We start from the raw sequence: 138,249 nt of genomic DNA, 5'->3' as shown, positions 1-138,249 counted from the left end.
GATCCACAAACTTTTTAGCTTTTGCTTCTTTAGAGTAAGCTGAGCTTGTCCATTCTCTAGATGTCACCATAGCTCTCAATGTATCCTTTTGAGCCAAAATACTTTCTAAAGCACTGAAATTAGAGGCAAACCAAGTTGGAGCTAGACGAAGGATTTCTCATCCGCCTGTGAACTTTCTCATTAAATACAAGGGATGCAATTATTATAGATATACTTCATAATCATTGAAGCTTGTGACACGGTTTCACTCACTTCTTCTAACTTCCCAATATCCGCAACATCAGATTAACATAATGTGCTGCACAAGGAGACCAATACAATCTAGGAAACTCCGATTCCAACAACCTTCCAGCAACAACGTAATTTGCAGCATTATCCGTCACTACAAGTACAACATTCTCAGGACCAACAAATAACACAACATCCCTAAGAAACTTAAACAAAGCTTCAGTAGTTTTTGAGACATGAGAAGCATTAACTGACTTTAGAAAAATAGTTCCTTTAGGGCAATAAACCAAGATATTAATTAAAGTATGCCTACAACGATCAATCCATCCAACGGCCATGATAGTACATCCAGTTTGTTTCCAAATCTCACGATAATCTTCAACCAATTTACTCAGCAAATATCTGCGAACTCTTCCATAATTTGGCCCTTTATACCTTACACCCATGTTTGCAATAGCATCAATCATCGGTTAATAATAAGCTGAATTAAGTCAATTAACCACATTAAATGGCACAGAGGCATCCATCATCCATCTTGCAATAGCAATATCACACTTCTCCACAATTTCTTTGCTTTGGAGAACACTTTTGATAGTTGGTTGAGCTCCAGGTGTTGCTGCCGATGGAAAAAAAGATTGTAATCCATTGAGTTGTTTTCCTTTTCTAGAGCTAGGTGTTGAGAACCTTGATTTTTGTTGCTGTCACATCTCATTACATTCAATCTCATCAAATTCCTTTTCAACTTCATCACAAGTATTATAACTTTCTGCATATTCTTCTTGAGTTTTCCTTTTCTTGGTTCGAAGATCTTCAATGTTTTGATTAAATTGGCATTTCACTACAGCTGGCACCTTTCAACATGCCTCAATATCTCTGCCTTTTCCAGCCAAATGATGCTTAACACTATTAATTCCTCCACCCCTAAAAAGCTTCTCACAATAAATACATAATAGAACAATTTTTTCTTTATCCGTAACTTGTTTATAATGGCCCCACGCAGGATCAATTTTTCCTCTGTTACTATTTTTTGGGTTCCAATTATTGCATCAGGAGTTGATCCTTTTTCCTGGGAAGTTGGTGTTTCTGATGGTGTATTTGATGAAACCATTCTAAATTCCTAATCAACCAAGACTAAATGACTAATCTCTAGGAATAATATACAACAACAATCTACTAACTACTAAGAATAATATACAATAGCAACCAACATATATAACAGATAATCAACAATAAATAATCTAACAACAATAGATAATCAACAAACTGAACAGAAATCAAACATAAATCAACAATCAAGAGAAATCAAATAGAAATCAACATAGATAATCAATATATATAACAACAATATGTTACAAAAAATTGAATAATCAACAATCTAAATTCTAACAAAAATTCATAATCAACATCATTAATCAATTAATTCTAACTAAAATACTAAATTATTGAAAATTTGAAATACTGAATAACTTAAAAAAAATAAAAATACATACCTGGCTCTGGCTGATGCACCGCCGACAAAGAATAGGGAAACCGGAGGTGACGAGCAGTAGCAATAGCAGGAGGCGACGAGCATTAGCAGTAGGCTGTGGCGATGGACACACAGGTGGCGACGACATTCAAATCTTCGATGGGGGTGGCGCTAGCTGTGGTGGGTGGTGCGGTTGTGAGACTGCAAGCACGGTGAGCCGGGTGAGGTGGCGCTGGCTGAACGGGTCTCTCTCACTCTCTCATACTCTCTGTCTTAGACTCTCAGCTCTCAGGTGGTCTTTCTCATGGGCAAAAGGGAATGGGTTTGGGAAATAGGGAAAGAGGATGGAGGCTCGAGCTAGGGTTTCTTACTTTCAGCTCAGTTTAGTTTTTGTTTTTGTTTTTTTATTTTAATTGAAACGATGTCGTTTCAAGTGAAGAAAAAAAAAAAGAGTTCAAACCGGTTTGGGTTAAATGAAATCGGCCGGTTCACCAGTTTTGATGAAACTCGGCCGATCAAACTGAGTTTTTTCGGTTCGCTTCCTTATCCGGTCAACAATTTCACCTGGACCGGCTCTGTCACGGGTTCATCGGGTTTTCAGTCCTACCGGGTGGTTCGGCTCGATTCTGATAACACTGGGAAAAACTGATCCTGCGTGGGGCCATTGTAAACATGTTGTGGGTAAAGAAAAAACTGTTCTGTTATGTATTTATTGCGAGAAGTGTATTAGGGGTGGAGGAATTAATAGGGTTAACCATTATTTGTCTGGAAAAGGCCAAGATATTGAGGCATGTCAAAAGGTGCCAGCTGTGGTGAGACACCAATTTAATCAAAACATTGAAGATCTTCGAACCAAGAAAAGGAAAACTCAAGAAGAATATGCAGAAAGTTATAATGTTTGTGATGAAGTTGAAAGAGAATTTGATGAGATTGAACGTAATGAGATGCGACAACAACAAAAATCAAGACTTCCAACACCTAGCTCTAGAAAAGAAAAACAACTCAAGGTATTACAATCTTTTTTTCCATCGGCAGTAGCACTTGGAGCTCAACCAACTATCAAAAGTATTCTCCAAAGCAAAGAAATTGTGGAGAAGTGTGATATTCCCATTGCAAGATGGATGATGGATACCTCTGTGCCGTTAAATGCAGTTAATTTAGCTTATTATCAGCCGATGATCGATGCTATTGCAAACATGGGTGCAGGGTATAAAGGGCCAAATTATGGAAGAGTTCCTGGATATTTGTTGAGTAAATTGGTTGAAGATGTAAAGAAGATGATTAAAGATTATCGTGAGATTTGGAAACAAACCGGATGTACTATCATGGCCGATGGATAAACTAATCATTGTAGGCGTACTTTAATTAATTACTTGGTTTATTGCCCTAAAGGAACTGTTTTGCTAAAGTCAGTTGATGCTTCTCATGTCTCAAAAACTGCTGAAGCTTTGTTTAAGTTGCTTAGGGATGTTGTGTTATTTGTTGGTCTTGAGAATGTTGTACATGTAATGATGGATAATGCTGCAAATTATGTTGATACTGGAAGGTTGTTGGAATTGGAGTTTCCTAGATTGTATTGGTCTCCTTGTGCAGCACATTGTGTTAATCTGATGTTGCAGGATATTGGGAAGTTAGAGGAAGTGAGTGAAATTGTGTCACAAGCTTCAATGATTACAAAGTATATATATCTATAATCATTGCCTTCCCTTGTACTTGATGAGAAAGTTCACAGGCAGATGAGAAATACTTCTTCCAGTTCCAACTCAGTTTGCCACTAATTTCATTGGTTTGCAAAGTATTTTGGCTCAAAAGGATGCATTGAGAGCTATGGTGACATCTAGAGAATGGACAAGCTCAGCTTACTCTAAAGAAGCCAAAGCTAAAAAGTTTGTGGATCAAGTCTTAGATTCTAAATTTTGGAATCAATGCACTTATATTGTTAAGCTTACTGAGCCACTTGTTCGTGTATTGCGTATTGTGGATAATGAAGATAGAGCTGTAATGGGTTTCCTTTATCAAGCTATTTATAAGGCTAGGGAAGAGATGCTGAAGAGGTTTCAAAAAAAGAAAGAGGGTTGTTGATCCTTATTTGAAAATTTTAGATACACGTTGGGATTCACAACTTCGAAAAAACCTTCCTACAGCTGGTTATTGGTTAAATCTAGCTTTTTGATTTAACGCTGGAGAATTTGAAAAGCACAAGCAAACAACTTTTGGCCTACTAGATGTCTTTGAGAGATATGCTTACGGTGATGCAGATTTGAATTCTAAATTGACAAGTGAGATGAGAATCTTTAAGAATGCTGCTGGAGACTTTGGAAGACAGTCTGCAATACGTGAGCGAAGTACAGTGATGCCTGATAAATTTTTTATTAAAATTAGTCTTTTATGATTGTGATATGTTTATGAGTTGATTTTTTATGATTGTGATATAGTATTTTCTTTTTATGTTATGATCAATGGTGGGAATCTTATGGATGTGGAGCACCAAACTTGCAAAAGTTAGCAATTCGTGTTTTGAGTCAAACTTGTAGTTCTTCAGGTTGTGAGCATAACTGAAGCATTTTTTAACACATTCACTCAAAGAAAAGGAATCGGTTGGAGCATCAAAAGCTTAATGATCTTGTTTATGTTCATTACAACTTAAGGCTACAACAAAGGTACTTTTTATTATTCTTTCTTGAAGGCATTATTTTAAATTTTTAGTCATAATAAGAATAATCAAGTTAATTGGTAATATAGGAACCGAATGAGAAAGAAAAGTTATGATCCTATTTGTCGTGATGCATTTGAGGATCATTCAAAATGGATAATGGAAGATTCACCACCATTTTCAACTCCTGAAGAAGTTGATGCTTTACGGAATGATCTTGCAAATATGTCTCTTCAATCAGCTTTAGATGATTTGGGTATGTTTTTGTTAGGGATGATTTTGTAATGTTTTAACCAAATGTTTTGCCTTATTATTGATTATGATTTGTGAAACATTATTAAAATGTTAGATCAGTTGAATTTGGAAGATTATCGAGATGATGATGAAGCTAATAATAATTTTGTGAAAAATATAAATCTGAATGAAACCAATCAGAATGTAGCTTCAGATTTGTCAGATAAAGAAAGATATCCAAACTTTGAAGTTACTCCTTGGATATAATCCATGAATTGTTATTTTTATTGTGTTAAATTGAGTTGTTTATGTAATAGTACTAAAAAATTTTATGTTTATTTTCATATTACTTATTTTTAGGATTTGAGACTTAATATTTATTAAAATGTTATTGGAGATATGTTTTTTAAATGTTAATTTTTAAGCTTTTAGTTATTTTATATGTTTTACTTATGTGGGATCGGGTTAACCCGTTGAACGAGTGATTTGCCGATTGAATTAGTGATCCAGTGATCCAATAGTCTGACTGGTTCGATTATCGATTCGATTTTGACAACTATGCATAAAAGTGATGATCAATGGTGATTAAATTATAACAAAGTATCTTTAGTTTTCCTCATTCAAAGTCACCTTAGATTATTTTAACATTTCAAATTTTAATTATTATTTTCGAGATGAACAATGTTTTTATTTAAATGATTTTATCACAGGATTATTAATTATAGAATTGAAAGAAATTTAATTTCAATGGATCCTACGAATAAATATAATAGTTATGTTAACATTTTATCGAATAAAGTATCGTTTTTGTCCTCAACGTTTAGAGTAAGTTCTATTTATATTCCTAACATTTAAATCGTTTTATTTGTATTCTTAATGTTTATAATAGTAATTCAATGTTATCTTGCCGTTAATTATACTAACAAATCAGATTGTATTTTTTAATTATTTTCACTTAAATGTATTCATCTTAATTAGGTCTCACTTGAATGTGTTCGATTTTAATATTGTACCCACTATTTGTGTTCAGGTTCAATTATGTCCCTAAAAAAGTGAATTATGTAAATGTTGTAGGAATTTGTTTCAATTTTTGATGAGTTATTATCTAGAGTGGATCATCGATTCTGTATCAGACATATGTATTCTAACTTCAATAGGAGATTTTTAGAACTCCAACTAAAGTTCATGATGTGTAATTGATAGCAGGATAATATTGAATTCTTTTTATAAACGTTAGAAATATAAATAAGACAACTTAAATGTTAGGAATATAAATAGAACTATTCCAAAGATTAGAAATAAAAATGATACTTTTATATTTAAAATTTTTTCTCTTTGAATTATAAAAGTATAGTCAGTTTCAGAAAAAATATAGTACTTGTCTTAGAAATTTAGCCTTTTGAAATAATTAATAATTATTCCAAACATGAAGGAGTGAAAATGGCTCATCCTGTCTCAATCCTACCGAGTGTCAAGTATTCAAATTTCATGTTGGAATGCTTTATAAAAATTAGAGCAATTCATTGAAATAAATTCTTTGAAGAACATATTTATTCAAATACAACTTTTCAAATGTCAATAGCAAAATACAATTTTTCATATTACTATATAAACCGCTACTGGCAGTAATGATTTAAAGGAGCACGTTTATTGGCAGCCGCGGTTTACGTAGAAGATGGCTTTGAACAGAAACTACTATAGGCACAGCAGTTTTTGTGAAAGGAAGCATAGCATAAATCGCTACAGGCAGTAGCGGTTTATGTGTAATGCAGCATAAACGAAAATCGTTAGAGACAATAGCAGTTTACATGTAATGTATGCATATGGTGCTTGGTTATGTGTATTCATCTAAGATATTGAGGTAGTAGTGGAGTGTCATTTTTCACACATGGATGATGAAGAGAGTTTTTTATCCGGGCAGTAGTGTAGTGCATTGCTATGAGAAAATTAAGAAAAACAAAAGGCATGAATCAAATTTACTAATAGGAAACCACTTAGTATTTTTATCCGGTCATCGAGTATGCTGGCAGATGATAAAAAATAGAGTTGGTTGTGTGTGAGACAAGGTGGGTAAAGAAATTGTTCTATAAGAATATTGAACAATTACCTTAATAATGAATTTTGTGTTCCATGATTATTGTGATATTTTTTTTAAAGGTGAAAAAAATATTTTATTTCATTAAGAAGAAAATATAAAATTTAAAATTCAAAATATAAAAAATTTAAAAATTCTCAAATTTCACAATACAAGAATACAAGAAGTACTCACTTAAGAGGTCACGGGTTCGAGTCTCTCTATCTTAAGTAAAAAAAAGTACTGGAAGTAATACTTCTTTGGGATGTGAAAAAATAAGAATTTATAAAAAATAACACTCTACTGCTACCTCTGTCTTGGATAGTTATATATAGCCAAGCATCATATGCATACATTATACGTAAATCGCGTTACATATAAACATATAAATCGCTACTGTCTATAACAGTTTATGTCCAGGTCTCTCTTCAGATAAACGGTTGTTGCCTATAGTGATTTTTATTTAAAACTATCTTTTACATAAACCGCGACTGTCAGTAGCGATTTACGTGCTCTTCTAAATCGCTACTACAAATAACACGTTCTATAATAATATAAAAAATTATATTTTGATATTAGTATTTAAAAAATTATATTTAAATAAATATATTTTTTAAATAAATTATCCTAAAAATTAATTATTTTTTAATAGCAATACCAAAAGGAAGTAACTAGTGTATCATAAGTCAATTCACATGTTTTATTAGCCGAGATTGTAACAAACCATAAAAAAAACCCCTCAACTTTAAAACTTGAAGCCATTTGTCTCACCCATCAAAGTGGCCACAACGTCAAGAAAATGATTAGTCACTACTATACTCAACCATCGTTAATCTCTTAAGATGTGTTTGCTTTTGAAAATATGAAAAGATATGAAACTAAAAATAAGATATAAAAATATAAAATATAAAAATTAATATTTTTTATATTTTAATAAAAGTTTAATTTATTTTTTTATTTAAAAAATTTAAAAAAATTAATAAAAATAATAAAAAATAAAAAATAAAATATATTTTTTTAGTGTTTTTATATTTTTTTGTTAAAATAGATATAAAATATATTATTTTAGTATCTTTAGATATAGTATTTATATTCATGTTTCATCTATTAAATATAAATTTGTGTCTATGTATCTTTGTCTCAGTGTTTTATATCTATAAATAAATGTAACTTTAATTAAAAAATTATTAAAACCTTATATTATATTTATTTTTTAAATTTAGATTAACCAATAATAAATAAAATTAAGGTCAAGTTATTAATTGTAATTTTGTAATCTATTGACACAAAATTTAGCTTATTTTCCTAAAAGTTTAGTGATTGATTACTTTTATGAATGGTGTGTATCCAATAATTGGAGGTGGAGGCATAAAAAGTAATAAAATTAACTATATATATCGTCTTTCTATTTTTTTATGACCGAGGAAAGAATTTCGTTTAGGTAGGACATAATAAATAGAATAAAAATGAGTAGAATTAAAAACATTTAAAATTTAAAATTTACGAAAGAAAATAAGAAATGGCTGTTTAAGGATTAATTTAATTTATTTTTTAAAATTTAAAAGACCAATATAACTCATATCTATACATATAAAGATCAATTTAAATCTATATAAATTGATGACATATCAAATAAGATATTATAGACTACGTGTAATGGATATTAGTGGCTTAGAAAATGAGGGTTGAATTTAGATCTCTTTTAATTTTATTTGCTTGTTCTTCAAATTTGATGTATTTTACAGATTTTGTTGAATCACCTTGTGTAGAAAAATAGGAGATATTTTTATTTTGTTTCTTGACGAAGGAAGAACCTAAACAAAACTGAGTGCAAGGTATATAGCTGTGAAGTATAACTGGATAGAATAAGCAGGAGATAATTTTGTTTTGTCTCGTAAAGTATAAAACTAGAATCAGAGAAGAAAAAGAGAAGTGACAAAGCCATATATCCTAATTTAGCTACCTGGTGTAATATAGCTTACATCCAGTCTCTATCACAACAATAATAGAATTTTCACTATTTGTAATCAAGATTACATTAACCAATTTCCCTAATATTTAACCTAATTCTATTTGGAATAAACCAACTTCTACCTAAGCCAAATTTGACTAGGAACTCACCATAGTTTTTCAACCACTAAGTGCTTACTTAACTTAACAAGGAAATCTCCTCAAGAGGATTTCTGAAATAAACATTAATTTTTCTTTAAGTCTAATTCTCTTTGCCTTTTTTCTTTCAATGATTTTTTCTTACATTCCTCACTATAATGTCTTTTTCCATTGAAACAAAGAAAGATAAAACTGAGAAAGCAAAATATTCAACTGAGAATCATAAAGGAGAAGAATGAATAGCTCTATAAATTATGGGAACCCAAACTTTGTGCTCTCACTCCTTACTCTAATTCTTAGCCGTTTACCCCTTTAATAGAGGAGTAAAGTTTCCAAAACTTGAAACATTCCTTCAATACATTTGACTTCTTCTCTCCAAAAGTTAGCAGCAACAGCGATGCAGAATAGAGTAGCAGCAATAGCGACGCAGAATAGAGTAGCAATAATGATTTAACAATACATGCATTCATACCTTGTTTCTTCTTTTTCATCTTTTCTCATCTTACTTCAAGAATCTAAGTCCTTTATTTGTGCTTTACCTCTAAGTAACTTTTCTGACTATTGATTTTTTGCAAAGCTCCATAACTTTCAAATTCTTAAACTTTTCGATTCGGTGTATGCAAAGAGGAGATTTTTTTCTACAAGCTTTAATGTTGCACAAAAATAGAAATCTTTCTCCAATGTAACCATAGGATGTGATATTTGTTTGAAGCCCTGACTTCTTTGATTTTTTTTTTATTAAAATTGGTAGTCTACTTTTTGTACTTTTGATTTAGCCCTAATTAGAGCTTTTCCTTTTTTTTGCTTTGCTTTAGAGTTTCAAGTGGGTGATAAAAAAGAGAAAAGAGAAAAAAAAGAAAGAGTTTGGTTTGGTGGTGTGGTGGAATAGTTCAAATGAAAGTGGAGTTCCATTCTTTAGCAGCAACTAATTAGAGTATAAGAAATTAGATCACCAAATAAGTGAATGGACTTGGATGTTATGAACATGGGCTTAATTCATCAATTGAGGCTTGAAGTATTTTTTTGTTTTGGAAGAAAATTTGTAGTTGTAATTTATAAATATTTCCTTGAACTTGAGTATATGTGGGCCTTATACTAGCCATTCAGATTTTTTATCACTTTGGACTTCATTAGTTTGTTGGGCATGTTTTTTTGTCCTTTGTGTTAGTTTTGATTAGTTAAATTTCTTGCACAATTAACAAACTAATCACACACATAATTAAGCTTTTAATCTAATAATGATATTTAGTCATCATCTTTAATATGTTATTAGTTATTCAAATTCAATAATCTCTCGCTTGATGATAAACATTATAAAATGAATTGAAAAAGAAATAAGAAGAATTTTAGAAACTTTCATTTGATGTTTATATTTTGATGTACAATTCTTTTTTTTTATTATTATTCACTTGCCTCTTTATGAATGTTTGTATTTTTTAACCTAATATCAACACAATTTATGTAGAAACAATGCCAAACATCCAAAAACTTTTTCAAATAGTTTTATACATGAAAGAATCTATCTGATCATTTGTTAATATTTACAAGGCTATTTATCCAATAAAAAATTTAAATAGCCTTATTCAATCAAAAATAAATACCAATAAAAGCTATGATTAATAAGCAATTATAATCAAGTTTCTTAATCAAAGCTGCAAATAATAATTTCAAAACAACAGTTAGCTTCAAGTAATTCAAGCTTTCAAATCAATGAACAATTCACAAAATAAATCATATATTAGCAACAATCAAATGTTTCAAAAATTCTTTGCCAGTCATACTTTTTCATAAAATATCAACTAACATCAAAGAAGTTCCAAAATAGTGCCTTAAAATAATTTATTTTTACTTTCACTTTCTCCCTTTTTTTTATCATCAAAGGGAAGTAGTGTCACCTGCACAAGAGTGCGATTAGGCTACCAGAATAATTCAATAGTTCAGAGTTAGGAGTTAATTAGCTATCTATTAAAGTCATTCAAAATGAAAAGTATTCAAAGACTAGAATTTAAACATAAGAGAAACAGTGTTTTAGAATTAACATCATTGACAAAGAGCTAGACATGAGAACCCTCATTCTTAGTTCTCATAATTTCTTCCTCTTCATGCTCAGACAATATTTGATCATCTTCTAACGAGTTAAAGTACTTTAGAAGTACTTCAACCCTGTTTTGAGACTTTCACCATGAATTTTATTTTGGATTGCTAGTCTCCTAACTTGTTAATTGGAATTGATCATTTGCTTTGTAAGGTTGATAAACTCTTGTAACACATCCTTGATAATTCAATTAATCAAATATTTGTTAGAACTTGATGTTGCCCACAGTCGAAGGAGGAGGGATACTCTCATCTTCTTCTTCCTCCATAACCATGTCTCTGGTGGACTTAGTTCCTTTTTCTTTTGTCTGTTTGACTGCACCATCGTCCTTAAGTGATGAAATTCTATTTTTTTGGTGTTCATTATTCAGATCAACAGCAAAATATTCAAAGATGCAAGTTAAAAATATGTCATATGGTAGAGAAACATTTTTATCACTTTTAATACAATCATGTGTATGGCGCATCATTAAGTAAGCAAATGAGATTTTAATTTTGTTGAAGTATTGCATAGAGAACAAAGGCATCACAGAGGGTGACTCGTTGATATGAACTACTTTGGGGCATGAGAATATGAGTATTGACGCTGTGAAGTTGGGATTTGACAGGACTTAGGACTCTGTGGTTAGGAGTCATACCATCCATGAATGAGATGTTCTCATAAATGTTAGCTAACACATTCTTGTGTAATATACCCAGATCATTATTCCATTTTCTAGAGATGTAGGCATTGACACCAACATCGTAATAATCAAGGGCATCACTAAAAAATTCTTTGTTCAAATGTATTTCATGGCCTTTAACATATGAGTGAACACTTCTGTCATGGTAATACATATTGCCATAGAATTCTCTAACTAGATCAGGATAGACTAGTTTTCTGATTTCAAAACGTTTCTTCTAGTCCAAGTAAGCAAAGTTCTCTTTAAAATTAATCCCCTTTTCAGCCATAGCATTCAAATCAGCCACATAAGTAGAACATAGAGGTGTTTTAGAAATAACAGCTTTATGAAATTCATAGTTCATACTAGATAAAAAACGACGAAGATCATAGTGTGAATGTGGACGGTTACCAAAATGAGATTTATAACCAACAGGATCAAGAGTTGTAAGTTCTTTCACTGAGTTGAGAAAAGGTCTTCGCTTACCTTTTGAAGTGCGATTAGATGGTGCTGAACGTCCTTGAGGATGAGAAGATGAACGAAGTGGAGGAGACATTGGAGGTTCTTCATCCGTCATAGGTCTCTTCCCCTTGATAGCATTAGCCCTAGAAGTGCCACCATCAGTGGGTGCAATGGATGGACGTCGAGAAGGATCTTGGTTCGTGCCATTAGTTTGGGAACATAAGAGGAGTGTGAGGAAGAATGAAAATGGATGTGGATGTGGATGTGGATGTGGGTGTGAGCTTGCCCTCTAGGTGGTGGATTTCATGGAGCACGATGAATGAGAATGTAGGAGTGGTGGGGAAGATGAGAAATTTTCAAGTAATAAATGCTATAAATGTTTTGAACTCTTTTTGCAAACCCAAAACAATATAAAATAAAAAGTATTTAAAAAAAGTTTGAATTAAAAAAATGCAAACAAGCAATTTTGAAAAGACTAGTCAAATATAAAATTTTGATTTGAAGAGAAACCCAAAATGTAAATACTCTTTTTTTTTATGTGATTGATCAATGCAAATAATGAGGTTCACATCATAAAATAGAACTTCTTTTTTTTGGGTCTAATAGTGGTGTTAAGAAAATACAATAGTCCACCAAAAATTTAGTTTTGATCCATATCAATTAATTTTATCAATAATTAATCTGATATCCAAAAAATTTAGGAGTCATTATTTATTCAGTTTTATCTCTTATTAATCTGAGAGATAAAAACAACTAAAAAGTAACATCATCAAATTAATTTAGGAATTCAACATCAACAATTCCTATTGTAGTTCTTAGCTTGCAAAATATATCTTCATATAGTGATTTTATAAAGATATCAGGCAGTTGATCCTCAAATTTTACAAATTATATGTCAATTATTCTTTTTTATACATGTTTTTTAATAGAGTAAGAACTCATTTGGGAAGTAGCAGAATCTACTTTTTCTTATTTTTGAATTATGAAAAGTCACTGTACTGTACGCATGTTTGGCACTATTTTAAAAAGAACTTTTAAGTTTTCGAAAAGTTAATTCAAAATTTTTTGAAGAAGTAAAAATATATGATTTCTCCTCCTCAAAAAGTCATTCTATCATTCCTGTAAAAAATATCACCTCAAAACAAAAAAAAATCTACTTTTATTTCTGGCTTCCTATCACCATTTTCATCCAAGATTCCAACTGCTAGAAGTATTGGCCTTCTACCATCATTTTCACGTAATGATTTATTTGTTGAAAATAGACCCTCCACCACCATTTTAAAATAATGTTCCATCTGAACCACCTATTATATATATTTATTTTAATTTTTTTATTATTTTACCACTTTATTTTTATTATTAAATTTGTATTTAACATTGTGTGTGGTATAAAATTTCAGTTTTAATTTTATTTTTTTATGTGATTTTATTTTTATATAGCTGCTATTATTTTTATATAGCTGCTATTATTTTTATATAGCTGCTATTATTATTGTGCTATTATAAAGAATTAATTGTCTAAACAATTATAATTTTAGTGATTAGGTTATAAAAAATCAACATTCAATATTGAAAAGTATTTGTTATCATCCTTGTTTTAATATCCATTTTTTGTGAAAACAGAAATTGTATTTTTTGAGTTATTTATCCAAATGCTACAACTTTAAAATAAGTATTTCTATAACTAAAAATTCAAACACAAAATAACTTATTTATAAGCTGCTATTAATAAAAGTCCTTATCCTTTAAACTCTTTTTCCAAAAGAGCTTATTTAAGTCATTTACCCAAACTGGGCGTAAATCTCACTTCAATGTGTTTAGTTCTTAAGTGCAAAACAGAATTTTTTGAAATGTTAATAGCACTCATGTTTTCACAAAATAAAGAAATACTATTGACTTGTAATTTGTAATATGCAAGTTGTGTTTTAAGCCATAAAAATTGTGAACAAGAAGAAGAAGAAGAAGCTATGTATTCAACTTCGGTAGTGGATAATGCAACAGTAGCTTATTTCTTGTTAGATCACACATTTAGAGACTGATCAAGAAAGCAACAAATTCTTGAAGTGCTTCTTCTATCAACTCGATCTCCGGTAAAATTTGCATCACAATAACCTACTAAAAAAAACTCATTAGATTTGTGATATTAAAGACTAAAATCAACATTGCCATTAATGTATCTAATGATCTCTTTTACAGTTGAAAGATGTGATTCTTTAATATGAGATTAGGATCTAGAACAAACTCTATCACTATGAATAATGTCCAATCTAGAGGATGTTAGATACATGAGAGATTCTATCATTCCTTTATACCTTATTTCATCCACCTCTTTTCATATTTCATCCTTTTCAAATTTGAAATTTGGATGCATAGGTGTACTCATTGGTTTAGAATTTTTTAAACCAAATTTTTTTACCAACTCTTTGGCATATTTATCTTAGTGTACAAAAAATCTACTAAGAGTTTGTTTGATTTGGAATCCTAGGAAGAATGTGAATTTTCCCATCATACTCATATCAAACTCACTAGTCATTAAATTTTCAAAATCAGCACGCAAGACTTTATTAGCCAATCCAAACACAGTATCATCCACATAAGTTTGAACAATTATAAAATGATCATTAGACTCTTTAATGAAAAGAGTTGTATCCGTAGTATCCCTTTAAAAATTATTTTTCAATAGGAAAGAGTTAAGTCTTTTATACCAAACTCTTGAAACTTGTCTCAAACCATAAATAATTTTAGATAGTTTAAAAATATGGTTTAAAAAATCTTTATTTTTAAAATCGGAATGCTGAACTACGTATACTTCTCTATCAATAATTCTATTTAAAAAGATACATTTAATATCCATTTTGAAGAGTTTAAACCCTTTGTGGGCTGCATATGCAAGCAATAATCTTATTGCTTCCATCCTTGTAACCGGAGCAAATGACTCATCAAAGTCAATGCCTTTCTCTTGGTCATATCCTTGAACTACTAGTCTTTCTTTGTTTCTAGAATACTACCATTCTCACCTAATTTATTTCGAAAGATCTATTTGGTACCTGTTACCTTCTTACCATTTAAATTTGGCACCAATGTCCAAACGTTATTCTTCTCAAATTGGACTAGTTCTTCTTCTATTGCCTTGACTCATGAAGGATCATCAAGGGATTCCTTCACATTTTGAGGTTTCACTTGAGAGATGAGAGCAAAATCATTTAGTTTCATCCTTCTTTTTTTAGAGGATCTTGTGGTAACTCCTTGAGATGAATCTCCAATAATAAACTCATGTGGATAATTTTATAAGAACTTCCATTCTCTGAGTTTAGATGATGTAATCTCAAGTCTGGTATGATTGGATACTACATAATTGATACTTTTAGAATTTTCTGCTTCGGTAGGAGGCAAAACAAATTTGTCTCCCGGAATTTGTTCTGCAAAATCAGGGACAACATTTTTCAAGGTGAGTTCTGATTTGTCGTCAATTTGGACTCCACTTGAATTTTGTCCAATTTTACATCCTACATCATTTTCTTTAATAACACTTGAAATTGTGTTAGATTCACAAAAAGTAACATGTATGAACTCTTTAATGATTCTATGTTTCTTGATGTAAACTCTATAAGTTCTACTAGTGGTTGAATAATCAACAAAAATACATTCATATGATTTTGGATCAAATTTTTTAAAATTATATTTAGCATTTAAAGTAAAACATTTGCTCCCAAAAATATGAAAATATTTAAGGTTGGGAGGAATTCCTTTTCATAGCTCATATGAGATTTTCTTTAAAAAAATTTCAGTGATGGTTCGATTCAAAATATAACAAGATGTGTTTACAGTTTTAGCCCATAAAAATTTTGGAACTTTATTCTTACAAAGCATTGTCCTAACTATTTCTTGAAAGCTTGTATTTCTCCTCTCAACAACTTTATTTTGTTGAGATATTTTAGGATATGAAAAATTGTGAAAAATACCAAATTCATCATAAAATAATTCAAAATCTTAGTTTTCAAACTCCTTTCCATAATCACTTTTTATGAAAACAATTTTTAATTTTTTTTGTTTTGAATTTTTTGCAAATGAAAAAAATGCTGAAAAAGCATCATTTTTATGAGCTAAGAAAAGAACTCATCCAAATCTTGTATAATCATCAACCACCACTAAACCTCAATGTTTACCACCTAGGATTTGAGTCCTAGTAGGACCAAAAAGATCAATATGTAACATTTTTAATGATCTTTTAGTAGAGATGTCATTCTTGAATTTAAAAGAACATTTAGTTTGCTTACCCAAATGACAAGTATCAGAAGTGATCTTTGTCAAATTTGATCTTAAGAAGACCTATAACTAAATTCTTTTTCACAAGTTTAAAAATTTGAAACATTCTAACATATCCCAATTTAATATGTTATAACTATTTTTTAGACTCAATAGATGTGAAATAAGCTATATTTATTGTTATAAATATTAAATTGAATATGTCATAATTATTTTTTATTTGAAATTAAATGAAAATAAAATCAGGTACTATCTTTTGGGTTTTAGATATTATTTTTATTTGGATTTTAAGATTTAATAGGTGCAATGCTCAAATATAAATAGTGATTTCAGGGTTTCGATCCTCAACATACCAAAGCCGCTCCAACAACTCTTTTTTCATTAAAGTAATTGTAATTCAGCCGCCCTATTAGAAATACAAAAAGGTTTTTGTTGAGAAAAATTGAGACAACTCTTCCATTAATTTTTGGGAGGATACATGGCTCCAAGTTAAAAAGTTGAAAGACTCCTTTTAGAGACTCTTCTTGATTTCAAACCAAAAAGGGTTAGTAATTGGGGATTGCGGGTTCTGAAATGAAATAGAGTGGGTTTGACACTTCCAATGGAAGAAGATGCTTCATGTCTTGTAATCTGTTAAATTGATAGTAGAAGTGTAAGATAGAGTGGTGTAAAAATTTGACAAGGAAGGCGTTTATTCGACTAACTCATTTATGCAGGTTTTGCAAAAAGAGACTTTGGATGAGGAGTTTCTGAGAAACACAGATTCACAAAGAAAATTTGGAAAGGTTTAGTTCTACCTCGAGCCGAGTTGTTCACTTGGTTTATTTTGATAAGCAGGGTCAATACAAAGGATCGGCTAAATAAGTTGGGAATCTTACCACAGAATGATAATATGTGCGTGTTGTGCAAGAAAAAATATTGAAAATATACAATACTTATTTGTTACTAGTGAGTACTCTTGGCAAGTGTGGTGTGCATGGATCTCGAAGTTTGGACAGGTGTAGACTGCATCCGGTATTTTGAAAGAACACTTTGAGAGTTGGAAATTAATGTCGATGAAAAAGAGAGGCGCAAATTTTGGCTAGTTGGGTTCTTCTCAAGTATATGGAACATTTGGTTGCGACGGAATGATGTCATATTTTAAAGTAAGACAACAGGAGTCGTAGATTGTGTGATTCAAACATTTTCATGTACTGCAGAGTGGTGTGATAAATAACTCATATTGTTAATGGTTATGTCAGAAATAACATAGGGGTTAGCTTGTTCTTTATTTTGATGTCTTTGTCTTTCATTGCTTCACTTGAGTGTTGAGTTTTTTCGTTAAAAAAAATTCTTCTATTAATTTTTAATTTTTAACTTGTAATTTTTATAAATAAACATAAACTTCTGCACTATAATATATAATTTTTGATGATTTAATATGAATAATTTGAATTAATAAAATAATTTATTTCAATATTTATAGCATAATCAATATACCCTACTGTAACTTGAGTAGTTCCACCGTTCTAATGCAGAGGTTATTTTGTGCCTTAATCAAGAGAACAAAGAACGTATATTTTGGAGACCGCTGCATCACTCTAAAAAGGTCCAGACATCCCTTGATTCCTCAGAGCAATTTTCTTTGGGAACGTAACTACTCATAAAATAACTACAATAAGTTTCTTAACTCCTCATATACATTGAGCAGCAGTAATAAAATTCTAAACTCCTACTAATACATATAGAATAAAAAAAAAGGACTAAATCATTCACAAACAACAAACTTTATAAGTCATTATAGTGTTTTAATGGAAATTAAATAACGGATGTTAATATTATTTTTCATTATTTGGTAGATGATTAAATTAGTTTATACAAAAATATTATTTGTATATTGTTAGGTACCAGACAAATGACACAGCAAAATATAGAGATGAAAAATTAGAAATTTGTATAAAATATGGAAACAATTGAATAACTTTCTTTGAGAATTACTACTTCTCTCTCTCACAAGGAGACTACAATAACACTCTCTCTTGACAAAAGGAGAACACACTTCTCTCTATATATATAGAAGAAAACTACTCAAAGAAATATTATGTTATTCTCTTTGGATGACTTGATTGAAATGAATTAAAGAAAAACTCAATTTATAGGTGAGTCTCTTCAATATGAACCATCCGTCAATTAGAGGTATATAATTCTTCTCTTTTTCAACCACTAAAATTCTAAGGTTATAAATTAAGATTGTTTATTACCTCTCATTTTATTTAGTTATTATTTATTTATATATTTTCTAAAATTAGCTTTACTAATTTTCACAATCTCCCACTTAAAGCTAATTTTGATAAATTTTCAAAATTCATGTTGCTTATGTATTCCATAGGCCGTATGAGGATCTACACCATTCAAACTTTTCTGTGTTGATTGGTTTTGTCATGGCATCTGCTAGGTTGTCTTTAGTGTGAATCTTCTGCATATCAACACTTCCTTCTTCTACTACTTCCCGAACAAAGTGATATTGTACTCCAATGTGTTTTGTTCTTGAATGAAAGGCAGGATTCCTTGCAATGTGCAAGGCACTCTGACTGTCACAATACACAGAAATCTTCTGTTGTTTGTGCCCGAGTTCTTCTATCAACCTTTGGATCCAAATAGCTTCCTTGCATGCTTGTGTAGCTGCCATATATTCAGCTTCTGTAGTAGATAAAGCCACAACAGTCTGTAATTTAGATAGCCAGCTTACAGCTCCTCCTGCAAGTGTAAACACATAGCCTGTAGTAGATTTTCGTTTATCAAGATCACCTGCAAAGTCTGAATCGACATATCCATTGACAATGAATTCTGATCCTCCAAAACATAATGCAACATTCGAGGTTCCTTTGATGTATCTCAAGATCCTCTTAACAACATTCCAATGCTCTTTACCTGGATCTGCCATAAATCGACTTACTACCGCAACTGCTTGAGCAATATCTGGTCTTGTACAGATCATGGCATACATAAGGCTTCCCACCGCTGATGCATATGGTACTCGAGACATTTCCATCCTCTCTGCTTCACTACTAGGGCACATACTTGAGGATAATTTGAAATTCATAGGAAGTGGGGTTGAAATTGGCTTACATTCTTGCATATTGAAGCGTTGCAAGATCTTCTTCAAATAATTCTTTTGCGATAGCCAAATCTTCCTATCTTTTTTGTCTCGGTGAATTTGCATCCCTAAAATCTTGTTTGCTGGTCCCAAGTCTTTCATATCAAACTCCCTAGCCAACTGTGCCTTCAATTCTTGGATTTGATCTTTGTTGGGACCTACCACCAACATGTCATCCACATACAACAGCAGAATGATGAAATCATTATCACCAGACCTCTTGTAATAAGTACAATGATCTGAACTAAGTCTGTTGTATCCAAGGCTAATAATGAAAGAATCAAATTTCTTGTACCAACACCTTGGCGCCTGCTTTAGACCGTACAGAGATTTAGTTAACCTGCAAACCAAGTTTTCTTTTCCTTTTTCTTCAAAACCTTCTGGTTGGAGCATATATATCTCTTCTTCAAGTTCTCCATGAAGAAAAGCAGTCTTTACATCTAATTGCTCTAGATGTAAATCAAATGCAGCACATATAGCCAAAACTACTCTAATAGTAGTTAGTCTCACCACTGGAGAAAATATTTCATTGAAGTCAATACCTTCTTTCTGAGCATATCCCTTGACAACCAATCTTGCACGATATCGTTCCACCTGATTATTACTATCTCGTTTGATCTTGTAAACCCATTTGTTACCAATGGCTTTCCGACCTGCTAGAAGTTCAACAAGTTTCCAGGTATGGTTCCTATGTAATGCCTCAATTTCTTCTTGCATTGCTGTCATCCACATAGAAGCATCTGGATTGCGCATAGCCTCCATAAAAGTTGTTGGTTCTCCATCTTCTGTCAAAAGACAATATGCATCATGGTTTGTCAAAACATAATTTGAGTGCCATGATGGTGTTCTTCTTTGTCGAGTGGATCGACGAACTTCTATGTCATTGGCCTCTGCTTCTTGTTCTTCGTGCTGTGGTTCTGCTTCAGAAAGATCACCTTCTCTGCATTTTTCATCTATTTGAACAGTGGTTATATCTTTAACAGTGCTGTCATTTTCTTGTTCCTTTTGCAATTCATCTTCTGCAAATATCACATCTCTACTGACAACTACCTTGCGGGCAGTGGGATCCCACAGGCGATACCCCTTAACTCCGTCAGTATAACCCAAGAATATACATTTTCTAGACTTTGGGTCCAGCTTTGTTCTTTCCTGGGAATTGTACATTACGTACACAGGACAACCAAATATATGTAAAGAAGAATAATTAGGTGGCTTACCTTGCCACATCTCCATTGGTGTCTTCAACCCAATTGCAGTTGATGGTGACCGATTTATCACATAACAGGCAGTTTTAACAGCTTCTGCCCAAAAAGACTTAGCTAAACCTGTAGTTTGCAACATAGCTCGTGCTCTTTCTAGGAGAGTCCGATTCATTCGCTCTGCTACACCATTTTGCTGAGGCGTATATGCAACTGTGAATTGCCGTTGAATACCTGCTTGCTTGCAAAATGTTAGAAAATCGCCATCGACATATTCTCCTCCATTATCTGTCCTTAAACACTTGATCTTCTTTCCAGATTCAAGTTCTAACTTTGCTTTAAACTCTTTGAACATCGCAAACACGTCTGACTTCTTCTTGATCGGGAACACCCATAGCCTCCTAGAGTAATCATCAATAAATGATACAAGATATTTTGCTCCTCCTAGGGACATCTCCGGCGATTCCCACACATCAGAATGAATCAACTCCAATATGTGCTTGCTCCGAGCAGTTGATCTACCAAACGTCAATCTATGTTGTTTGCTTGTAACGCAGTGCTTACAAAACGGTAAGTTTACCGATTTGAGCCCGGGAATGAGATTACGTTCTACAAGAATCTTCAAACCTCGTTCTGACATGTGGCCTAGTTTGCAATGCCATATCATCGTCATTTTTTCTTGGCTTGTTGAAGCAACTGATGCCTCTGCTTCTTGCAAAGTATCTCCCACAAGCATATATAGATTTGCTGCAATCTTTTCTGCTTTTATTACCACAACTTTCAAGATCCCACCTTCAATATGGGTCTTGCAGCCAAGTTCATCCAGTTGCCCAATCGACAACAAGTTCTTCTTCAAGCCCTTCACATGTCTTACCCCTTGAAGTGAACGAATAGAACCATCAAACATTTTTATTTTGACAGTACCTATTCCAACAATTTCTAAGGCATGATCGTTTCCCATAAACACAGATCCTTCTAAGACAGGTTCATATGTACAAAACCAATCACGATGAGGAGTCATGTGCCATGTTGCTCCTGAATCAACAATCCAAACATCAGTGAGCTGTTTGCTGCCTTTAGAACCAATTGTTGCTTCGCCATACAGGATTTCTCCATCATCAGAGGTACTTGCAACACATCCTTGAGAACTTGATCCTTCTGGAACCTTCTCTATACTCTTCTTATTCCAACAATCTTTCTTGAAGTGCCCTCTCTTACCACAATTGTAGCATTTGACCTGCTTCTTACTTTGTGACTTTGGTCTACTTTGACTCCCACTGAAACCACGCTCCATTAATCTCCCTCTTGTCATCAACAAAGCCTCTGCTTGTTTTGAGCTTTCTAATCTATCTTCCTTATTCTTGCGCCTAGATTCTTCTTCAAGAACCGCAGCAGCCATGTCATCAAAAGAAAGATAATCAGTCAAAACATTATTAGTTAAGTTAATGATTAGCTGATCATATGAATCTGGTAGACTTTGAAGTAAGAGCTCTGCACGTTCATTTTCCGCTATGGTATATTCCAACGATGAGAGTTGGGAAAATAGCGTATTTAGATTGTTGATGTGATCCGTTGCCGATGTGGACTCACTCATTCGAAGAATATAAAGTCTTCTCTTCAAGAATATCTTGTTGTGAAGTGACTTGACTTCATATAATTTTGTGAGAGCATCCCAAATTTCCTTTGCTGTCTTTTTCTCTGCTACACTTGATAAAACTGAGTCAGCTAGTGCCAAGTGTAAGTTTGCAACAGCATTGTTGTCCATCTCCTTCCATTTTTCATCTGTAATTCCAGTGGGTCTACCTTCAATTGCTGTCACGCAATTGTCTTTTCTCATAATGGATTTTATCTTCAATTTCCATATGGAAAAATTACTCCCACTGAATTTTGGAATTTCATACTTTGCTGCCATTTTTTTTTAGACGGTAACTCGCAGCGAAAAAAAAAATCTTAATCAGCAACCTTTGGCTCTGATACCACTGTTAGGTACCAGACAAATGACACAGCAAAATATAGAGATGAAAAATTAGAAATTTGTATAAAATATGGAAACAATTGAATAACTTTCTTTGAGAATTACTACTTCTCTCTCTCACAAGGAGACTACAATAACACTCTCTCTTGACAAAAGGAGAACACACTTCTCTCTATATATATAGAAGAAAACTACTCAAAGAAATATTATGTTATTCTCTTTGGATGACTTGATTGAAATGAATTAAAGAAAAACTCAATTTATAGGTGAGTCTCTTCAATATGAACCATCCGTCAATTAGAGGTATATAATTCTTCTCTTTTTCAACCACTAAAATTCTAAGGTTATAAATTAAGATTGTTTATTACCTCTCATTTTATTTAGTTATTATTTATTTATATATTTTCTAAAATTAGCTTTACTAATTTTCACATATATCACTATGATGCATGAATACAATACAGCATAAGATATGTCGACACATAAATTTTAAAATCTTATAAAATATAGGGACACGTATATATATAAAATATGATGTATTTTTTTAAAAAAATAATAATATTTTGATATTTTATTGATATTAAAATATAAATAAATTTTTAATTATTTTTAATATCTTATTTTAATTATATAAAGTATTTAAAATATTTTTTGTTTTAAATATATATTATTTTTAAATTTATTTTTAAGAATACATGTTAAGAATAAGATTAGACATACTTACACATGATAGTATTTAAGTGTGTCCAAACGTATTCGAAAATTTTATTTTTATTTTTTATTAAGATACAACTAGACACAATAAACATAAATATTAATAAATCTTGTGTCTAAAATATATCCGACACACAGATACCACAACTCAAGTACGATGAGTGATGTTCGTTGATTCTTCTTATGGGTTATGTAGTTGATCATTAATAATGGAGTAGTACACCAAATAAACTTTATGTTGTGTTCAAAGTGACACATTTAAGGGTGCTCCTAAAATGGACTAGTTCTATACTTCTATGTTCCATTTAATATTTGGCTTCTCAACTTTATTTTATTTATATATATCAAATAAATTTTAATTCTATTGTGTTTCAAAATTTTTTTTAATAATTTTCGGTTTTTCTTTAATTATTTTTTGGGGTATTTTTTTCCTTTTTCTCCCTCAATAATAACTCAGATTTTGAGTTTATTTTTTATATTGACTTATTTAGATTTATCCAAGATTTTGGTTGCAGTGTCCAGGGGTATTCAAAATCGATCAAATCCGAATAAAAACTAATCAACTGAACCAAAAAAATTATAATCGAAAATAAAAAAACTGAAAAAAATAAAATTTTGGAATTTTTGGTTCAGTTTGGTTCAATAAAATTTTGGAATTTTTGGTTTAGTTTGGTTCAATTTTTTGTTTTGATACTACAAAACTTGAATCAAACCGAACCGAATTGGTATATATATATATATATATATATATATATATATATATATATATAAGATAATTTTTTAAAATATTCTCTAATCTATAGTTATTAAAACCGGACCGAACTGATCAATTTGATCGAAAAATCGACAAACCAAACCCAACATCGGTCTATTTTAAGGTTAGGATTGCTTAAGGTAGTGAACCGATACGAATCGGTTAAATCTAGAGTGATCGACGAAAACCGATTAAGATAGTGAACCGATACGAATTGGTTAAATCTAGAGTGATCGACGAAAACTGACCTGAACTACTCTATCACATTTGAAAGCGAATTTATGACATATCAGCAATATGTTCTCCCAAGAAGGCAACAAGGATGATCAACCATCCAAGCTGCAATACTTCTTACTAATATATATACAAATTATATACATATAGTAATATTTTCTTTTACTTATACTCAATTTATTTTAATTTTTAAAGTCACTCATTTTTAAATCAATTATATTTTATTTAACTATAAATTTTATTAAATATATATAAATTAAAAAGATAAACAAAAAATTTTATTAATCACAGTTTATTTTTTTTATAATTATATGATATCTATTATTATTTTTTCAATAAATACTTATAGTATATAATAATAAATAAAATTCACATATAGTTGTCTTCCTATGAAATTGATAGTTGAAAATCGTTAGATGATATATATATTTAGTCAAACTTGTCAAATCATCTAACGGTTCTTAAATATCAACTTTACATGAAAACAATTATATGTGAGTTTTCACCTATAATAATATGATAATAAAATAAATATAGACTAATTAATAAAGTATTAAAATTTAAAAATGATAATTATTTTTATAAAAATAAAATAAAAGTATTTATAATAAAGAAAAATAATTAATTTTTATATAATTATTTAATGGAAAAATATAGAGTACCAATATACTATCTGCCAACTTATTGCCAATAATAATTAATTATTATATTTTAAACACATGCATAAAGAGACACATCCAGGAATACATATATAAAGACATTTCCATTAGAAACAGCCATAAAAAGACATTTTTATTAGACACATCTAGAAAGACATTTTCATTAAACATAGTCATAAACAAGAATTGGTAGAAATGCTGTTGATAACGTAGCGAAATTGTTATTTAATTAGACCGGATTAACCGTTCGACCAGTGACCCACCGATTGAACCAGTGACCCAATAACTTAATCGGTTCGGTTCGATCATCCAATAACTTTATTTTTATTTATATATATCAAAAAAATTTTAATTCTACCGTGTTTCAAAAAATTTTTTTAATAATTTTTCGATTTTTCTTTAATTAATTTTTTGGGATATTTTTTTTCCTTTTCTCCTTCAATAATAACTTTGATTTTGAGTTTACTTTTTATATTGACGTTTGGATTTATCCAAGGTTTTGGTTGCAGTGTTTAGGGATGTTCAAAATCAATCAAATCTGAATAAAACTGATAAACTGAATCGAAAAAACTAATAACCAAACAAACTGAAAATTGAAAAAACTGAAAAAATAAAATTTTGGGGGTTTTTGGTTCAGTTTGGTTCGGTTTTTGGTTTTGATACTAAAAACCTGAATCAAACCGAACTGAACCGGTACCTATATATATAAAAGATAACTTTTCAAAATATCCCCTAATCTAAACCTGATTGATACAGTCCCGTACTTACCGCTTCTCCTTACTCTTTTCTCGCTACACACAAACTGCTCTCTCTCCCTCACTCACGCACACTCCTCTCTCATCACAGTCCTATACTCCTCTCTGCCGTCGCTATCCAGCCGTCCAGCAACCGCAGTTTCCGTCCCATCATCGGCCGTCCAGAAGCCGCGTCTCTCAGCCTCGTCGTTCTCAGCACCGTCAATCTCAGCAGCCGCATCGTCCTTAGCGCCGTTGTTTTCCATCATTCTTTGTTGTGCTCCATCGTTCTCAATCTCTCAGCCTCAGGTATGATTTGTTCAATTTTTGTTCTGATTTCTTGTTTAATCTGATTTTTCCGGACTTTTTTTTCTGTTCTGACTTCTATTTTTTTTATGTTGTGACTTGATGATTTTTGTATTCGTTATGATGATTGATTCTTGGTTCTTGGTTTTGATTTTCTGATTGTGGTTATGATGATGTTCAATTTGTTATGATTATTGGTTCTATTTTCTATTTTTGTTTTGATTATTGATTCTCTACTGTTTTTTATTCTGATTTTATTTGTTATGATTCTTTGCTGTTTTGGGATAAAAAGAGTGGTAAAGTTGATATTGAGCACAAAGATAAATTTCCCAAAGGCATGTTTGAATATGCATATTCGAATCTGCTCCACAAAAAACAAACTGAAAGCACATAGCTAATTATACTCAAGCAAGAACTATATTTGTTAAGTTGCAAAATTTAAAAAATTCTCAATGATTCATTTTCTTTACTGCAGGTCAAATAAGGAGAGCGATTTGCAATTTTAAAGGATAAATCTTCTTATTTGCAACTTTGTAGAAAATAGGACATACTGGGCATCTTTATAGGCTTAGCCTAAAGAGGTGGAAGGAGAAGGAAGCTGTTGGGGTGGTGAGCCAGCTTCTTGCCTCTTTGCCAAATCCACAGTAAGAGCTTTGCAACTCTGAAACCTTTTTGTTGATTCCAATGGAGCAAGCTGAATTGGATACCTTAAAACCACGGAGTTTTGCTCCTTATCGCCGATCACACTTAACACAGCGAAACATACATCACTCTTGTTCGAATTTTCTCTCAGCTTCTTGCCACACCTAGTATGTTATTTTAAATCAAAATGTTTCTTGTAGCATGTTCTTTTGGTCATTTATTAGTTGTGTTTTAAAAATTTGTCATTATTTTTGTGCTTTAGATCATATGGTTTTTGTATATGTTTTTTTTTGCTATTTTTTTGCTTAATTTGATACTATTTTAACCTCTCTGCGCAGTTTTTTTTCCTTAATCCAGTCTGGATTTTGCTTAAATTTTGGTAAATTGAAACCCAAAAGGGTACAATTTACTCATCAAGTGTTGTCTCTACTTTTTTTAGCTTACCTATTGCCTGAGAAATTGACATGGAAGCTTGGTTGTGCATAAAGATCAATTTCCTGTTGATTTCACTTTGATTATACACTTTTTTAAATTTATTTGCCTCTATCATATTTGTTTTAAATTATGGTTATTTCTTTTCCAAGATAATGGCAATGGTAGAAAGAAGCCAGAGAAAAAGGAGAAGGGACCCGAGTTCTCTGAATTTGTTGGTTCTGATTTTATCCATCCCAAGGATGCTGTCCCGATCGAAAGCATACAGGAGTTTGACGAGACTGTTGAAGGGACTGGAAACAAGGGCAGGGTGTGTGTTGTCAATGATATTGTTTTGGGTGATATAGAGGAGATGATGGGAATAGAGGAAGTTGAGGATACTTTTAGGACACTGCTGCAGGACAGGTGTAACGATGCAGATATAGAGCAACAAAAGATAATGGATGAGTTGGAACTGGTTGTGAATGGAACACAAAATATCATTTGTGATAGTGGTTTAATCTCTGTGAGTGCAGGGTCAGGCGAGGAACAGAACAGGGCAGTTGAGCCTATGGATTACCGATTCGAGAATGATGAATTCCCGCATTCTGATGTCAAAAAATGTGGTAATGCAGGTGAGATGCAAGTACAAGGCCCGCTTGATCAACTTCCCTCTGAAAACTTTAATCAATGCTTAGGAGTTGAGTTGTCAACATCAGCACAGGAACAAACTTCTGCATTGGTAACTGGTATATCGAAGTATAAACCACGGGAGAGAGGGGAGTGAAATGGAAGTGGTTTGTGCTGCAACGGGTTCTCTTCCAAATTCTAAAGAAGGTGAAGTTGAGAAGGTAGAGCAATGTGACTTAATGGTTACTCAAGGATTGCATGTTTCTTTGGAAGATAAATATGAAATGAAACAACAACAACAACAACAACAACAACAAAGCCTTGTCCCACTAAGTGGGGTCGGCTACATGAATCAAACGACGTCATTGTGCTCTGTCATGTATCATGTCTACAGAGAGACCGTTTACATGTAGATCTCGTTTGACCACCTCATGGATGGTCTTCTTAGGTCTTCCTCTGCCTTTCGCCCTTTGTCCATCTTCCATCTCATCCACCCTCCTGACTGGATGTTTTATCGGTCTTCTTCTCACATGTCCAAACCACCTGAGACGCGATTCAACCATCTTTTCCACAATGGGTGCTACTCCAACTCTCTCCCTTATATCTTCATTCCTTATTTTATCCAATCGCGTGTGACCACTCATCCATCTCAACATCTTCATCTCTGCCACACTCAGCTTATGTTCGTGCTCTCCTTTAGCCGCCCAACACTCCGTACCATACAGCATAGCCGGTCTTATAGCGGTGCGATAGAATTTACCTTTAAGTTTTAAAGGCACTTTTTTGTCGCATATAAAACCAGATGCACTCCGCCATTTTGACCAACCTGCTTGGATCCTATGATTTACATCATGTTCAATCTCTCCATTATCCTGTATGATGCACCCAAGATACTTAAAACTTTTAACTTTTCGTAAGGTGTTCTCTCCAATTTTCACTTCTATATTGGAGTTTTCCCTTCTCAGACTGAACTTACATTCCATATATTCCGTCTTGCTACGGCTTATGCACAGACCATACACTTCTAGAGCTTCTCTCCATAACTCCAACTTCTTATTTAGGTCTTCCCTTGACTCTCCCATAAGGACGATATCATCGGCAAAAAGCATGCACCATGGCATTGGATGTGCTCTGTGAGTACTTCCAAGACTAATGTGAAAAGGTATGGACTTAAGGATGATCCCTGGTGTAATCCTATACCAATAGGGAATTCCTCTGTCACACCACCTTGAGTCTTCACACTAGTTGTGGCCCCATCATACATGTCTTTAATTGCCCGAATATATGCGATCCTTACTCTCCTCTTTTCTAAAACCTTCCATAAGACCTCCCTTGGTACCCTATCATACGCTTTTTCCAAATCAATGAAAAGAATTTAGAAAAGTCAACTTGTGCAAACAATGCATCTAATTTTTCAAATATTCAGATTGAAAATGAAGACATAGAAGAGGGAGAACTTGTTGGAGACTTTGGAGTGGATTGTAGTTCATTTGGCATGCCTACTGCAGATTCCTTTATTCCTCAAACGAAAATTGATGAGGTTCAGAACCCCAAAAGTATTAATATGGGGAAGACAAAAAAGGAAGGTTTAGGCAAAGAAATAGGTAGGAAACTGGTTACTGACATGCCAATAAATTATGTTCAAAATCAAGTCTTGCACGAATGCATATTGGAAGAGGACTCTGACAAGGATCATGGAAACCCTGCTGCATCAGAGGTATGATCTTGACCTGGGTACATTACTGCTTAAACTTACTTCTATGGTATTTAAATGACAATCATTCCGTATATTTATAGATTATGTCAATTAATTTCTTAGTTTTCACTGGCAATAACGAATCTCATATGAACTTTGTTGATTTATTTTGAAACTATTTAGGATACTAAGCATTATTAATTTAAAACTGATATTCTCTATATCTATATATAAAAAGAATTTGAATCCAATACCATTGACATTAAAGATCTTGCCATCTTGATTATTCTCATATTGATTACTATTTTACACGTTAACAATAAACGAATAAAATAAATAAAAAAGGTAGATTAATAGGCACTTGTATTGGTTTAAGAGTATGGTTGTTCAGTTTTCTTTTTTATTCAATTTTTTCATCAACAGAAAGTTGATGTCAGCTGTAAGAAAAAGCGTGACCCTGGTTCTGCGGAAAAGAAAGCGAAAAAGAAGGTATTCTTCTGATATATTGAGTTCCCATCCTTTTATGTCAACTCAATGTTAGTCAATTTTACATTATTTGGATAGAATAATTCATAAACCTGTTTTTCTAACATGTGACTGATCCCATTCTTTCTTGAACTTCATTATGTAGGAAAAAAGCGGAAAAAACGGGCAGAAAAGAACAAACAACTTGGTGTTAAAAGGTTGAAGTTGTCTCTAGTACAACAGAAACCAAAAACTATCTCTTATTGTCGCCATTTTCTTGTTGGAAGATGCTATGAGGCTTGTTGTGTAACTATAAAATATTAAAATGTTTTTTCCCCCTTATACTTGCATAGTGTTGTTTCCACTTTCATTCTTTTTTTTTTTCATATTTTACTGTCGAACTTTGTATGAGAGCATGGGAAAATTTTATGTGTGTTTTGATACTATAATTAAGTGTGATCCTAGATGGTAGTTGAGATATTCATTTCTTATAACATGGTGACCTGCTCGAAGTTCATTTATATTTGGGACTAACGGTAAACACATTACAACAACATGATAACAAAATCCTATGATGAAATAGATGTTTTGTTATGCAAGATTTCTATATTAGAAAGTTGAGTTAGAAATTCTGTAAAATTTTCATATATCTTTTATGTGACGTGAATTGACATGAACCCTTGTAAATTTGTGCCGTAGCATGCCTGTGTCATTGTTTTATGAGTAGTATATTTTTGTAATTTATGCAATACATTGCTATATTTTTATATTCAAAATTATCATATTATTTTGGCATCCTTTGCTTCATCTGATACAAAAATTTGGCAGGGTGACAAGTGCCATTTTTCACATGATACAATGCCTTCTACCAAATCAAAGGTACTTTTCTTATCTATAAGTTACTGTCTATTGATTTTTCATCAAGACATTTCAGGACTTGAGAAATATCTGTGAACTAGACTTTCTAACTGCTGTTGAACGATATTGATTTTGAAATTGCAGTCATGCTCCTTTTTCGCTCGTCACTCCTGCATGAAAGGGGATGACTGCCCTTTTGATCATCAACTCTCCAAGTATCCTTGTGTTAACTTTGTGCCCGGAGTTTTTTGTGTCAGAGGTGATGCATGCTTGTTTTCGCACCAGGTACCACATCCACTCTATATTACTTCCCGTAAAATGCTTGTGTTTTCAATCCAAATACAAAGGCTATTGTTAGCATATATAATTAGGATAATTAGGTTGTGCATTATGTGTTAGCGTTGAGGAAAATTTCCCAAAGGGCAGCAGGTATATAGGCGCAAGAGGTTCAGGGACAGTTTTGTAGTTAAGCAGAATCAGGAAGTGGGAGAATTGAGTGCGCTGTTTCCCTTTGCTTGTTTCTAATTCTCTTCTATCTTCTCTTCAACTGTGATCTGAGATTCTAGCTCATCAGTCTGAATGATACTATACTACTTCTATTCTCTGTAATTGTGGTTTCTTACATTATGTTTTTAGTGAAACTGTATATTCATATATATTTCATTGTTTAATACTTAGTGGCTATATAATTTAGCCTCTCCTGTGTATCGTGTGGTTGATACACGCATTTTAAAAGCCTTTCTCGTTTTTGAATCTCAATAGTTATCAATCGGTATTTTCAGATGCATGTATGTGTATTATTATAGGGGAAGTATGAGGAGCCAATGGAATATCTGTACAATGCGTACAATGGAGGTTCAGGGAGTATTAGAGATATAACTATTAGTGTTACCCTTTTCCATCAGCGTAAGCCTCTGAGATGAGTGGTATCATGACATGGTATTAGAGTTTTAGATCTGAAAGGTCAAGAGTTCGATCCTTAGGGAATTCCAAAACCCATTGTCTCCCTAGCGGGACTCATTATTATAATTATAATTATTCTCACTTAAAATGGGCTTTATTGATACAGTCACCAGCCAAGGAAGATTTTGCTGGCTAACACTGTACAGAAACAGCTTAAGCTTGCATCTAAAGGAGTTAGCTTTGTCGATGTTGCAAAGCTATCGTTGCCTTCTCCTACTACGCCAAAGGAAGGAACGACCAAAGTTGGCTTATCCTCTTTTGACCAAAGTACATCTGGAACAAATCAAACTTTGGTGGAAATTCCAAAGAAATTGCCAGCTAGGATTCCAAAGGGAATTAACTTTCTTGCTTTTGGAAAAGATCATGTGTGCAGTTTTAAGAGTTCTATTAACTCCCTTGTAAATGGGGAAAAAAGTATTGATTTGCTCCAGAATATAAGTTTCAGTTTGCTTGATCATACTAGTTCATCCTTAAAAGATGCAACAAAAGAAAGGGTACCACAGACTGTCTCCAGTGAGATTTCTGATAAAAATCAATCTGTGGCAGAAAGTATAAAATTGAGTTTTCCAGGAAAAGCTTCAATGAATGATGCTTCAACTGGTTTACAAGGTAGCTCTGAGGTGGATAACAACGAAAGTAAACCAGTCCAAGAGGCAAGAGGGGCATCTGATTCTTTTCAAATTTCCGCAGCAACAGCGTCGCCATTTATGATCTTCAGAACAGCTACCATCCAGAAAGGAGCTCTTGTCGACTGTATTGTCATTTGCAGCACCAAAATAGCACCAAATATCAAGCCAGTTGATGCAGTTGGAGAAAGAATTCTCTACACTAATACCGAATCAAACCTAGAAGCTAGTTGATGCAGCACCAAACATAGCACCAATTGGGTGTAAATGGGTTTTCAGAATCAAAAGGCATCCAGATGGTAGCATAAAAAATATAAAGCAAGATTGGTAGCAAAGGGGTTCCATCAAAAGCAAGGGATTGACTACAACCAAATCTTCATCCCTGTCATTAAGCCCTCCATAGTCAGAACCATTCTTAGTGTTGTACTCTCAAAGGGATGGAAAGTGAGACAGTTTGACTTCAACAATGCATTTCTCAATGGAGATCTCCATGAGAATGTTTACATGCGACATCCTAAAGGTTTCACTGCCAACAACTCACTTCAAATCTGCAAGCTACAAAGAGCTCTCTATGGCCTAAAACAGGCCCCAAGAGTTTGGTTTACAAAGCTCAGCTCTACACTCAATCAATTTGGCTTCAAGAACACAAGATCTAATGTTTCTCTCTTCACAAAATTCACTGATCAATCGTCAACCTTCATTCTAGTATGTGTGGATGATATCCTCATAACTGAAAGCTCTCAGTTAGAAATTTAGCAACTGGCCTCTTAGCTGCATAGTGTCTTCTCACTCAAGGATTTAGGTGAAATGAGCTATTTTCTTGGAATTGAGGTCAGAAATCAACCAGACAATTCAGTTGTACTCAGTCAAACAAAGTACATAAAGGATTTGCTGAAGAAGGCTGCCATGAGTGATGCAAAAGGCATGCTGACCCCTATGACTTTAGCACTAAAACTTTCTGCATCAGGTGGCGCCAAAGTTCATAATTCACAACTGTATAGGTCAGTCATTGGTGGGCTGCAATATACAATCATTTCTAGGCTTGACATCACCTTTGCAGTAAACAAAGTTGCCCAATTCATGCATGAACCACTTGAGAGTCACTGGAAAGCATCAAAAGGATATTGAGGTACCTATCTGGCTCCATAGATCATGGGTTAATATTTAGAAAAACTGAGGATTTCAAAATTTATGGATTTTGCAACTCTGACTGGGGCAATGACATTGATGATAGAAAGTCCACCAATGGTTTCTGCATCTACCTGGGTCCAAACCTGATATCTTGGGCAAGTAGAAAACAAGCTGCTGTTTCAAGAAGTAGCACTGAAGCAGAACTTAGAAAGATAGATGATGTTCTAACCGAAATAGAGAGAAAAACTAAGAGTAGAGCAGGCAGTACCCATTGGTTTGAGGGAGGATGTTAGGTGTATAGCTGAACACACACGCACTAGCAACTTATAGAAGAGTCTAGAAATAAAGTTAGTCTTTCTGTTATGCTAGTAACTAGCAGCCAAGTCAGCTAGTTACTTAGATGGTTATCCTCTCTCTCTCTCTCTCTCTCTCTCTCTCTCTCTCTCTCTCTCTCTCTCTCTCTCTCTCTAGAATTCTAGAACTCTTTTATTCTTCTCATCTAGTTCTGATTTCTTTCACCTTCTTGGTTTGGTTCTATGGTGTAAATCTTTCATCGCTTCAGAAGTTGTCACTTTCACAAAATCATTTGGAAAGAAGCATAACTCCGGCTTTGGGGAGGTTGTCGAATTTGAAATTTTTGGCTATGAATCTAAATAATTTTTCTAGCTTACTTCCTCCTTCACTTTATAACCTTTCAAATATTCAAACTTTTCATTAGCGGGTAATTTTCTCTCAAATATGCCTCTGGCTTTTCTCAATCTTCAAAATTTTGCGTGTGGAGGAAACTTATTCACTAGTATTTTTCCATCTTCAATATCCAATTTGTCCGAATTGCAAAAATTTGATATAGAAGAAAATGGTTTTTATGGACTAATTTCTCGTACTTTAGGAAGTTTACACAAACTCCGGGAATTTAAAGTGGGTCGTAATAGATTTGGGACTGGAAGAGCTCACAATTTGAATTTCCTTTCTTCATTGACTAATTGTACTCAATTGCAAATGCTGGACTTTTACGAAAATTATTTAGGTGATGCATTGACAAATCTCATAGGCAACTTATCAACCAATCTTATTTTGCTTGACATGGGATTGAATCAAATATCTAGAAGGATACCTGAAAAAATTGGAAATTTATTTGGCTTAGGTTCACTTCTTATGGATGAGAATGCCCTTGAGGGACCAATTCCAAATTCAATTGGAAAGCTTAAAAATCTAGTAATAATATTCTTGAGTATGAACAATCTTTCAGGTAATTTTTCTACTGGCATAGGCAATCTTACTATATTGTCAGAAGTTCACATGGACTTTAATGCATTTGAAGGAAGTATTCCATTTACCTTGAGATACTATAAAAAGATGCACACATTCAGCATTTTGGTAAACAATTTAAGTGAAAACATACCTACTCAAACCTTTGGCTATCAAGAAGGTTTAGTAAATCTTGACTTATTCACCAACTCCTTTACTGGTTCAATCCCTATAGAGTTAGGAAATTTGATGCATCTCTTTCCAAATTATATATGTATGCAAACAAGTTTTGTGGTGTCATTTCTGTGGAACTTAGTGCATGTTCTACATTAATAGAGCTTCGACTAGACAGAAACTTCTTCCATGGGAGTCTACCCCCATTCCTGGGATCTTTAAGATCCTTTGAAAGGTTAGACCTTTCTAATAATAAATTCTCAAGCACAATCCCCCATGAACTTGAAAACCTGACTTTTTTGAGTAATTTGAACTTGTCTTATAATCATCTCTATGGTTAAGTCCCACTGGAAGGAGTCTTTAGTAACATCATTGTAATATCACTCATTGGAAATAATGATCTGTGCGGTGGGATACCTCAACTAAATCTCCCTCCATGTCCTGAGTTTTCTTCAAACAAACATAAGAGCTCTCATAAAAAGAAAATTATTCTCATGTGATTGGTGGGCTTTTGATCTCTTTCATAATTTTTATTAGTATCTATTGCCTCAGAAAGAAGTTATCTTTTTCACCATCACTAGAATATAGGTACTTGAAGGTTTCCTATGGAGAGCTACATCAAGCAACAAATCAATTTTCTTCATCTAATTTAGTTGGCACGGAAAGCTCTGGCTCTGTGTATAGAGGAACTTGTCCATTTTGAGAGACTTGTTACTGTGAAAGTGTTGAATATTCAAACACGTGGAGCATCGAAGAGTTTCATGGCTGAATGTAAAGCCCTAGAAAAAATTAAACATAGAAACCTTCTCAACCTACTGACTTCTTGGTCAAGTGTTGATTACAACGGGAATGATTTCAAGGCCATAGTGTTTGAGTTCATGTCTCATGGGAGCCTAGAAACTTTGTTGCACAACACTATGGAAGATAGCCAGTCCACAAATATGAGTCTGAACCTTATGCAAAAGGTAAATATTGCTCTTGATGTAGTTTTTGCTTTGGATTATATTCACAATGATTCAGAAAAAGCCGTAATTCATTGTGATATTAAGTCTAGCAATGTGCTTGTTGATGATGATATTGTTGCCCACTTGGGAGACTTTGGTCTAGCTAGACTTGTTCAAGGGGACAGAAGCTATTCTTCCAGTAATCATGGTAGTTCCTCTGTAATTAAGTGAATCTTCGGATATGTTCCACCAGGTAAAAGTGTTCTTGATCACTTTTGGTAATATTTGTCTACTATTTCTTCAAATTAATTCATGTATTATTATTTGTTTTTTTTTTTTTGGTCAAGTATTATTATTTGTTAGATTCATGATACTTTCATGCATAATTGAATTTTCTATGTAGAAATTGAACTTCCTTCTCCCAAAAACAAAAACTAAGAATAACAACATTATCCAAGCAAAAAAAAATGTCATGACATGTAAAAAAAGTTTTGGGGTAATTTCTTAAATTGCAAGTAAAGTTTGTGTAATAAATTATAAGTCAACCATAAAAAACAATAAACAATAAATACAACACACACTTGTTGAAGAGAAGAATACAACACAATCGATCCCTATCTTTGTTGCCAAGCTAAAAATAAAGAAAAGAAAAAAAACACTTAATTTTTTTTAATAAATATGTGACTGATAGAGTTCAGTGGTAACCAATGGGGTGAGACAAATTTGTAATGGATTTAACTTCAGCAAAGTTAGGCCAAAACCTTCTCTCATATCAACAGGTTCATCCATAAACAAATGAAAATCAAACCCTTGAAGTAAACGTGCAACTGTGATAAGAATCACTTGTGTTGCTAATGTGAATCCAGGACAAGCCCTTCTCCCTAACCCAAAAGGAATGTACTCAAAATGGTGACCTTCATTAACTTCTCCATCGCCATTAATAAACCTTTCTGGTGAAAACTTTTCAGGCTCCGACCAAATACTTGGATCTCTATGTAGTTTCCACACATTAAGAAACACATCAGCTCCTTTTGGTACATAGTAGTCATTAATGCTGCAATCTGATGATGCCCCATGAGGTAATAACAATGGTGTTGGTGGGTATAACCTTAAAGTTTCTTTGAAAATTGCTTGTAAATAAGTAAGGTTTTTTATATCTGATGCTTCTACCTTTCTGTCCTTACCCACGTGATGGTTAATCTCTTCTTGTGCTAGCTTCAATGAATGTTTATTGTTCATTAATGTTGCAAGGATCCATGTCATTGTTGTTGATGTTGTTTCCGTCCCCGCTAGGATAAGATTCTAAACATGATAAAAAGTTGACTTGTTTGTTAAATGCATGATAACAATAATGATATAATTATTCGGTTGGTTTGTAATTAAGTTTTTATATTTTTTTTATCAAATTTTTAATTAGGTTTTTATATTTTTTTTAATTGGATTTGTATATTGCTTTTAATTTTTTAATTAGATTTTTTTATGTCAAAACATTAAAATAAATGGAATATTTTTTTCAAAAAATATGTATTCAAAGATCTAATTAGATTCTTAATTATATATACATTTAATTTACAGAAAATATTTAGTTAATTCTAATATTTTTTACACTAGGAAGATCAAATTATAAAATTAAAAATAGTATAAAAATCTAATTGAAAAGAAAAAAATATAGAAACTTAATTGAGAATTTGATAATATATAAAAACCAATAAAATAATTAAATCTATTAAATATCAACTATGTTAGGTACACATCAAATTCAACAATTAATATTAGCTACAGTATAAAATATACATTAGAATACAAAATACACATGAAAATTGAGTTAAACTATATATGTAAAATACAAATATATTATAGTTAATTTTGGTGTGCGAATAACATTTTTAATTAAATATGTATTTAACTTTTGTCGGTGCAAAATTATTAACATCTCTTTGTTAAAATTGTATTAGTGTTTTTGCGACCATGTTCACTTATGATGTTATTTGTTAAGATTAGAAAACGACTTTGAAAGTATTCATAGTGACATATAATTGAATATTTTTAACCCGAACAAACATATGTGAAAGCATTTACAAGAATCAAAATTTTAGGACAATAGGAACAAAAAACGAAAAACGCGTAGAAATAATGTAATATTCTTATTCTAGTTTTGATGATTTAATTTGTTAGATTTGTTAAGCATAGCAATTACATCAATTTTTTTTATGAAAAAATTGTTTAATATGATAATTGTTAAGAGTTACATTAGTTTCATTTTATCATAACCCATTACTTAATTATATAGATTTGTCATATTGAATCAAACAAAAACGCAGAACTAAAAATAATAATAAAAATAAAAACTATGCTTACCATAACATGTGCCTTGATGATAGTGTCACGAGAATGGCCAGACTCAGGATCATCTTCAACAATAGATAGCATGACATCAATGAAATCTTGCTTTTCACTTGAGCTATTTACCATATTACCCTTCATCTTATGCTCTTCAACCCACCTTCCAATGAGTGTGTCCAAATCTCTTCCAATTCTCTTCATTGATTTAAGAACTCCCCCTTCCACACCAATCCATCTAAGCAATGGAATTGCATCCGAAAGAACAAATCCACCAGCCAATTGCATGAACTCTTTTACAAGATTCACAACTTTATGTGCTTCTAAATCATCCACATCTTCCAAGTAACTAAAATATCTCTTTCCCGCAACAATTTTTGTGATCACATTAAATGTTAAACGTTCAAACCATTCACTCATGACAACCATAGAAGAATTATTGTTGCTAAGGTGTATCAAGAGATCCTTGATCAAAGTATCAATCTCGGATTCATAAACATGCCTCAACGATTCGAGGCGGCGCGAAGAGAGGAGTTCAAGAACGGCTAGCTTCCTCTGTTTTGCCCAATAGGGTCCATAAGGAGCAAATCCAAACGCGGCATTGTTATAAGCAAGGTGAGTTCCACGGCTCGAAGGGGTGCGCGAGGCGAGAACTTTATCATTTTTTGTGAAGCATTCTTTGATTCCTTCTTTGTTGGAGATAACAATGGCAGGTAATGATCCAAAGTAGATTTGGAATACAGGGCCATATTTATCAGCCAAAGAAGCAAAGGTTCTGTGAAGTGGTGTTTTGGTTCCTAGTAGATGGAGGTGACCAATTAATGGTAATGCAACATATGGTTGTGGCGGTTGTTTAATAATGTTACTTTCATTTTGATGAATACTAGGTTTTTTCGTAATTATTCTCCATATGTTGTAGAGAAAAAATAAAGTTAGGGATATCAATGTTATTGTTGGAAGTGAAAGGGAATAATCCATGGTAATGATATCTGATTTCATCATGAGAATTTGAGAAATGTACCTAGTTGTTATATATTGCTCACATCAACTATTCAATGCCTTGAAATTGGGGTGGAAATTACGAGAATCTCAACTAGTTTTGCAAGGACTTGGAAATGTTTTCAAAAAGTTTTTAAACAAATAAATAAACTTGATGTCATAAGAACTACTTGGAACCAATTGAGAATACTTGCTTTCACTGAAGGAGATGGAAAAAAATGGCATTGTCTTTCTATGTTTTGACTTTTGACTACTTCAATTCGATATTATATTATGCTATTTTATTTTATTTTAATTTATTGGGTAGACTGGTCATTTTCTTCGGTTTCATGGTAGACTAGTCTAGTATTTAACGCATGTAGGTGTTAGCTTGTTAGGAGGAACAAATAAATAAGAATTATTTTTTGGGGGGAAAATGACTTAATACTCAAAACACCAAGTCATTAGTTTGATCGTCCATGGTTGCCTGGTTGGTAGAGGTCGTGAGTAGTTGCCATAAGAAAATATAACGCATGTATTCAAGTAGGGAATTTATTCAATGAAAATTATGAAATATTCAAACTTGGGAGATGATGAACGCATTTGATATCTTTAAGATGAGATAACTCATTTGTGAGTAAATATTTATTGAGGTGGAAGTTCACTTATAGTTATTGTTCTAGATCTAGTATTTAGGGCTCTAAACAGTTTAACGATGATCCGATTTTTGAATTCAAATCGTCTCTACGACTCAAACAGGCCAGAAGATCAGGAATTACTAACTAACATTCAAACTCGAAAACTTTTCTTATCTTGACGAATAAGATAAGATAAGATAATAAAACAAACTATATAAAGGGAGCAAAAAGCTCCCTCAGGTACGTTACACACACCTTTATCTTGTATTTCTTAGACTCATTCTGACTTGAACATCGGAGTGTCTTTGCAGGTATCAACTCCCAGCGCACCAGAGGTCTGATCACGGCATCACCAAAATCTGCGAGTCCCCGATCCATCCCTCGCCCATCCCAGCAAAGTCCTGTATATTGACGCCGTCTGTGGAGACTTGTGAAACCTTGGCAGCATAACGAATGAACAGGAAGAGTGGTTCTCAAACCACCACCACGAACCAAACCCACCAGCACATGAACCACGGAACGACAACTATCCCAGCGCTAGCCCACGAGAGAATAACCAGCGTCGTTGACGTGCAACCAACTCGTAGCAAGCAACAACCACAAAGAGACGACCGCCGATTTGGCGAGGTCAGAGCAATTGACGACCTTGGAGAACAAGTGAATTGAATCATTCAAGAGCTACACAAGCGAGTGTAAATCCTAGAAGGCTGGGTCGCCTCAAAAGTGTGAAAATTAGTAAAGCTAATTTTAGAAAATAAATAAATAAATAACAACTAAATAAAATGAAAGGTAATAAACAATCTTATTTTATAACCTTAGAATTATAATGGTTGAAAAAGAGAAGAATTATATACCTCTAATTGACTGATGGTTCATATTGAAGAGACTCGCCTATAAATTGAGTTTTTCTTTAATTCATTTCAATCAGGTCATCCAGATAGAATAACATAATATTTCTTTAAGTAGTTTTCTCCTATATATGTAGAGAAATGTGTTATCCTTTTGTCAAGAGAGAGTGTTATTGTAGTCTCCTTGTGATAGAGAGAAATTGTAATTCTCAAAGAAAGTTATTCAATTTCTTCCATATTTTATACAAATTTCTAATTTTTTCACCTCTATATTTTGCTGTGTCATTTTTCTGGTACCTAACAGTGGTATCAGAGCCAAAGGTTGCTGATTAATATTTTTTTTCTGCTACAAATTATCGTCTAAAAAAATGGTAACAAATTATGAAATTCCAAAATTCAGTAGGAGTAATTTTTCCGTATGGAAATTGAAGATAAAAGCGATTATGAGAAAAGACGATTGCGTGACAGCAATTGAAGGTAGACCCACTGGAATTACAGATGAAAAATGCAAGGAGATGGACAACAATGCTGTTGTAAACTTATACTTGGCACTAGCTGACTCAGTTTTATCAAGTGTAGCAGAGATAAAGACAGCAAAGAAAATTCGGGATGTTCTCACACCAAATTATATGAAGTCAAGTCACTTCACAATAAGATATTCTTGAAAAGAAACTTTATACTCTTCGAATGAGTGAGTCCACATCGGCAACGGATCACATCAACAACCTAAATACGCTATTTTTCCAACTTTCATCGTTGGAATATACCATAGCAGAAAACGAACGTGCAGAGCTCTTACTTCAAAGTCTACCAGATTCAAATGATCGGTTTATCATTAACTTAACTAATAATGTTTTGACTGATTATCTTTCTTTTGATGGCATGGCTGCTGCGGTTCTTGAAGAAGAATTTAGGTGCAAGAATAAGGAAGATAGATTAGCGAGCTCAAAACAAGCAGAAGCTTTGTTGATGACAAGGGGGAGATCAATGGAGCGTGGTTCCAGTAGAAGTCAAAGTAGACTAAAGTGACAAAGTAAGAAGCAGGTCAAATGCTACACTTGTGGAAAGAGAGGGCACTTCAAGAAAGATTGTGGGAATAAGAAGAGCATATAGATGGTTCCAGAAGGATCAAGTTCACAAGGATGTGTTCCGAGTACCTTTGATGATGGAGAAATTCTGTATGGCGAAGCAACAATTGGTTCTAAAGGCAGCAAACAACTCACTGATGTTTGGATTGTTGATTCAGGAGTAACCTAACACATGACTCCTCATCGTGATTGGTTTTGTACATATGAACCTGTCTTGGAAAGATCGGTGTTTATGGGAAACGATCATGCCTTAGAAATTATTAGAATGGGTACTATCAAAATAAAAATGTTTGATGGGTCTATTCGTTCACTTCAAGGGGTAAGACACGTGAAAGGCTTGAAGAAGAATTTGTTGTCGATTGGGTAATTGGATGAACTTGGTTGCAAGACCAATATTGAAGGTGGGATCTTGAAAGTTGTTAAAGGAGCTCTTGTGGTAATAAAAACAGAAAAGATTGCAGAAAATTTATACATGCTTGTGGGAGATACTTTGCAAGAGGCAGAGGCATCAGTTGCTTTAGCAAGCCAAGAAGAAATGACAATGACATGGCATCACAAATTGGGCCACGTGTCAAAACGAGGCTTGAAGATTCTTATAGAACGTAATCTCATTTCCGGACTCAAATCGATAAACTTATCATTTTGTAAGCACTGCGTTACAAGCAAGCAACATAGATTGGCATTTGGTAGATCAACTGCTCGAAGCAAGCACATATCGGAGTTGATTCACTCTGATGTATGGGAATCACCAGAGATGTCCTAGGAGGAGCAAAATATCTTGTATCATTTATTGATGATTACTCTAGGAGGCTATGGGTGTACCCAATCAAGAAAAAGTCAGACGTGTTCTCGATGTTTAAAAAGTTAAAAGCAAAGTTAGAACTTGAATCTGAAAAGGATATCAAGTGTTTAAGGACAGATAATGGAGGAGAATATGTCGATGGCGGTTTTCTAACATTTTGCAAGTAAGCAGATATTCAACGGCAATTCACAATTGCATATACGCCTTAGCAAAATGGTGTAGCAGAGCGAATGAATAGGACTCTCGTAGAAAGAGCACGAGCTATGTTGCAAACTGCAGGTTTAACCAAGTCTTTTTGGGCAGAAGCTGTTAGTTAAAAATGCCTGTTATGTGATAAATCGGTCACCATCAACTGCAATTGAGTTGAAGACACCAATGAGATGTGGCAAGGTAAGCCACCTAATCATTCTTCTTTACATATATTTGGTTGTCCTGTGTACGTGATGTACAATTCCCACGAATGAACAAAGATGGACCCAAAGTCTAGAAAATGTATATTCTTGGGTTATGCTGACAGAGTTAAGGGGTATCGCCTGTGGGATCCCACTGCCCGCAAGGTAGTTGTCAGTAGAGATGTGATATTTGCAGAAGATGAATTACAAAAAGAACAAGAAAATGACAGTACTGTTAAACAGATACCCACTGTTCAAATAGATGAAAAATGCAGAGAATGTGATCTTTCTGAAGCAGAACCACAGTACGAAGAACAAAAAGCAGAGGCCAATGACATAGAAGTTCATCGATCCACTCGACAAAGAAGAACACCATCATGGCACTCAAATTATGTTTTGACAAACCATGATGCATATTGTCTTCTGACAAAAGATGGAGAGCCAACAACTTTTATGGAGGCTATGCGCAATCCAGATGCTTCTATGTGGATGACAGCAATGCAAGAAGAAATATAGACATTACATAGGAATCATACCTGAAAACTTGTTGAACTTTTAGCAAGTCGAAAAGCCATTGGTAACAAATGGGTTTACAAGATCAAACGAGATAGCAATGATTAGGTGGAATGATATGGTGCAAGATTGGTTGTCAAGGGATATGCTCAGAAAGAAAGTGTTGACTTCAATGAAATATTTTCTCCAGTGATAAGACTAACTACTATTAGAGTAGTTTTGGCTATGTGTGCTGTATTTGATTTACATCTAGAGCAATTAGATGTAAAGACTGTTTTTCTTCATGGAAAACTTGAAGAAGAGATATATATGCTCCAACCAGAAGGTTTTGAAGAATGAGAAAATAAAAACTTGGTTTGCAGGTTAACTAAATCTCTTTATGGTCTAAAGCAGGCACCAAGGTGTTGGTACAAGAGATTTGATTCTTTCATTATTAGCCTTGGATACAACAGACTTAGATCAGATCATTGTACCTGTTACAAGAGGTCTAGTGATAATGATTTCATCATTCTACTATTGTATGTGGATGACATGTTGGTGGTAGGTTCCAACAAAGATCAAATCCAAGAATTGAAGGCACAGTTGGCTAGGAAGTTTGATATGAAAGACTTGGGACCAGCAAACATGATTTTAGGGATGTAAATTCACCGAGACAAAAAAGATAGGAAGATTTGGTTATCGCAAAAGAATTATTTGAAGAAGATCTTGCAACACTTCAATATGCAAGAATGTAAGCCAATTTCAACCCCACTTACTATGAATTTCAAATTATCCTCAAGTATGTGTCCTAGTAGTGAAGTAGAGAGGATAGAAATGTCTTGAGTACCGTATGCATCAACGGTGGGAAGCCTTACTTATGCCATGATCTGTACAAGGCTAGATATTGCTCAAGCAGTTGCAGTGGTAAGTCGATATATGCCAGATCCGGTTAAAGAGCATTGGAATGTTGTTAAGAGGATCCTAAGATATATCAAAGGGACCTCGAATGTTGCATTATGTTTTGGAGGATCAGAATTCATTGTCAATGGATATGTCGACTCAGACTTTGCAGGTGATCTTGATAAACGAAAATCTATTACAGGCTATGTGTTTACACTTGCAGGAGAAGTTGTGAGCTAGCTATCTAAATTACAGACTGTTGTAGCTTTATCTACTATAGAAGATGAATATATGGCAGCTACACAAGCATGCAAGGAAGCTATTTGGATCCAAAGGTTGATAGAAGAACTCAGGCACAAACAACAGAAGATTTCTGTGTATTGTGCAGTCAGAATGCCTTGCACATTGCAAGAAATCCTACCTTTCATTCAAGAACAAAACACATTGGAGTACAATATCACTTTATTCGGGAAGTAGTAGAAGAAAGAAGTGTTGATATGCAGAAGATTCACACTAAAGATAACCTAGCAGATGCCATGACAAAACCAATCAACACAGAAAAGTTTGAATAGTGTAGATCCTCATACAGCCTATGGAATACATGAGCAATATGAATTTTGAAAATTTATCAAAATTATCTTTTAGTGAGAGATTGTGAAAATTAGTAAAGCTAATTTTAGAAAATAACTAAATAAATAATAACTATATAAAATGAAAGGTAATAAACAATCTTATTTTATAACCTTAGAATTTTAATGATTGAAAAAGAAAAGAATTATATACCTCTAATTGACGGATGGTTCATATTGAAGAGACTCACCTATAAATTGAGTTTTTCTTTAATTTATTTCAATCAAGTCATCTAGATAGAATAACATAATATTTCTTTGAGTAATTTTCTCCTATATATGTAGAGAGAAGTGTGTTTTTCTTTTATCAAAAAAGGGTGTTATTGTAGTCTCTTTATGATAGAGAGAAATTGTAATTTTTAAAAAAATTTATTCAATTGTTTCCATATTTTATACAAATTTCTAATTTTTTTTTATTTTTATATTTTACCGTATCATTTATCTGGTACCTAACAAAAAGAACGATACCAACCAGAATGCATAAGCGAAGCGGTCTCTCAGACCATGTCTTTGAAAAATTACAATATTCAACTCAATTTATTTACTTTCAATAAAAAAAATTTATAAGTCTATTATTATAATTTTTCAAGGACTTACTTTATAGTTTTTTCTTTTTAGAAATTTATAATTTTTAACATAATTGTTTAAATATTTATTTAGTATTTTATTTTCTTTACAGATTTATAAGTCTATTAAAAAAATTGTTCAAGAACCTAAATATCTTATTACTATAAACAAAATAAATGAAGAAAAAAATCTTTATTTTTCAATTTCAATAAAATATTTTCTACTCGTCAGTGTACACAATTGCTGCTGTCAAAATAGGTAGCAGAATTCTTGGTACAAGATAAAGAAATCCGTTGATAAATAAATTTCAATTTTTTTATTAATAGTTGTATCAGTGTGTTCTCTATTACGTGACTTAGTCTTATTGCCTAAAAAATGCTCCTACCTTGATGGGTATGGAACCAGAACGGATCCAAGAATCTAAAGAATAGAGAGACTAAAAATTTAAATTTTGTATAATTAAATATAATGTTACATATTTAATAATAGATATAATTATAATCAATTTTTTAATTAAAAAAATTAATAAATACTTGTCAAATAAAAGAATTATCTTAGTTTTTATAATTTTTTTATAATTTTTTATGGTTTTACATCTAATAAAATATAAAATTATAAATTTTTAAATATTTTGTTAATTAATTTACTTTATTAAGTATTTATGTGACAGCAAGTTATTTTTATATTTTATATTATTAAAAAATATGTTTAATTATTTTGTTAGTTCTTATAGTTTTGCAAAATTTTTAATTAAGTCCTTGTACTTTTTTTTCCTTTTAATTGAGTCTTGGCACCAATTTTTTTTCAATTGAGTCCCTACACTTTTTTTCTCTTTTATTTGGGTCTCTACACCAATTTTTTTTAGTTAGATCCCTATAAAATTAAGCCAATTACTGTCAAGAGGGACCTAATTGAAAAAAATTGGTGCAGAGACCCAATTAAAAGGAAAAAAAGTATAGGAACTTAATTGAAAATTTCACAAAACTATAGGGACCAATAGAGTAATTAAACCTAAAAAATATAACATAAAATAATATAAGTTAATTGCACTAACAATTTTATTACGTGAATTTAAAATATATTAAAATATTTTTATATAATAATAGGAGTAAAAATTAATTAAAAAATAACAAAAAAGAAACAACTAAATAAAATTAAAAAAAATATTATCATAAATAATATTAAAATATTTTTATATAATTATAAATATTAAATAAAAAATACATAAAAAATAGTAATTTTTTTTATTATTACTATATCATTAAATTTTATTTTATATAATACATCTAATATAATAATATATGAACTTTTAAAATTTATTGGGGGCAAGACCATACTTGTCCCTTGAGTCCGTCCCTGGAACCGTAGTTATCAATTAACAACAAGCATGCTTCCACAAACTATTAAAGTAATTCCACCAAAAAACGGTCCAAATAAAAGATAAAAATTTCCGTTTAAGAAATTTTGAAAGAGAAATTATTAGTTACACGATTCTTGAGATATATTTTAGGCTATTTTTATGTAAAAGATATGACAATTATACATGATGATAGCTGGATGTTTTTTCTAATGGCAATTTCAAAGGATGGGGTATATAGCTCGTTTTTAAAAGATAATATAAGAGATATCAATTCTATATAAATTGAAATTTGTGTTACATTTTGGACTCACACAGAAGAGTATTGAATGGGGTCCAAGATTTTACCCGGTCGAACTCTAAACACAAAGCATCTTTTGTTGTACTTAGGCTTTTTATTTTTGTTTAATATAATTTAATTTGTGAGTCTAATTTGGTGATCTTTTGGATAGAATCGGTCCGATCTGAAATCATATTTTATAATTAAAATATATTTTATGATAAAATTATTAATAAAATGTTATGTTTTTATAGTTTAAAATATTTTTATATTATACAGTGTCATTTTTATTTTAAAATAATTTATTTTGATATATGTATTCTATGATATATATTAAACTTATTAAAAAGTAAAATTTATTAATTTTTTATATTAAATTAATAAAATTGTATATCTTAATTATACATCGATTTATTTTGAATTAATTTAAAATTAAATTTAAATTTTAAAATAATTATTAAAATCGGATATGATCATCTAGCACACCATTCATCACCATCAATCTCAACTTCTAAGGTTACTCGTTGCCTTATAAGTTATAACAATTCACAATTCAATACTTGGATAAAACTTATTTATTCACAACCGCATGTATGCTTTGGTTAATTGCTAGTATGGTCGGAGCTAAAAAGAGTTTGATGATGAAAGTCACCACTTGAGACTTTACTTCAAGGGTTTAATTTGGATGTGCCAATGAATGAACACATTGACATGAAAGAAGGCTTCGGGTGGGTTAACCGATAAGTCAAACATTAATTTGTCGCGAATTTAAATTTTATTTAAGAGGCTATTAAATTATTGTATATACAAAACTAAATTTAAATCATTTGATGTTTATTTAAGTAGATAAATAAATTAATTATTTGACCAATTTAAATTAATTATTGTGTTATATATATTAGTGACATTTCAATAAATATTAATTATTTTTGTTTTTCACTTGAAAAAGAAAAGGACTATTTTGTAGGTATCTTGTATTATATGTTTGTGGGAAAGATTTAACTAAAATATTAATAAAATTATAAAACACTACCAGAAATAAGGAGTTTAGTCACGAAAAAAATTGAAGCTAAACTCCAACATAATGATAGCAACCGTATATTAGTCAAGAAAGAATATTTGTGACTAATCGAGGGGTTATATTTTCAATTTGTCATGATTTTAGAGTTATTAGTCACAGTTTTAAACAATGAGAGACTTTCAAAGAACCACAGTTTGTATATCATTGCCCATGCATAATGCCGTGGTTATATAAGAACAATCAAATCGAAAAGTATAATTCTACCACACTTCATCCGTAGCTAATTTGTACAGGCCGAGTTTTTCAGTCACATTTTTTTCGTGGTTAACGTTGAGTTATTTAATCACACTATTTTTGTGGTTAACTCACACTGTTTTTCACATATAATCCGTGGCTAATTTGTGCTGAATTGCTACATTTTCTTCGTAGCTAGTTTTTTTTTTAATAATGTGTAGCCTTGGTTTTAGTTTGACCGTAACTAATTGAACAATTTTATTAAACTAAAATTATATTTATATATATAACATTAATAACAAAAATCAAACTTTTTAAATATATAATATTTAACATTTTTCAATAATAATAATAATAATAATAATAATAAGGGTTAAGTACAATTTTGATTCTTAAAGTAGGGGTTGGAATTTTTTTTGTCCTCGATCTTTTTTTTGCCTACAAAATGGTCCCAAATGTTTAACCTAGTTGTAAAATCGTCCTTTTTATTAAATTTTTAATTTTTATTTCGAAAATATCCTTAACTAAAAAAAACACGGGTTAAGGGGGAAGGGTATCAGCTGGAGGGGGTGGGGTTTTGGTTCAGGGAAGAAGAGGGGGAAAGGAATGGGAAGGGCCACTGGCGCAGCTCTTCGCCGACGGCGCTCCTACTCCTAGTAGTTTGGTCCTTGCAGCCGGATCTCACTGCAGGGTGGACGTCGCGCGCCGCAAGCCATTTCTACTCGTCTTCCTCGCCCTCTCCGACATCGTCGCCTTGCCCTCGCTGTCATCGTTGCCTCGCCGTCGCCCTCGTCTCGCCACACCTCCTTGCCTTCGCCCTCGTCTCGCCGCACCTCCTCTTCGCCGTCGCACCTTGTTTCGTCGTTTGTTTTGGTAATTATATTTATGGAATTTTGATTCTTGTAATTGAAGATGGATTTAGAAATTTCTGGTTATTGTAATTGCATCTGGGTTTTGTTAATGAAAGAGGAAGAATTTCAATTCTGAGTTTTGTTAATGATTCTGAGTTTTGATGATGATGATGATGATTTTCTTGTTTTTCTGAGTTCTGAGTTCTGGGTTCTGAGTTTTGATGATGATGATGATGATGATGAGGATGATGATTTTCTGAGTTCTGAATGGAGTGATACAGATGGTAATGGAGTGGTAGTGGGTGGGGGGTGGTGGTGGTGGGTTCTGAGTTCTGATGTTTCTTCTTATGATTCCATTATCCATTATTGTTGTTCTTCTTCTTATGTTTCTTCTTATGATTCCATTATCCATTATTCTTCAGATGATGATGCTGATGACCAGGATGATGGTCGTGGTGGTAGTGGTGTGTTCTGGTTCAACTTCAGCTTCTGTTCTGCTTCTGGTTGATTTTGGGGAAGAAGGAAGAAGAATATTTTCATCCGATGAACGATTTTAAAATTAAGTTAAACCTTCGGTACCATTTTCTAGGCAAAAAAAGGTCGGAGACGAAAAAAATTTTCAACCCCTACCTTACGAGCCAAAATCATACTTAAACATAATAATAATAATAATAATAATAATAATAATAATAATAATAATAATAATAATAATAATAATAATAAGAGAAAATTTTTTATCATAAATTAAAAAAATTTAACATCTAGAAGTAAATATACATACATATATATATATATATATATATATATATTTAAAATTTTAACTATTACTTATTAAATACACCAATTAAATGTCTGATATATCACTGGATAGACTAGACACTTCATCACCATATTTTGATAACAAAAATTTGTGCAGAGCTGCCAACTGAATTTAAGTTCCTTCACATTCATAACTTTTTTTCTAAAGTTTCAACCTACTTCTCTAAATTTATCACATGTTGTTGAGATACGTTGCTGGAGACTCTCCACCGATTGCAAACTCAAAAATACGTTTATACTTACCAAAACTTACCCGACATACAACACTACTAAAACCATGCACACGCATTACATTTTCAACATCAAAGACCTTTTCAATTTACAGCATTGCTATACGGGCCATTACACCTAGAAACCGTACAATAAGTTCGCGCCATTATCTTGACCTTGTCCATGGCTATCAAGTTCCATCATAACTTTTTTATCCTTTTTCAAATGTCAAACTTAAATTGTCGTCATTTTGCGAGTTGTGATTTCTCCCATAGAAGTGTTTACAATCGAGTGCAAAATTGAATAAAAGAAATAAACCAAATATCATAACTCAAGAAATCACATAAAAAATTGAAATTGCATATATTTTTGACATTCACAAGGGTCATTATAATCTTTTCTGGTAGGTGCAATTGGTTGAGACTAGGAGTGAAAACAGGACAGATCAGGTTTTGCTCTTAACAGGTCTGCCATGTAGTTATTTGACTTGAGTCTGGCCTGTAACCTGCTATAGACTTTTTTTAAAGTACTAAATTTGGCATGTTATTCAGCGTCTGGTCTGAAGCCTGTTAAAAAGGCTGCTAATTTTTTTACAAAAATAAAAATATTATTTAAAAAAATTATTTTTTTAATAGAAATATTTATATGTAATATGTCATATTTAATATTTATAAGAATTTTTAAAATTTTAAAATATTTAAAATATACAAAAGTATTTATAATAAAATATAATAAATTTAAATATCTCCTAATTTTATTAATAATAAAAAATTATTTATATATTTAATTATGTGTTAACAGTTTCAAGCAGGACTGACAGGCCAATAAGACTAATTAGTAAGTTTGGACCTGATGTATTAACATATTAAGACTTTTATAAGAGCTTGAGCCTTGCCTATTTGATAGCAGGGTCAGGTCAGGCCAGGCTAAACACAGGTCAGGCTGCAACCCTGGCAGGCCGCCTAGCCTTTTTCCACCCAGAGTTGAGATTTATTTCATCCAAACCTTTTACAAATTCTTTATTGTACCTCTCCTGAATTATTAAGTTTTTTATTTACGAAAAAATCTGCTAAAAAATCAACAAATAACATTAAAATGAAGAAAGAAAAAGTCGGTATTTTGAGTTTGAAAAATATTGTATCATATGATAGGACTCATATAGTGTGGTTAAAGAAAGTGCTTTAAGGTGCTGTAAAAAGTAGGAGTTGAAACACACATGAATAGGAGTGATGGAAAGTTATGTTGGACTTTTTCAGTAATTACTTTAACTTTCTGCCAAAAGTTACGCACTTTAAAATTTTAAATCTTAAAAATTCAGTTTGGTTATTGTTGTTTAGGTCGTCTTTTAATTTTTTTTTTACCTTAAAAATATTTCTCATTATTCTACTCTTTATTATCTACTAAATATACTTTAAATTAATTTCTTTTTAATACAATAGTTATTTATTTATTTTTTTAAGGGTAAAGGACAAATTCGTTCCTGACCTTTTAAATCGTGGACTTTTAACTCCCTCAAAATTGGAAAATACAAAACGACCCCACACCCATCAAAACGCCGTACAAATCGGTCCTCTCGTTCAATTTGGTGTCCGACACGTAACGAAATCTGTTTACCTGGCGCCTATGTGGCGTGTATATGCGCACGTGTCTTCAGGAGGGTGGTAACGGGGCTGACGTGGTGCTAGTGGAGAAAGTAATGGGACATTGTAGTCCTTGGGCACTCGGACGACGTCGTTTCTAGTGTGTGCCTTATTTCTTCAAATGGAACCCTGTCGCCATAGCCGTTGTGATTTGTGTGAGAGCTTGGGGGTGGTGGTACTGCAGAGTGGTAAATGGCCAGCGATGGAGCTTCATCCAGCGCAAGACGCGTTCCATTACCATCGACCGTGAAATGTGTGGAAGCTGCAGAGGAGAAAGACGACATTGCTCCGAGGTGTAGATGTGGAGTGTACGCCATATTGTACAAATCGAGGACGATGACGAACCCCAACAGATTGTTCTTTGGATGTCCATTCTTTAGGGTAAGTTGGTGGTTTTATTTGATTGATTTTGATTATACCGGCGTAAGAAGAAGTTATTTTTTTTATTATAAGTTTGTGATTTTTGGTTTTGCCATCATGAACATGCAGCTGAAAAATCCCAGTCACTGCAAGTTCTTCTTATAGTTGGATGACCATGTTTCAACAGTAAGAGTTCTGGACAAGTTTATGACCGAAAACGAGGTTGATGATCTGAAACTGTATCTTGGAAAGAAGGTAGTGGAACAGAGACTCACTGATTTAGAGAAGAAGATGTTGCATCTAGAGAGGAAGAAGAATGTTAATTTGTATTTTGTTATTGTTGTTGTGGTTAGTGTAATTTTGGGTTCTGTTGTTGCCAAACTTGGCTGAAAAATGGAAAAGGAGTTTAAATTATGCTTTTGGAACACAAGTGTTGTATTAAATTATCCTTTGATGAATGATGATATGCTGTTGCTGTAACGTGTTGGAGTTGGGTGGGTATATGTAATATGATGTTGATGGAATTAGAATGAAAAAGACATTAAATAGTTTGGATCATTTAACATTGAACCAAATTTTAAGTTTGAAAGATTACAATCCAAACAAAACATGATATGCAGTCTGATAACAATTCACAACCTTAGCATCATAGTTTTGCTAAAATGACACCACAATGTATAACAAACGAAAATAAGTTTCATCCAAGTTTTACATCAGACTCATAAAATATCAACATCATTTTTTGAAATTTTTTACTCCTGGGGTGGGGATGAACTGAAACATCCTTTTAGTTCCACTACTTACTGCAGCCAGAGTCTCATCAGATGGTCCTTCAACTGCTTCCACACTTGGCTGCTGTGATTTCTGAACCTGTTGTTTGCCATCACCCTTCCTTCTAATTGGTTGTTTCGGTCTGAATGTTTTGTTGGATGGCCTTGCTGAAATTCTGACTGGAGGTTTGAATGGAACCTGACCTTGTCTTGCAGGGGCTGCATTCATGGTCACAGATGCAACTTGTAGAGCAGGTTGTTGCTGGGCCACATCTGGAGTTGTGGAAGTGGTAAAATGGTTCTGATTGGTTGGAGTAGCTGAGTCATATTCCTCACCCTGACATAAAGAAAGACAATAAAGCCATGAGGCAAAATTAAAAAATACAAACAAGTCCTATAACACTTTTAAAATGGACAACTAAATCCTTAAACATGTTATCGAGGGGACATAAAGATCCTTAGTCCAGCCAAGTACTTCTGCCTCAGGTGCTGATTGTGACAGTGGTATAACCACAAGAGAAAGGTTGTCTTGGGTCTTCTTCCTTGGTTTTCTGGTCTTAGGTTTTCAATTTGGGTTGGATGGCGCACCCTTGCAAGTCTTATAGTTGTGCCCTGTTTGACCACACTTGCTGCAGGTCACATAGAAACTTCTCCTCAGTTTTTCACCTTCAATAACAGTTTCTACTGGGTCCTTCTGCCTATTATGTACCTTTGGACGACCAATTGGCCGCTTAATGATAGGTGCAGCAGGCCTAGTCTGATTAGACCGTATCCAAAACTCTTCACTTGTAACAGGTTGAATGAAGTGCTCGTAAGTCTTCTTCAGTGATTCCATGCATAACCATGGATGCACATAATCTTCCATGTTGTCATGTTTTTTTATGATTGCTGCAACTGCATGAGTGCACGGCATCCCTTTCTCAGCAAACCCAACAAGTTAAGGATAATAATTAGTCATATACAACTTAGACATATACAAATTGAGGATAACAATTGGACATATGCAAGTAAGGAAACAGCAGTAGCACGCAGGAAAATCCAACAAGAAACAATTAGTGAAATATAATTACAGTAACAGCAGGCAAGCAAATCCAACAAGAAACAATGTCATAAGTAAAATAACAACAGCAGGCAGGCAAATCCAACAAGAAATATTTAGAGAAATAAAATTACACACTGACTAGTTAATTGCCATCTGTTACATGTACATGTATGTTTAATCAGGTCCACATCCAACTTAGATCCCTTTTGTGTGACCTCAAATCGCTTGCGCTCGTTATCACCAATCCACTCCGCAGTCCATTTGTTACTTGGCTTAACAAGCCTCTTCAACATTTTCTCCTGAACCGGTGTAAGCTTTCCATGATGGCAATCTATCAGTCTCTTGTGCTGAACCATACGCCTCATGAGGTAGCAGCGCACTTCTTCGCACATTGTGAGTATAGGCTTGCACCTGTACTTGGTGATCTTGGAGTTCAAAGACTCGCACATATTGTTAGTCAGGTTGTCCACTTTTGGACCATGACTGAAATAGGCCCTTATCCATGTTACAGGTTCAAATTTCATCAGGTATGACCAGGCATCCTGATTAACTTCCTTCAGCCTCTCCATTCTTGTCTTGAACTCGACCACAGTTGTGCATTTTGCACAGTCCCACACAATTTCCCTGATATATAAGTCCTTGAAATGGTTGATGAAATTCTTCCACATGTGCATAACACAATTGCGTACATGTGCATTCGACATTATCTCCTTCAGTGCAGGCATCATCCCTGAAACAGAATGGTTCAAGAAGGACTTTCATCATTTTGCATCAAATGTACTTAAATTAAGTATAGAGAATCTGACTTACTAACCTTTTGCATGTCAGACATAAAATTCCAACCATGTTGTTGCACATCTCCAATGTGCTCTTTTAATAGGGTCAGAAACCACTTCCATGACTCTTTCGACTCAGACCTTGCCACAGCAAATGCAATGACATAAAACTGGTTATTAGCATCCTGTACCACAACAGACAGCAATTGGCCCCCATGATAGGTCTTGAGGAATGCTCCATCCAAGTGAATCAACGGCCTGCATCCACTCCTAAATCCCCTCTTGCAGGCATTGAAACATATATACATTTTGTCGAATGTTGGGGGGTGCTTGTGGCTGGGGAATAATGTCCAACAACGCAGTAGATCTTGGATTGCTTCTATATATCTCCATTAGATAGTCTCTAAGCTTTCCATACTGTTCTACCTTATTTCCCATGATCCTGTCTTTGGCTTCCCTCACAGCTCTGTAAACCATTTTAGGATGTAGTACTAGATCAAACTCTTCTTTTAAAAAATCAATGGCCTCATGTGTGTTCATATGGGGATGGGTGGTCATCCTTTTCTCCACTTTTTTGCTGATCCAGTGTTGGTCAGCCGCGTTACTTCCCAGTTCTCTTGCACATGTATGTTCACTCCTATAAGTTTTCACTTGGAAACACTGCAGCTGTTTATTGTATGATAAATGAGCAATCCAGGGACAATTCTCATTCTTGCAGCCAACTCTAACCCTTTCCTTATCATTTTTAATCCAGACCAACTCCCTCCCCTTAGCAATAAACGAATCCTTCACAACTTCCTTGAACCTCTCTATTGTAGCAAATCTTGTGCCTAGCTCAAATCTGCCTTCTCCAAAGCCATAGTGTTCATCAAACTCAGGCCAGTTTGGTTTGTTCCTTTCATCCTCTGATGAGACAGGGATATGCAGCTCTTCAGGCTCATACTCAAACACAATGTCTTCATTATCAATGTCTACATCACTGACATAGTCTGCAACGGCTGGCCTCATGCTGGGTTCCCTAGCAGGCCTTGATCTGTTGGGCTGACTTTCAGGCCTACTAGTGCTGGGCTATTTAGCAGGCCCAGTAGACCTTGAGGAACTTTCACCAGCTGAGCCCACCCTTCTTGCTTTAAATCTCTCCCTTTTACATTCATGTGTTGCTTGTTTTTTTGGCTTCTCATTGGGATCAACCCCTTTCCTCGATGATGGAGACATGTTTCCTCTTTTCTTTGGCAGCTCTAACCCTTCTGCCCTCATCATCTTCACCAGTATCACTCCCACTTTCATAATCAGCTGGAGGTGGTTTATACTGCTCATCTTCATCACTATCAGTGCTATCATCGGCGGTAGACGAGCCATCCGACTTCTCTAAGTCATTTGAATCGACTTTTTCCTCAACCTCAGCATTTTTCTCAAAATCATCATCTGCGATCTCAGGTTCATCAACAGGATGGCAAAAAAAATGTAAAACTCTTCAGTATCTTTGTTCCTCAACTTAGCCTGTCGCATTTGGTTGATCCTTGCGTCCCCCCTCAGTACATGCAACCCTGATTCCATATCTTTACTTTTTGGATCATACCAGTAAGCCTCCTTATGGGATTGATATCCTAGTCCTTTGAACATCATGACCAGATCGCCGAAATTGACAAAATCCAAGTTCATTGGGGGAAACTACTCAACTTGACCATTAACATACACTAACTCACCGCTAGCCCTCCGTGAAAAGTTACCCCCATGATGGAACACGAGAACACCAAAGACATCAACCATCTGCAAAATTTTCCAATCCACAACAAACCACAAAACCACCCCCTTATTATCTAAATCACTAAAATCTCTCTAAACAACACATGGCAAATGACTAACCCCACAACTAATCGTTGTATTTTTTGGAGGAAAAAGTTTAGTAGTGCTAGGGCTTCTTGTAATTCTTTCTCACTGGTATGGGCAGCACTGGCATATTTCATAACGCACACTCACCACTGCAAAACACACATCAGAAACGACGTCGTCCGAGTGCCCAAAGACTACAATGTCCCATTACTTTCTCCACTAGCACCACGTCAGCCCCGTTACCACCCTCCTGAAAACACGTGCGCATATACACGCCATATAGGCGTAAGGTAAACAGATTCCGTTACGTGTTGGACACCAAATTGAACGGAAGAACCGATTTGTACGGCGTTTTGATGGGTGAGGGATCGTTTTGTATTTTCCAATCTTGAGGGAGTTAAAAGTCCACAATTTAAAAGGTCAGAGATGAATTTGTTCTTTATCCTTTTTTTTAATGTTCAAATACGATTAAAATTTTAAATTTAAATTTTGATTATGTATTATTTTTATCTTTAATTTAGATTCGAAGTTTATACTCTTTTAATTCTGCCTACTTTTCTTATCTCACATTAACGTGCCATGACTATTCTATTTTAAATAAATTTATTTTTTAAAATAAATGTATCTTTGTAAATACTTTACTCTTCTTATATGCATAATTATTCTTTTAAAAATTATTTACTACTATCACCATAATAAGTAATAACAAATTTATTTGTGCTCCATCAATCTATTTTTATTACCGAGTACTGGAGGAAAGCTTTTAAAAGCAGTAAGCAACAAGATACTTTTGTCCTTTATTGATACTAGTAAGAGTAAATACACTAATACAGTAATACCACTACCATTTATTTCCCAAGTGACCTCATTATTCTCCTGCACCCCTTATCTTCTTACATATACAAGACTACAATTGTAACAAGAGGCAAATATCTAACTTACATATGCCTAACACATACACTTGAACATTTAGAAATATTCATAGTCACCTTTTCTGTGATACATAATTGTGTCCAATTATTTCTCTACTTCCCATACATGTATTCAAAGGCCTTCATATAGCTCCAAAGGAAGACGAGGTTTGAGAACAATATCAAGGGCATGTTTCTTAGGCAAGGCCACACCTAACCCTTCACTCATATCAACTTCAGCACCACTCTTTGTTGACATATCGAAACCCTGAATCAACCTCGCCAATGTCAGATGCACAACTTGCATTCCAAACGTCATGCCAGGGCACGACCTTCTTCCGGAGCTGAACGGTATAAACTCGAAGTCCTGACCGCGAAAATCCATCCCCGAACAAGCGTTAAGGAACCTCTCAGGCTCAAAAGCATCAGGATTAGACCATGTTTTGGGATCCCTATGGAGCTTCCAAAGATTGATGAACAAGCGAGTGCCCTTTGAGACATAGTAACCGTTTAGATAGCAGTCTTCTGTGGCTTCCCTGATTCCGGTTAAGGGTGCCGGTGGGTAGAGGCGAAGAGTCTCTTTGACAATGGCTTGGAGGTATTTGAGGTCTTTGATATCCGATTCTTGGACCCATTTGTGTTTTCCAATGACGGTATCTAACTCTTCTTTGGCAGCTTTCATGGTGTTTGGGTGGTTTAAGAGCAAGGAAAGTGACCATGTTAATGTCATGGCTGTGCTTCCTGATCCAGTTAGGACAAGCATCTACGTATATACAACAAAATATTATTAATTTGTTATTGACATATACTATATATCATTGGGAAAATGATGACGTCACAATAAAAAAATGAAATTAGGAACTCGGGGTTACAATTTTATTAGGAAAATCCTATTCACTAGTTAGTTATGATGAGGACCACACAACATATATGTAAATTATGAAGGATATGGCTCTAAATGTGTACTAGAGATATTTTCTGTTCCATCTCCCTAGCTACCCAACAAGGAGAGCAGCTAACCAGCAATTTTTATTTTGAATTTTTTTTAATAGAATATAAATTTAAATTATCATAAAAAATATTTAAAATTTAATAAAAAAACATCTAAAGAAAACTATTTAAAATTATTAAAAACATATTTAAAATTAAAAATAATTAAAATATAAAAAAATATTTAAAAATTAAAAGAAAAAATCTAAAATTAATAAAAAAAATCCAAAACAAATTAAAAAACAAAAAAAGCGACATCCTTTTTCCTTGGTGGGGCAACAACAGCAACGTGTGGCGGTCTCCTCAGTGGCGTGATGCACAATCTCCTTTTAGCGTGATGCGGCAGGTGTTGTTTTAAATTTGAGAGAAAAGGACAAATTAATCATGAGTTTTAACTTTTTGGTTTATAAATATTTAAATTTTTAAAATTTTAAAAATATATTTAAGTTATTAATCTCTTTAAAATTTAGACATATTGATCATGAGTCTAATTTATTTAAGAGTAATGCTAGGGGGCAGCAATTTTTGTGATTGTTAGCCATCAACTAGCCATCAATGATAATTTGATGATGTGAGATTGGTGTAAAATTTCATCCAATAGCTCACCTTTCTCTGCTGGTTACATGCTGGCCAAAATTTAATAAAACTGCTGGTCCCTAGACTTTTTCTTTATTTAATTTTAAAAATTCTTTCACGTGTGTATCTGTATCAACCAGGTCAGTATAACAAAAATCACGTTTGATTTTTTCTTTGAGTCTAACAGACCCAAGTAAATATGAGAGTTCAATATATCTAAATTTTAAAAATGTCAGAAATTTAAATATATTTTCACATCCTCAAAGACTTAAATGTCTACGAATCAAAAGGTGAAGAATCTATTTATCTTTTTCTCTAAATTTTAACTTCTTTTCTAATAGAGTGCACCACTAGTTAATCCTTCTACTTATTCATTTAATAAATAAAAAAAGTAAACTAAGAGAAATATTGGTGCATATTAATACATTATTATAAATAAACCCGATTATATTAGTCTTAATAATAATTAAGATGAAATTAACATACCATTGTTGTTGCTTTGAGAACTATGTCCCTCTTATGGCCATAAATCTCATCATTTTCTTCAAATGCTGAAATTAGTACATCCAAGAAATCATTCTCAGATTTATTACCATTCTCATCATCACCTCTTTTTCTCATATGATCATCCATCCACCTATGAAGAATAGAGTCCAATTCCTTAGCAGTTCTCTTCATAAAACCCACATACCCTTGAAAATCAAACCAACCAAGCCATGGAATCGCATCAGCTACAACAAAAACACCAAAAAGATAAGTAGCATCTCTAATCGCTTTCCTTAATCTCCATCCTTCACTATTTTCTTCCTTAATCGCTTCATCACTGAACCTTTTCCCTGCTATCATCTGCACATTAATGTTAAACGTCATGTGCTCTATTAAATCACTTATGGTTACACTAACTAACTTATTCGAGTTCCCCTGCCAGTTACAAAAACTGAACAAATCTTTGACAAGAGTGTAAATCTCTCTGTCTCTGACGTGTTTCAGCTTCTCAAGCCTGTAACTCGAGAGAAGCTCGAGCGTCGCGATTTTTCTGATCTCGCGCCAGTACTGTCCGTATGGCGCGAGACCAAAAATGGCATTGTCATAGCCAAGGAATCTGCCTCCGGCCGTGTCCGGCCGCGAGGCGAAGACTCTGTCTTTCGTTGTGAGGCATTCCTTGGCGAGCTCTGCGCTGCTCACCATGATTGTCGGGTGGCAGCCGAGCCGGAGAGCGAAGATTGAGCCGTATTTTTCAGCCATGGCTGAGAAGGTTCTAAAATAAGGGATTTTATCATTGAGAAGATGAAGGTGACCTATGATGGGTAAACCACCTGGTATTTCAGGAACTTTGGTTTTGATATTTCTTTTTTTGGATCCACTATTGTTATGTGATCTAATGGAACTTATGGTGAAGTATAAGATTAACAAAGCTAAAATTGCAGCAAAAATTTGGACACAATAAGTAGTAGTATCCAAATCCATGCTGTGTCTCAAGGAGAGTATGTATAGCTCTACAATGCCAAGCACTTCTATTTATAATTAAGAATGAAAATTTGTTGTGGGATATTATTAAAGTAAAGATATTATCAGCCTCTAATTTTGAACCGACATATGTTTCAAAAATAATAAAAATTAGTTTAAATTAGTCTAAAATTCTCTTATTTTATATTTATTAATTATTTTAAAATAAATACATAATATTAAATATAATAAATATATAATTTTAAATTATTATTTCTCTAACATTACTATTTTGAATAATTAGAAGATAAAGTGAGTCTATTAAACTAATTATCTTTATCTTTTACATACGAATTAATTAAGAAATGATTTTTTTTCAATTTTTTAAAATAATTATTTGATTTGTTTAGAAATATGTTTTATGGTATCTATTACTTATAAATTGAATCAAGATTCTTTAAAATAAAAAATTTAATAAAATAAAAAATTAACCATTCTTAAATTAAAATAGTGAATACATATTCTAACTTCATAAAAGAGTAATGCTCAAATACATCTCTTAGTACTCATATTTAATCAATTTAGACAAAAATTTGTAGACACCTTAAAAAAAATCCTTGATTTGATACTATGGCTACTTTTAGTTGGAAAGAAAGAAATAAAGAAAAAAAATTTTAAAAAAATAAAAATAAAAAATTAAATAAATTTTTATTTTTTATAGATATTTGGATAAAAAAATAAAAATAAAAAAATTATTATAAAAAATTATTTTTCTATTGTATTATAAAATATATTAAAAAAATAATATTAGAAGTAAAAAAATATAACAAGTTTTTTATTTTTTTAATATTAAAAAAAATTATTAGGTTTCATTAATTTTTTTATATTATTTAATTTTTTTTTCTAATTTTTTTCATCAAATAATAAAAAATAATTATTTTTTTTTTGTTGAGTTAGAGTTGATTTTGAGTATATTAGTACGATGACAAACATTTATTATATTGAATTAAAAGTTTAAGTGTAGTTTAATGTGTGTTAATATTGCAGCCCAATACTTCATCTCTCAACCCACATCATGGAGAATAAAAATAAAATACTTCACAATGTTCAAAATAAAACATCAATCCAATGCTTATGAAGACAAATTAGAACTAAATCGTAAAGAGTTGAATCTTCTAAAGTTTAAATTTTATTTAGAGAATAAAATGTAATCTCTCATTATTGATTTCATAGGTGGAACTAAAAATAAATATGAAAGAGAAACTATTTAAGGTTAGAAGATCACACTTTATTCTCTAAAGTAAAATTCAAGCTTTAGAGGATCCAAATTCAAAATGCAAAAAAAGAAATTTCTGCATTTACTAAGAAAAAAAAAAGAAAAATAAAAGAAACCCTTGGTAACACTATAAAAAATAAGAGACAACAAAGACACAAAGACCGTATAAAATAAAATGCAAAAACAACAGAAATAATGGAACAGTTCCAAAAACAGTAGAAATAGTGGAACAAAATAAAAAAGAAATGCATGCCAACAAAAATTTAGTAGTAGCTAGATTTAATTAGAAGTTTAGTTGTTGATATTAGATAAATTAAATTATAATTCATTGATATTGGTGTATGTAATTAGTTTGATTATAATAAAAATTTTAGCATAATTATAAAAGAAACTGAATATAAATTTTATGGCACAAAAAAACCAAACTAAAATATATATTTGCCTAATTTTCTTCTTTCCTATTCTGTTATGTTCTAATTTTAAAAATAAAATTAAAAAAATTTCTTACATAATCTACTTATGCAAAAATAGAGCAAAAAACTTCAATTCTAAAATTAATTTGATTCCGTCCCTCTTTTCAAATTCTAGCACTACCGTCACTTTCCTTTTATTTTTCTCTCAAACAAACTTGAAGGAAAAATCTACTAAGACACTCTAACTAACCTCATTATATTAATTGGTCACCATCATATTTGATCCAACCCGTTAACTTACAATTTTGATATAATATTATAAAAAATTTTACGTAATCATCTAATTATATTTATTTTTTTAGATCATCATCTAAATAATAATTTTTTTTAAATATAATATTACATAATTAAATATATATATAAAATTATTTTATACTCCTTACCTTTTATATCTTCATTAGTTTGATAGTCGGAATCTCGTACACCTTTCGTAACTTTAAATTGAAAAAAAATAAGAAACACACACAACACGTTCGGCCTCAATTTAATCATTAAGCATTTACCTTTTCTACTATGTTAGATTTAGAAGCTTTTTTTTTTTTTTAACAAATAATACGCTTTCTAAGTTAGAATAAGTCTAGATTTTGTGCATTCTTCCTTCATGAAATAAACACACCGAAAATCACTCAAGTATATTCGGATCTAGAGCAGTTTCTCTCTCTGTTTTTTTTTTTTTGTTTCTTTATACATACTGATGCAAATTAATCATTAGTTTAAAATTTTACAAAATTTAAAAATTTAATTACATTATAAATATAGTCTAAACTAACAATTAACTCAATCAAAATTTAAAAAATTATCAAAAAAAAATTTAAATCAATAATAAAAAATTGAATCCAGATCATTCTCCTTTGAATTCGCAATTAAATGTTCATTATTAGTTATAAAAATTGGGTTTTGAATATGAATACACAAAAATAAAATGACTAAAAATTAAAGAACAACTAACAATAAAATTGCAATAAGTAAAGCACAATAAACAAGTAAACTACTATCTAATAAACATGCAATTGAGATGACAACAGAAAAAAAAAAAAAAGAAGCAACTACACTAAAAAATAATAAAATTAAACTAAGAGGACTAAGAATTGAATCACTACAAGAGATGGTAATCAAATATTTAAAAGGTCTTAATTAGAGTTGAGAATTTAGACTTTCTATCTTTGTTATCAACCACAAACATAGCAATTATTAAGAGTTATTTCTACTTCGTCATCCCCTGACATCAGAGAAAAATTAAGTAGGCATAGTTGATCTCAATCCACAAATTCTAATCAACTTATCAATTAAATTTGATAAAAGATTAGTGTTAGTAGAAACTAAATCAACTAACAATCCTAAATTATCAATTAATATTAGACATTAATAACTCAAGTTTACCTAATTACTAAACTCCAAGTAAAGAATTCAAAAATCTACTCTATAGTTAAAGTAAACATTTCATTAAACACTTAGTGAGCAATAAAGAAAAATATCATGAATTTGTGAAACTTAAGCAAAATCAAATCCGAGTATTATCAAATATCAGCAATAGCAACTCAATTAACACGTATAAAATATAAAAATATCAATGCATTAATAGAAATTTAAAATTAACAAAGTTCATGAACTAAAGAAATAGAAAAGTAACTCAAGTATCTCTAAAAAAAATTGAAGTGAGAAAAAAAATTAAAGGAAACTATAACTAAACAAGGTTAAAATTTAGAATTGAGCGCGAAATTAACAAGAATCTTAAAAAAACCTACATATAACCTAAAGTTTCTCTTATTAGAAAAAAAAAACTTAAAAACTATCTAAAATGATGGAATGTTGGAGTGTGTGTCTCCGCCTTGAATCTAGGCCTTCAATGCTTTAGAATGGGGCTTAATTGAGTCCAGAATTATACGAATTGAGTGTGATGCGTCCCATGCGTACGCAAAAAATTTAGCATTCATTAACTGTCGCAATAATTAACGAATATTAAATAAGACAAATTATGACTGTTTTGGTTAATTTTTTTTTGTTACCACATTTTTGTTGATCCAAAAAACATGTTTTCAACTGTTAAACACAATTTTTAAAAAAATCATAATAATATACATTCTTAGTAAATAAATACAAAATAAATTAGTCACAAAAAAAATACAAAATAAATTAATAAATTTCATAATTTTCTATCCAAAAATTATCATAAAATAAGAATTTATCACTTACTTTACATTGAATCTCAGAAATCTCCTTGACCCCTAGTACTTGGTTCAAAACTAATAATCTTAAATGCGCAACATTTTATCTTTCCTTTCAATATTTGAGATATTTGTTAGAAAACATTTTTGAAAATTTTTTAAAACGAGTTCTTCGTGTAAATTTCTAGTTTCAGGATAAGAAATATATTAAATCATAATCATTAAAGCAAATGAAAATATTTTCTTCTCTATTTTTTTGTTATTTTATACAAAACCTAGTATTAACAACAAACAAAAAAAATAGATTGAAATTAAAAAAAAATCATTTTACTTTAATTTCTATTTATATTTTTATGGTAAAAATTTACATGTAGTTGTTTAGATGTAAAATAATTAATAATTATAAATCGTTAGATAATTTAATAAATTTAACTAAATTAACATCTAATAATTTTTAACTTTTAACTTCACATAAAAATAATTACTAATTACACGTAAATTTCACCTGTGTTTATACTATAAAAAAGAATTCACAACTTAATTCCATTTGCCCACATTACAATTTCATCACGAAATCAACGTACGATTTCCATTCATCCAAAACTAAAGTCTACTATATATATTTTAAAAAGTATTTATACCTTCCACATTATATGTTAATGAAAATCATAAGTCTACTAAGATCTTAGTAATTAACTTGCATTTTAATCAATCATAATTAACTTATATTTCGTTGCTCAAAATCTCTAGCTTGATAAGCTTTTAAAAACTTCTGTTTTGGAAAAGGTTTGCTATCATTTTCACTCCCCCTTCTCGTACATATTTGGATCATTTCATTTGATATTAGGGATGGTTTTCTAGGGGTTAAGCCTTGTTCCTACCCTGGCCCAATGATAAAAGTTCAGGTCCAAATAAAAGGCCTAATTCGGAGGATTAAGCCTAGCTAAACACCGACCTTCATATAAGAAGTCGGTGTCGACTGCGACTTACGCTAAAGAAGTCGGACATGAGATTAGCGGGCAGATAAACGCTCATTCAAATGAGTAACCGCCCCTAAAATCTCTCTACCCGCTTCATCAAGCCATATCTTAACCTCCCTAAGATAAAGGGACGGTTAACACCCAAAAGATACGGCACTACTCCAACGGTGGTTATTGGCTCACCACTATAAATACACTGACACCCCTCAGGTATCTCTAAGCCCAATACTCTCTAGACCTGCTCACACTCTTGCTAACTTAGGCATCGGAGTGTCTTTGCAGGTACCACCCCCCTCTCCTCGTACGAACAAGTCGGACGGAGTCACCCGAGTTGCGCATTCATTCGGAAATCTCCTCCTCCACACCTTTGGGCCAACCTACGCCATCTACTCTATTAATCTCCGGTTACCTACCGTAACATTGGCGCCGTTGCCGGGGAGTCTAGAGATCATCCATCGATGGCGGACAGATCTCACGAAGACGCGAATCAGAAAAAGGAGGACCATCCCATGTAACTGAACTCATGGGGTTAGTCCACAGCCGCCTGGAACAGTTAGAACAAGAGCGGGAGCGGCAAAAGGAAACTGAAAAGTACCTAAAAGAGGAGATGGAACGGCAAAAAGAGTTAGAAAGAAAACTCTTAAAGCTAGAATCTTCCCTCAAGAGTCACAACTCCCGCGACGAACAAGAAGAGCAGCTCTAGGGTGGAGAGGATCCTTTCAGCGAGGACATAATGAGAGCAAAAGTTTCGAGAAACTTCAAAAGCCCGGATATGGACCTCTACGATGGAACCACGGATCCAAAGCATCATCTAAGCAACTTCAAAAGTCGGATGTACCTAGCTGATGCTTCCGACGCGACGCGATGCAAAGCTTTTCCGACCACTTTATCGAAAGCAGCGATGAAGTGGTTCGATAGCCTTCCCCCGAGATCGATCACCAGCTTTGAAGACCTCTCAAGGAAGTTTCTGATGAGATTCTCAATTCAGAAAGACAAGGTGAAACATGCACCGAACCTCCTGGGAATAAAACAGGAGGTCGGAGAATCTTTACGAGCCTATATGGAAAGGTTCAACAAAGCATGTTTGGAGATTCAAGATCTGCCCACAGAGGCAGTCATAATGGGACTAGTCAATGGACTTAGAGAAGGACCCTTCTCGCAATCCATATCTAAAAGACATCCCGTTTCTCTGAGTGATGTACAAGAAAGAGCTGAAAAGTACATCAATATGGAGGAAAATGCCAAATTGAGAGACCTGAGTTGGCGACCTGGACCCCCTCCCTCAACTAAAGAGAGGGAAAGGGAAGCTAAGAAAAAGGAAGAACTCGGTCTCGAGAGGCCAAGGAAATATCACTCTTATACTCCCCTAAAAGTTTCCATAGTGGATGTATACAGAGAGATTTGCAACACTGAAAGATTGCCACCCCCTAGACCCATTAAGAATAAAAAAGGGGGGAGCCGCAGCGATTACTGTGAGTACCATAAAATATATGGTCACTCCACAAACGACTGCTACGACCTCAAGAATGTGATAGAAAAGCTGGCTAGAGAAGGTCGGCTTGATAGATATCTCATAGAAAGGTCGGACAGTCATGGAAAGAGAAAGCGAGATGATATGGATAGAAGAGACCCACCACCGCAGACTCCAGAGAGGCATATTCATATGATCTCAGAAGGATTCGCGGGAGGGGGACTTACTAAATCCTCTCGCAAAAGACATCTCAAAAGAGTCTACCAAGTCGGGGAAGAGTCACCCGACCTTCCTACCATTTCGTTCACAAAAGAAGATGGGCAAGGAATAATCCCTGGACATGACGATCCAGTGGTAATAACTATGATCCTAGCCAATGCCCATCTCCACAGAACCCTAGTAGACCAAGGAAGCTCGGCGGACATCCTTTTCAAGCCTGCTTTCGACAAGCTAGGGTTAGATGAGAAAGAGTTAAGAGCCTATCCCGACACCCTATATGGATTAGGGGACACGCCAATAAAACCACTGGGATTTTTGCCCCTCCACACCACTTTTGGAAAAGGGGAAAAATCGAAGACTCTGAGCATAGACTTTATAGTCATAGATGTAGGGTCAGCATACAATGCTTTGATCGGCAGAGCTACCCTTAATCGACTCGGAGCAGTGGTATCCACTCCCCACCTCTGCATGAAATTTCTGACCTCAGCGGGAATAGCAACGGTAAGGGGAGATCAAAAGTTGACAAGAAAATGCTACAACGAAAGCCTAAATCTGAGAGGAAAGGGAAAAGAAGTTCATACAATAGAGCTCGGCGGCGCAAGGGCCAGAGAAGAGCTGCGACCACAACCGGGAGGAAGAACCGAGGAGATCCAGGTCGGTAACGAGGAAGGAAAAAACACTTATATAGGAGCCAACCTAGGGGAAACTCTAAAACAAAGGTTGGCTGAACTCCGAAAAGAAAATTCCGACCTCTTCGCCTGGAAGGCCTCTGACATGCCTGGGATTGACCCCGAGCTCATGTCCCACAAACTCTCGGTCTACCCAGGGTCCCGACCTGTACAACAAAGAAGACGCAAGCTCGGCCCAGAACGAGCCCTAATAGTAGAAGAACAAGTACAGGCGCTCTTGGAAGCCGGCTTCATCAGAGAAGTCAAGTACCCAACATGGCTAGCCAATGTAGTGCTAGTCAAAAAACAGAATGGTAAATGGAGAATATGTGTCGACTATACCGACTTAAATAAGGCATGTCCCAAGGACCCTTATCCCCTACCAAGTATTGATACCCTAGTGGACTCCAGTTCGGGGTACCAATACTTATCATTCATGGACGCCTACTCGGGATATAATCAAATCCCGATGTATGAACCCGACCAGGAGAAACATCATTCATCACACCCAGAGCTAACTTTTGCTACGTGGTCATGCCATTCGGATTGAAGAATGCAGGAGCCACATATCAAAGGTTGATGAATAAAGTGTTTTCCCCCCACCTAGGGACCCTAATGGAAGTATACGTCAATGACATGCTGGTAAAAACCAAAAAGGAGGTCGACCTCCTATCAGACCTCTCGCAAGTCTTCGATACCATAAGGCTGCATGGGATGAGATTAAATCCTGCAAAGTGCGCCTTCGCGGTGGAGGCAGGAAAATTTTTAGGATTTATGCTAACACAAAGAGGGATTGAAGCCAATCCCGATAAGTGTAGAGCCATCCTAGAAATGAAAAGCCCGACTTGTTTGAGAGAAGTCCAGCAACTCAATGGCCGACTTGCAGCCCTCTCCAGATTTTTGGCAGGATCGGCACTAAAGTCCCTTCCCCTTTTTTCCCTATTGAGAAAAGGATGCCAATTTGAATGGACTCCAGAATGCGAGGAGGCGTTCCAAGAGTTCAAAACGTTTTTAAGCCAACCTCCTATCCTAACCCGACCAGTACCGGGGAAAGACCTCGTTCTGTACTTATCCGTAGCAAACAGGGCTGTCTCGTCAGCCCTGATAAAAGAAGACGAGGTCGGACAGCATCCAGTCTACTTCATCAGTAAGGTTCTACAAGGCCCTGAACTAAGGTACCACAAACTAGAAAAGTTTGCCTACTCCCTAGTAATAGCCTCACGAAGGCTACGACCTTACTTTCAAGCTCACACAATAAGAGTCCGTACGAACCAACCCATGAAGCAAATCCTCCAAAAGACGGATGTTGCAGGGAGAATGGTTCAATGGGCAATAGAACTCTCCGAGTTCGATTTGAGATATGAAACTCGGACAGCAATTAAAGCTCAGTGCCTCGCTAACTTCGTCACAGAATACGCAGGAGATCAAGAGGAAAAGCCGACTACATGGGAACTCTATGTAGACGGATCCTCCAACAAAACGGGAAGCGGCGCAGGCATAATATTGGCAGATGAAAGAGGAACCCAGATAGAGGTTTTCTTAAAATTCGAATTTCCGGCTTCAAATAATCAGGCAGAATATGAAGCCCTGATCGCCGGACTAAAGTTGGCAGAAGACGTCGGTGCTACAAAGGTAATGATATACAGCGACTCACAGGTGGTGACCTCCCAAATAAGCGGAGAATATCAGGCAAAGGACCCTAATATGAAGAGGTACTTGGAAAAAACTTTGGAACACCTTGGGCGCTTTGCAGAAACCGAGGTCAAACACATAACTCGGGATCTAAATAGCAGAGCGGATGCCCTATCCAAGTTAGCAAGTACCAAACCAGGAGGGAACAACAGAAGCCTGATTCAAGAAACCCTCCAAGAGCCCTCGGTAGAAAAAACAGAAGATAAGCAAGAGGTACTTGAGGTAATCGGTCTAGACCTCGGATGGATGAACCCCCTAGTCGAATACATGAAATTCGACATCCTCCCTAAAGAGGAAAAAGAAGCTAAAAAGATCCGAAGGGAAGCACAACACTACACCTTGGTGAGAAATATCCTCTACAGAAGGGGGATATCGACACCATTGTTAAAATGCGTGCCGACCTCAAGAACCGCCGAAGTATTGGAGGAAGTACATAGTGGGATCTGCGGAAATCATCTCGGAGCAAGGTCACTAGCCAGGAAAGTAATCCGAGCTGGATTCTACTGGCCGACCTTGCAGAAAGACGCCACAGAATTTGTGAAAAAGTGTCAACCATGTCAGATGCATGCAAATTTCCACGTAGCTCCACCAGAAGAGCTCATCAGTATCACTTCTCCATGGCCTTTCGCAAAATGGGGAATGGATTTGTTAGGTCCTTTTCCCCAAGCGCCAGGACAAGTCAAATACCTGATCGTGGGGATAGATTACTTCACAAAGTGGATAGAAGCAGAACCATTGGCCACCATCACCGCTCAAAGAAGTCGCAGGTTCCTCTACAAAAATATCATCACAAGATATGGGATACCTTATTCCATTACTACAGGCAATGGAACCCAATTCACCGACGCCACCTTTAGAAGCTTAGTAGCCAGTATGAAAATCAAACATCAGTTCACCTCGGTAGAGCACCCACAAGCCAATGGGCAAGCCGAGGCAGCCAACAAAGTCATACTGGCAGGGCTAAAGAAGAGATTACAGGAAGCAAAAGGAGCTTGGGCTGAAGAGCTCCCTCAGGTGCTATGGGCTTACAGGACAACTCCCCAATCCGCCACGGGAGAAACACCTTTTCGACTAGTCTATGGCGTAGAGGCCATGATACCAATAGAAATCAATGAGCAAAGCCCGAGGGTAGTTCTCCATGACGAGGTCGGAAACGTACGGGGACACAAAGAGGAGCTCGACTTGCTCCCCGAAGTCCGAGAAGATGCCCAGATAAGAGAAGCAGCCTTGAAACAAAGGATGACTACAAGGTACAACAAAAAAGTCATTCGAAGAACATTCGCCCCTGATGACTTGGTCTTAATCAGAAACGACATCGGAGTCAACAAATCAGGAGAAGGAAAGCTCACCGCAAATTGGAAGGGACCATACAAAGTAAATGAAGTTTTAGGAAAAGGTTATTATAAAGTAACCGACCTGAACGGCACTGAATTACCAAGGTCGTGGCATGCTTGTAATATGAAAAGGTACTACAGTTAAAAGCGAACTCTACTCCCTGATGTACTCTTTTCCTAACTTCATGATTTTTTCCCAAAAGGGTTTTTTCTGAAGAAGGGTTTTTAACGAGGCATCATAGTAGAGGCTAAGGGAAGATAGGCTATAAAAACCCTTAGTAGCAAGAAGGTACCTCCCCAATAAATAAAGATCTTTTTCACCTACAATATCTCTTATAAAATCCTTTTTATTTTTTATAAGTCTTTCTACGAAACGCACCGACTTAAGCTCGACAAAACGTGAAAATCCCATGAACCGACCTAGATGGTCGTCAGGATAAAACGACGAGGTACAAGTCGGTGTAAAGAGGTTATATGAGTGAACGTGAAAACTCGGGGACAATCCGACTCATAAGACGAAATGAGAACCCGAGTAAAAAAGCTCGGAAATACTCCGACCCGTAAATCGGAGCGAAGAACCGAGTATAAGAGAAACGTATCGCAAAAATAACCTAAGTCATAAGAACTCGCTAAAACAAAGTCGAGTATAAGGGATAACAAAAAGAGATTGGAAAACCTAGGAAAAGTTTAAAGACTGTCCCAAAGGTCCTTAAACAAAAAAGCTCAGAAAACAAAGGTTTGCAAGAAAAGATCAAGGGAACTTCAACCCAAAAAGCATGCACGCATAAGGTAATCTAAACCCTTATCCCAAAAGGGTATCCATTTTGCTAACTTAAAAACCCTCATCAAAAAATGGTACTTTTTAAATATTTTGTTTACGACCTGGGAAGGCCAGAAGAAATTGTTCAAACTGCACAGCTAAGAATAAATAAACAAAGAGTTTAAAAATGGGGGGCCCACAGGCCGGACCCCCAAATAGCCAAAGATCATTTTTTCACAACAGAAGGGTCACCACCACCAGAATCGGGAGGAGCGCCACCAGAAGCATCCATGGGAGATGAAGAGATCGGAGGAACCATTGAAGTACTCGGAGCATCTTTAGAGCGAGGAGGAGACTCAATAATCCTCTGCCCCCGAGTCTTCAACTCTGACTCAGAAACAATTACGGGGGCAGGAGGATCTACGATGGCACCATCAATGACAATTTTGTCAGGATGTAAAGGAGAAAGATCCAAGTCGGGAGCAATAACTCTGACCTGCTCCAGGAAGATCCTTCAAGACTCCTCGGCACCATCGGCAATGGAGTCCTCCAACTCCTCATATGCTTTCCGAGAATTCAATAGGTCAGTCTTCACAGACACAAGATCTTTGAATAAGCTTTGATAGCTAGCCTGCGTCGTTTTCCTCAAATCCATCTCCATGTTGCATTGGGCCTGCAAAGCCTTCCCTTTCTCCCGGAGGGTATCTCTCTCCTCCCTCAGCTTGGCAATTTCCTTCCTCAACTCTCCCTCATGCTCTTGATATGCGCGGAGCCTTCCTTCCAGCTCCTCGACCCTCGAGGTCGTCCCTAAAGAGCTGAGAGGGGCCCTCTCAAAGATATCCAAGAGCTTGCCACAGACCCCCGCCGCTTTGAGACTCTCCTCGATCATAGTGGTAAGGTGGCCCCGAACAGACATATCATCCATGCCTATACGAGCATGAGGATAGATATTCTTTCGGACGAATGCAAGAGCATCCGCTTTAACCTCCCCAGAAGAGCCAGACTCTAAGGTCTTGCGCTTCTTGGGATCAGGAGAAGGTCGGACGACGGAGGGCGGCTGAGAGGGAGCTGAAGAAGAAATCACCATGGGGTTAGAAAGAGTCCCAACATTCCGAGGAGGAGGAGAGATAATCCTGGCACCACCAGACCGAGCGCGAGACTTAGCTTTAGCCTCCTGGACCCTCTGGAAAGATTCTTGAGCGTTTGTCTTTGCCATTTCTGAAAAAGAAAACAATAGCTAAAGAATCAAACAAGTCGGAATGATCAGTTAACAAGTCGGGAATCTAACAGACCAGAAAAAACTACCTAGCTGTGATTGGATAAAGGTCGGAGACCCTTGGAGAAACTTTTTAGTATCCAAATATGGGGCCCTCCCCCATACTTCTCGGAGGAACCCCACAACGGCAGCCTCTACTTCATCCAGGTCATCCAGACCATATTTCTCACAAGGGGAGGCCTCCAGCCAGTATAAAGGAAAGCGAGGAGAAGAATTATCATCCAGAAAAAAGGGGTGATGACCCTCTACAGCTTGCACTTTGAAAAAGAAATTTTTAAAGTCATGAAAAGATTCATCAAAAAGGGTAAAAATCCTCCGACCTTGTATGGCTCGGAAGGAAACCCATTGTTGTTTATTGTTCAGCCCACTAAAAGGCTTGGTCATATGAAAAAGATGGAAAAAGATTTTCAGAGAAGTCGGAAAATCCAGAGCATGGCTAATAAATTGGTAAATTTTCAAGAAACCCCAAGAATTGGGATGAAGCTGGGTAGGGGCAACCCGACAATGCTGCAAAACAGACATCTCAAAATCTGAAAAGGACAGAAAGACGCCCAGACGGGTGATCATGCACTCATACATAAAGAAGAAATGGGGAGCCGTTTCGTTGGCTCTCCCATGACAAACTCGGTCCTCTGAACCGGGAACAAGCAACTCATATTTAGGCTCCTCCTCATCCAAAGTACAGAGCCGGTGGTGGGTGCGAAGATGAGTAATAAACTCCGCATCAACCAACGGCTCCTCCCCCAGAACAGTAATGTCAACCCAATCTACGGAGGCCATTTTCTTTCTCTAAGAAAAATGAGGAAACCTACAAAGGGAAAAAAGAAAAGGAAAAATCAAAAACAAAGGTCTCTAGAGGGGAGAAAAAGGAGCCAAGCACAAGTCTACAAACCTATTTTTCTACAAAGTAAAGTCATACGAAAAGTGCGAAGAAGGAGAAAAAAAAAACTAACCTCTTTCCGGAAATAAAAGTAGGAAGAAGCAGAAGTCTCCGGAGCACGAGAATGTAGTACGAGCAAATACAGCACGAGCAAAGAAAGAAGAAGTTTGAAAGATTGCAGAAACGGAAAAATGAAAGAGAGGGAAAGTATTTATAAACATGCTAAGGGGGCATAATGGTAAAAACGGAGCAGTCATTAATGAGAGTGCACCGTTACCAAAGCCATCAATCCCTAAGTGCATCCCTAACGGACACGACGCTTGAATAGACGTAACTGTCAGAAACAAAAGGTCGCGAAAATCACGTCGGTTTATAAACCCATGTTTTCTCCAAGAAAGTCGGCTACGAACCCGAGTTAAATACTTGAACCCAAGCCCTAAAGAGATCTTGGGCTCAAGTAGGGGCACTGTTCCTACCCTGCCCCAATGATAAAAGCCCAGGTCCAAATAAAAGGCCTAATTCGGAGGATTAAGCCTAGCTAAACACCGACCTTCATATAAGAAGTCGGTGTCGACTGCGACTTACGCTAAAGAAGTCGGACATGAGATTAGCGGGCAGATAAACGCTCATTCAAATGAGTAACCGCCCCTAAAATCTCTCTACCCGCTTCATCAAGCCATATCTTAACCTCCCTAAGATAAAGGGACGGTTAACACCCAAAAGATACGGCACTACTCCAACGGTGGTTATTGGCTCACCACTATAAATACACTGACACCCCTCAGGTATCTCTAAGCCCAATACTCTCTAGACCTGCTCACACTCTTGCTAACTTAGGCATCGGAGTGTCTTTGCAGGTACCACCCCCCTCTCCTCGTACAAACAAGTCGGACGGAGTCACCCGAGTTGCGCATTCATTCGGAAATCTCCTCCTTCACACCTTTGGGCCAACCTACGCCATCTACTCTATTAATCTCCGGTTACCTACCGTAACAAACCTCTTATGGATTGAAGAGACAAAAATCCATGATGGCAGAATTATATCTAGTCAAATCTGTGAAGGGCTCTTATTATATACTTAACAAACTTTTGAAAAAATTTTAAGTGTACCAAAAATACTAGTGTTCCAGTTATTTTAACTGTTGATTTTAATTAATATATATTATATATATTTTTTATAATTCAGATCAACGATTAAAACAACTGAAATACCGATGTTCTCGATACACTTAAAACTCCTCCCAAACTTTTATTCTTTGACGAAGATAACTATTCCTACCGAAGAGACAAGATGAGACTCTTTATTGAGTTCACAAGTCTTAACATGTGCAATATAGAAGTAAAGTTGAATATGACAAAATCATAAGAGAATTCACCTTGTAGATAAACACTTGTAGTGGACAATTCACTATTTTTTTTACCCGTTTTTTCTGGATCTACAGAAGATTTGCCCCTATACTTTCTAAAAGAGAAACAAATTGTTCTAAATCAAAAACTATAAATCGAAAACTAAATAGTCATATAAAACGTCCTCATCCCTTTTTTGCAGGTCCATTATTACAAATTCAGTAAAAGACAATAAAAAAATCAAAATTTATTTTATTAAATATTTATTAATTGTTATTAAAATTAATAAATACTAAATAAAATAAATTCTGACTGTTTTTGACTAATCTATTTTTATTATTAAATATTTCTATTACAAATTTAACGGACTTTTCATTTAAGTTTTAGATAACATTAAAGAGTGGTTATCAAGATATTAGTTCAATTTTACATATCTCATTGATCTCAGATGAAAACAAACTTGGATCGATCTGAACCGAACGAATTATACATTTCCTACAAGACTCATTACCTAAAAACAATTTCAATAATATCAGATGATATGTTAAACATAAAAAGTAAATTACCCACTAATCGGTCATTATATATATAAAAATATAATTAGAATATAGAATAATTATCTATTCACATTTATAATCAAAGTTTTAAGTGATATAATCAAACATTATATATGATATAATCAAATTTAATTAATTCACACTCATAGTTAAATTTTATAAATAATATAATCAAATTATATTTATATTTATAATTAAAATACGAATAAAAATATGAAAATATAGTAGTAACTGACTTTTTATGTTTATGAAAATATTTGATTATTTCTATGAAAAGGTAAACTTGACTATTCTATTATAATAAATTTGTTTTTTTTTTAATTGAAAAATATGCGAAGTATATAAAAATATATAAATACGTAGTAGCTGAATCTTCGTGTTCACGAAATATTTTTGTTTTTACACATTTTTTATTATATTTTTATATAAATATGCATGTGAAGCAACAATAATGCATATAAATATGTGATCATCAATAAAGTTTGAACATTATTAAAATGAAAGTGCTAGTATCCACTTACATCGTTTGAAACTTCAAGAATTGAGTCCAACAACGATATTTTAGAGACCAGGGGAAAAAAAACAAAGAGTGTTTGTTGATATAGCAAGAACCGCCAAAAGAGTGTTTGTTAATCCTTAATTAGAAGTAACACCTTCAAAAGCCAAATAGAAAACGATATGATGAAATCATAACTAATTTTTCCTGGTACAATGAATTTTGATTTTATTTATGATACTGGGACAATGTTTTATTTGTTAGATACTGATTTCCATATTAACTGTTCCAAAAGTAAAAAGAATACGTGACTTAATAATGTGTCAAAAAATTAGAATATAAAGACAAGATCTGGAAGGATTTTTTTTACCCTCTAAGACTTCTTCTTGGAAAAGTGAATTATTTGAGTAGGAACATCAATAAGCTGAGATTAGGAGGGGAGGTTATTTTGACAATTATTAATGAAACTATATTAAGTGTATAGTCAAATTCAGTTGTTAATATAAATAATTAAATATAATATCGTATATTTTTTATTTTTTAATTTATTAAAAAATTTTAAAATATTTTTAAGTTTTATTTTATTTTAATTTTATCTTAAAATTTTTTAATTTACATCAAATATGTCTCTTATGGTTAATTTTTTAAAAATTAAAATCAATTTAACAACAATTTCACAAAAACAATCTTCAACACAAGTAAATTAAATATAGTTATCATACTTTATTATTTGATTGGTCCTAAACTTTTTGAAAATTTATCTATCAAGGTGTATTTGATGTAAAATTGAAAATTTTAGGAATAAAATTGAACCAAATTAAAATTTAGGAGTCTTTTTAAAATTTTTAACAAACTTTAGAAACAAAAAATTTACTTTATCCTAAAATATATATCAGAATATAAAATATACACTAAAAATAAGTTAAATAATATATATATTTATTCACAAATATATAGTGACTGATTTTAGTATATACATCATATTTTTTTGTTAATATGCTTATGACAAAAGAGTTTAATTTTGTTATACTCACAGTATAAAATATTCGTGCAGTTTAATTTTGTATACATTTGTGAATTACATCCCTTTTTTTAGATAATCATTCACGTAATTAATATAAAAGATAGTTATTTTTGCTGACATGACATTACGTAATTCACTATTAATATAAAATTATTTTATACTGATAATATATCAAAATTAAATTTATAAAAGAATATGTCATCACAATTTTATAGTGATAAAAATATGGTAAACTATGATTATTTTTATCTTCAAGCAGCAGCCAATATATCCTAAGTTGTACGTTATTGGAATCTTTTCTCTCTATTATTATTATTATTATTATTATTATTATTATTATTATTATAAATAAAAAAAAAACAAAATAGCATTAAAAATATTTTATTTTTTAAAAATACTTATATTTAAAATAAAATTTAATAATTATTTTATTACATGTACAGTTGTACGAAACTAAAAAGAGATATTTAGTATGAAATGAGGGACGACTAAATTGGAGCCACAGACATGATAGTACTCCTTCCACCGCCACAGAACTTGGAAGAACGAACGTCACAATAAATACCAAAACTCACCCAACTTACCATCCATGTATTAAACTTTGTATTTTAATGAAAACAAAAAAAAATCACTCAAATAAAGATGTCTAAAAAATCTTTTTTTTAAGATATTTTTAATAATTAAAATTTAATACATATAATCGATTAAATTATGTTATTTTTATCAAAATTAGACTAAAAAATTTATTTGACCGAAAAAATAGTGAATCAAATCTTGAACTGGTCTAAATTAATATTATTTTTTATAGAAAATAACTATAATACCCTATTATAAAAAATGACTAAAATATTTCTATTATATATATATATATATATTGAAAATCTTAAATTCTAGTCTTTTATTTTTCTGTTGTCATAGGATTAGGATTTAAAATTTTTAAAATTAATATATATATATATATAATAAGAGTATTTTAATTATTTTTTATAATAAGGATATTGTAGTTATTTTTTATAAAAAGTAATATTAATTTAGATCAATTTAAAATTTAATTCACTCTTTTTTATTTAAATTAATTTGTCTAGCCTAATTTTAAAAAGAATAATACAGTTTAATCAATTATAGATATTAAATTTTAATTATTATAAAACATCTTAAAAAAAAGATATTTTAACTGTCTTGTCTGAGAGGCTCCCAAACAAAAATGTGTTTCACACTATATGCACGTTTTCAGTTGTTTGTTAGCTTAGCTTCTCTAAACCTCTGCAGTCATTACTGGAATAAATCTTTTTAATAGTTAAAAAAAATTAAGAGAATAAAATATAATTTCTAATTTTTTATATTTTTTTAATCTTATTTATAAAATTAATAATAAAAAATTATATTTTATTTTTTTAATTATTAAAAAAATTAAGAAAATTTATTCCCATCCGCACTGTATTTTTCAATAAGACTATTATTTATCATTACTCTCCAGCTTAATTACTTACGGGAAATAGTTGACGTTTTTGTTTGTGTAGAAAATTCTAAGGGTAGAAGTAGAATCAAAATTTTAAACGAGAAACTATGTGAGAAAATATAACATTAAAAAATATTATATCTAATTTAAAATTTTAAGATATTAAGTTAATAAATTTTTTATTTTATAAATTTTTTATATTATTTTTTATTAACGTGGGACGAATTTATTAATTTCTTTATTTGAGTGTTCGTTTTTGGAAACATTTTAGAGAATATATATATATATATATATATATATATATATATATATATATATATATATATATATATATAACTCAAAATCTCAAGACATTAAATGAATGAGTTTTTTATTTTTAAACTCCTATTTTTCTTTATTTTTTTTTCAATACAAGATTAAGGATATTTTTGTGATGTTTCAAAAGCTATTTTTTAAACTTTTGACTTATAAAAAATAATAGTATTAATATTTTTTGTAATTTTTAAAACTAAATTATAGCTTTATAAAAAGTGATTTAAATGCTTATAAAAAAATAAAAAAATGACTTTTTTATAATAAAAAGTTTTTCATCATATTTTTTTAAAATAAATACTTTTAGAATTAAATATAAAATAATTTATTTTTAATATAAATATTTATTATTTAAATTAATTTTTAAAAAAATTAATTAAACTATTTACTCAGATTAGATCTAATTTATTAATTTTTTATCATTGCTACTTAAACGTTTTTTTACTTAGTACTCTATAATATACTTGTTTATTCCATTATTTAAAAATAGTTATTTATTCCATTATAATAAGATTCGTTCAAATTCCACCTAACCTAAATATGTGTATGAGATCTGTTTTGGAGATTCATGTTTGTTAGTTGCTACAGTGCTACAATAACTGTTACCATAACATTTTAGGGTGAAATTGCAAATCGGTCTTTAAATCATGATAAAAATCATTTGGGACCACAGATTATTGGAATGTGAAAGAGAATGGAGAAAAAAAGATAATTTTATTGAGTAAGTAAGTAATTACAAGTAAGGTACGTATGCGTGTGTATATATATATATATATATATATATATATATATATATTAAGAGCTTAACTAACTGCTATAGAGTAGAAAGAATAACTAATTAATTGCTAACTAATTAAGTTAGGTATCCATAATATTCTCTTTTAAGTTGGCAGGTATATGTTGATCATGCCAAATTTGGAGATGAGATTGTGAAACTAGATTGGAGTTACTGGCTTCGTGAAGACATTGGCAAGCTGATGATGAGTTCGAACATGGATCAGTTTGATGAATCCTGTCACAACTTTTTTTCGAACAAAATGACAGTCTACCTCAATATGCTTGGTCCTCTCGTGGAATGTGGGATTTGATGCAATGTGAATGGCTGACATAGAGTCACAAAACAGCATGAAAGATGGTGCTTTGATTTGAAAATTAGATAGGAGTCCTGTCAACTAAGTCAATTCAGCAGCCACAGCTGCCATAGCTCTGTATTCAGATTCAGCAGATGATCAAAAAATCGTTTGTTGTTTCTTTGATCTCCAAGAAATCAGAAAGTCTCCAATGAACACACAGTAACCTGAAATGCTTCTCCTAGTGTTGGAACATCCCGCCTAATTTGCATCCGCATAAGCCATTAGCCTCTTTTTTGATTGTGCAGAAAAGAATAACCCTTGACCCATGGTTCCTTTCAAGTATCTCAAAAGATGGTGAAGTGCATTCATGTGAGTAGTTCTAGGTTTAGACAAGAATTGATTACGGGTAGACACCGCATAGGTAATGTCCAGATGGAATATGGTGAGGTACATTAACCTCCCTATTAGTCTTCGGTAGATGGATGAGTTCGCAAGTAAATTACCATTGGAGTTGCTCAACCTGAGGTTAGCCTCCATAGGCAGAGAAACAGACTTGGAATCTGTAAAATTAGTGTCCTCCAAGATGCTTAAGGTGTACTTTCTTTGGTTGAGGACAATTCCATCGCTGGACCTTGCTAGTTCCAAGCCTAAGAAATACTTCAAATCACCCAGAATCTTTAATTTGAAGGAGGCCTCTAACAATTTCTGCACCTTATGCATCATATTCTTGGAATGACTGGCTAGTATGATGTCATCTACATAAACCAGCAAGTAAACAATCTTGTTGCCACTACCATAAGAGAAGAGAGAGTAATCATGCCTGGACTATTTGAACTTGTGAGTGAGCAGTGCTAAAGTGAATTTATAGAACCATTGTATTGAGGCTTATCTCAAACCATAGATGGACTTGTTCAACTTGCATATGAGTCAAGAGCTATTGGACTTGTAACCAAGAGGCAGGTCCATATAAACTTCTTCGAACAAGTCACCATTCAAGAAGGCGTTGTTCACATCTAGTTGCAATAAAAACCAATTGTTGATGGCTGCCAAAGAAAGGAGAACCCTGACAGTGGTGAGTTTGGCCACGGGAAAGAAGGTGTCCTTAAAGTCAATGCATGCCTGCTGCGTATAGCCCTTTGCAACCAAACGGGTCTTATAGCGCTCTATTGAGCCATCTACCTTACACTTGACTTTGAACACCCAACAACATCCAATTGTGTGTTTTTCTGGTGGAAGAGGGACTAAATTCCAAGTATTAGTGGCCTCCATGGCTTGAAGCTCCTCATCCATAGCCTGCCTCCACTCAGGATACTTCACGGCTTGATGGAAGAAAGAGGGCTCAGGAATTACAGCAACATTAGCTATGAAATGAGAGTGATGATGTGAGATGTGTTGAAACCGATCTAGAGTCCCATGAGAGACAATATTGCACTGATAATCCTTGAGGTAAGATGGTGGTCTGTGTTGCCTGGACAATTTTTTCAAGTTAATTGGTGAGCTTGGAATATTAGACTGATGTTGTGAGATAGGTTCAGTGACTAGCATATCCACAAATGGTTGAGATGGTAGTTGGGCAGAAGGAGGGCTGGTAAGTGTGGCTAGAGGGACTGCATCAGTAATGGATGCTGGGATAACTATGTCAGGAAAATTGTCCACCATGGGCTTGGAAGTATCGGTTAATTGTCGAAAGAAAAATTCAGTTTCGATAAAGAAAACATCTCTGGAGATGAAAATCTTCTTGTTCACTGGGTCATACAACTTGTATCCCTTGTAACCAGAAGGATAGCCAATGAAGATTGCACGCATTGCTCTAACGAAGAACTTGTGTCTCTAAGATAGAAGAGAAGACGCATGAGCCAAGCAGTTGAAGACTCTCAAAGACTGATAATCAGGTTGCTTAAGGAAGAGTCTCTCATAAGGAGAGCAGTGTTGAAGTGCTGGACTTGGTACGCGATTGATGAGGAAAGTGGAAATCAATACACAATCTCCCCAAAAGGCAATTGGGGCCTTGGACTGAAAGAACAATGCTCTAGCCACATTGAGTAGATGCTGGTGCTTTCTTTCAACAATGGCGTTTTGTTCTGGCCGCTCCACACAGGAGAATTGGTGAAGCATACCCTCGGAATTCAGGTAATCAAGGAGCATTAATTCACCAACATTGTCTGATCTCACCTGCTTTACCCTAGTAGTAAACTGAGTTTCAATCATATTAAAAAAATTGATGAGAGTGTGAGAAGCATCAGATTTGTATTTTAGCAAAAAAGTCCAAGTGAATCTGGAATAATCATACACAATAGTAAAAAAATATCTCATGTTATTATAAGTTGGAGCTCTATAAGGGCCCCAACTATCACAGTGAACCAAATCAAAGAAATTCTTACAAAAATGATTATTGGATTGAAAAGACAAACGCTTGAGTTTAGCTAATGGACAGATTTCACAAGTAGAATGATTGTATTTGAGAGTTTTATTGGACAAAAGAGGACTCAATTTGTTAAAGACTTTTTCTGAGGTATGACCTAAACGAGCATGCCAAATAGTGCTATCAACATTGGTTACTGATCGACAGCTATGAACAGAACTCCTAGTATAAATTATGAAGGGTGATTGTAGCAGAAACAGGTCATTAGTTTCATCACCTCTGCCAATCACCTTCTTGGAGATCCTGTCCTGTATGATGAAGGCTAAGTCAGAAAAGAGGACTGTGCAGTTAGGCAATTTCAACAAAGAACTAATAGAAATCAAATTAACTCGAAAAGAGGGAATGAATATGACATTGTAAAGGATTAAAGAAGAATTAAGAACAACATTACTAATAGCTAAGGCATGAATTTTGGTATGATCAGGTAAAGCAACAAAATAATTTGTAAGAGGTTTGGCATTTTTCAAAAATTTAAAGGAATTAGTGATGTGAGTGGTGGCTCCAGAATCAACTATCTAAAAACTAACCTCTGCCATTTGATTTGAATAACATGAGGAAAATACTTCACCTGCACAAATTTCAGGTTCAATGTCCTGAAGAGCTTGCTGAGTTTGCAAGAGAGTCATCAATTGGTTGTACTGAGCCGCTGTAAGTGAAAAGCTGGATCTTGGAGATGGATCTTGGCTTTCTTGACCATGAGTGACCTTGGCAACATGATGCACCTGGGATTTGGTATTCACAGGCTTGTTCTGGAAATATCCAGGAGGATATCCATGGAGACAATAACATTTATCTTCAGTATGTCCCAGCAACCCACAATGAGCACAGAGTGGACGATCTTTCCTCCCTTTCACCTTGGGTCCAGAAGGAACGGTGGGTCTTAGAGACTGTTTAGCAGCAAAAGCCATATGTTGACTTGGAGAGGTGAATGCTCTTTGCTTCTCCTCTTGCAACACAAGAAAAAAGACTTTTCGGATCAACATGACTGAATAGACTATCTTGACATTAGGACATCCATGATCATCCATATGATCAAGAAAGGCTTGAATCGACTTAACGTCACCATAGGAACAAGATACCAATGGCTTGAAGGTGTTGAGTTCTTCCCAAAGTATCTTCAACTTTGTGAAATACTGTGAGACTGAGAGAGAGCCTTGAGTCAGAAACATGAGTGACCTCTTCAGCTCAAAGATGCAAGGTGCATTGCTCTGAGAAAAGCGAGTCTCCAAATCTTGCCAGAGTAAAGCCGCGGATCCAGCATAGATGACGCTTGCCGCAATATCCTTGGAGATCGCATTCAGCAACTACGTAGTGATGATGTCGTTCGTGCATTGCCACGATTCAGCGAGCGCAGGGTCAAGAACTGGATCTGGCTTCGGGAGGGAGCCATCGATGGAGAAGATTTTACATTTTTCACTCAACGCAAGTCTCATCGATCTGCACCAAGAAGCATAGTTGTCTTCTTGTAGGAGTTGTGAAACAAGCACGAGCTCTGGGTGATCGTCGTACTGGAGCAGATACGCATCAGGAATCGGCGAAGGCGGTGTTGGAGCTCGAGGAGTATTGGAATCTCCCTGAGAAACTGTGGATATAGAAATCGCAGACATTCTGATTGATGAGTAGAAGAATAGAGAAAAAGAGGAGGTATCAACTGAGGAAGAATGTTCTTGCCGAAACAAGAAAGAGCGAGAAAGAAGAATGGAAAATCGAAGAATTTTTCCGAGAAAATCAAAGAATGAAGAGAGAGAATATTGCGGAAGTATAAAGAAGAATTACATCTGATACCATATTGGAATGGGAAAGGGAATGGAGAAAAAGGATGATTTCATTGAGTAAGTAAGTAATTACAAGTAAGGTATATATATATATATATATATATTGAGTTAAGAAATTAACTAATATAATTAATGATGACAAACATTTGATTATTGGGCTAATTACCCAAATTAGTTTTGATTATTTTGGTTAAGTGATGCATGCAAAAAATAAGTGAAGTAGCAGCCCAATGTTAAACAAAAGAAATCTGTTGGTGGGCTGAATGGTAAGTGAAAATAAACGAAGCCCAAGTTGTCCATCTCAAGCAAAATTCTTCAAGAAGCAAAGGCAAGAAACTAATGGGCTGAACTTGAGTAGAACCCGATCCAAGCCCGACTTGATTTTAGCAGATCCCTCCATCTTGCTTCCAAAGTAATGTTTTTTTTTTCTCTGTCTCAGTCAAATCACAGAAGTAAAAGAAAGTGCTTAGTTCCTAAGCTATTCAAAGAAGAAGAAAGAAAGAGAAGGTTAGGCAAGAAAGGATGAGGTCAAATCAACCATTTCAAACCAAATCAAGCTTAGGTAAAGGTTAAAGGTAACCCATTTTCTTATTCATGCATCACACTTTCTTCTCTTCATCTTCAATTCTCTACCACTCCATTTTGGGTTATATAAAAAATAGGATTTCTGTTCTTTACTGCTGTGCATCAACGGTTGAAAATATGCCTGGGGACCAAGTTATGTTTCAATGGTCAAGATTTGGGTTTACCATTGAAGAAATGATTTTCTGATGATAATGTGGCTTTCGGTCAAGATAGGGAAGTTAGAAGCAAAGTTCCTATGTTGAAGATTACTTGAAAAAAGTGAACGGCTGGATTGGTAAACCATAAGGCTCAAGAAGTTGACCTAGGAAGAGCAACCAAGCAACATGCAAGGAGATAAAAGAGGTTTGCTGTTCATTCAGAAACCAAGGAGAGAAAACCAGAGTTTGGTGAGTTGTGTTCTGTGAAGAGTTCCCTGAAGAAGTTCCTCTACTTGGATAATGCTTTCTTTCAAAGAAGCGTTCGGCCAATATTGAAGAACTAAATCAGAGGCTTGTAAATCTGGTTTATCACATAGCAAAGAGGCTATTGATGAATTCAATCTCCTTCATGTTTTATAGATTGTAATTTACTTTTCAATGTTTATCTTTCTGTAATTTCTTGAGTGAAAAGGCATATTGAGAGAGCTCAAGTAAAAAGCCATGAGTGAAAAGAGGCAGAGAGATACACTTGAGAGAAAAGTCTAGAGTTGTTTTCAGATTTCTTTAGGTATGTTTGTGTCTTGTATCTTGTATCTTTGAGGTATCCCTTTCTTAGTTGGGTTAGCACTAAAAGTGAAGAGTTAGGTATTAGTATAGCCAATGTCAAGTTAGGTTAGAACTTGAGTGTAAAAGGATTGTGTCAATCCTGTGGAATTGGTGTATGTAATACTTTTAACTATAGTGGAAATTCCTCCATTGTTGTGGAAGAGACTGGACGTAGGTTGCATAGCACAAGGCAACCGAACCAGGATACATGCTGGTGTTAGCTTCTCTCTTCTCTGTTGTGTTCTGTCTTTTGATATTCATGAGACAAAAATAAATTATTTTATAAATTTTCTGCTGCTGAGTTCAAACAGAATCAGAATTAAAAGTTTGTTTTAAAGGATCATTCCAATCACTTAAAAGAAAGGCATAGATTCAACCTCTCCCCTTTCTCTAAGCCTACTACAACCTTCAAAATATATATATATATATATAAAAGTGAGCTAAGAGTCTAACTAACTACTATACAATAGGAAGAATGACTAATTAATTGCTAACTAATTAAATTAAGCATCCATAACACAGATCTTTCACAAGAAAAAGGGGTCCACATATGTCAGGATCCTTTCAGAAAGCCGTTCAATCCAGCCTTGAGTCGTGTAATATAAATCCTTTATTTATTTGCCTAAAAATCAAAATTTGTATCTTTCATTTTCAGGTTTTCTTCCTAGATTTAGGAGAATTTTTTTTTGAATTTTTTCTCCTATCCAATATTATAATAATAAGGGGTACGACGATCACAACTCAAAAATAAGATTTATGATGGCTATATGTTCCAAGATAATACTTAAAACTGAGATGAATTTGGCCAGAGGGTCTAGATTCTTTATAAAAATTTTGATTTGTTCGTTGGGAATATAAAGATTATATGCAAAAAATTTCACTACTTAAATTAGTAAAAATTTAAAAAAATTTAGATGAATTGAGTATAAAAAATATCTAAATTTAATAAAATATTTATAAAAAATAGGTGATAATTTGACCATTACTCATGAATTTTTTTTTTATTTATTGTAGTGAATAATTTTTTTAGTATTTTAGAAATTATCCCATGTTAAAATAATAGTTGAATTGTGGATAGTATATATAGTAGAGAATGAGAACGTCTTACTTGACATGCAAGTCAAGTTCGGATGATAACATTCGTGTCTATAGTAGATCGATCGAATAGATTAATCTATGTGACTTTTTGAACTAATATACTTGGATCTGTTGGGCTTCTATGAATCTTTTGTGAAATTGAATTAGTTTATTTGGACTATGATTTTAGTTTTGGACCATGCTATAAACACTATAGTTACTATAGTTACAATTATATTATATATATACAAAAAATTAGTCACTCTTATTTCTCTATAAATATATGATAGTTAATTTAGTGATTAAATTTTAATATATACACAATATTTTTGTCATAATTAAACTATTTAAAAGATCTTATTTGTCTTGTGATATTTGATTTTTAAAATTTTTTAAAATTAAAATTTTTAAGGATAATTTTTTATCATATATTTTTATTTATTTATTTATTTATATATAATTTAATTACTCTGTTAGTTCTTATAGTTTTACAAAATTTTTAATTAGGTCTCTATATTTTTTCTTTTTAATTGGATCTTTACACAAATTTTTTTTTAATTAAATCTCTCTTGGTAGTAATTAGCTTAATTGTATAGGGATCCAATTAAAAAAAATTGATACAAGAACTCAAATAAAAAGAAAAAAAATGTAGAGACACAATTAAAAAAAATGGTGTAAAAACTCAATTAAAAAAATATAAAAACCTAATTAAAAATTTTAAAAAATTATAGATACCAACATAATCATTAAACCTTTATATATTATCCTACTTAAAGTGTGTACACATTTAATAAGATTAGTTAAAAAAAATTAAGAAGATTTTTTTTCTTTTTGTCTACTTATGACAATACCTCAAGAAACCACGCACCAACAAGTATTCAATCTGTTCAGTTTTTCTTTTAATTATTGATAATAACTCACTATTTAAATTTTAATAAACAACTATTTTTACTTTTTAATTCATTTTTTTAAATTATTAAAAATAATTTTATTTTAGTAAAAATAAATTATTAATATTTAATATTCATTATTAATTTTTACAGGAATATTGTGTGATCAATTTTTTTATAAGTAAATCCAATCAAATCTAATTATAGTTTTGTTCATATTGCATCTCGTTTTCCTGCAGAAAAAGATGTTTTTTTTTTTTTTAATTAGAGAACTAAAAGACAGCCAAAAAAAAAACTAAAATGTTTTACCAATATCTCTTTGAAAGAGGTGGCTTATTAGGGTCTCCCCAAACTTTAACCATACCAATTAATCTCTGTTATCTTTTGCACCAATTTTGGTGAGCCAATCAACAGTGTTATTAGCATCACGCTTGATAAGATCGAATTGAACATTCTAATATCAAAGTAACTCCTGGATTTTATTTATAAGATCTGTCACAAGCCTCTTTATGGACTAGACAGAAAAAAATCCATAACAACTAAGAATCTAAGCTTTTTAACAGACACCCACAATCTGCATACTCCTCATCATAATATATATTAGGGAAGGTTTCTGATGGCTATATTGTTTTGGTGGCTAAGGTGGTCAAGTTCAATAAACCAATTCAGGATTGACATCTATTATATTTAAAGAGAGTGAATATAGGCTTTGACCCTTCTAATAATGTTAACTCTAAACCAACTTGGGTTGGTCGAGTGGTCAGCTCACTCGTCCGCTTAAACAAGTGTCAGGGGTTCGAATCTCATCTTGTGCATGCAGTAACCCATTGGCCAGTAACAGACTCTTAAATGGAGCTCAGTGACAGATTAGTCCTTGACCTGTCGGGTTGAGAAATACCATAGAAAATAAAAAAAATAATGTTAACTCTACTAACCTAAGAAAAGTAAAATATTTTAACTTTAAACTATAGTAATTAGAGAAGTTATATAATGATATTAGTTTTGGTGATTAAAAATGATAAAAATTTGAACTACAAATAAAATATTAACACATGATAAAAAATTAAATTTAAAATCAAAATAATTTTTTCTCTTATAATTTCTTATATATATGATTACTTTTATCAAAATAATTTTTTATAATTACTTTTATAATTATAAAAATAATTTAAAAAAATAACACAAAAATAATTTTTTTATTGTATTTATAATTATTTTATTATTATTTTATTTTTAGAAAATATTTTTTATAATTATTTTTACTAAAATGATTTTTTATAATTATTTATTATTATTATTTTTAATAATTTCTAAAAATAACACCAAAATAATTTTTTAATCATTTTTATTTTAAAAAATAATTTTTTATAATAATTATTATTATTTTTATCAAAATAATTTTTTATATATTTTTTTTGTAATTTAAAAAAAATTAACACTAAAATAATATTCTTTCTTATAATTTTTTATGATTATTTTTAAACTAACACTAAGAGAGAGAATATTATTTTGGTGTTAGTTTCTCAAAATTACAAAAATAATTATAAAAAATTATTTTGGTAAAAAATAATAATAAAAATAATTATAAAAAATTATTTTTTAAAATAAAAATAATAATAAAATAATTAAAAAATAATTTTGATATTATTTTTAGAAATTATTAAAAATAATAATAAAATAATAATTACAAAAAATTATTTTAATAAAAATAATTATAAAAAATTATAAAAAAGAGAAAGAATCATTTTGATCTTAAAAGAGTCAAAGCCTACATCCACTTTTTTTAAATAAAACAGATGTCAATTTTAAATTGATTTATTAAGCTTGCCACCTTAACCACCAAAACAATATAACCACCAGAGACTTTTCCTTTCCTATATACTAACATCACAATTAATTTTTATAATATTCTGTGGAGGTGGTAGCCAAATCAGATTTTACTCTGGAGAGTTAGTCGAGTAGAAAGAGAATTTTTGTCTCACAATCTCACCGTAGACCTTATCAACGTGACCCCAAATCGGTTAAGCAAATCATTAGAATATGCTTTCAAATTTCAATCTCTTCACGGTGGAACTATTAGAGTGTTGCTCTTTGAACACTTTCGTTCAATGTTTTTAACTACGTTTTTGAATGTCACTTATGTGTAATCAACCTCATCAACTCTATTATGTTTTGTTAAGTATTTTTGCGAGGTCGTTATTATATCCTTGCTGACAAATGACAATGCCAAAGAGATATTTGTTCCTTTGTTCTCCCCTATTTTTGGGTTAAGTTTAATTTGTACCGAACTATAAAAAAAAAAATAAAAAAATAAAAAACTCATCAACTTTGAACAGAAGTGATTTTTTAAAAAATCATGCTTGCCTTTTAATTAAGTAATTATAGAACCATATACTTTCTGATCCTTTCATGTAATATGCATCTATAATTTGTATGTCATTGCTTTCTATTTTTCTATTCTTAACCATTGAAACTTGGAAGCGATGAATCATTTTGTATATTGAAACTTGTTGCTCACATACACTAATATTTAAGTTACACATATTGAGTCATGCTCTAAAGTGTAACTTATAAATAACTTTTAGGTTTCACATATTCTAATCCTTATGTACTTTTTTGAGCAAATAAATACGTACTTTTATATGTTAAAAAAGTCTATCTATTGTGAAATTTAAACATGTAATTTCTCTATAATAAAACAAATAAAGGATTGTTGAAGAATATTTTGATGGACTTATGGATCATCAAGGAGAAAAGAAATATTAAATTTGTAGGATTAATAGTCAAATTCGTCTTTGAAAGATTACTCATTCTTCAAATTAGTTCTCAAATAATTTTTTTAGTCATATTAGTCCTTGAAAGAAAAAACAGAAGTCAAATTGATTCTTCCGTTAGTTAGATAATGACGTGTCATGTTAAGTGTCACGTGGCATGATGACATGGTAGGTTAATGTCACGTGTCACAAGATGATTGGTTGACGTGTCAAGTCAGTGACATCTAGCACGTCACGTGTCACTTGACATGTAAAAAGTTATTTATAATCAAAATAATCCATAAAATTTCAGACGTAAATCATTTTCATCTCTAAAATTTAAAAAATGAATCAAATTAATCCTTATATAAATTCCTTTATTTTTTCTTCATAATATTAAATTTAAAATATTTTTTCATAGTATTAATTTTAATATTATATTTTAGACCTTAATAAACAAAATTCAATTTACATAAAATAACATTAATAATTAAATTATTAATAAAATTATTTTGTCATTTTATATTTTAAAATTTTACATTTTCAAATTATAATTTTTTATAATAATTTTTTTATTTAAACGAGTTTATCAAATTATTATTGATTAAGTATTTAAAAGTTTAATATTTTAAATCTCACTAAATAATATAGTAGTTACTTTAAAATTTAAATTTTTTAAAATTATAATTTTTATTATTGTTTAATTTATATGGTGAACTCAATAATTGAAATACCGATTTGTGAGATTACTTGTTGAATTTTAATATATATTTTTTAACATAACTACTATTTAGCGAAATCCATTATAGTAGTTATTTTAAATATATTTTTAGTGAGATCTAAAAGATTAAAACATTAAAAGTAATTACTATAATGCATTTTACTAAATAAATATAGTAGTTATTTAAAAAAATATATTAAAATATTAAAATTCAACAAGTGATCTCACAAATTGGTATTTTAATTATTGAGTTCTACCATATAAATTAAACAATAATAAAAATTATAATTTTAAAAATTTTAAAGATTTAAATTTTAAAATAACTACTATATTATTTAGTAATATTTAAAATATTAAATTTTTACATACATAATCAACAATAATTTAATAAACTCGTTTAAATAAAAAAATTCAATATAAAAAAATTATAATATGAAAATATAAAATTTTAAAATACAAATTACAAAATAACTTTATAATAATTTAATTATTTTATTATTTTATGTAAAGAGAATTTTGTTTATTAAGGTTTAAAAAATAATATTAAAATTAGTACTATAAAAAAGTATTTCAAATTTAATATTAAGAAAAAAATAAAAAAAATTTATATAAAGATTAATTTGATTAATTTTTAAAATTTTAAGGATGAAAATGATTTACATCTGAATTTTTAGGGACTATTTTGATTATAAATAACTTTTTTACATGTCAAGTGACATATGGTGTGCTAGGTGTCACTAACTTGACACGTCAACCAATCATCTTGTGATATGTACGTGGCATTAACGTATTACGTCATCATGCCACATGGCACTTAACGTGACACGTCTTCATCTAACTAATAGAATGACCAATTTAACTTACATTTTATCTTTCAAAGACTAATATGAATAAAAAAATTATCTGAGTACTAATTTAAAGAATAGATAATTTTTTAGGGATGAATTTGACTATTAATCCTAAATTTTTAAGAAAATTTTGAGAGCAACTTATAAGTTATATTCCTTAATTAAAAAAAGAAAAATATCAAAATAAATATTTAAAATCTTGTAATTAAATCTCTAAAGCAGTACTTGTTCCAAGGGTTACCTGAAATTGTATGTCGATCTCGGACAAGATCTTCTGTAATGGTCGGAACGGTTGTGTCTGACTTGTCGGACTTGGTGGTGGTGCTGATTCCTTCGTCCCCGGAGGGTGGGGGGTACCTGCAAGGGACTCCGATGCTTAAGTTAGCAAGTGTATTAAGCAGGTATTGAGTAGTATCAGAGTATGAGTTATACCTGGGTGCTCCAGTGTATTTATAATGGTGTGGAGTGACCTTTCTGGAGATAAGATAGTTATCTTATCTTATCTTATCTTATCTTTGAGTGAGGTCATCTTATCTTCAAGGGAACCGCCCTTATCTCTGTAGGCTTGGACCGCCTTAGGATTTGGGTCGTGTTCCTCTGTTGGGCCCTTTTTTGGGCACTTCCTGGTGATTTAGTGGTCGGGTTGTCCTGACCTACAGAGGTCGGTCACTTTGTCTGTAGAACATTGACAAACCCCAATTTGACGGTTTATTTTGTATTGAATTTAGAGTGTCTTGATGACCTTTTGTCACATTTAGCCTATGAATTAGCATGGTTTTGTTATCTCTCCCATATTCGTGCTTAAGTGTAAAAAACATGCTTTTTGAGCCTTATTTTGATGAATTCTAGTTTCTCTTTGATTCCATAAGATGCCTTGATGTGTTTGCTAGTAATCTCAGGTTGAAATAGGCTAGGCATGGATCAAAGGAAGCAAGGAAGGAAGCATACAAGTGGAGGGAAGCACAAAAAGCCAAAGAATTGATCCAGGCCATGTACGCGCACGCGCACAAGGCGCTCGCGCGCACATTGAGAAACAGGCCAAGGACGCGCACGCGTACCGTGTGCTCACGCGCCGATGGTGGCACATGACCTCATTAATGTAACACGTGCCTGGTGATTTTGGAAGGTTTTCAGCAACCAACTTTGGCGCCAAAATGCATATAAGAGCCAAGGATTGAAGGGGATTGACACACATTCACATCCATAGACTAATTTTAGATCTTTAGGTAGATATTCTTAGTTAGTTACATTTGTAGAGAGAGAAACTCCAACTTCTCTCTAGTATTCATCTTCATTTTCTCAATTCTCAACCATTCTTTGGTGAGATCCATTGCAACTCTCAATTTACTTTGTTCATGTTGTAGATCCTCTTCTCTAATCTCAATTAGTGTTTGTAATTGTTCAATTCTCATAGATCTTAGATTTAACTTTGTTGTTTTGGATTCTATTAATTCATTGAAGATCTCATTTTCATTGTTGTTCATTGTTGATTCTTGTTGATTTCTTGTGTTGAATTACTTTGATTCTAAATTTCCTCTCAATTTTACTATGTCTTTCATTCTCGCTCTCCAAGTGTTTGAGAAAATGCCAACTTTAGATATGGAGTAGTATCCCCTCACTTGGCCTAGTAGTTGAGTCATTGGAGACACTTGAATAATGGATGTCAATTGTTGATTAAGAATTGAGTATTGCTAATTGACTTGGAGTGCACTAAAGCTAGACTTCCCTAGGGTAAGACTAGGACTTGTGACTCAAGTTAGTTACTTTTACTTGACTTTCCTCTATAATTAGGGGTTAACTAAGTAAAGCAACACTCCTTTGTCATCATAATTGAAGGAAGCTATAGTGATGGAACTTCCAATGTTCAACCTTGGCCAAGGCTTTTAATATTGATTGATTGTTGTTTTCTTTTATTAGCACTTTTATGCCACACTCTTCAAGCCACAAAAGACCACTTAACCAATAACATGCATCCTTGTAGCATTCCTAGGGAAGAACGACTCGGGACTAATACTCTCGGTTATAGATTGTAGAATTGTTTGATGATGGATTTTGCGTCGGTTTAGACTATACTACGATTGATTACTTGATAATTTCTATACCGGCAAAAATCCATACGCGCACGCGTCCTTTCCCATTTTGCTCATCCACGTTTAAGCGCGCTGTACGCGCACGCGTAGGTCCCAAGTTTCCTCAAGTGACGCGAACGCGCAAGGTGCGCGCGCGCGTCGATTTAAAAATAGGGATAACCCTAATGCGCGACACACACTGCGCAGTCGCGCACCTTCTCCCTCCCCAACCTCCATTTCCGTTTCTTCTTCTCCCTCACCTCCATAGCCACCGCTGCTCCACCGACCGCCACCATACGGCCGCCCCTTCTCTTACCGGTCACACTCTCCCATCACTGCCCTTCTGTCACCACTGCTAGCTTCCCATCCCTCCGCCTCTCCGTCGCCGCCCGCCCCTGTAACCACCGTCACCACCGCCGCGGCCGCCATTGTTCACCATCAACCTTCTCTCTCTCCTTTCTTCACTCACCTCATCTCCTCTCTCTCCTCCACTCACTCTCTCATCCGCTCTCTACCCCGTCCCTCACCTTCACAGCACCGGCAGCAACTACCGCCGCCTCTTTTCTGCCATAACCGCCACCGTCCACGGCGGCGCAGCTCCTGGCCTTATTTCTCCCCCAGTTTCCTCTCCATTCTTAGTTCTTCTCTGCTCCCAGGTTCCTGCTTCATTTCTGTTATCTTTTTCTGTTTTTTTTCTTTTCTTTATTATTCGTTTCTGTTAATCATTATAATTGCATGTTAGTTAGTTAGACTTAGAACTTTGTATGTTAGGTTAGATAGAAATAATTGCGGTTAGGTAGCTAGGGCTGGATAGAGGATTCTAGGCCTGATAAGTGCTCCGTTCGTGCATAATTGCTGTCTGCTTATTTGGATGTTGTATGCTGATTTTGGACTGTTTTTATGCATTTCTTGTTGCCTGAATGCTATACCACTGTCACTTTGCCTAATTGATGTTGTTTTCTATGCTTCTTGTGCTAATCTGCTATCCGGGAACGTCCAATTTTAAGCCGGAATGCTGCCCGATTTTCAAGGAAATTAGTTTCATTTTGGTCTTCATTTTAATCTTGGGCAAATTTTCGTTTCCCTTTTGACTTCCCGGATTTGCACAATCATTGTGAACATGAACCATATCTTTTCTTTTCATTGCGCATAAATATCATCATATCACTAATCCACTTTTCTAACTCACTAATTTCTTTAACCATCTAACTTCCGCTCACCTTTAACCCCCTTTAACAATTCTTTCAAAAAATTATGATGATATTATTGCCTTTTGAATATGAGTTGTTGATTTTAATAAAGCTTGCTTTCTTGGTTTACTTGTTCACTTTTACATATTCATTGCAACATCATGATTGTTCTTTGATAATTGTATCCTGAACATGCTTTCTTTGTTAAATGCTAAATGTTTTATATATTCTATCATATTTTTCAGGATGTCGGATAAAGGCAAAGCCACAGCCAGAGCCAGAGCCTATCGTTGTACCCCCCGCTGATCCTCCAGTTTAGCATCGAGGACGATGCTTGGTTTTAAGTGTGGGGAGGGCACCGGTAGCATTATTTGGGAACCGGTGAACTTTTCAGCCTAGTTATCTTATCTTGCACATCTTTGTATATATTTTGATGCATTTCTAGTTTGCTTTGGACACTTTTATTGCTTATTTTGGATTTTAGATATTTTGATGCTTTTGGATATTTTTAGATATTTTGGATGATAGATTCCGTACTTTTAGTTGGATTTTTATTTTTTCTTTATACATTTTGTTTATCTTTGTTTTTAGTTGTGGTTGTGATTAGAAATCATATTTGAATTGCAAATATTTAGTCACCCTTTTTGCATAAGAAATTGGTTTTAAGTGAAAAGGAAAGGGTGAACTAAGAAAATTTTTGAATTTTTCAATCACAACAATGCCTAGTCAAACATTGAAAGTTTCCAAGAAGTTTAAATATAGGGCATTAACCCAATTGATTGAAGAAAAATTTTGGTACAACTTGCTTGAATTTCATACTTTGTGAATCATGTATTGAACTAAGAACACAAGCTTGTGAGACTTGAGCCTATTGATGTGGTTACATTTTATAACCACTTATTTTCCATTCTTGTGTGAATTTGCTCTCTTTCTATGATTGTGACCCTTGATTTGCTTGATTCTATATATCCATTTATTTCTTGTATTTATGCATTTATATGATTGAGGCCATTACTTCATTAGCCACTTACCCAAATAGCCAACCTTTTATTCTCCATTGTTAGCCAATTTTGAGCCTATGCTTAACCAACTTGTTCTTATTTTAGCACATTACAAGCCAAGGCGGAAAACCAATGAAAAGTCCTTGTTTGGATCTTTGATTAGCCTAGGCTAGTGAGAGTGTTTATTATTCAAAGTTGGTGAGGCTTGGGAACATTGGATGGGATTAAAGGGGTAGCACACTTTCATGTTTAGGAATTGGGTACATATTCATGTATTGATTAAATGTAGAGACCTTATGCATTGATGTTCTTGTATATAGTTTGAAAGAAGAAAAAGAAAAAAATAAAGAAAAAGAAAAAAAAATGATGATGAAAAAAAAATGAAATGATGATGAAAAAGAAAAAAAATATATAATAAAGAGGGGATAAAATACCCCAAAGTGAGTTCAATAAAAGGGAATCTATGCATAAGTGTTGTGAATCAAATAAGAATGCATGAATGTGTAAGAAAAAGTGAAGAATGGGTAGTTAGAATAGTTCGAACTTGTATAGGTCATTATATAGTTAGGTGGGGAAGTCTATGCTAATCAAAGATTCAAATCCTAGTCCACTCAACCATAAATGATCCTACCTTGACCCTAACCCCATTACAACCTAAATGAAAGACCTCATGATGAATGTATGCATGCATTGAATAAATGTTGATTGTTAGAAGAAAATCAAATTTCGGAAAGCTTGATTAAAAGAGAATTGAGAGAATTGACCCTTAAACACTTGAGTGAATAGAGCGGATACACATATCCGGTGAGGGTTCAAAAGTTCAATCACATGTGTTCACCTATATTATCTATATTCTTGCAAGTTTGAACTCCTTTTTGATAATTCAATACAATTGTGGTTTGGACTTAATTCCTATTGCCTAGTTCTTGTACTTACACATGTTCTTGGGAATCGATTTGTTTGAATTAAGCATTTGCATTTACTTTAGGTAGTTGCATTTAGATAGGACTCATATAGTTTAGTTGCATCCAATAAATGTCATAACCCTTAGTTCCTTCTTATTTTAGCATGAGGACATGCTAAGGCTTAAGTGTGGGGAGGTTGACAAACCCCAATTTGACGGTTTGTTTTGTATTGAATTTAGAGTGTCTTGATGACCTTTTGTCACATTTAGCCTATGAATTAGCATGGTTTTGTTATCTCTCCCATATTCGTGCTTAAGTGTAAAAAACATGCTTTTTGAGCCTTATTTTGATGAATTCTAGTTTCTCTTTGATTCCATAAGATGCCTTGATGTGTTTGCTAGTAATCTCAGGTTGAAATAGGCTAGGCATGGATCAAAGGAAGCAAGGAAGGAAGCATACAAGTGGAGGGAAGCACAAAAAGTCAAAGAATTGATCCAGGCCATGTACGCGCACGCGCACAAGGCGCTCACGCGCACATTGAGAAACAGGCCAAGGACGCGCACGCGTACCGTGTGCTCACGCGCCGATGGTGGCACATGACCTCATTAATGTAACACGTGCCTGGCGATTTTGGAAGGTTTTCAGCAACCAACTTTGGCGCCAAAATGCATATAAGAGCCAAGGATTGAAGGGGATTGACACACATTCACATCCATAGACTAATTTTAGATCTTTAGGTAGATATTCTTAGTTAGTTACATTTGTAGAGAGAGAAACTCCAACTTCTCTCTAGTATTCATCTTCATTTTCTCAATTCTCAACCATTCCTTGGTGAGATCCATTGCAACTCTCAATTTACTTTGTTCATGTTGTAGATCCTCTTCTCTAATCTCAATTAGTGTTTGTAATTGTTCAATTCTCATAGATCTTAGATTTAACTTTGTTGTTTTGGATTCTATTAATTCATTGAAGATCTCATTTTCATTGTTGTTCATTGTTGATTCTTGTTGATTTCTTGTGTTGAATTACTTTGATTCTAAATTTCCTCTCAATTTTACTATGTCTTTCATTCTCGCTCTCCAAGTGTTTGAGAAAATGCCAACTTTAGATATGGAGTAGTATCCCCTCACTTGGCCTAGTAGTTGAGTCATTGGAGACACTTGAATAATGGATGTCAATTGTTGATTAAGAATTGAGTATTGCTAATTGACTTGGAGTGCACTAAAGCTAGACTTCCCTAGGGTAAGACTAGGACTTGTGACTCAAGTTAGTTACTTTTACTTGACTTTCCTCTATAATTAGGGGTTAACTAAGTAAAGCAACACTCCTTTGTCATCATAATTGAAGGAAGCTATAGTGATGGAACTTCCAATGTTCAACCTTGGCCAAGGCTTTTAATATTGATTGATTGTTGTTTTCTTTTATTAGCACTTTTATGCCACACTCTTCAAGCCACAAAAGACCACTTAACCAATAACATGCATCCTTGTAGCATTCCTAGGGAAGAACGACTCGGGACTAATACTCTCGGTTATAGATTGTAGAATTGTTTGATGATGGATTTTGCGTCGGTTTAGACTATACTACGATTGATTACTTGATAATTTCTATACCGGCAAAAATCCATTCGTCAAAATGGCGCCGTTTCCGGGGAATGCGCATGAGTGCCATGTTTTTGGTTAATGTAAATATGTGAATATTGTGAATATGTTTGTCTTCTGTTTGTTTGGTAGTTTTTGTTAGTTTTAGATCTCTATTAGTTTTGTTCTTATTTGCCACTATGAATTCTCGTCCTTGTGGTTTTGGATATGACTATGACTACTTTGTAGGCGATGAAAACTTGAATGATGGCTCACATTATGGGATAGACGAATTCTCAGGAAGGGAGCCATATCCATATGAGCAATCACCATGGCAACCTTCCCCTTCAAGTTACTATGATGGTAATCCTTCCTATAATGCATATCATTCCTATGAACATGATGATTCTTATCATGGTTATACCTCTCAACCACCACCATTCTATGCACCTTATTCTCATCCCACACCTTATTTCCACCAATTGCCTACATATGATCCAAATCTATATTCCCCCTACGCATACCCTTGTGACGATTATGAACAAGCAACCCTTGAATCACCTCCACTCCAACATTTTTACCCTCCAACCCAAGTCCCCATAAATGATGCACTTGGTATCATTCTTCAAGAGCAAGAAGAACTCCAAACCGCCTTCACTAGTTTCACCTCTACCCTCCAAGAATTTACGTCCCGTATAATTCCACCATCTACCAATAACCAAAACAACTTTCCACCTCAAAGCTTTGATGAATCCCCTTTCCAACCATATCATGAATTCTCCTCTCCGCCACAAACCTCCATGGAAGCATATCAATGTCCATTAATCCAAGAGCAATATGATCCTACTTATGTTAGTAAAGCGGAACAAGAATTAAAGGATCGTTTCAAGGAAGAAATGGATCGACTTCAAGCGACCATCCGTCAAAAGATAGATTCTTGGGATTCATATCACAACCGAAATGAGTTCACGGATGATTGTGAGAAAGCAACCACAGAGGGAGGTATGAGGGAGACTTTAGAGTCTCAAGTTGAGTGCAAGGAAATGGAGCGTATGTTGCAACAAGCGGAGGAAATGAAGATTGTTGAAAATAAAGAAGTGGAAAAAGACCTAGAGGAGGTTGAACAAGAAGGAAGTTCCACCAACGAAAATAACTCTACATCAAGTGACAATGGTGATATTGTTGAAGCTTCCCCCATCGAATGTGAAATCTATGTTGAGGAGGGTGCGCAACCTCCAACACATAACTTGATCAATGATAAAGGTTTGAAGGAAGTTAGCAACCAAGAAGAATTTAAAGAAAGTTATCCAAAGATGGAAATCATCATGGAGGAGGCAAAGGAAGTGGAACCTACAATGTCAAGACCATTGGATACCTTCCTTGCTAAGTCGCCGTCCCAATCACAAATTGAGTGGGTAATCATCTCATCCTTTAATTTTCTTGGCCCATATCAATATGCATTGTTAGAAACGGACGGTCAACTTAGAACTCTTTGTGGGCTAGAGAGTAAGAACGGATCAGATGTTGGTGGACAATGTGAATCAAGGTGCATAAAGGATGGGAGATCAAACTTTGAGTTTCAAAGGTTGAGTGAAGCCAAATTCAATGGGTTTAAGATGATGAGTACGAGTTACAAGGAGAATTCAATAAGTTTGTTACCCTATTGGAAGCATGAAGATCAAGAAGAAAAGGAGTTAACAAATAAAGTATGGGACCCCGGAACATACATAGACCACTATCAACTTAGGGGCCTTGTTACTTGCTTAGACCCCCTTGAAGGCCTTGTACGTTTAAATTGGGACCCCGAAGGCTATTGGGAGTGCAAGCACTGGTGGGGATTCGAAGAAGAGTTTAAGCATAAGCCACCCTAGCAAGGACTTCACCAAATGTCCAACTTAAGGACTTTAACTAAAAGTGCTAGGTGGGAGACACCCCACCATGGTAAACTCTTTCCATACTCTTTTAATTTGGCCTAATAAGTGATTTGAGTTACCATTGTAGGTAGGTTTTCATATCATAATTAGCTTGTTTGTATACATTAGTAGCTAGAATATTAACATGTATGTTGTGCTTAGTAGAAATAGAATAAATCTCAAAACCAACTTGCATTTTAGAAAGTGTAGGTTTTTGACTAAATAAGGAGTTGTAGGCACCATGGGGAGTCTTTGGGCAAGTAGAGCTTTTAGGCATTATCCTAAAAAAAAAAAAAGGGTGGACGCGCGCGCACAAAGTACGCCCACGCGTCCCTGTGTGGATGCACCACGAGCCACACTCCCGAGAGTTGGGCCTCCCTTGGGCAAACATTATGCCTTGAGCCCCATACGACCCACGCGAACGTGCACTCCGTGCGTGCGCACCGTTTTTAAGAACATGGACGTCCACGCGGACGCGCACCTGCCGCGTCCGCGCCGATTTGCTGCTGCAATATTTGAGCGAAACCCCAGAGAGTTGAGCCATTTCTGGGCTAGCTTTAGGCCCTAGGCCCAACTCGACCAGCGCGAGCGCACGCATCGCGCCAGCGCGCCGCATCACAACTCGTCAATGCACGCGGACGCGCACTTACCGCACGCGCGTCCTTGCGTGCTGCCACCAATTTAGGCCACGAACCCGAGAGTTGGGCGTGCCTCATGCCCATTCTAAGCCTCAGGCCCAATCTAATGTACGCGTGCGCGCACTGTACGCGCACGCGCTCATACCTATTCTGCCACCCACGCTAGAGCGCACTGCACGCTCCCGCGTGGACCTCCAAATTTTCTCACTACGCGCGGACGCGTACATGTCGCGTGCGCGCGGATCTGATAGCGCGACTTCCAGGCCAATCTCCAGAGAGTTAGGCCTGAGTTGGGCCAACTCTAAGCCCCTAGCCCAACTCCATGCACGCGGGCGCGCGCCATACGCGCACGCGTCCTTTCCCATTTTGCTCATCCACGTTTAAGCGCGCTGTACGCGCACGCGTAGGTCCCAAGTTTCCTCAAGTGACGCGAACGCGCAAGGTGCGCGCGCGCGTCGATTTAAAAATAGGGATAACCCTAATGCGCGACACACACTGCGCAGTCGCGCACCTTCTCCCTCCCCAACCTCCATTTCCGTTTCTTCTTCTCCCTCACCTCCATAGCCACCGCTGCTCCACCGACCGCCACCATACGGCCGCCCCTTCTCTTACCGGTCACACTCTCCCATCACTGCCCTTCTGTCACCACTGCTAGCTTCCCATTCCTCCGCCTCTCCGTCGCCGCCCGCCCCTGTAACCACCGTCACCACCGCCGCGGCCGCCATTGTTCACCATCAACCTTCTCTCTCTCCTTTCTTCACTCACCTCATCTCCTCTCTCTCCTCCACTCACTCTCTCATCCGCTCTCTACCCCGTCCCTCACCTTCACAGCACCGGCAGCAACTACCGCCGCCTCTTTTCTGCCATAACCGCCACCGTCCACGGCGGCGCAGCTCCTGGCCTTATTTCTCCCCCAGTTTCCTCTCCATTCTTAGTTCTTCTCTACTCCCAGGTTCCTGCTTCATTTCTGTTATCTTTTTCTGTTTTTTTTTTCTTTTCTTTATTATTCGTTTCTGTTAATCATTATAATTGCATGTTAGTTAGTTAGACTTAGAACTTTGTATGTTAGGTTAGATAGAAATAATTGCGGTTAGGTAGCTAGGGCTGGATAGAGGATTCTAGGCCTGATAAGTGCTCCGTTCGTGCATAATTGCTGTCTGCTTATTTGGATGTTGTATGCTGATTTTGGACTGTTTTTATGCATTTCTTGTTGCCTGAATGCTATACCACTGTCACTTTGCCTAATTGATGTTGTTTTCTATGCTTCTTGTGCTAATCTGCTATCCGGGAACGTCCAATTTTAAGCCGGAATGCTGCCCGATTTTCAAGGAAATTAGTTTCATTTTGGTCTTCATTTTAATCTTGGGCAAATTTTCGTTTCCCTTTTGACTTCCCGGATTTGCACAATCATTGTGAACATGAACCATATCTTTTCTTTTCATTGCGCATAAATATCATCATATCACTAATCCACTTTTCTAACTCACTAATTTCTTTAACCATCTAACTTCCGCTCACCTTTAACCCCCTTTAACAATTCTTTCAAAAAATTATGATGATATTATTGCCTTTTGAATATGAGTTGTTGATTTTAATAAAGCTTGCTTTCTTGGTTTACTTGTTCACTTTTACATATTCATTGCAACATCATGATTGTTCTTTGATAATTGTATCCTGAACATGCTTTCTTTGTTAAATGCTAAATGTTTTATATATTCTATCATATTTTTCAGGATGTCGGATAAAGGCAAAGCCACAGCCAGAGCCAGAGCCTATCGTTGTACCCCCCGCTGATCCTCCAGTTTAGCATCGAGGACGATGCTTGGTTTTAAGTGTGGGGAGGGCACCGGTAGCATTATTTGGGAACCGGTGAACTTTTCAGCCTAGTTATCTTATCTTGCACATCTTTGTATATATTTTGATGCATTTCTAGTTTGCTTTGGACACTTTTATTGCTTATTTTGGATTTTAGATATTTTGATGCTTTTGGATATTTTTAGATATTTTGGATGATAGATTCCGTACTTTTAGTTGGATTTTTATTTTTTCTTTATACATTTTGTTTATCTTTGTTTTTAGTTGTGGTTGTGATTAGAAATCATATTTGAATTGCAAATATTTAGTCACCCTTTTTGCATAAGAAATTGGTTTTAAGTGAAAAGGAAAGGGTGAACTAAGAAAATTTTTGAATTTTTCAATCACAACAATGCCTAGTCAAACATTGAAAGTTTCCAAGAAGTTTAAATATAGGGCATTAACCCAATTGATTGAAGAAAAATTTTGGTACAACTTGCTTGAATTTCATACTTTGTGAATCATGTATTGAACTAAGAACACAAGCTTGTGAGACTTGAGCCTATTGATGTGGTTACATTTTATAACCACTTATTTTCCATTCTTGTGTGAATTTGCTCTCTTTCTATGATTGTGACCCTTGATTTGCTTGATTCTATATATCCATTTATTTCTTGTATTTATGCATTTATATGATTGAGGCCATTACTTCATTAGCCACTTACCCAAATAGCCAACCTTTTATTCTCCATTGTTAGCCAATTTTGAGCCTATGCTTAACCAACTTGTTCTTATTTTAGCACATTACAAGCCAAGGCGGAAAACCAATGAAAAGTCCTTGTTTGGATCTTTGATTAGCCTAGGCTAGTGAGAGTGTTTATTATTCAAAGTTGGTGAGGCTTGGGAACATTGGATGGGATTAAAGGGGTAGCACACTTTCATGTTTAGGAATTGGGTACATATTCATGTATTGATTAAATGTAGAGACCTTATGCATTGATGTTCTTGTATATAGTTTGAAAGAAGAAAAAGAAAAAAATAAAGAAAAAGAAAAAAAATGATGATGAAAAAAAATGAAATGATGATGAAAAATAAAAAAAATATATAATAAAGAGGGGATAAAATACCCCAAAGTGAGTTCAATAAAAGGGAATCTATGCATAAGTGTTGTGAATCAAATAAGAATGCATGAATGTGTAAGAAAAAGTGAAGAATGGGTAGTTAGAATAGTTCGAACTTGTATAGGTCATTATATAGTTAGGTGGGGAAGTCTATGCTAATCAAAGATTCAAATCCTAGTCCACTCAACCATAAATGATCCTACTTTGACCCTAACCCCATTACAACCTAAATGAAAGACCTCATGATAAATGTATGCATGCATTGAATAAATGTTGATTGTTAGAAGAAAATCAAATTTCGGAAAGCTTGATTAAAAGAGAATTGAGAGAATTGACCCTTAAACACTTGAGTGAATAGAGCGGATACACATATCCGGTGAGGGTTCAAAAGTTCAATCACATGTGTTCACCTATATTATCTATATTCTTGCAAGTTTGAACTCCTTTTTGATAATTCAATACAATTGTGGTTTGGACTTAATTCCTATTGCCTAGTTCTTGTACTTACACATGTTCTTGGGAATCGATTTGTTTGAATTAAGCATTTGCATTTACTTTAGGTAGTTGCATTTAGATAGGACTCATATAGTTTAGTTGCATCCAATAAATGTCATAACCCTTAGTTCCTTCTTATTTTAGCATGAGGACATGCTAAGGCTTAAGTGTAGGGAGGTTGACAAACCCCAATTTGACGGTTTGTTTTGTATTGAATTTAGAGTGTCTTGATGACCTTTTGTCACATTTAGCCTATGAATTAGCATGGTTTTGTTATCTCTCCCATATTCGTGCTTAAGTGTAAAAAACATGCTTTTTGAGCCTTATTTTGATGAATTCTAGTTTCTCTTTGATTCCATAAGATGCCTTGATGTGTTTGCTAGTAATCTCAGGTTGAAATAGGCTAGGCATGGATCAAAGGAAGCAAGGAAGGAAGCATACAAGTGGAGGGAAGCACAAAAAGTCAAAGAATTGATCCAGGCCATGTACGCGCACGCGCACAAGGCGCTCGCGCGCACATTGAGAAACAGGCCAAGGACGCGCACGCGTACCGTGTGCTCACGCGCCGATGGTGGCACATGACCTCATTAATGTAACACGTGCCTGGCGATTTTGGAAGGTTTTCAGCAACCAACTTTGGCGCCAAAATGCATATAAGAGCCAAGGATTGAAGGGGATTGACACACATTCACATCCATAGACTAATTTTAGATCTTTAGGTAGATATTCTTAGTTAGTTACATTTGTAGAGAGAGAAACTCCAACTTCTCTCTAGTATCCATCTTCATTTTCTCAATTCTCAACCATTCCTTGGTGAGATCCATTGCAACTCTCAATTTACTTTGTTCATGTTGTAGATCCTCTTCTCTAATCTCAATTAGTGTTTGTAATTGTTCAATTCTCATAGATCTTAGATTTAACTTTGTTGTTTTGGATTCTATTAATTCATTGAAGATCTCATTTTCATTGTTGTTCATTGTTGATTCTTGTTGATTTCTTGTGTTGAATTACTTTGATTCTAAATTTCCTCTCAATTTTACTATGTCTTTCATTCTCGCTCTCCAAGTGTTTGAGAAAATGCCAACTTTAGATATGGAGTAGTATCCCCTCACTTGGCCTAGTAGTTGAGTCATTGGAGACACTTGAATAATGGATGTCAATTGTTGATTAAGAATTGAGTATTGCTAATTGACTTGGAGTGCACTAAAGCTAGACTTCCCTAGGGTAAGACTAGGACTTGTGACTCAAGTTAGTTACTTTTACTTGACTTTCCTCTATAATTAGGGGTTAACTAAGTAAAGCAACACTCCTTTGTCATCATAATTGAAGGAAGCTATAGTGATGGAACTTCCAATGTTCAACCTTGGCCAAGGCTTTTAATATTGATTGATTGTTGTTTTCTTTTATTAGCACTTTTATGCCACACTCTTCAAGCCACAAAAGACCACTTAACCAATAACATGCATCCTTGTAGCATTCCTAGGGAAGAACGACTCGGGACTAATACTCTCGGTTATAGATTGTAGAATTGTTTGATGATGGATTTTGCGTCGGTTTAGACTATACTACGATTGATTACTTGATAATTTCTATACCGGCAAAAATCCATTCGTCAAACATCCCGGGTCGAACAGCTCGACCCAGGATATGAACAGTGCCCTTGCTCGAGCTCGGTCTTTATTTTGGAGGTCGAGTCTTATTTTTAGGATTTCGAACCTTCTCGGATGAAGCCGAACTCAAGCATTTTGTCGACTTTATTATTGTAGAGTTCTTTTTGAATGCGGAATGTTTCGCTTCCTCTGAAAGCGCGCGCTTTTGTATTAGCGTCCTAACCTTGGGAATGTGCGAGGGTTTTAATGCCCTCATTAATTGGTTTTTAATGCCCTGTTTTGTTTCTTTTATTTTTGAACTTCACACATAGAAACAGTTTTTCTTCTTTCTCTGTAACTTCCCCCTACTCTTCCTCACTTTTCTGTTTTCGCCTGTCACCTGCATTTTCGCGTTTCTCCTTACGACGTTGTTTGGTGATCGTTGGTGTTTTCTTTCCTTTCGACGGTTATTCCTAATTTCTCCGTCTTCAACTTCCTTCTGTGCTTCTCTCCTTTTTCAGGTTGGTTCATCTTTTTTTTTGTTTGCATTGTTCTTTTTCTTGGTAAAGTAGGGATTTTTCTTGAGTATATGTTTGGAAAGCTTGAACCTTTTCGCATTTCTATGCTTTTTGTCAATGTGATTTCTGATTTCTTCTTTTCTGGCGTTTCCTTAATGGTTGAAGCTTCTAGGATTTTGCATGTTGTTTTCTGTATAAGTGGCTTGTTTGATTTTGAAGAAAGATTGTGCCTTTGACAGTTTTTTCGCTTGGCATGTTCTTGCTGTTGGGTAGACTGAAATCGTAATTTTGAAAGGCGGCTTATTTTGATGACTTTATTTGGTTTGTGCCTTTCCGAGTGTCATTTTTGTTGAAATAGAGACTTTATCTTCTTGTTGGTACGTGTAGAGATGTAGGCTTGTAGGTTTCCCTGAGTCCTTATGTTGAGTTAAGAAATTAACTAAATTAATTAATGATGATAAACATTATTTTTGAGCAAAATAAATAATTAGTGTTGATTAATTATATCTACTTATTAACTAATTGTTTATTGTTGCAGGCCAAATGTTAATAGCCCAAATGGAATAAAAGGCATTCAGCAAAGAATATTGGGCTGAAAGCAAAATAAAGAGCCCAAGCAAAAGCAAAGGAAGAAACCAAAGAAATTAAATCGGGCCATCCATACTAATACCCGATCCAAGCCCGAACTGGTTTCAGAATTGAAATTCCCTCTCTCTTGCTTAACTAAAAGCAACGTTCTTCTTCCTTCTAATCAAGTCACATCAAGATTTCAGAAAAAGCAAGAAAGAGAAAGAGAAGAAAAGCTTCTTCCATAAGCCATTAACCAAAGAAGCAAGAGAGAGAGAGTTGAAGCTTGAAGCACAGAAGCTAAAACAGAAATCCCAAGCTAAATCAAGCTTAAGAAAGGTAAACCATATCATCTTGCATGCATCAGATCTTCATCCTTTCTTCCCTACTCTCTGCTCTATCCGAAAATGGCTTTGAAGGGAAAGTTGTTCTCTGCCCTATTCTGCTGTGTATCTACGGTCTTAATCAAAACTTGGGGACCAAGTTGGTGTTCAAGGGTTCAGATTTGGTTGACCATTGGAAAACAAGTTTGGTTACTTCTTCATGGCTTTCGGTCAAGTTGGAAAAGTCAGAAGCAAAGGTTACTCTTTGATGTTAAAGATGAAAAAGTGAATCTGTGAGTTGGTGAAGCTCAAGGCTCAAGGTGTTGACCTTGGATGAAGAACCAAGGAACATGCATGAAGATAAAAAGGAGCTTGCTGTTCATTCAGACGCAAGGAGAGATAACCAGTGAACTTGAGGTGTTTGTTCTGAGAGAGCTCTTTGAAGAAGTTCAACTAACTGGACAGTGTAACCTAATCAAAGGTGCATTCCGCCAGTATGAAGAACTGAATCAGAGGCTTGCTAATCTGGTTTTTCGCATAGCACAGAGGCTGTTGATGAAGTCAATCTCCTTCATGTTTTACTGCTTGTAATGTATTTTTCTAAGCTTATCTTTCTGTAATTTCTTGAGAGAAAAGGCATTGTGAGAAAGCTTGAGAAAAAGCCAAGAATTGAAAAAGGCTGAGAGATACACTTTAGAGAAAAGCCTAGAGTTATTTTCGGATTTCTTTAGGTTAGCTAAGTGTCTTGTATCTTGTACCTGTTTGGTATCCCTTTCTTAGTTGGGTTAGCACTAAGAGTAAATAGTTGAGTGTTAGCATAGCCAATGTCAAGTTAGGTTAGAACTTGAGTGTGAAATTGGTGTATGTAATACTGTTAACTATAGTGAAATTCTTCCATAGTTGTGGAGGAGACTGGATGTAGGTTGCATAGCACAAAGCAACCGAACCAGGATACATGCTGGTGTTAGCTTTTTCTTCTCTGTCATGTTCTGTTTTTTTGATATTCATGAGACAAAAATAATTTGTCTCATAAATTTCCACTGCTGAGTTCAAACAGAATCAGATTTGTAACTTTGCTTTAAAAAGATTGAAAACAGCAAATCAAAGGAAGGCATAGATTCAACCCCCCCTTCTCTAAGCCTACCACAACCTTCAATTGGTATCAGGAGCTAAGGTCTCAAGAATCAAGCTTAACCGCTTGGAGCAAAGATCCAATGGCGAACAACTTGGGCACAACCACAGTTGCCTACACCCTCACTGAAGGTCAGTCAAACAACCGACCACCTTTCTTCAACGGGAAGAACTATTCCTACTGGAAAGAAAGGTTAAGGATCTTCATCCAATCCATTGACTACAACCTATGGAAGATCGTTGTGAGCGGTCCAAAGATCCCAACAAAAACAAGTGCTGATGGAGTGGTGACTCCAAAAGAAGAAGCTGAATGGAATGAAGATGATAAGAAGAAGATAGAGCTGAACGCTAAAGCAATCAACCTTCTTCATTGTGCTATCAGCTTTGAAGAGTACCAGAAGGTGTCTAGATGCAAGACAGCCAAAGAAATCTGGGAAAACTCCAGGTTACACATGAAGGCACCAAACAAGTCAAAGAAACGAGGATTGATATGCTGCGAAAAGAGTACGAGATGTTTAGCATGAAGGATGGAGAAAGCATTGATGAAGCATTTGAGAGATTCTCAATCATAATCAACAACCTTGATGCTGTGGGTACAAACTATGCAGAACAAACCTTGGTGAGAAAACTCCTTAGAAGCCTCACAAAAGAGTGGGAAAACACTGCCACTGTCCTAACCGAGAGTAACAACATAAGTCCAATAACCTATGATGAGCTGAGAGGAAAACTCCTTGCCTATGAAGCCACACACACAAACACAGACTCAAAGAAAAAGGGAATAGCCCTTAAGTCACAAATAGAACCGAAAGAGAGTGAGTTAAGTGATGGTATTTCAGATGACGAGCTTTTGTTTTTTGCTAGGAGATTTAGAAGGATGTTGAAGAACAAAGGCAAATACAAGGGCTCAAGTTCAAAGGAGCACAAGATAGACTTGAGCAAGGTGACATGTCATCATTGCAAGGAGGCTGGACACTTCAAGTCAAACTGTCCAAAGCTCAAAAAGGAGGACAAAGGAAAGAAGGAAAGGAAGAGAGTACTCATGGCAGCTTGGGAAGATCTTGAGAATGACTCAAATGAAGAAGAAGAATCTGAAGGAGATGACAAAGACTGTTTCATGGCTGGAAACAACAATCTTGATGAGGTAAATTATTATGATTTGACCATTGAGGACTTGCATGTTATTATTGATGATCTCACTTTAAATACCTCAAAACTGCTTGATAAATACAATGGTTGCAGATCTGAAAGAGATGTGTTAAGAGCTGAAAATGAATTTTTAAAAGAAAAAGTAAAGGAAACTGAATGTGCTTTGGACATCATTGAAGAAAACAGATTTTTAAAATCTGAACTTGAAAAATTAAAAGGAAAGCACATTGTGGATCCTTCTCATGAGTTAATTGCTGAAAATGAAAGATTAAATGATATGATTAAAAGGATGAATGGTGACTTGGCAAAATTTGCACAAGGTTCTAGTAACTTGGACAAATTACTTGCAAGTCAAAGACCATTGTTTGAAAAATCTGGTTTAGGCTACATAGCCAAGGAAGATGCTGTTTCCAATACTTCCTCTATAAAATTTGTGGCCTCTTCATCAAATACTAAATCCATACCAAATAAATCAGGTATCGGATATGTTTCCAATTGTGAAGAAAAATCTGATGAAGAATACACAAATGAAACTGAAATTTCACCAAGAACTGGTCCGAGTTCAAACCGACCAGGTTTGGGCTATGTTTCGAAAAATGAGGTTGTTTTCAAGAAACCACCATTTTACAACAAAACCTCATATTCGAAAGGCAATAATGTTCAAAAAAAATTCTGGTGAAAATACTTTTGCAAAGAGGAATAACTTTAATAAAAATCAGTTTGTTAAAAGAAATGCATCTCCTCCAAAAACCAGAAAATTTCAAAGCTTTAATCATTTCAAGCAATATAACTCACATCAGTTTCAGCAACGCACACAAGAAAACCATTGTGTTAATTGCAAGAAATTTGGTCACTCATATGTACAATGCTTCATTGAGAAGAGAGTTGTAGGAAACAAAGTCTACAATGTTGTTTGTGATTTCAATGCACTTGGGCAACCAAGATGGATTAACTTCAAAGGATCCAAATTAATTTGGATACCTAAGGCTACTTGAAACTCATCATGCAGATTTGCCTAGCATCCAAGAACAAAAAGGACATGTGGTACATGGATAGTGGATGTTCAAGGCACATGACTGGAAGGTCAACCTACTTCATCAAACTAAATAAGTATGATGGAGGTTTTGTGACCTTTGGAGATGATGGTAAAGGTAAAATCATTGCTGTTGGAAAAGTAGGCAATGAGCAATCTACTTTCATTGATGATGTGCTTTTAGTTTGTGGTTTAAAGCACAATCTTTTGAGTATTAGCCAGCTGTGTGATTTAGGATATTTAGTGGTTTTCAAAAAACTTGAATGCTGTGTTGTTAATAAAAATACAAATGAAGTGATGTTTGTTGCCAAGCGTTTCAATAATATGTATGGACTTACTCTTGATGAACTAAAGGATCAAAATGTAGCTTGTCTTCATTCTAAAGAATCTGAAAAGTGGTTGTGGCACAAGCGATTGGGCCATGCAAGTATGTTTCAAATAAACAAACTTGTTAAGAAAGAGTTAGTAAGAGGTCTTCCTTTGATAAAGTTTGACAAAGACATCACTTGTGATGCTTGCCAAATGGGAAAACAAACAAAAAGCTCTTTCAAACCGAAGGAAGACATCTCTACTAAAAGACCACTTGAGTTGCTACACATTGATTTATTTGGTCCAACAAGAACTCAAAGCCTAGGTGGTAAACATTATGGTTTAGTAATTGTGGATGACTACACTAGGTTTGGTTGGGTTTTATTTCTTGCACACAAAAATGAAGCCTTTTCGGCCTTTGAACCTTTTTGCAAGAAAATTCAAAATGAAAAGGATTTGAAAATCTCTTCCATAAGAAGCGATCATGGAATTGAATTTGAAAACAATTTGTTTGAATCCTTTTGTGAGGAATTTGGAATATCTCACAACTTCTCTTGTCCAAGAACACCACAACAAAATGGTGTTGTGGAAAGAAGAAATAGAAGCATACAAGAGATGACAAGAGCCATGCTTTGTGAGAGTAATGTTCCAAAATTCCTTTGGGCTGAAGCGGTTAACACAGCTTGCCACATTTTGAATAGAACAATCATAAGGAAATTTTTGAAGAAAACCCCTTATGAACTTTGGAAAGGCTACCCACCAAACTTAGATTACTTGCACATTTTTGGATGCAAATGTTTTGTTTTAAATAACAAAGAAAATTTGGGAAAATTTGATCCAAAGGCTTATGAGTGCTTATTTGTAGGATATTCCACAACTAGTAAAGCATATAGGGTTTATCATCAAGATGCTAGAATTATTGAAGAGTCCATACATGTTACATTCTGTGATACTAACTTGGTACAAAGCATTTTGGAAGATGGTGATGCAGGAAATCAGGCTCAAATGGAAGATGAAACTGCTCAGAATCATGAAAAAGAAAATTCTGGACAAGCTGAACCAGAAACTGCAAATACTGAAAAATCAAGAGACAATTCCATTTTGTCTCATGAATCTGAAGGAAACTCTGCAGACAGCAGCTCACAGAATCCCTTGGTGACTGAATCCGCATCCAAGTCCACCAAACCTCGTGAATGGAGATTCTTGAAGAATTATCCTGAGGAATTTGTCATTGGGGACGTCTCTCATGGAGTGCAAACTAGGTCTTCCACTAGAAAGGCAAATGAAAGTTCAAATGTTGCCCTTCTTTCACAAATAGAGCCTCAAAACGTCAAGGAAGCACTTAATGATCCCTCTTGGGTTAAAGCTATAGAGGATGAGCTTCTTGAGTTTGAAAAGAACCAAGTGTGGACTTTGGTTCCAAGGCCAAGTGAAAAGAAAGTGACCGGCACCAAGTGGATATTTCGGAACAAGTTAGGAGAAGATGGTAGCATTGCAAGAAACAAGGCAAGACTAGTGGCACAAGGATATGACCAAGAAGAAGGAATAGACTTTGATGAATACTTTGCCCCTGTTGCCCGAATGGAAGCCATAAGACTTCTCTTAGCCTATGCTGCATTTTGTGGTTTTAATCTATACCAAATGGATGTGAAATGTGCATTTTTAAATGGTGTGATAGATAGAGAGGTATATGTGGAGCAGCCCCCTGGTTTTGAAAATAAAGAGCATTCTAATCATGTTTTTAAATTGTCTAAAGCTCTCTATGGTTTAAGACAAGCTCCTAGAGCTTGGTATGAGAGACTTAGCTCTTTTCTTTTGAAAAATGGTTTTCAAAGAGGCACCACTGATACAACTCTATTTATCAAGAACTCTAATGATTCTTTTATTTTAGTCCAAATATATGTTGATGACATTATTTTTGGATCAGCAAATGAATCCCTTTGTACTGATTTTGGAAAGCTCATGACAAGCGAATTTGACATGAGTATGATGGGTGAACTTAATTTTTTCCTTGGGCTGCAAATTAAACAAACTGAAAATGGTATCTTCATTCATCAAGAAAAGTATGCCAAGGAATTAGTTAAGAAATTTGGTATGGAAAATGCCAAACCTATGGGAACTCCCATGCACCCGAATTCTAAATTAGATAAGGGAGAAAATGAGAAAGATGTTGATGAGACTAGGTATAGAGGAATGATTGGTTCTCTTATGTACTTAACCTCCTCTAGACCAGATATTGTGCAAAGTGTTGGATTGTGTTCTAGGTTCCAATCCAAACCTAAGGAGTCACATCTTTCTGCGGTTAAAAGGATCATTAGATATATTCATGGCACATCCAATTTTGGTCTTTGGTATCCTAAGACTGATGAATTTTCTGTAGTTGGTTATTGTGATGCAGATTTTGCTGGTGACAGAATAGATAGAAGGAGCACTTCTGGTTTATGTTGCTTCCTGGGAAAGTCCTTAAATGTTTGGTCAAGTAAAAAGCAACCAACAGTGGCATTATCCACTGCAGAGGCTGAGTATATAGCTGCTTCTTCTTGCTGTTCTCAGCTTTTATGGTTAAAAACACAACTTGCTGATTACAAGTTAAATGCTGAAAATATTCCCTTATTGTGTGATAATATGAGTGCCATCAATATTTCTAAAAATCCAGTTTTGCACTCTAGGACTAAGCATATTGAAGTGAAATTTCACTCAATAAGAGAACATGTCCAAAAGGGGGATATTTGCATTCAATTTGTTAAATCAGAGGAGCAATTAGCAGATATTTTTACAAAACCATTAGCTGAGGATAGATTCTGCTTGCTTAGGACCTGTCTAGGAATTTTGAGTTATGACTCCTTGTTTGAAAAGTGCTGATGTTCTTGCTGGAGCTTTTTGTCTCATAAACAGGTATGAGACAATTCTGGGCAGATGATGAATGTTTCCTTCTAGTCAGCGTGTTCTGGGCTTATTGCTAGTGAAAAATCATTCTGGGCCAACCTCATTTCAGATCTGGGCAGTCCTATGTGTCTCATTTGTTCAAACCACATCTGGGCCCAATTTGAATGTTACATTCTTATGTTTAAGTGTGTGTTTAAGTTTTCTTAAAATTTTTGTTTAATGGCCCGAAAAGTTTCTTTTTGGCTAACTTAATTTTTGACTCTGGTCCAAAAAGTGTTTCAATTTAATTCTGATTGCCTTTCAAAATTTAAAATTAATTTCCTGTTTTAATTTAAAAATCAAATAAAATCCTTTCCTTTATGATGTCATGTCTTTTCAAGTCTTGTCAAATGGTGATGCAGTTGAATGGTTTTGGAAATTTGCTTTTGGGTACGGTTACCAACATAACTCTCTTCCCTCCATAACTCCTCCTCTATCCCTTCTGTTCTCACCACTACCCCTAACACTCTCTTTCTTCCTAAATCATAACCACAAAATGAGGAAGAAAACCATTGCTCATAAACCTCCTCGTGAAAAGCTGTATAAACTTCCATCCAAACCTTCCACTCGCTCACAAGACAAAACCTTCACTCCATCTCCTTCTCCTACCACCTCTCCTCCTCGCTGTGACCCCATGGCTCGGACCAAGAACACTTCAAGGTTCCCTGCCTCTGCCAAGCCAACGCCACCACCGAAAGTCACACCATCCAAGCCAGGTTCATCGAAACCAAGTTCATCCAAAGGAAAGCGACCTGCAGCACCAGAACCTCCACCTGAGTCCACACAACCAAAATCTAGGTCTGTTCCATCACGTTCTCAAAGAGGTAAAGCTCGAGTTCCTCTCTCATCTGTTAGAGAACCTGAAGTTGATCCTTTTGCTCACAAATCACACTATATGACATCTCACTCAGACTTTAACCCCCATCGTTTCAAATCTGCCATGAACCACGATTTCTATGAGAGAGTTATTAAGTATCGTACTCTATGTCCATCTTTTCTGGATGATTTACCTGATTTGAAAAAGAAAGGTTTTCCTTTTGTTGAAAACTTGGAATTTTTAGACTGGAATCACCTTTTTGACATCAAAAAACCTGTATATCCTCAGTTGGTCAAAGAATTTTATGCGAACATGACTTACCATGAAGGAGGTGTGCATTCTTATGTTAAGGGCAGAGACATTTTTTTAAATAATGAAACTGTCAGTGATGCATTGAAGTATACTGATGTTGGGCCTTGTGCTTACACTTCGGTTAAGTGGGATGAAGGTGTTGGAATTTCTTATCTTGATGCATTGGCTCACATTTGTGAACATGTTTCTTTAATTGATGGCATCACACCCACTCACAAAGCCCTAGGATATGAACGTGCTCAATTACACCGCATTGTGATGAGCGGATAATTTGTACGCTTTTTGGCATTGTTTTTAGTATGTTTTTAGTATGATTTAGTTAGTTTTTAGTATATTTTTATTAGTTTTTAGTTAAAATTCACTTTTCTAGACTTTACTATGAGTTTGTGTGTTTTTCTGTGATTTCAGGTATTTTCTGGCTGAAATTGAGGGACCTGAGCAAAAATCTGATTCAGAGACCAAAAAGGACTGCAGATGCTGTTGGATTCTGACCTCCCTGCACTCAAAGTGGTTTTTCTGGAGCTACAAAAGCCCAATTGGCGCGCTCTCAACGGCGTTGGAAAGTAGACATCCTGGGCTTTCCAGCAATATATGATAGTCCATACTTTGCCCAAGATTTGATGGCCCAAACTGGCGTTCAAAGTCACCTTCAAGATTTCCAGCGTTAAACGCCGGAACTGGCACCCAAATGGGAGTTAAACGCCCAAACTGGCATAAAAGCTGGCGTTTAACTCTAAGAGGAGTCTCTACACGAAAATGCTTCATTTCTCAGCCCAAGCACACACCAAGTGGGCCCGGAAGTGGATTTTTATGTCATTTACTCATCTCTGTACACCCTAGGCTACTAGTTTTCTATATATAGGACCTTTTACTATTGTATTTTCATCTTTGGATCTTTTGATCACTTTAGATCTCTAGATCATCTTTGGACATCTAGTTCTTAGATCATTGGGAGGCTGGCCATTCGGCCATGCCTAGACCTTGTTCTTATGTATTTTCAACGGTGGAGTTTCTACACACCATAGATTAAGGTGTGGAGCTCTGCTGTACCTCGAGTATTAATGCAATTACTATTGTTCTTCCATTCAATTCCGCTTGTTCTTGTTCTAAGATATCACTTGTTCTTCAACTTGATGAATGTGATGATCCGTGACACTCATCATCATTCTCACCTATGAACGTGTGACTGACAACCACCTCCGTTCTACATTCGATTGGGTGAATATCTCTTGGATTCCTGATTGCACGATGCATGGTTGATCGCCTGACAACCGAGTGCTCGTCTGACAAACGAGCCAACCATTCCGTGAGATCAGAGTCTTCGTGGTATAAGCAAGAACTGATGGCGGCATTCAAGAGAATCCGGAAGGTCTAACCTTGTCTGTGGTATTCTGAGTAGGATTCAATGATTGAATGACTGTGACGTGCTTCAAACTCCTAGCAGGCGGGGCGTTAGTGACAGATGCAAAAGAATCGATGGATTCTATTCCGGCCTGACCGAGAACCGACAGCTGATTACCCCATGCTGTGACAGAGCATAGGCAAACGTTTTCACTGAGAGGATGGGAGGTAGCCACTGACAATGGTGAAACCCTACATGAGCTTGCCATGGAAAGGAGTAAGAAGGATTGGATGAAGACAGTAGGAAAGCAGAGAGACAGAAGGGAAGGCATCTTCATGCGCTTATCTGAAGTTCCTACCAATGAATTACATAAGTACCTCTATCTTTGTCTTATTGTTTATTTTCGTTCATCATCATATCCATTTGAGTTTGCCTGACTAAGATTTACAAGATGACCATAGCTTGCTTCATACTAACAATCTCCGTGGGATCGACCCTTACTCACGTAAGGTTTATTACTTGGACGACCCAGTGCACTTGCTGGTTAGTTGTGCGAAGTTGTGTAATGCCATGGTATTGAGCCACCAAGTTTTTGGGGTTCATGACCGGGGATTATGAGAGTTGTGAAAAGTATTGTTCACAATTTCGCGCATCAAGTTTTTGGCGCCGTTGCCGGGGATTGTTCAAGTTTTGAGCAAGCTTTTGGTAACATCAGTGCCAAGGATTGTTCAGTTTGGACAACTGACGGTTCATCTTGTTGCTTAGATTAGGTATTTATTTTTTTTGAAATTCTTGAAGATGAATTCTAGAGTTTCATGATGATTTGTTGAAGTCTGGCTGGCTGAGAAGCCATGTCTAATCTAATTGGACCGAGGTTTCAACTTATCATCACAAGAGCTTGTTGATCTTTATCAATCTTGCTTTTGGAGCAGTGATCTGCTAAGGCTTGGCTGGCCATTGGCCATGTCTAGTGTTTTGGACCGAAGCTTTCTTTGAAAGCTTGGCTGGTTGTGAAGCCATGTCTAATTCCTGGACCGGAGTCTTAGACTAGCATTGCACTGATTCCTGGGATTCTCATTGAGAATTTTGATACCTTTATTTTCTTTTTCCACTTAATTTTCGAAAAACACAAAAAAATTTTTACAAAATCAAAAAATCCAAAAAAAATTTTCTTGTTTGAGTCCAGTGTCTCATCTTAAGTTTGGTGTCAATTGCATGCATACATTCATGTGTCTTAAGAATTTTCAAGTAATTCTTGGTAATTTTCGTGCTCTGATCTTTGAATTCAATTGACTTGAGTGTTTTGTGTGTCTCATATGCATTTTCATTTTGTTAGTGTCAGTAGTATACAAACTACTAAGTTTGGTGTCTTGCATGCATTGTTATTTGATTTTAGTTGCATTTTGGTTTTTCCTTATTATTAAAAATCCAAAAATATTTTTAATTTGTGTCTTCTCAAGTCAATAATACAGAGAATTGAAGATTCAGAACATACAGCAGAGGAATTGCACAGAAAAAAAACTGGGCGTTCAAAACGCCCAGTGAAGAAGGACAGACTGGTGTTTAAACGCCAGCCAGGGTACCTGGTTGGGCGTTTAACGCCCAAAAGGGTAGTATTTTGGGCGTTAAACGCCAGAATGTGCACCATTCTGGGCGTTTAACGCCAGGATGGCTAAAGGGGGAAGATTTTGTTTTCAATGCAGATTTTTTTCAAGTTTTCAAAGTTTTTCAAAATCAAATCTTTTTCAAATTATATCTTTTCAATCATATGTTTTCAAAATCAATTTCTTTCCTTTTTCAAAGATAATTACCATCAATTAATGATTTGATTCAACATTTCAAGTACGTTGCCTTTTCTGTTGAGAAAGGTTTAATGTTTGAATCATATCTTTTCTTGTTAGTCAAGTTTTTAATCTTCAAAATCAAATCTTTTTAAAATGTTTTTCAAATCATATCTTCTCAATCACATCTTTTTAAAACCAATCATATCTTCTTAACCACATCTTTTTCAAAATAGTTTTCAATCAAATCTTTTTTATTTCTAATTTCAAAATCTTTTTCAAAAATCATTTTATTTCTTTCCCACTTTCATTTTCGAAAATTAAGTAATGTTTTTCAAAAATGTTTTCAAATTTTTTACTTAATTTTCGAAAAATCACTTCCCTCCTTCTCACATCCTTCTATTTATGGACTAACATTATCCCTTGATGCAAAATTCGAACTCCATCTCCTTTGATAAGTTCGAATTTTCTACTTCTGTCATCTACTTTTCTCTCCCTCTGACACTTCAAGGAATCTCTATACTGTGACATAGAGGATTCCACATTTTCTTGTTCTCTTCTCTTTCTTACGAGCAGGAGCAAAGACAAAAGCATTCTTGTTGAAGCTGACCCTGAACCTGAAAGGACCTTGAAAAGAAAGCTAAGAGAAGCCAAAGCACAACTCTCTTTAGAGGACCTGAACGAATTCTTCAAAGAAGAAGAACACATGGCAGCCGAAAACAATAACAATGCCAACAATGCAAGGAAGGTGCTGGGTGACTTTACTGCACCTACTCCCGATTTCTATGGGAGAAGCATCTCTATCCCTGCCATTAGAGCAAACAACTTTGAGCTTAAGCCTCAATTAGTTTCTCTAATGCAACAGAATTGCAAATTCCATGGACTTCCATTGGAAGATCCTCATCAGTTTTTAGCTGAATTCTTGCAAATCTGTGACACTGTCAAGACCAATGGGGTTGACCCTGAGGTCTACAGACTTATGCTATTCCCTTTTGCTGTAAGAGACAGAGCTAGAACATGGTTGGACTCTCAACCTAAAGAAAGCCTGGACTCTTGGGAAAAGCTAGTCAATGCCTTCTTGGCAAAGTTCTTTCCACCTCAAAAATTGAGTAAGCTTAGAGTGGAAGTCCAAACCTTCAGACAGAAGGAAGGAGAATCCCTCTATGAAGCTTGGGAAAGATACAAACAATTAATCAGAAAGTGTCCTTCTGATATGCTTTCTGAATGGAGCATCATAGGTATTTTCTATGATGGTCTCTCTGAACTGTCCAAGATGTCTTTGGATAGCACTTCTGGAGGATCTCTTCATCTAAAGAAGACGCCTACTGAAGCTCAAGAACTGATTGAAATGGTTGCAAATAACCAATTCATGTACACTTCTGAAAGAAATCCTGTGAACAATGGGACTAGTCAGAAGAAAGTAGTTCTTGAGATTGACACTCTGAATGCCATATTGGCTCAGAACAAAATATTGACTCAACAAGTCAATATGATTTCTCAAAGTCTGTCTGGAATGCAAAACGCACCAAGCAGTACTAAGGAAGCTTCATCTGAGGAAGAAGCTTATGATCCTGAGAACCCTTCAATGGAAGAGGTGAATTACATGGGAGAACCCTATGGAAACACCTATAATCCTTCATGGAGAAATCATCCAAATCTTTCATGGAAGGATCAACAGAGACCTCAACAAGGTTTCAATAATAATAATGGTGGAAGAAACAGGTTTAGCAATAGCAAGCCTTTTCCATCATCTTCTCAGCAACAGACAGAAAGTTCTAAGCAGAATAACTCTGACTTAGCAACCATGGTCTCTGATCTGATCAAAACCACTCAAAGTTTCATGACTGAAACAAGGTCTTCCATCAGAAATTTGGAAGGACAAGTGGGTCAGCTGAGCAAGAAAATTACTGAACTCCCTCCTAGTACTCTCCCGAGCAATACAGAAGAAAATCCAAAAGGAGAGTGCAAGGCCATCAACATGGCCGAATTTTGGGAGGAAGAAGAGGCAGTGAACGCCACTGAGGAAGGCCTCACTGGACGTCCACTGGCCTCCAATGAGTTCCCCAATGAGGAACCATGGGAATCTGAGGCTCAAAATGAGACCATAGAGATTCCATTGGACATACTTCTGCCATTCATGAGCTCTGATGAGTATTCTTCCTCTGAAGAGGATGAGTATGTCACTGAAGAGCAAGTTGCTAAATATCTTGGAGCAATCATGAAGCTAAATGACAAGTTATTTGGAAATGAGACTTGGGAGGATGAACCCTCTTTGCTCACCAAAGAACTGGATAACTTGTCTAGGCAGAAACTGCCTCAAAAGAGGCAGGATCCTGGGAAGTTTTCAATACCTTGTACCATAGGCACCATGACCTTCAAGAAGGCCTTGTGTGACTTAGGGTCAAGTGTAAACCTCATGCCTCTCTCTGTAATGGAGAAGTTAGGGATCTCTGAGGTGCAAGCTGCAAGAATCTCACTGGAGATGGCAGACAACTCAAGAAAACAAGCCCATGGACTTGTAGAGGATGTTCTGGTTAAAGTTGAAGACCATTACATCCCTACTGATTTCATAGTCCTAGAGACTGGGAAGTGCATGGATGAATCCATCATCCTTGGCAGACCCTTCCTAGCCACAGCAAAGGCTGTGATTGATGTTGATAGAGGAGAGTTGATCATTCAAGTGAATGAAGAATCCTTGGTGTTTAAGGCCCAAGGATACCCCTCTGTCATCATGGAGAGGAAGCATGAAGAGCTTCTCTCAAAACAGAGCCAAACAGAGCCCCCACAGTCAAACTCTAAGTTTGGTGTTGGGAGGCCACAACCAAACTCTAAGTTTGGTGTTGAACCCCCACATTCAAACTCTAAGTTTGGTGTTGGGAGGTTCCAACAGGGCTCTGAGCATTTCTGAGGCTCCATGAGAGTCCTCTGTCAAGCTACTGACATTAAAGAAGCGCTTGTTGGGAGGCAACCCAATGTTTTATAATTAACTTTTTTCTTTTGTTATTTTATGTCTTTTGTAGGTTGATGATCATAAGAAGTCACAAAATCAATGAAAAAAGCAAAAACAGAATGAAAAACAGGAAGAAAAACAGCACACCCTGGAGGACGCACCCACTGGTGTTTAAACGCCAGTGAGGTTAGCTGTTGGGCGTTTAACGCCCAGTCTGGCACCATTCTGGGCGTTTAACGCCAGAAAGGGGCACCAGACTGGCGTTAAACGCCAGAAAGGGGCAAGAAGCTGGCGTTAAACGCCAGAAATGGGCACCAGCCCGGCGTTTAACGCCAGAAATGGCACAAAACGTGATTTTGCTTGCCATCTGGTGCAGGGATGACTTTTCCTTGACACCTCAGGATCTGTGGACCCCACAGGATCCCCACCTACCCTACCACTCTCTCTCTTCTTCACCCATTCACCAATCACCTCAACACCTTTTCCCCAAAAACCCCTCACCTATCAAATCCCATCTTTCTCTTCACCACTCACATCCATCCTTCATAAAACCCCACCTACCTCACCATTCAAATTCAAACCACTTTCCCACCCAAACCCACCCTCACATGGCCGAACATCCCTATCCCCCTCTCCTATATAAACCCTCCTTCACTCCTTCATTTTCACACAACTTAAACACCATCTCTCTCCCCTTTGGCTGAATACAAAGCCTTTCCCCTTTCTCTTCATTTCTTCTTCTTCTACTCTCTTCTTTCTTCTTTTGCTCGAGGACGAGCAAACATTTTAAGTTTGGTGTGGCAAAAGCATTGCTTTTTGTTTTTCCATAACCATTTATGGCATCCAAGGCCGGAGAAACCTCTAGAAAGAGGAAAGGGAAGGCAAAAGCTTTCACCTCCGAGTCATGGGAGATGGAGAGATTCATCTCAAGGGTGCATCAAGACCACTTCTATGAAGTTGTGGCCTTGAAGAAGGTGATCCCCGAGGTCCCTTTTTCACTCAAAAAGGGTCAACTTTGATCAAAGGTTGGACCAAGTCCTCATAAACATTTGTGAAGAGGGCGCTCAATGGAAGAGAAACTCAAGAGGGAAGCCGGTTCAATTAAGAAGGCATGACCTCAAGCCCATCACTAAGAAGAGGATGGAGCACACAAGAGACCCCACTCATCATGAGATCCCTGAGATTCCTCAAGGGATGCACTTTCCTCCACAAAACTATTGGGAGCAACTAAACACCTCCCTAGGAGAATTGAGTTCCAACATGGGACAACTAAGGGTGGAGCACCAAGAACACTCCATCATCCTCCATGAAATTAGAGAAGATCAAAGAATCATGAGAGAGGAGTAACAAAGACAAGGAAGAGACATTGAGGAGCTCAAGCACTCCATAGGATCTTCAAGAGGAAGAAAGAGCCGCCATCACTAAGGTGGACCCGTTCTTTGATTTCCTTGTTCTTTATTCTTCTGTTTTTCGAATTTTATGCTTATGTTTATCCATGTTTGTGTCTTGTGATCATTAGTGTCTTAGTGTCTATGCCTTAAAGTTATGAATGTCCTATGAATCCATCACCTCTCTTAAATAAAAACGTGCTTAATTGAAAAAGAAAAAGAATTGCATGAATTCTGAATTTTATAATAGTTTAATTATTTTGATGTGGTGGCAATAATTTTTGTTTTCTGAATGTATGCTTAAACAGTGCATATGTATCTTGAATTTGTGGTTCATGAATGTTGGCTCTTGAAAGAATGATGAAAAAGGAGACATGTTACTGAGGATCTGAAAAATCATTAAAATGATTCTTGAAGCAAAAAAAAAGCATTTCTATTCAAAAAAAAAAATTCGAAAAAAAAAGAAAACGAAAAAAAAAGAAAGAAAAGAAAGAAAAATAAACTTGTGATCCAAGGCAATAAGAGTGTGCTTAAGAACCCTGGACACCTCTAGTTGGGGACTTTAGCAAAGCTGAGTCACAATCCGAAAAGGTTCACCCAATTATGTGTCTGTGGCATGTATGTATCCGGTGGTAATACTGGAAGACAGAGTGCTTTGGGCCACAGCCAAGACTCAATAAGTAGCTATGTTCAAGAATCATCATACTTAACTAGGAGAATCAATAACACTATCTGGATTCTGAGGTCCTAAAGAAGCCAATCATTCTGAATTTCAAAGGATAGAGTGAGATGCCAAAACTATTCAGAGGCAAAAAGCTAAAAGCCCCGCTCATCTAATTAATACTGATCTTCATAGATGTTTTTGGAATTCATTGCATATTCTCTTCTTTTTATCTTATTTGATTTTCAGTTGCTTGAGGACAAGCAACAATTTAAGTTTGGTGTTGTGATGAGCGGATAATTTGTACGCTTTTTGGCATTGTTTTTAGTATGTTTTTAGTATGATTTAGTTAGTTTTTAGTATATTTTTATTAGTTTTTAGTTAAAATTCACTTTTCTGGACTTTACTATGAGTTTGTGTGTTTTTCTGTGATTTCAGGTATTTTCTGGCTGAAATTGAGGGACCTGAGCAAAAATCTGATTCAGAGACCAAAAAGGACTGCAGATGCTGTTGGATTCTGACCTCCCTGCACTCGAAGTGGATTTTCTGGAGCTACAATAGCCCAATTGGCGCGCTCTCAACGGCGTTGGAAAGTAGACATCCTGGGCTTTCCAGCAATATATGATGGTCCATACTTTGCCCAAGATTTGATGGCCCAAACCGGCGTTCAAAGTCACCTTCAAGATTTCCAGCGTTAAACGCCGGAACTGGCACCCAAATGGGAGTTAAACGCCCAAACTGGCATAAAAGCTGGCGTTTAACTCCAAGAGGAGTCTCTACACGAAAATGCTTCATTGCTCAGCCCAAGCACACACCAAGTGGGCCCGGAAGTGGATTTTTATGTCATTTACTCATCTCTGTACACCCTAGGCTACTAGTTTTCTATATATAGGACCTTTTACTATTGTATTTTCATCTTTGGATCTTTTGATCACTTTAGATCTCTAGATCATCTTTGGACATCTAGTTCTTAGATCATTGGGAGGCTGGCCATTCGGCCATGCCTAGACCTTGTTCTTATGTATTTTCAACGGTGGAGTTTCTACACACCATAGATTAAGGTGTGGAGCTCTGCTGTACCTCGAGTATTAATGCAATTACTATTGTTCTTCCATTCAATTCCGCTTGTTCTTGTTCTAAGATATCACTTGTTCTTCAACTTGATGAATGTGATGATCCATGACACTCATCATCATTCTCACCTATGAACGTGTGACTGACAACCACCTCCGTTCTACATTCGATTGGGTGAATATCTCTTGGATTCCTGATTGCACGATGCATGGTTGATCGCCTGACAACCGAGTGCTCGTCTGACAAACGAGCCAACCATTCCGTGAGATCAGAGTCTTCGTGGTATAAGCAAGAACTGATGGCGGCATTCAAGAGAATCCGGAAGGTCTAACCTTGTCTGTGGTATTCTGAGTAGGATTCAATGATTGAATGACTGTGACGTGCTTCAAACTCCTAGCAGGCGGGGTGTTAGTGACAGATGCAAAAGAATCGATGGATTCTATTCCGGCCTGACCGAGAACCGACAGCTGATTACCCCATGCTGTGACAGAGCATAGGCAAACGTTTTCACTGAGAGGATGGGAGGTAGCCACTGACAATGGTGAAACCCTACATGAGCTTGCCATGGAAAGGAGTAAGAAGGATTGGATGAAGACAGTAGGAAAGCAGAGAGACGGAAGGGAAGGCATCTTCATGCGCTTATCTGAAGTTCCTACCAATGAATTACATAAGTACCTCTATCTTTGTCTTATTGTTTATTTTCGTTCATCATCATATCCATTTGAGTTTGCCTGACTAAGATTTACAAGATGACCATAGCTTGCTTCATACTAACAATCTCCGTGGGATCGACCCTTACTCGCGTAAGGTTTATTACTTGGACGACCCAGTGCACTCGCTGGTTAGTTGTGCGAAGTTGTGTAATGCCATGGTATTGAGCCACCAAGTTTTTGGGGTTCATGACCGGGGATTATGAGAGTTGTGAAAAGTATTGTTCACAATTTCGCGCACCACATTGTCAACCACATTTTGATTCCTCAAAGTGGTTCATATCAAAGGGTTTCTTACACTGACACACTTGTTTTATATGCCCTTATTACAAAAGCAGAAATCTCTTTTGCATACTTGATGGCTAGATACATGTTTAATTCTGTTCGAAGTACAAAAGATAAAGCACTTCCTTATGGCATGTTTCTAACTTGCATATTTGAGCATTTTGGTGTTGACTTGACCAATGAGAAATATGAAAATAGACATTCATACCTAAAGGGGGGTGGTTCAGTGAAACAGAACAAAGGACCTACTAGATCTGAAAGAGTCGTCCTAGATGATGAAGATGAGGACTTTGTCCCTGAGGATTCTCCTGCTCCTTCCACCGAGGGTACTTCCATTTCCACTAGGAAGAAATCCACTCTGCTGAATGTGGTCAAGGATGTTGCTCAAGAATTTGTATCTCAATCAAATCACATGATTGCCATGAGCAAGGAACAAAGGAAGTTAGCTAGCAAGCATGAGAACTTTCTGAAGAAATCAAGGGATAGGGTGGCTGTGCTCATGACCTTCATTGATAACCTTCACAATGATGAAGATATTGCCACTGATGTTGAAGAGGATGCTGTTTCGGAGGGGAATGGTTCTGATGCCTAGGATTTGTCTCATAAAAACTGCTGCTGCTCTCTTTTTTGTCTCATGATTTCTGCTTCTTTTGCTACTTTTGAACTATTTCATTTTGGATGACTGTAATAACTCTTAATATTGGTGCACTTTAGACAGCTTAATTAGTACTTTGGTCTGTGCTCTAACTCTTTTCTGTAGGATACAAGACTTTGTTTTTGTTGCTCTTATCCGCCCTTGATGACAAAAGGGGGAGTAAAATTAGCAATAGGATAGGATAGGATAGTAGATCCTAGTACCTCTTACTTATTCTTGCTGCATTAATACTTGTTTTCACATGCTGAATTTGTTTGCTGATAATAGCTTGATGTTGGGCTGATTATGTGATGTTGCTCATTTGATATCCCTTGTACAAGATATATTGTACATAACTCTTTATCGTGCTTTCTTTAAGAACAATGTGAAACAGGGATAAAGAGGAAAGCATAGATTTAGGGGGAGCTACTGTTGAAAAGGATAGGGGGAGCAACATAAAATCAAAGGGAGTTTTCTAAACCTAACTCAAACTTATTTCCTTTTGATTATTGCTTAAATCATGTTTGTCATCAAGGGGGAGATTGTTGAGTTAAGAAATTAACTAAATTAATTAATGATGACAAACATTATTTTTGAGCAAAATAAATAATTAGTGTTGATTAATTATATCTACTTATTAACTAATTGTTTATTGTTGCAGGCCAAATGTTAATAGCCCAAATGGAATAAAAGGCATTCAGCAAAGAATATTGGGCTGAAAGCAAAATAAAGAGCCCAAGCAAAAGCAAAGGAAGAAACCAAAGAAATTAAATCGGGCCATGCATACTAATACCCGATCCAAGCCCGAACTGGTTTCAGAATTGAAATTCCCTCTCTCTTGCTTAACTAAAAGCAACGTTCTTCTTCCTTCTAATCAAGTCACATCAAGATTTCAGAAAAAGCAAGAAAGAGAAAGAGAAGAAAAGCTTCTTCCATAAGCCATTAACCAAAGAAGCAAGAGAGAGAGTTGAAGCTTGAAGCACAGAAGCTAAAACAGAAATCCCAAGCTAAATCAAGCTTAAGAAAGGTAAACCATATCATCTTGCATGCATCAGATCTTCATCCTTTCTTCCCTACTCTCTGCTCTATCCGAAAATGGCTTTGAAGGGAAAGTTGTTCTCTGCCCTATTCTGCTGTGTATCTACGGTCTTAATCAAAACTTGGGGACCAAGTTGGTGTTCAAGGGTTCAGATTTGGTTGACCATTGGAAAACAAGTTCGGTTACTTCTTCATGGCTTTCGGTCAAGTTGGAAAAGTCAGAAGCAAAGGTTACTCTTTGATGTTAAAGATGAAAAAGTGAATCTGTGAGTTGGTGAAGCTCAAGGCTCAAGGTGTTGACCTTGGATGAAGAACCAAGGAACATGCATGAAGATAAAAAGGAGCTTGCTGTTCATTTAGACGCAAGGAGAGATAAACAGTGAACTTGAGGTGTTTGTTCTGAGAGAGCTCTTTGAAGAAGTTCAACTAACTGGACAGTGTAACCTAATCAAAGGTGCATTCCGCCAGTATGAAGAACTGAATCAGAGGCTTGCTAATCTGGTTTTTCGCATAGCACAGAGGCTGTTGATGAAGTCAATCTCCTTCATGTTTTACTGCTTGTAATGTATTTTTCTAAGCTTATCTTTCTGTAATTTCTTGAGAGAAAAGGCATTGTGAGAAATCTTGAGAAAAAGCCAAGAATTGAAAAAGGCTGAGAGATACACTTTAGAGAAAAGCCTAGAGTTATTTTCAGATTTCTTTAGGTTAGCTAAGTGTCTTGTATCTTGTACCTGTTTGGTATCCCTTTCTTAGTTGGGTTAGCACTAAGAGTAAATAGTTGAGTGTTAGCATAGCCAATGTCAAGTTAGGTTAGAACGTGAGTGTGAAATTGGTGTATGTAATACTGTTAACTATAGCGAAATTCTTCCATAGTTGTGGAGGAGACTGGATGTAGGTTGCATAGCACAAAGTAACCGAACCAGGATACATGCTGGTGTTAGCTTTTTCTTCTCTGTCATGTTCTGTTTTTTTGATATTCATGAGACAAAAATAATTTGTCTCATAAATTTCCGCTGCTGAGTTCAAACAGAATCAGATTTGTAACTTTGCTTTAAAAAGATTGAAAACAGCAAATCAAAGGAAGGCATAGATTCAACCCCCCCTTCTCTAAGCCTACCACAACCTTCACCTTATTCTGCCTCCAAAGGATGCCCCCTGGAAGTTTTTGGACTGGGTCCTGGGGTTTCCTTTTGTTGCTTTTCCTGGCTTCTTGACCCCTATATGCTTTAGTTTTCGAGTTTTCTCCATTTATGCCCGAGTTGTGTGATTAGTGTTCCGAGATATTTTTGAGTAATCCAATCTTCTTTTCTTCTTGTAGGACTAGTTAACCATGTCTTCTCGCAAAAATATTGTTGAGACATCTTCCCAGGTCCCTAAGGGCATGGCTGATTGGGTAGATTCTATGGTCCTCTTGTGCGTCTCATTGGTTGACTCAGAGTTTTGTCAGCAACTTAGGTTGTTTCATAGGATTTGTGACAACGGTAGTGATGAGAAGAATTATGAGCTCGTATCTCCAACTTCTGATGAAAGGGTTTGCTTTTCTACCCGGATTGCTAAAGAGTGCCCCTTTTTCTATGCCTATGATTTCTTTTTTAGTCAAATGAATATTACTCTTCCTTTTACCCCTTTTGAGACCAACTTGTTATGGTCCTGTAATGTAGCTCCATCCCAACTCAACCCCAATTCCTGGAGTTTTATAAAAATCTTTCAGCTGTTGTGTCGTGAGTTTGGTATTCCTACTTTGCAATCTCTCTTCTTTTATCTTTTCATTTTGACAAAGCCTGGTGTAGTGAAGAAGAAAGCCGCTTGGGTTTCTTTCCAAGCTTCCCAGGGAAAAAAGGTTTTCTCCATGTTTGATGAGTCTTTTCGCGATTTCAAAAATTACTTTTTTAGGGTCCGAGCTGTTGAAGGAGCTCGGCCCTTTTTTTCTGGATGAGAATGATGAGCCCACCTTTCCTTTAGAATGGCAAAAGAATGTAGTGGTATCGAGATATTCGTGGGAGATGTTAAATGAGGCTGAACAAGCTTTTGTGACTGTGCTGGAAGAAAACTGGGGGCAGCCTCCTCATATTGACACAAAGAAATTTTTAGCTAACTCCTCTCTTCTCCGAGCTGATCTGGGTAGTGGTCAATTTTTTTATTGGTTTTGCTTATCGTTTTGTCGAGTTTGTCTCTTGTGAGATCTTTTTCTGACTCGTAGTTTGGTTTCCTACTGTGATGTTTGTTTGCAGAGATGATTAAGAACAACGAATCCATGAAGGCTTTTAAAAGGGCGACGAAGGCTACTACAGCTCAGAATGCCTCGGCCAAGGCGGCCGAGGAGGGGACTTCTCAGGTTTCGTCGAAGCCTTTGGTTACGAGTTCTCTTGGGCCGAGGAGAGTTATCCCTACTCCTCGGGTTCGTTTGGTTGATTCTTCACAAACTTCTGCTGGTACCTCTTCTCCTTCTGCAGCTCCTCCTCCAAAAAGACCTCGAACTGTCGAGCCTTTTAGTCTGGATGCTCCCGACTTTGATGCTATTGGGTTTGTAGATCAACAGATTGCTCCCTATGGTGTCATGCCTACTGATGATGTATCCATTCTTCATCATTTGGATTTTATTACTCGGAATGGCATTAAACTGGCACACATGGGAGCGGCTTTATACCGGACCGCTCAGGATCTTCCTATCCATGCTACAAAGGCCTTTATGGAGGAGGTGAAGTCAGAGTTTGACCGGATTAAGGGTTTAAAAGAGGAGCTTGAGGTGAAAGTGACCGACCTAGAGAAGGAGCTGGAGGGGGAAAAGACTCGGGCTATTGGTCTGGCGGCTGCTGTGCAACTAGCTGAGGATACGGCGTTAAAACATAAGGATAGCTATGTTACCACCTACAGAGAGGTGATGGATCTCAGGAATAGTTTGGAATCTGTCTGGGCCGATTATACCGAACTTCAAAGTCACCTTGTAGGTAGTGTTACTGCTGCTTCTGAGAATCTGAAGGAGCAAGTTCGAGTTCTTGCGGCAGAGCTCGATCTTTCTCTTTTTAGCCTAGACAACATTGATAGGGATGGTAAGATTGTTCCTGATGATCCTGATGATGATGACGATGATCGTCCTTCATTGTCTGCCACCAAAACCTCTGTTACACTGACTTCTCTGACTTCCACTGCTGAGATCGACCGCCCTGAGTCAGAACCGGATTGCCAAATCTTGAACCGGGATGATGGGACAGTGGATGCAGTGCCTCTTCAGACTCGTCCTCCTTCACCCCGTGTTGATGCTGTCGGGAAGCCTTCGGATGTTAACTGAATTTTCTAACTGCTTGTGTAGATAGCCCGACCTGTGGGCTTTTTTAAACTCTTTATTTTGTAAATGATGTTTTGCTGACTGTTGATACCTTTTTAGTTGCTTGTTTAGCAACTTTATCTGAAAGACAAAGTAGTTTCTGAGCTATTGGGGCTGACTCTGGTGGCCTCTGAAGTTTGTTATTTATCATAACTAGTAGTTTTTATATCATGCCTATTGATGAGCGGATAATTTATACGCTTTTTGGCATTGTTTTTAGTGTGTTTTTAGTATAATCTAGTTAGTTTTTAGTATATTTTTAGTAGTTTTTAGTTAAAATTAACTTTTCTGGACTTTACTATGAGTTTGTGTGTTTTTCTGTGATTTCAGGTATTTTCTGGCTGAAATTGAGGGTCCTGAGCAAAAATCTGATTCAGAGACTGGAAAGGAATGCAGATGCTGTTGGATTCTGACCTCCCTGCACTCGAAGTGGATTTTCTGGAGCTACAGAAGCCCAATTGGCGCGCTCTTAACGGCGTTGGAAAGTAGACATCCTGGGCTTTCCAGCAATATATGATAGTCCATACTTTGCCCAAGATTTGACGGCCCAAACTGGCGTGGCAAATCAGCCTCAGAAATTCCAGCGTTTAACGCTGGAACTGGCATAAAACTTGGAGTTAAACGCCCAAACTGGCATAAAAGCTGGCGTTTAACTCCAGAAAAGGTCTCTACACGAAAATTCTTCAATGCTCAGCCCAAGCACACACCAAGTGGACCCAGAAGTGGATTTTTACGTCATTTACTCATTTCTGTATACCCTAGGCTACTAGTTTACTATTAATAGGATCTTTTGACATTGTATCAGTACCTCATGACACTTTACACGTTTTCTTTGTGTACTTTCCATGGCATGAGTCTCTAAACCCCATGGTTGGGGGTGAGGAGCTCTGCTGTGTCTTGATGGATTAATGCAATTACTACTGTTTCTCATTCAATCATGCTTGCTTCCATTCTAAGATAATACTTGTTCTTAACCCGGATGAATGTGATGATCCGTGACAATCATCATCATTCTCAACTATGAACGTGTGCCTGACAACCACCTCCGTTCTACCTTAGATTAAGTAGTTATCTCTTGGATTCTTTAACCGGAATCTTCGTGGTATAAGCTAGAACTGATGGCGGCATTCAAGAGAATCCGGAAGGTCTAAACCTTGTCTGTGGTATTCTGAGTAGGATTCAATGATTGGATGACTGTGACGTGCTTCAAACTCCTAGCAGACGGGGCGTTAGTGACAGACGCAAAAGAATCATTGGATTCTATTCCGGCCTGACCGAGAACCGACAGATGATTAGCCATGCTGTGACAGAGCATAGGAACATTTTCACTGAGAGGATGGGAGGTAGCCATTGACAACGGTGAAACCCTACATACAGCTTGCCATGGAAGGAGCCTTGCGTGTTTGAAGAAGAAGACAGTAGGAAAGCAGAGATTCAGAAGATGGAGCATCTCCAAAACCTCAACCTATTCTCCATTACTGCAAAACAAGTAATCATTTCATGCTCTTTTGTTCTTTTTCACGATCAATCCTGATAATTTCTGATATCCTGACTAAGATTTACAAGATAACCATAGCTTGCTTCAAGCCGACAATCTCCGTGGGATCGACCCTTGCTCACGCAAGGTATTACTTGGACGACCCAGTGCACTTGCTGGTTAGTTGTGCGGAGTTGCAAAAGTGTGATTGCAATTTCGTGCACCAAGTTTTTGGCGCCGTTGCCGGGGATTGTTGAGTTCGGACAACTGACGGCTTATCTTGTTGCTTAGATTAGGACTATTTTGTTTTGTTGGTTTAGAGTCTTTTAGTTGAGTCTAGTTTCATATTTTAAGTTTGGTGTCAATTGCATGCTTTTGTTTTTCTTTTAATTTTCGAATTTGCATGTTTTTAGTCTCCTTTTGATCTTTAAAAATTCTAAGTTTGGTGTCCTCTTTGTGTTTTTCCTTAAAAATTTTCGAAAATTAGTGTTTGATTTTCTAAAGATTTTAAGTTTGGTGTCTTTTTGTTGTTTTTCTCTTTCCTCTTTTCAAAAATCAAATATTTTTCATAAAAAATTTTCAATCATATCTTTCTAATTGCTGTTTTCAAAATCTTTTTGATCAACTAATTGATTCAGTTCTCAATTTGCTTTGATCTTATTTTCTTTTTGATTTTCGAATTTTCACTTTAATTTTCTTTTGTTTTATTTTATTTTTTTCGTTTAATTCAAAAAAAAATAATAATATTTTATCTATTTGCAATCCATATCATTTCCCTTTATCCATTATGGACCTAAGTGGGATTGATCAGTCCAGAAGGACTCTGGGGTCATATGCTAACCCCATTACAGCTGCATATGGGAGTAGCATCTGTACACCTCCCATCAAAGCAAGCAGCTTTGAGCTAAATCCTCAACTCATTATCATAGTGCAGCAAAATTGCCAGTATTCCGGTCTTCCACAGGAAGAACCTACTGAGTTTTTGGCACAATTCTTACAAATTGCTGACACAGTACATGATAAAGAGGTAGATCAGGATGTCTACAGACTATTACTGTTTCCATTTGCAGTAAAAGATCAAGCTAAAAGGTGGTTAAATAACCAACCTACAGCAAGCATAAAGACATGGAAACAGTTATCAGACAAATTCCTGAATCACTTTTACCCTCCAAAGAGGATGACACAGATAAGGCTGGACATCCAAGGCTTTAAACAAGAGGATAATGAATCCCTTTATAATGCCTGGGAGAGGTATAGAGGTATGCTAAGAAAATGCCCCTCTGAAATGTTTTCAGAGTGGGTACAGTTAGACATCTTCTACTATGGGCTTACAGAAAAAGCTCAGATGTCTTTAGACCACTCAGCTGGTGGATCTATCCACATGAGGAAGAAAATTGAAGAAGCTCAAGAGCTTATAGACACTGTTGCTAGAAATCAATATTTGTACTCTAGCAATGAGTTCTCTCCAAAAGAGGAAGTCATGACAGTAGTCACTGATCCTAATCCTCAAGAACAAATGATTGAGCTTAATCAACAATTGCTCCTGATGACAGAACAATTAGCAGAATTTAAAGAGATGCTCCATGAAACTAAAGTTGCTAACAAGAACATCGAACTGCAGTTAAATCAAGCAAAACAGCAAATATCTGAACAGATAACAGAGGAATGTCAAGTAGTTCAACTGAGGAGTGGGAAGACACTGAATAACACTGCTCAAAAGAGCAAAAGGCCAAATAAGGAACAATTGACAGAGGATAACCAACCCACTGTTCAAAATCCCTCTGAGGACAGTAAGAGCCCAGAGAGGAATACTTTTGGCGTTCAAACGCCAGAGAGGGAAGGAAAGTTGGCGTTAAACGCCCATTCCTTGCCCAGTTCTGGCGTTCAAACGCCAGAAAAGGGGGAAAAGTTGGCGTTAAACGCCCATTTTCCACCCAATCCTGGCGTTCAGACGCCAAGGGAAGATCAGACACCTGAGAGTGCTGACAGTAATCCCTCTAAAAAGGCTTCTTCAACCACTTCTGTAAGGAATAAACCTGCAGCATCTAAGGTTGAAGAATATAAAGCCAAGATGCCTTATCCTCAAAAACTCCGCCAAGCGGAACAGGACAAGCAATTTGCCCGCTTTGCAGACTATCTAAGGACTCTTGAAATAAAGATTCCGTTTGCAGAGACACTTGAGCAAATACCTTCTTATGCTAAGTTCATGAAAGAAATCTTAAGTCATAAGAAGGATTGGAGAGAAACTGAAAAAGTGTTTCTCACTGAAGAATGCAGTGCAGTCATTCTAAAAAGCTTACCAGAAAAGCTTCAAGATCCAGGAAGCTTTATGATACCATGCACATTAGAAGGTGCTTGCACCAAGACAGCCCTATATGATCTTGGAGCAAGCATCAATCTAATACCTGCATCCACTATCAGAAAGCTTGGGTTGACTGGAGAAGTCAAACCAACCCGGATATGCCTCCAACTTGCTGATGGTTCCATTAAACACCCATTAGGCATAATTGAGGACATGATTGTCAAGGTTGGGCCATTTGCCTTTCCAACTGACTTTGTGGTGCTGGAAATGGAGGAGCACAAGAGTGCAACTCTCATTCTAGGAAGACCTTTCCTAGCAACTGGACGAACTCTCATTGATGTACAAAAAGGGAAGTAACCCTGAGAGTCAATGAGGATGAATTCAAGTTGAATGCTGTAAAAGCTATGCAGCATCCAGACACACCAAATGACTGCATGGGCGCTGACATTATTGACTCTCTGGTAGAAGAGATTAATATGACTGAAAGCCTAGAATCAGAGCTTGAGGACATCTTCAAAGATGCTCAACCTGATCAAGAAGAATCAGTGGAAACAAAGGAATTTTCGAAAATTCCTCAGGAGGAGGATAAGCCTCCCAAACCTGAACTCAAACCACTACCACCATCCCTGAAGTATGCATTTCTGGGAGAGGGTGACACTTTTCCAGTGATTATAAGCTCTTCTTTAAATGCACAGGAAGAGGAAGCACTGATTCAAGTGCTAAGGACACACAAGACAGCTCTTGGGTGGTCCATAAGTGATCTCAAGGGCATTAGCCCAGCTAGATGCATGCACAAGATCCTGTTGGAGGATAATGCCAAGCCAGTGGTCCAACCACAGAGGAGGCTAAATCCAGCCATGAAAGAGGTGGTGCAGAAAGAGGTCACTAAATTACTAGAGGCTGGGATTATTTATCCTATTTCTGATAGCCTCTGGGTGAGCCCTGTCCAAGTTGTCCCCAAAAAGGGAGGCATGACAGTGGTTCATAATGAAAAAAATGAACTGGTTCCTACAAGAACAGTCACAGGGTGGCGCATGTGTATTGACTACAGAAGGCTCAATACAGCCACCAGAAAGGATCATTTTCCTTTACCATTCATAGACCAAATGCTAGAAAGACTAGCTGGTCATGATTACTACTGCTTTTTGGATGGCTATTCAGGTTACAACCAAATTGCAGTAGATCCTCAGGACCAAGAGAAAACAACATTTACTTGCCCTTCTGGCGTGTTTGCCTACAGAAGGATGCCTTTTGGTCTGTGTAATGCTCCTGCAACCTTTCAGAGGTGCATGTTATCCATCTTCTCTGATATGGTGGAGAAATTCCTGGAAGTCTTCATGGATGACTTCTCAGTATATGGAGACTCTTTCAGCTCCTGTCTTAACCACCTAGCACTTGTCCTGAAAAGGTGCCAAGAGACTAACCTGGTTTTAAACTGGGAGAAATGTCACTTTATGGTGACTGAAGGAATTGTCCTTGGGCACAAAATTTCAAGCAGGGGAATAGAGGTGGATAAGGCAAAGGTAGAGGTAATTGAAAAATTACCACCACCTGCCAATGTTAAGGCAATCAGAAGCTTTCTGGGGCATGCAGGATTCTACAGAAGGTTTATAAAGGATTTTTCGAAAATTGTAAAACCTCTGAGTAACCTGTTAGCTGCTGACACACCATTTGTGTTTGACACACAGTGTCTGCAGGCATTTAAGACCCTGAAAGCTAAGCTGGTCACAGCACCAGTCATCTCTGCACCAGATTGGACATTGCCATTTGAATTAATGTGTGATGCCAGTGACCATGCCATTGGTGCAGTGTTGGGATAGAGGCATAACAAGCTTTTGCACGTCATTTATTATGCTAGCCGTGTTCTAAATGACGCACAGAAGAACTACACAACCACAGAAAAAGAGTTACTTGCAGTGGTTTATGCCATTGACAAGTTTAGATCCTATCTAGTGGGATCCAAAGTGGTTGTGTACACTGACCATGCTGCTCTTAAATACTTACTCACAAAGCAGGATTCAAAACCCAGGCTTATCAGATGGGTGTTGCTTCTGCAAGAGTTTGATATAGAAATAAGAGACAGAAAAGGGACAGAGAACCAAGTAGCTGACCATCTGTCCCGAATAGAACCAGTAGCTGGGGCGTCCCTCCCTTCTACTGAGATCTCTGAGACTTTTCCAGATGAGCAACTCTTTGCCATTCAGGAAGCTCCATGGTTTGCAGATATTGCAAATTATAAAGCTGTGAGGTTCATACCCAAGGAGTACAGCAGTGTGCAAAGAAAGAAATTAATTTCAGATGCCAAGTACTACCTCTGGGATGAACCATATCTCTTTAAGAAACGTGCTGACGGAGTGATCCACAGATGTGTACCCAGAGAAGAAGCACAAAGGATCCTATGGCACTGCCATGGATCACAATGTGGAGGACACTTTGGAAGTGAGCGAACAGCCACTAAAGTCCTCCAATGTGGCTTCTACTGGCCTACTCTCTATAAAGATTCCCGAGAGTTTGTGCGTAACTGTGACAGTTGCCAAAGAGCTGGTAACTTGCCTCACGGATATGCCATGCCTCAACAAGGGATATTAGAAATAGAATTGTTCGATGTATGGGGAATTGACTTCATGGGTCCATTTCCACCATCATACTCAAACACTTACATTCTGGTGGCAGTGGACTATGTATCTAAGTGGGTAGAAGTAATTGCCACACCCACTAATGATACCAAGACCGTGTTGAAATTCCTCCAGAAACACATCTTCAGCAGATTTGGTGTTCCCAGAGTACTAATCAGTGACGGGGGTACTCATTTCTGCAACAGACAGCTATACTCTGCTATGGTTAGATATAGAATTAGCCACAAAGTGGCAACTCCATATCATCCACAGACAAATGGGCAAGCTGAAGTCTCTAACAGAGAGCTAAAAAGAATCCTGGAACGGACTGTGATAGCCCGAAGAAAGGATTGGGCAAAGAGCTTGGATGATGCTCTGTGGGCATACAGAACAGCATTCAAGACTCCTATAGGAACCTCTCCATACCAACTGGTGTATGGGAAGGCCTGTCATCTGCCCGTGGAACTGGAATATAAAGCCTACTGGGCAACCAGATTCCTAAACATGGATGCACAGTTAGCTGGTGAAAAAAGATTGCTCCAGCTAAATGAACTAGAGGAGTTCAGACTCAATGCCTTTGAAAATGCAAAAATTTATAAGGAAAAGGCAAAGAAATGGCATGACAAGAAGTTGTCAACCAGAGTCTTTGAGTCAGGACAAAAAGTTCTGCTCTTCAACTCTAGGCTCAGACTGTTCCAGGAAAACTCAAATCCCGGTGGAGGGGTCCGTATGTGATTACAGGAGTGTCACCATATGGATATGTTGAGCTTCAGGATACTGATTCTGACAAAAAGTTCATTGTTAATGGACAGAGAATGAAGCATTATCTTGAAAGCAACTTTGAGCAGGAATGCTCAAAACTGAGACTTGAGTGATTCTCAGTAAAGGTCCAGCTAAAGACAGTAAAGAAGCGCTTGCTGGGAGGCAACCCAGTCATTAGGAGGTTATATGATTTATTCTTACAGAGGCAAGTATCAAAAATGAAGGAATTCACAGAGTTACAGAAGGATTCAGCTCAAAAAGCAGAGAAAAAGAGCTTACTGGCGAAAAAACGCCAGTAAGGGGCATTTTGGGCGTTAAACGCCAGAATGGGTATCATTATGGGCGTTTAACGCCAGGAATGGTGCCATTTTGGGCGTTAAACGCCAGAATGGGCACCATTCTGGGCGTTTAACGCCAGGTGTGCAGCATCCTGGGCGTTCAGAAAAATGCCCAGTGACAAAGGATTTCTGGCGTTTAACGCCAGCCAGGGCACCTGGCTGGGCGTTAAACGCCCAAAAGGGGCATCCAATGGGCGTTAAACGCCAGAATGGGTGCCATTCTGGGCGTTTAACGCCAGAAAGGTGGGGGGACCATAATTTTGTTTTCAAATCAAATTTTTTCGAACTTTCCTTTTCTTACCCATACTTTTCTACAAAACACATTTCAATCTCTCATCATTCACTTTCAAATTTTCAAAAATCTAAAATCATTCTT

At 35.3% G+C, this 138,249-nt stretch overlaps 7 protein-coding genes, 1 long non-coding RNA gene and 1 other non-coding gene across 20 annotated transcripts; 3 read left to right on the top strand and 6 right to left on the bottom strand.

The window, feature by feature from the left end:
- The first annotated feature begins 1,731 nt into the window (after window positions 1–1,731).
- Window positions 1,732–4,850, top strand: LOC112708853 (uncharacterized). Its single transcript, XM_025760783.1, has 6 exons — window positions 1,732–1,908; window positions 2,419–2,989; window positions 3,089–3,374; window positions 3,493–3,750; window positions 4,439–4,605; window positions 4,699–4,850. Exons 1-6 carry the CDS (start codon window positions 1,732–1,734, stop codon window positions 4,848–4,850), a joined length of 1,611 nt encoding a protein of 536 aa, XP_025616568.1.
- A 5,897-nt stretch (window positions 4,851–10,747) lies between these two features.
- On the bottom strand, window positions 10,748–12,314 carry LOC140174939 (uncharacterized). Its single transcript, XR_011865089.1, has 2 exons — window positions 12,009–12,314; window positions 10,748–11,205 (listed from the first exon to the last, which is right to left on the bottom strand). It is a non-coding gene; the product is annotated as an uncharacterized lncRNA (long non-coding RNA).
- Window positions 12,315–25,655: 13,341 nt separating this feature from the next.
- LOC112710325 (uncharacterized) lies at window positions 25,656–36,080 on the top strand. Of its 12 annotated transcripts, none has more exons than XR_011865352.1 (8): window positions 25,656–25,964; window positions 26,437–26,605; window positions 27,188–29,361; window positions 29,764–29,829; window positions 29,972–30,023; window positions 30,634–30,684; window positions 30,808–30,948; window positions 35,394–36,080. XR_011865352.1 is itself a non-coding variant. In XM_072202479.1 (8 exons), exons 7-8 carry the CDS (start codon window positions 30,848–30,850, stop codon window positions 32,484–32,486), a joined length of 855 nt encoding a protein of 284 aa, XP_072058580.1. In that variant the 5' UTR covers window positions 25,656–25,964; window positions 26,437–26,605; window positions 27,188–29,361; window positions 29,764–29,829; window positions 29,972–30,023; window positions 30,634–30,684; window positions 30,808–30,847; the 3' UTR covers window positions 32,487–36,080. The 12 variants fall into 12 exon arrangements, 5 of the variants coding, with proteins under 5 accessions (XP_072058580.1, XP_072058579.1, XP_072058582.1 ...); XR_011865351.1 differs by having other exon boundaries at window positions 34,528–36,080; XR_003811623.2 differs by having other exon boundaries at window positions 26,437–26,770.
- Window positions 36,081–36,229: 149 nt separating this feature from the next.
- LOC112710324 (cytochrome P450 CYP82J17) lies at window positions 36,230–39,405 on the bottom strand. The gene is made up of 2 exons (XM_025762495.3): window positions 38,108–39,405; window positions 36,230–37,051 (listed from the first exon to the last, which is right to left on the bottom strand). Exons 1-2 carry the CDS (start codon window positions 39,089–39,091, stop codon window positions 36,419–36,421), a joined length of 1,617 nt encoding a protein of 538 aa, XP_025618280.1. The 5' UTR covers window positions 39,092–39,405; the 3' UTR covers window positions 36,230–36,418.
- Window positions 39,406–41,813: 2,408 nt separating this feature from the next.
- LOC112708852 (uncharacterized mitochondrial protein AtMg00300-like) lies at window positions 41,814–42,404 on the top strand. The gene is made up of 2 exons (XM_025760782.1): window positions 41,814–41,910; window positions 42,091–42,404. Exons 1-2 carry the CDS (start codon window positions 41,814–41,816, stop codon window positions 42,402–42,404), a joined length of 411 nt encoding a protein of 136 aa, XP_025616567.1.
- A 10,382-nt stretch (window positions 42,405–52,786) lies between these two features.
- Window positions 52,787–55,791, bottom strand: LOC112708851 (uncharacterized). The gene is made up of 6 exons (XM_025760781.1): window positions 55,090–55,791; window positions 54,822–54,968; window positions 54,174–54,762; window positions 53,675–53,880; window positions 53,000–53,302; window positions 52,787–52,852 (listed from the first exon to the last, which is right to left on the bottom strand). The coding sequence occupies exons 1-6, from the start codon at window positions 55,789–55,791 to the stop codon at window positions 52,787–52,789; spliced, it is 2,013 nt and encodes a 670-aa protein (XP_025616566.1).
- Window positions 55,792–57,326: 1,535 nt separating this feature from the next.
- On the bottom strand, window positions 57,327–60,619 carry LOC112710323 (dimethylnonatriene synthase). Its single transcript, XM_025762494.3, has 2 exons — window positions 59,580–60,619; window positions 57,327–58,290 (listed from the first exon to the last, which is right to left on the bottom strand). The coding sequence occupies exons 1-2, from the start codon at window positions 60,558–60,560 to the stop codon at window positions 57,661–57,663; spliced, it is 1,611 nt and encodes a 536-aa protein (XP_025618279.1). The 5' UTR covers window positions 60,561–60,619; the 3' UTR covers window positions 57,327–57,660.
- Window positions 60,620–81,831: 21,212 nt separating this feature from the next.
- LOC140175052 (uncharacterized) lies at window positions 81,832–94,313 on the bottom strand. The gene is made up of 4 exons (XM_072201953.1): window positions 94,201–94,313; window positions 83,788–84,031; window positions 82,951–83,727; window positions 81,832–82,194 (listed from the first exon to the last, which is right to left on the bottom strand). Exons 1-4 carry the CDS (start codon window positions 94,311–94,313, stop codon window positions 81,832–81,834), a joined length of 1,497 nt encoding a protein of 498 aa, XP_072058054.1.
- Window positions 94,314–119,425: 25,112 nt separating this feature from the next.
- LOC112713932 (small nucleolar RNA R71) lies at window positions 119,426–119,533 on the bottom strand. The gene has a single exon (XR_003158892.1). It is a non-coding gene; the product is annotated as a small nucleolar RNA R71 (small nucleolar RNA).
- Between the last annotated feature and the right edge of the window lie 18,716 nt (window positions 119,534–138,249).

This window comes from Arachis hypogaea, chromosome 9 (assembly GCF_003086295.3).
Source record: "Arachis hypogaea cultivar Tifrunner chromosome 9, arahy.Tifrunner.gnm2.J5K5, whole genome shotgun sequence".
NCBI lineage: Eukaryota > Viridiplantae > Streptophyta > Magnoliopsida > Fabales > Fabaceae > Arachis > Arachis hypogaea.
Note: the sequence above shows the minus strand (reverse complement) of the source record. Positions and strands in the feature narration are given on the sequence as shown.

What these genes read in the sequence shown, in the direction of transcription:
- LOC112708853 (XM_025760783.1), top strand. Translation starts at nt 1,732, where the DNA reads ATGCACCGCCGACAAAGAATAGGGAAACCGGAGGTGACGAGCAGTAGC. An exon ending in AGGGAAGAGATGCTGAAGAG is followed by an intron (nt 3,751 to 4,438) that starts GTTTCAAAAAAA and finishes TTGGTAATATAG; the next exon opens with GAACCGAATGAGAAAGAAAA. An exon ending in ATCAGCTTTAGATGATTTGG is followed by an intron (nt 4,606 to 4,698) that starts GTATGTTTTTGT and finishes TTAAAATGTTAG; the next exon opens with ATCAGTTGAATTTGGAAGAT.
- LOC112710325 (XM_072202479.1), top strand. Translation starts at nt 30,848, where the DNA reads ATGACTGCCCTTTTGATCATCAACTCTCCAAGTATCCTTGTGTTAACT. An exon ending in CATGCTTGTTTTCGCACCAG is followed by an intron (nt 30,949 to 31,732) that starts GTACCACATCCA and finishes TTATTGATACAG; the next exon opens with TCACCAGCCAAGGAAGATTT.
- LOC112710324 (XM_025762495.3), bottom strand. Translation starts at nt 39,091, where the DNA reads ATGATGAAATCAGATATCATTACCATGGATTATTCCCTTTCACTTCCA. An exon ending in TCATCAAGGCACATGTTATG is followed by an intron (nt 37,052 to 38,107) that starts GTAAGCATAGTT and finishes TATCATGTTTAG; the next exon opens with AATCTTATCCTAGCGGGGAC.
- LOC112708852 (XM_025760782.1), top strand. Translation starts at nt 41,814, where the DNA reads ATGACTCCTCATCGTGATTGGTTTTGTACATATGAACCTGTCTTGGAA. An exon ending in CTTAGAAATTATTAGAATGG is followed by an intron (nt 41,911 to 42,090) that starts GTACTATCAAAA and finishes TAATAAAAACAG; the next exon opens with AAAAGATTGCAGAAAATTTA.
- LOC112708851 (XM_025760781.1), bottom strand. Translation starts at nt 55,791, where the DNA reads ATGAGGCCAGCCGTTGCAGACTATGTCAGTGATGTAGACATTGATAAT. An exon ending in CCCCCAACATTCGACAAAAT is followed by an intron (nt 54,969 to 55,089) that starts GTATATATGTTT and finishes GTTGTGGTACAG; the next exon opens with GATGCTAATAACCAGTTTTA. An exon ending in CTGATGAGACTCTGGCTGCA is followed by an intron (nt 52,853 to 52,999) that starts GTAAGTAGTGGA and finishes GTGTCATTTTAG; the next exon opens with CAAAACTATGATGCTAAGGT.
- LOC112710323 (XM_025762494.3), bottom strand. Translation starts at nt 60,560, where the DNA reads ATGGATTTGGATACTACTACTTATTGTGTCCAAATTTTTGCTGCAATT. An exon ending in TTCTCAAAGCAACAACAATG is followed by an intron (nt 58,291 to 59,579) that starts GTATGTTAATTT and finishes GTATATACGTAG; the next exon opens with ATGCTTGTCCTAACTGGATC.
- LOC140175052 (XM_072201953.1), bottom strand. Translation starts at nt 94,313, where the DNA reads ATGGCGGCCGCGGCGGTGGTGACGGTGGTTACAGGGGCGGGCGGCGAC. An exon ending in GTGATGGGAGAGTGTGACCG is followed by an intron (nt 84,032 to 94,200) that starts GTAAGAGAAGGG and finishes CTCATCAATCAG; the next exon opens with AATGTCTGCGATTTCTATAT. An exon ending in CCCTCCCGAAGCCAGATCCA is followed by an intron (nt 83,728 to 83,787) that starts GTTCTTGACCCT and finishes ATCACTACGTAG; the next exon opens with TTGCTGAATGCGATCTCCAA.